The sequence below is a fragment of the Vanacampus margaritifer genome, chromosome 11, assembly GCF_051991255.1.
Source record: "Vanacampus margaritifer isolate UIUO_Vmar chromosome 11, RoL_Vmar_1.0, whole genome shotgun sequence".
Lineage (NCBI taxonomy): Eukaryota > Metazoa > Chordata > Actinopteri > Syngnathiformes > Syngnathidae > Vanacampus > Vanacampus margaritifer.
In genome coordinates, this window is record NC_135442.1 from 22,049,105 (window position 1) to 22,193,283 (window position 144,179).

General features: G+C 39.7%; 5 protein-coding genes, 1 long non-coding RNA gene and 1 other non-coding gene across 16 annotated transcripts in view; 2 read left to right on the forward strand and 5 right to left on the reverse strand.

Annotated features, from left to right (window-relative positions):
- Window positions 1–25,861: 25,861 nt before the first annotated feature.
- inhbb (inhibin subunit beta B) lies at window positions 25,862–42,536 on the reverse strand. The gene is made up of 2 exons (XM_077580088.1): window positions 41,711–42,536; window positions 25,862–27,408 (listed from the first exon to the last, which is right to left on the reverse strand). Exons 1-2 carry the CDS (start codon window positions 42,084–42,086, stop codon window positions 26,585–26,587), a joined length of 1,200 nt encoding a protein of 399 aa, XP_077436214.1. The 5' UTR covers window positions 42,087–42,536; the 3' UTR covers window positions 25,862–26,584.
- Window positions 42,537–44,843: 2,307 nt separating this feature from the next.
- Window positions 44,844–44,916, forward strand: trnan-guu (transfer RNA asparagine (anticodon GUU)). The gene has a single exon. It is a non-coding gene; the product is annotated as a tRNA-Asn (tRNA).
- Window positions 44,917–46,818: 1,902 nt separating this feature from the next.
- On the reverse strand, window positions 46,819–70,484 carry klhdc3l (kelch domain containing 3-like). 4 transcript variants are annotated; one of them, XM_077580457.1, is made up of 8 exons: window positions 70,377–70,484; window positions 67,768–67,960; window positions 67,353–67,435; window positions 64,252–64,330; window positions 60,109–60,155; window positions 54,731–54,851; window positions 53,879–54,068; window positions 46,819–48,027 (listed from the first exon to the last, which is right to left on the reverse strand). In XM_077580457.1, the coding sequence occupies exons 2-8, from the start codon at window positions 67,925–67,927 to the stop codon at window positions 47,403–47,405; spliced, it is 1,305 nt and encodes a 434-aa protein (XP_077436583.1). In that variant the 5' UTR covers window positions 67,928–67,960; window positions 70,377–70,484; the 3' UTR covers window positions 46,819–47,402. The 4 variants fall into 4 exon arrangements, with proteins under 4 accessions (XP_077436583.1, XP_077436585.1, XP_077436584.1 ...); XM_077580459.1 differs by having other exon boundaries at window positions 67,768–67,982; window positions 70,377–70,396; XM_077580458.1 differs by lacking the exon at window positions 70,377–70,484 and adding an exon at window positions 68,740–68,863.
- Window positions 70,485–72,363: 1,879 nt separating this feature from the next.
- slc10a2 (solute carrier family 10 member 2) lies at window positions 72,364–79,860 on the reverse strand. Its single transcript, XM_077580408.1, has 6 exons — window positions 79,475–79,860; window positions 78,183–78,301; window positions 78,017–78,105; window positions 76,868–77,043; window positions 76,506–76,663; window positions 72,364–72,744 (listed from the first exon to the last, which is right to left on the reverse strand). Exons 1-6 carry the CDS (start codon window positions 79,858–79,860, stop codon window positions 72,551–72,553), a joined length of 1,122 nt encoding a protein of 373 aa, XP_077436534.1. The 3' UTR covers window positions 72,364–72,550.
- A 14,053-nt stretch (window positions 79,861–93,913) lies between these two features.
- Window positions 93,914–106,449, reverse strand: gtpbp8 (GTP binding protein 8). 3 transcript variants are annotated; one of them, XM_077580368.1, is made up of 8 exons: window positions 106,302–106,449; window positions 105,850–106,038; window positions 105,594–105,747; window positions 102,546–102,644; window positions 102,049–102,179; window positions 101,552–101,651; window positions 100,199–100,317; window positions 93,914–94,232 (listed from the first exon to the last, which is right to left on the reverse strand). In XM_077580368.1, the coding sequence occupies exons 2-8, from the start codon at window positions 106,020–106,022 to the stop codon at window positions 94,142–94,144; spliced, it is 867 nt and encodes a 288-aa protein (XP_077436494.1). In that variant the 5' UTR covers window positions 106,023–106,038; window positions 106,302–106,449; the 3' UTR covers window positions 93,914–94,141. The 3 variants fall into 3 exon arrangements, with proteins under 3 accessions (XP_077436494.1, XP_077436492.1, XP_077436495.1); XM_077580366.1 differs by having other exon boundaries at window positions 105,850–106,042; window positions 106,302–106,438; XM_077580369.1 differs by having other exon boundaries at window positions 93,914–98,851; window positions 105,850–106,042; window positions 106,302–106,438.
- Window positions 106,450–135,654: 29,205 nt separating this feature from the next.
- On the reverse strand, window positions 135,655–137,235 carry LOC144060466 (general transcription factor II-I repeat domain-containing protein 2A-like). Its single transcript, XM_077580058.1, has one exon. The coding sequence runs from the start codon at window positions 137,233–137,235 to the stop codon at window positions 135,655–135,657; it is 1,581 nt and encodes a 526-aa protein (XP_077436184.1).
- A 6,940-nt stretch (window positions 137,236–144,175) lies between these two features.
- LOC144060974 (uncharacterized) overlaps window positions 144,176–144,179 on the forward strand; it is a 9,165-nt gene continuing 9,161 nt past the window's right edge. For all 5 annotated transcript variants that reach the window (XR_013296053.1, XR_013296054.1, XR_013296056.1 and 2 more), the window contains exon 1: window positions 144,176–144,179. This exon is cut by the window's right edge. This is a non-coding gene — a long non-coding RNA (uncharacterized LOC144060974).

Here is a 144,179-nt window from a genome sequence, read left to right on the forward strand (position 1 = left end):
GCCTGATTGAATGATGGGCAGCAGGTGTGTATAGTGGGCTCCGCCCACCAGCTGTTTCTCCAGTGCCTGAAAAGGAAACAGAGCAGCTGACCCAAATCATGACAGTACCCCCCTAACGACGCCCCCAGGCGGACCACCCGGCGCAGATGGGTGCGCCAAATGGAAATCACGGACGAGGGATTGGTCCAAAATCCAGGAACGGGGGACCCACTGGCGGTCCTCGGGTCCGTACCCTTCCCAGTCAACCAGATACTGCATCCCTCTGCCACGCTTTCGAGAGTCCAGAATGACCCTCACTGTGTAGACAGGCTGACCACCCACGACCCGGGGAGGCGGCCGGCAGGCACAACGGGCTGGCAGAGACAGGCTTGAGCAGGGACGTGTGGAACACTGGGTGCACCTTGAGAGTCGGGGGCAGGTTGAGCCGAACAGCCACCGGGTTGACCACAGCCTTGACCTCAAACGGGCCGATGAACCTAGGCCCCAGCTTCTTTGAACTCCCTGCCAACTGTAGGTCCCTAGTGGAGAGCCACACCTTCTGACCCGGTCGGTAGGACAGTGCCGGAACCCGGTGCCTGTCCGCGAGCCGCTTGTTGCGGTCCGAGGTGCGGCACAGGGCCTTCCTGGTGTCTTGCCAAACCCTGCGAGCCCGACGGAGGTGGGGTGCTGATGGCACACGACATCTGAGTGCCGCCTCCAAGTCCTGGTTGGCCCGCTCCGTCTGCCCATTAGATTGGGGGTGATAGCCTGAAGACAGGCTAGCCGCAGCCCCCAAGGACTTGCAGAAAGCCTTCCACACTCGGGACACGAACTGAGGCCCCCTGTCGGAGACGGTATCCGCCGGTATCCCGTGGAGCCTGAACACGTCCTTTATCAGGATATCCGCGGTCTGTAGTGAGGTGGGCAACTTGGGCAGGGCGACAAAGTGTGCCATCTTCGAAAGCCGGTCCACCATCGTAAGGATGACCGACTGGCCACCGGAAGGAGGCAGCCTTCGAAGTCCAATGCCACATACGACCAAGGACGGTGGGGAATGGGCAGGGGATGGAGCTGGCCGGACGGTTTCAGTCGAGAGGACTTGTGACGGGCACATACAGCACAAGACGCGACATAGTCCACGATGTCCTGGCGCAGCCCGGGCCACCAAAATCTCTGCGTCACCAGGGACAGTGTGCGACCCACCCCAGGGTGGCATGCCCCCACTGTAACACCTCGGGCCGAAGGTGAGTGGGCACGAACAACTTATCTCCCGGGCACTCTACCGGGGCCTGCGTATAGTCAGCTGCCTCAACCACCCACTGGAGGGCTCCCAAGACTCTGGCACGATAGGTTCGGGTGGGGACCCATCGGCGGCCGGACCATGTACGCTGGACAATGCATCCGGCTTGGTGTTCCAGGATCCCGGTCGGTAGGTGATGGTGTAGTTGAATCGGGTGAGGAACAGGGCCCAGCGTGCCTGACGGCGGATCGGAGGTACGCCAAGTTCTTGTGGTCTGTAAAAATTTGGAAGGGTTCAGCCGCGCCCTCCAACCAGTGCCGCCACTCCTGCAAGGCGAAGACAATCGCCAGCAGCTCACAGTTGCCCACGTCATAGTTGCGCTCCGCCTGGTTGAGCCACCGCGAGAAGAAGGCACAGGGATGCAGTCTCTGGTCCACCGGGGACTGCTGGGACAATACCGCCCCCACTCCAGTCTCCGAAGCATCGACCTCGACGACAAAAGGCAGAGTTTCATTAGGGTGTGTCAACACTGGGGAACGTGAAAACAATGATTTTAACTTAACGAAGGCGGACTCCGCCTGCCGAGTCCACACAAACGGGATTTTCGAAGATGTGAGCTTGGTCAGAGGTTCCGCTTTTGCGCTGTAGTCGCGGATGAACCGACGGTAAAAGTTAGCGAACCCCAGGAACCTCTGTAGGTGTTTCCGGGAAGTGGGTGTCGGCCACGGCCTGGATCGGCCCTCAACTGACCCCTCTCCACAATATAGCCTAGGAACGCACATTTCTCGGCTTTTACGTACAGGCGGTTCTCCAGCAGTCACTCCAGGACCAGCCGAACGTGTTGCCGATGTTCGGCTTGAGTCCTGGAGAAAATCAAAATGTCGTCCAGATATACAAAACAGAAATGATTAAGCATGTCCGCAAGACGTCATTGATAAATCCCTGGAATACGGCGGGAGCGTTAGAGGCCAAACGGCATAACTAAATATTTGAAGTGCCCAATAGGTGTCTTAAACGCGGTCTTCCACTCATCGCCCTCCCTTATCCTAACTAGATGGTAGACACTCCGGAGGTCTAATTTAGTGAACACCGTAGCAGAATGTAAGGGCGCGAAAGCAGAGTCCATTAGCGTCAACGGATACTTGTTCTTAACGGTTATGTCATTCAGACCACGGGCGCAGGGTTTTGTCTTTCTTTTCGACGAAGAAAAACCCTGCCCATAGTGGTGATTTGGAAGGTCGAATCAGCCCGGCTGCCAAAGACGTGGTGATATAGTCCTTGAGGGCTTGGAGTTCCGGTTTAGCAACTTGGTACAGGCGTGTACTCGGCAGTGGTGCCCCAGGAACCAGTTCTATTGCGCAGTCATAAGGTCGATGTGGGGGGAGAGACATGGCCCGGTCTTTACTAAAGACCTACCCCAAGTCGTGGTAGTCAGCCGGCACATCATCCAGGTCAATCAACTCCCTTGTTGCTTGAGCTGGGCCACTGTGGTAATTCACCGCCGACTGTAGGCAATGCGAATGGCAAAACAAGCTCCATCCTTCCAGCCTGGGCATGGCCCAGTTAATGTCCGGGTTATGCCGAGCCAGCCAAGTCAGACCCAGGACCACTGGAGCCGATCGTGACGGCATAACGAAGAACTGCCTGGTCTCCACGTGGTTCCCCGATAGACGCATTAACAGCCCCTCGGTCCTGTGCGTCATCACCCCCAAAAGGCACCCGTCAAGATCATACATCTTCTTAGGACTCTCGAGTCTCACCACCGGACACTTCAAGGTGTTGACCATCCTCGGGTCGATTATACAGTCGTCTGCCCCCGAATCCACCAACGCCGTCATCTTTGTATTCACCCCACCCCACATCATTTCTCCCGAAAGTTGTAGCCTCCTTGAGATAACGTCCATGGACAGGGAGTACTCACACTGGCTGTCATGTCGGGATGGGATGGTTGTAGCAGAAACGGTGGTGACGTCAAGACGCCTCTCAGGCTGCCTCCAGCACTTGGCCGATTGGTGTCCGGACCGCCCACAATACCGGCATGCCAGGTCTCGCCACCTTCTCGAGTGCCCCGTCGCCAAGAGGCGCCCTCCTCCCAGCTGCATGGATTCGACGCCATCTATAGCCTGAGGGCGTCGCCACGAAGCATCGGGAGGCGAGGCGTCGAAAGCGTGCCCCGCGGAAGCGGCCGACACCGGCTGTGCAACCGTGGCCGTTTCCTCCGGTCGTCGCTCCCGCAACCTATTGTCCAATCGGATGGCCAAGCCGATAAGCTCCTCCAAAGTGGACGTCTCGTCCCGTGCGGCCAGCTCGTCCTTGATTCGCGGGCTGAGTCCCCGCCGGAAAATCCCGCACAGCGCCGCTTCGCTGTACCGGCTCTCGGCGGCCAAAACGATATAGAGTATTCCGCCACGGAGGAGCCGGCTTGTCGGAGGTCCAGTAGGCGACTGCCCGCCTCCTTCCCTTTTACTGGATGGTCGAAGACGTTACAGAATTCCGCTAGGAAGGCAGGAAACGAGGCTCGGAGCTCCGGGTTGGCCTTGCTGACCGCCATCGCCCATAATGCCGCCTGGCCGGAAAGCAAGCTCATCAAAAAAGCGACTTTGGCGCCGTCGTCCGGGAAAGTGTGCGGCTGTTGGTCGAGAACCAGACTACATTGGTGAACGAACTGGTCGCACCCACCAATTTCGCCAGAGTAGCAGGGAGGATGGGGAATGTTGGGTTCACGGAAAACCACAGTGCCTGCTGGTCGGGACGCAGGTAAGACCGGAGATGCTCCGGCTGGTCGTGATCCTTCCGCGGCCGTGGCTTCCGATCTCCGTTCCACCTTCACGGAGAGCTATCCAATCTGGGCGGTGAGCGCCGACATCGCCTCCTTTAGTTCGTGGAAGTATTGCTCATGCTGGCCGAGCAAATGTCCATGGCTGGCCAGGGCCTGGCGCAGGCTGTTGGGATCTGCAGGGTCCATACTTGGTCGGGTTTTACAACTAAAAAAATGAAAAGTAGGGTGTGCAAAAGACTCCTCCCCCCTCCGCCCGAATTAATACTTTGTCAAACTCGCTTTTGCTGCAATTACAGCTTCAAGTCTTTTGGGGTATGTCTCAGCTCCAGCTCAGCTAGGTAAGAAGGAGAGCATTTGTGAAAACAGGTTCTCTTCCAAGATTGCTCTCTATTTTGCGCCATCCATCTAACATGTTATAGTTCAATGTGTTGAGCGTTTGCTTTTGGTTGTGATGACAACAACAATAACTCACGAACGCTTCAGCTCACGAACTTTTCGCCTCACGAACATTAAATTCGCGAGCATATAGTCTCAGCTGATGAACTAGTTTTCGGCGGACGAACCAAATCACGCTACACGAGAAATCACGAGAAGCTGACGCACGCTCACGGCGTCCCAGTTCGTCACCCCCTTTCTTTGAGTGTGGACGTGGTTTGTGTTTGGTAGACATTTTGGACCATTTTGGAGTGTACTTTTGCTATCATGGGACCGAAAAAGACCCCACCACAGGCTAGTGTTAAGCCTAAGAAGACATTAAAGAAAATTACGGTCGAGCAGAAGAAGGAGATCATCGAAAAACACGAACGAGGTGTGCGTTTGTGTGACTTAGCGTCCCGGGTATTATCGCCGAGAAAGCACGGCAACTTCACTCGGATATCATCAAGAGGCAACCTGGAAGTTCATAATGAGGTCCTCAACACAGAGGATTTGATTCGCCTTCAAGAGGACAAGCAGAAGGAAGCCATTCAGGAGTTGTCATGTGAGGACGAGGAGGAGGAGATGGCTGCAGCATCAAGTGAGAGCATCAAGACCATGTTAACTAAGTGGAGTGATGTGCAGGCTTTTATCGAACAGTACCATTCAGAAAAGACTGTGGCTATGAGAATCATCAACATGATGAATGATACCTCAGTTTCGTAAGACCTTACAACTCAGAAAGCAACAGGTGTCAATTAAGAGGTTTTTAGTCAGCAACAAGGATAAAGAGTCTCCTAAGAAGCAAAGAAGAGAAGCCACACCGGAGGACTCTCCTTCCAAACAGTAACTCCCTCCCTCCCTCCTCCTCCCACTCCATTCCATCAAGCCTTCAACTACTGTACCATCACAAAGGCAAGTTGCAAGTTTTGCAAATAAAAACACTTTATTATACAGTACAGTGTATTTCTTTAATTACAATACAATAGCACATTTATTATACATAAAATAAGGTATATTTTGTGTAGTTTTAAGGCTTTTTTAGTAGAAAATTGTGTTTTATGGGGACCTGGGAACGGATTATTCTCATTTCAATGGTTTCCTATGGGAAATACTTGTTTGGAAGACAAACTTTTCGGCTCACATACTCTCTGTGGGAACCAATTAAGTTTGTGAGCCAAGGTACCACTGTAGATGAATACCTGTATAGATGATTGGGATAATTGTAACGTGTAACATTAAGTGAAAGGTATGCTTATTGTTGATTTGAATCTGTGAAATCAAATAAAAAGAGAATTAAAAAAAAAAGATCAACTTGAACTCATAAGCAAGACAGAAAGGGGAGAATCAAAGGCATTCATTGCAGTGTCACATTAATTATTGCAGTAGGGAACACATAAAATATGGTTCCAATTTTTGATAGTAGAGCAACGTCCGTGGCCTGACCAATACATTTAAGCTAGTCTTCAATGCAAGTGGAGCTCCCCCCTGGACATTCTCTATCTCTCTCTCTCTTTCTCTCTCTCTCTCTGACTTTATTTTAGTTGTCTTTTGATTTGGAAAAAGTACCGAAAAGTATCGAACTACATGCTGGTACCGGAACCGATACCAAAATCTTGGTATCGTGACAACACTACAGTACAGGAATAATTCCAAAGGTTTACACTGGCCCTGTTACACTTGCTATTGCGGTATTGTTGGCTACTCAAGAGTTGAGCACTTGTACTGGTATCTGTCTGGGAAATAAAAGTGTTCCTTACTAGATTCCTTAAAGCAGGGGTTTCAAACTCATATTAACTCAAGAGCCACATGGAGGAAAATATATTACCAGGTGGGCCGGATAGGTAAAATCAACAATTGTCGTCAATTATACGCAGATTTTCTCTATTTGTGGGCCAGCCCTAAATTACGGTGCTCAACTGTAATGATATTGTTCTAAAAAAATAACATGATTGCAAATAGAACACGGCAACACTTTGCCTGTATGAGTTCCGGACATGTTATATCTACCTGTTTTGCATATACTGTATATTGTCCCCAAAATGCATTGTGTGGTACAGTTAATGAAGTTATATGGACGTTAATCCTTGTCATATGTGTTTATGTTATCAGTAATTGAATTTGTGTCGTATTTAACTTGTTTATGTGTGTCTATGATGTTATTTTTAGGTTGTTGTTTTTTTCAACAAACTGTAACTTAAGGTTGTGTGTAAAATAATGACATCCAGGGCAATCCCATTTACAAGTTGCATTGCTCATCTAAGGATAACTTGTGAAATTACAAATTCATATCTTTTTGATTGTGGCTGGCTGATAAATTTGGTCTGACATTACTATTTTTTTTTACTTTACAAAATCATCTTGGGCGCAGGCCGTATTACACCCCTGCCTTAAAGCATTACTCAACAGGAAGTGAGACCCTTGCTCCGCCCCTCACTAAGATTTGAAATCGGCACTCAAAGGGGGTGTCGCCTTAGGACCTTTGGGTTGCGAACGGGGAGAGGGTTTTGCTTGGTCTGGCTGTGATTGACAGCAGCAACTCACTAAGCAGCCGTTTACGAGGGGTGTACGAGAATGAGCCGGTGGGTGGCGGGGGCGACTACATCATGCGGAACAAGTGACGTAGTATGTCAAATTGTGTTTATCTCAGTGTTTAACCTTAAGGTGGCACTAAACACACGGTTTTTGCCCCAAATCCAAGCTTTAAACAAACATTTACTTAAATGTAAAAATAATGACCAGGGCATGTAGACAGCATTTGTAGACACCAGTTTATACAGTTTATCAGCAGTGAGTTTAGTTATTCTTAAAAAAAAAAAAAAAAAAGTTTAACCTATTAAAACGCACACAAACAAATAATTTAAATCAATACAGTATGAGAGTAAAAATAAAATTAAAATATAATTTTGTGTTAAATCAATTCTAAATTTTCTGAAGATGTCGTGACTAAATCTATCAAATAAGTGATTAAACTACTTCTTAAGATAAAATAACATGTTTTATACTGTCGACAAACTCCCTGGACATTAGGTCTTCTAAACAGCCAGCATCATCTTGTTAAAATAGAACTTTGACTTTAGACCTTGCAACACCTGACTCTACACCCACAGAATCTAATCAGGTTTGTATGGACGACTTGGTGCTCAAGGACCAGGTCAATCCATCCTTACCTCAGCTGATATGCATGTAGTCAAGAAAAGGAAGTGGCTGAGATAACTGAGGCGTTTCTTGGTTGGACAGGCGTGAGGTAAGGCATCAGGAATCTCTCCCAGGGCATTACCTCAGTCTGCAGGCCTACAAGTGGTTGTTGTGGTGACAGTCTAAAAAAAGAGAAAAGCAAACTCCCTGAAGGTGCTACCTATTTTAGGCACTGGACTTAGGTTTGTCGTCATTATGATTATCTTCTGCGGTCAGAGAAAACACTGTGAGTCATGATTCAACTTTATGAGGTTGGATAACTTGCCGTATGATTAAAGGCTGTGTCTGCTCTTGTTGAAACAAAGCAGCTTGTCAATTGGCAGTCCTAAAAGGCCCAAAAAAAAAAAAAAAGATTTGTGTTGGGAGTTGTGTTGCCAGCTAAGAGATTCAACATCAGCATGAACTTGTGTATGCTTGGCAAGGCTGCAGGGGATGTTCAAAATGCACCTGAAAAGTTAACAACAGTATTTACCGTGACTGTGACATTACTGCCACATTTGTGGTGCATTCTTTGAGTTCACATCAGAGGTTGAACAGCAGCACAGATCCAGTCCCACTACAACAATCACAGATAGATGGGGAAAAAAGTGTTGGGAGAAGAAAGACTGAAGTGGGTGGGTGGGTGTTTAGCTTCAGATGGTATCTTGTCTTCTGCGTTATCTGAGCTATTTGGGGCAATAAAAGACATGGGTGGCATACTCACTTGTCCTGAACCTAAGCCAAGGGCGGCAAAGATTCTTAGCAATAAAGACAAAACCTAGTCATGTATTCTCACTGAAAAAAGATTTGAAGCCATTGATGTCATTCTCCTACAATGCTTGTTTGTATTTTCTGCCCAACACACTCAAGGCTGCTAAATGATCAGCATCACAGTTATATTACTCCTTAAATGCACTGTACATGCAAATCTACTTGAACTTGGTTTTGTGTCGGAACGTACAATACTATTAAATCGCCCAGATAGGAAGGCGCTAAGCCATGTGATATTTTATATGTAAGTAACAGAACCTTGAAATCGCATCTCAAGTGAACAGGAAGCCAATGCAAGTTGGCTTGTATCGGGGTAACATGATCGAACTTTCTCGTCCGCGTCAAAAGTCTAGCTGCAGCCTTTTGCACTAACTGCAGACTTTTAAGACTGGTCATGGGAAGACCAGAGAGTAATACATTACCTGTAGTTTAGGCGAGACGTAACAAATGCATAAATTATCATTTCTGCATCACCCAATAGGACGAAATTGACGAATTTAATCATATATACAAGTGCACTTTAACATACGCACATTTGCCAGCAACATCCATCCATCCATTTACTTAACCGCTTGTCCTCAGAAGGGTCGCGGGGGATGCTGGAGCCTATCCCAGCTGGCTTCGGGTAGTAGGCGGGATACACCCTGAACTGGTTGCCAGCCAATCGCAGTGCCAGTAACATATGTACATGAAATTTATAGACATATACCATAATAGATTTATACATTTTCATTACACTCATACCAATACATCCAAAGAAATTACAGCATATCTACATTTTTAACAGCTCATGTCTGATGCAAGTTAAAAACAAAACAAAAAAACTTTGCTTTTAAACAAATTTTTAAATTCAACAACTGACATCTTTTCAGGTCAGTTCCAAAATTATTCCACAAATTAACACCTTTTACAGAAACACACCTTTGCTTAATATTTGTTCTTGTGTTAAAAAAATGTTAGACACGTGTACCCCTTATGTTATAAGGAATTTGAATACAATTGTCCAGTCTATATGAAAATAATTTTTCTAGAATTTTTGAGAACTGTGGCAGCAGTGATATTGGTCTATAATTAGTGAATATATGTCTTTCTTAATTTTTATGAATAGAAATAACTTAAGCTAGTTTCATTTTTGATGGAAATATACTGGCTTTAAACGACAAATTACATATATATGTGAAAGGTTGCACAACATATTTTATAATACTTTTTACTAATGTCATATCAATGTTGAAGCAGTCAGTGGACTTTTTATTTTTTAATATTTTAACATTTAATACTTCTGTATCATTAACAGTATTAAGCCACATAGTACATGGATTTATTTTTTTATGTGCTTATCTATTTCATGTTTGTTTCCTGGCTCAGGGATTTCTTTTGCCAAATTACTGCCAACATTAACAAAAACACTCATTAAAATCATTAGCTATGTCTGAATTTTTTTCAATTACAATATTTTCATCTTTTATAAAAGATTCTGGATAATCAATTTTGTTGTTGTTGCTATTGTAATTTATAATAATATAATTGTATTTTCCATATTTCTTGTGTGTTGCTTTTATTCTGCTCTAATAATTCATGGTAATGATCTTTCTTAATTGTTCGTATAATATTCAATAGTTTATTTTTGTAGGTCTTGTACTTTATTTCAGCTTCCATAGTTCTCAATTTAATAAATCTTTTGTATAAAATGTTTTTCTTTTTACATGCATTCTCAATCCCCTTCGTCATCCATGCCTTATTTAGACCTTTATATTTTCTTGTGACTTTTATTAATGAACAATGTTTATTGTATCGAGAAATAAAGGTAGACTGAAATTCACCGTATGCGATATTGGGATCGTCGTTTGAATAGACATCAGACCAATTATGTTTTTCTAAATCCAACTTAAAGGCAGCCATGGAGCGTTATGTTATGCCCCCCCCCCCAAAAAAAAAGATTAGTAAATTACAAGAAAAGATAATGGAAATGGATATGATGATGTTGGAAAACGTTAACGATTTTAAATATAATTCTAATAACTCAATTATATTTCAGCTAATAAATCAGGTAAAACCTGGCTTCAATTGTTAAAAGTTATCTTTTTAAGAGGAATCAGGTGATATTCATACAAATAATAATAATTTAAAGTTTTACAAACATTCATATACATCAGCAATTAAAGGTGAGGATCCAGGATCATTTCTTAAGTCTGTTGAATTAAAATGTTTATCAGAACAACAAAAAGAATACATGAGTAAAGCATTTACTAGTGATGAGATTGAAATTGCAATTAAGTATTTCCACTAAAGAAGTCTCCAGGAATGGATGGTCTTTCTATTGAATTCTATTCAGTATTTTGGCCCAATACTAGATCTAATTTCTTGGAAGTTATAAATGTATTTGTTAAGGGAAAAAAAGTTACCAGAAACTATGTACTTATCAACTATCTCAGTGATTCCTAAACCTGGCGTGAATGCAATAAAACTGTCTGATTTTCGACCTATTAGTTTAATCAACTTTGACAAAATACAAAGTTTTTATTCCAAAATTAGACGAAAGGAATGTTTACAGTTTACATATTCAGTTACAACTAATGAAAATCTTTAATTAATCCAGTATAAATTAATGACAAGAATTTATTATAGCAGGGATAAAATTCAAAAATTTGATTCATCTTTCCCTCCTACTTGTTAAAGTGTCAAAGAAGCGATTTTCTTATTCATTCCTTTTGGTATTGTGGAAAAATACATGAAACCTGGACTGAGATTCAGGTTTGACTTTCTATCATCTGTAAACAGAGATTTGCTTACTTCAAAATGTGAAAATATTGAAATATCCAGTGGGATGGCAACTTTCATTTTCTTCATTAGTTTATAAGAAGAACATTGGAAAAATACAGACCCTGCCGGAATAAGTAGATGGAAATATTTAATGAAATATTATTTAATATTGAGAGAACTATATCAGCGGACAATAATAAACAAAAATAGTTAGACTTTGTTTGGAAGCAAATATTTGAGGCCCTGTAATTAGCCCAATACTATTAGTATTATTGAGTTAATGTATTAGATATTTTATTTACTTACCATTTTTATAAATTATTATCTTCTTTATTTTTTTTAGGTCTTCTGAATGTTTTTAGTTTTTTTCTCTCTTTCTTCCATGACGACTATAGAAAGTAGCACCAGGAATATATTGTGTCTGTGTCTATACTGTATGTGTGAGTGTGGAGTAGGATATGTGTACGTGTATATATCTGTAGGTTATGTGAATATGTATGTTGGTTTGGTTTCTCGGGGTTTGTTGGTTATGTTTGTGACGTTTGTTTTTGTGTTTCAAAATATTTATTTTATTTCAAAATAAAATAAAATAAAAAAGCACTGTACACATCATATGGTTTGCGAGTACAAGCATTTACATTTGTCTGGAAGGATGGTAGGGAATATTTCGGTCCAAAAACTTCTCTGAGTGTCTCTTCCACCAAGTCATAAGTCAGGTTTCCATCCAAATGTTACGAAATTGTTATGCGAGTTTTGTGAAAATGCGCAAAACGGACATGCGACTTATGCCCGTTTCCATCCGCTCTTCTTTTGCAAATACCTGCCGCAAGATAACGTTGCAGTGACGGAACTTTGGACCAATGGGGAGTTCCAGGTGGGAATGTTGGTTTTGACGGACTGAACGGAAGTAGTTTGTCTTGTTGGCTTCCCTCCCGTATGTAAGTGAAGTGTGTCGTTACATTGAGAGCTGATGTTAATAAAGCCATCTAAAATTGCATTAATGTTTTTTTTTTTAATCAAATTATGAAAAGAATCGTGTTTCTTCGTCTCCCCAAACATATCTTACTTTATCATCCGTTATTTGTTGTGACTACAAACGTGCGTGTGACGTAGTAGCGGTCAAAACATGCGACGTATATCCGGTCTTGTAGTCGCTTATTCGCAAAACCTGTTTCCATCGCCAAAATGTGCATTTTCCTTTTTTAATACGCTTCAAAAACCACCCCCTCCAAGCGTAAAAACTTTTTTAGAATTTCTGGCATTTTCATTCAGTTTCTTTTTTGCAATTCTTGAAAATTCGAATAAAAATTGGTTGATGGAAACCCACCTATAGACTCTCTGGGTCAAATGAGGGAAGCTGGCCAATACAGAAATGCAGCATCAGCTCGGCGAGTCGGAAGAATGCAAGCCATAACTGCCGACAAATCAGCATCAGTATTCATAGCCTGCGCTGCTACTTCAAAACGTTGAGACCAACTTGTAAAAGTGGGTGGAAGATCAATTTTCAGGGAGTTGGAAACAGTATGTGGAGCCAACGGGGCAACGATGTTGTTCGTAACATCCACTGACCTCCGCTGTCGCACTGGAAAAACCTGACTGCCATGTTGAGTTTAACTTTCGCCATCAGACAAGATGGAAAAACGAATGATGTAAAAATGTCAACAACATATCAAAATATCAAAAACGCAGCAAAAAGTATTTAAAAAAAACTGGGGGGAAAACAACCTTAAAATCTCCAAAATGTTTGCCCACAGTCCACTTGCTACTCAAAAGAATGAGAAAAATCCACCCCCACACAAAAAGTGACAATATCCACACATCAGATGAACAAAACTTACGAAATTGCACGAAAAAACACAAAAATAACACCACACTGCCACAAAATGTAACTCGAGGGTCCGTTGGTGATTGACGGAACACTCCTTAAAAAAATGATAAAGCAGGATGTAGACAGATTTCCTCTTTACCAATTATTTTGTTCCTTAGACACGGTAGCTAGCAACAACACTTCCTGACACACTCTGTCAGCTGACTAAAACTAACCAATTAGGAGCTAGCAGAATCTAGCCTAATGCAAGCGAATGAGAACAGCAGATCCAACACAGCAACTTGGCTGCTTGCACAAAAATACCAAAATATATGTACATAAATATAAATAAATATTCTAACAAATGAACTTTTTGAAATCACTTTACTCCTTAACCTAATATTTTTCTGCATAGTCTTAATCATTTCTGAACAAAATAATCTTTTTTATTATTATTGAAGCATTCCCACGTGATTTTTATCCTCCACACTTTTTTTTAAACCATGTAGCAACTTCCAGATAATACTTCAAACACGTTCAAATGTCAACTTGCTTAAAAAAATCATGCCTCCCGGGGTATATAGCGTCTGATTCCACATTACTTACAGTATTCGCACAATTGAACGTTAAATACCAACTTTTCCTCAGTGGTACAGTTGGTAAAGTGCATTGTCCAGTAACCAGGAGGTCGCAGGTTCAAATCTCACCTTAGACTGTACATTGCAAAATATATCCATGGCCATTATGCTAAGTGATATACATGTAAAACAACTCACTATCATACCAGGAAATTCATTATAATTTCATTCAAACGATTATACATGTGTCTCCATTCAACATTGATTGCCTTCAGCTTTGACCAAAACTTTTAAATATAAATACGCCCTGAGCCAAGAGCTACAACTATTCCCTTATTTCTCTGAAATTATTAAATCCCACTTTTGACAGATTGCAGTTCAAGTTTTCTTTTATTATTTTTTTTATTTAACTACAATTAAAAATTTGTAATATTTACATAATTTATCTTTCAATTTACTTCATAAGCACATGCATTCAAATCTTAGCATTCAACTAATAGCATTCAGATTTTCAGCATCCCCATGCAATTTCTGCAGAAATTGCACTTTGTTTAGTTGCAGAAGAAAACATTTTTCCTGTGGGATAACAAATGACCTGCACAGTATCCCGCTGTAGAGGGTGTTTGTATCCTGACAACAACATAAGTGAACAAAACCCACTGACGTTAAAAGGGGAATATTATCCAAAGTAACTCAGTAAAAGCAAAAAAGAAGTGAATGCCATTTACGAAACGTACTGAAGTATATCCAATCATGTTTCAATGTACCCCCCCAGCCTCTCAAAAATACACCTCTTAATGGACCTTAATTTTTAGATATTCAAGAAAATGTTTAAACATGGTTTAATCAGGCCAATATAGCTCTCTTGATTTTTTTACATTTTTTATTTTATTTTTTAGAATTACTTTATAGGAAGATCTAGTGTATGTGACCACTCTAACTAAATATTTACATTAACTTCACTCCTGTTCAACTTCAACTTAGCAGTCTATCAAAACAAAGGTTCTTACTTTTCAGAGATATTTTGTGCGCGTGCGTGTGCGTGTGCGTGTGCGTGTGCGTGTGCGTGTGTGTGTGTGTGTGTGCGTGTCGTCTCCACTTTGACTAAGAAGACTACCACCACCCCTCCCATTCTCCTCCCTGCATGTTTCGGTGTTGTGTTTTTGGTATGCTCATGAAAAGACCCGCAAAGAAGGGACAATAGGGCACCTGCCAGAATAATGAACCCTCAGAGAGAAATGCAGCTGGGGCCGAGAGTCATACAGGAACACTGATGATGGCCCTGCTTTAAAGTGGTCAGAGATGATCCTTGGCCACACCTCATAGCCCCCTCTTTCTGGAATTTCCCGTGACACACGCTTCACGCACACAGACACAAAGCATGCTAACATTTATGCAAACACCTCCACAAAGTGCCATCCTTATAGAAGAAGGCCGTTTTTGATGTTCCCATCGCGTTTGCTCATGTGACCGCAGTACTCCTCTTGAATCTACACAGAAACTATGAAACTGTGTAGACAGAAACAAAGGCCACACTGTTTACATACTGCTTCTGCATTTAAGTGCTGTGAGCACATGGAACCTTAGTCACCAGAATTCCTTTCCCTTTTACAGATTGTTTGAAAATCTCTCGTCAGTCCAATATACCATTAGTGAAACAAAATTTAGCTGGTCTTCAGGTTTAGCTGAAGGAAGGGGGGGAGCGTGCATAATTTGGAGAAGGGGTCCCGATAGAGTGATGTGGTGTTGATTGTTAAGCATAATGCTGCTTTTGACCCACATAAGTTTCAGGTTTTTGTGCACTTGGTGAGTGTTGTGTCAGTCACTCCCAGATTGGACCAATGATGATGAATAACTAAATATATAAATGTGTGTGGGTTTTTTTGGTCATGCTTCCCGTGTGGGTGATAATGGCCACTGCTTATACAGGTACAGTACAAAATGCATCACTGTGGTATAAAACTGCCACAAAAACATTGTGTAGTCCCTGCAAAGCAATCACTCACTGCTTACCAGTAAAGAAAATTGGCTGAAAGATGCAACAAGTTGAGAGCTGACAAAAAACATGCACCAATATGACCTTTGACCCAAGCTACTTAAAACCACTTGTCCAAGATATCGTCAGTAAGGTTTTCGCTATCGCAAAAAGAAAGAATCCATGAACATTTGAGGAAGATTTACTTCTTGAAAGTGTTAATTGCATCTAACATAACAGAAAAAAGATGTACAGTGGATTACAAATCGTAATTTTCTCCAAAGCTGCGATATAAATGATTAAAAATTCTAAATATTTTTTTTTTATAGATTTCCATTATGTCGAATAACAGTTGAGATAATTATGCTTACAATTAAATTCTATTCAAGAAATAATCTCCTTTTGAAACTTCTGCTACCATCTTGTGGTCCTCAGTGACAAGCTTGTGTCGCCAATATTTGCAAAATCTACCAGAAAATTTTGCACAAGTGCTTCTTGCTTTTACGACTGAAAAGCTTGAGTGCCTTGTTTGCCAGGTCGTCAACTTCTAAAGTGGATTTGTGGAGTGAATTCTTGTTGAGAAGCATTAGACACACAAATCATCGCCGAGGTCATCTGATGGCACTGTTTCACTGGCTGCTGCTAGATATTGTTGCTTCAGTGCAACACACATTAAAACTCCCAGACGACTGTTCAAACGTCCTTCTTCCAGCTAATAACAAATTTTTTATTTTTTTTTAAATCAACACCAAAGGCTCATGTATTGAATAATTATAGTTAGTTTTTTTTAAAGCACTTTCATTTTTATATTAGTTCAGTAATAAAAGCCACACTGCAAGTGACCACTATAGTTCTATAGCATAGAATGCAGCCAAAATGCATGCATTTAGAAGCACACACACGACGGTGGCTCAGAGAGACCACACTTCGCAAGCCTACCACTAATTTTTATTTTGCGTGAGCAAATGAACAAGACAGAGCTAGCTGGATTTAGCCGGAGCAGCTAACAAGAGCGGCTAGCGAGAGTTAGTCGGAGCCATAGGCTGGAGTGGCTAACAAGGGCGACTAGCGGGAGAAGCTAGTAAAAAAAAAAAAGAAGAGCTATTAAAAGCTTGGAGAGCAAAGCAGAAGGTGACACACGACGAGAGCCCGAATCATGGGAGTCAGCGATGACCACCTGCAGGCCCCAGCTGTGGAAGGTAAGAGATGGTCGACCCATTGGGTCCGAAACGCGATGCAAGCACCACCCGGGATAATTACATTAGCGAGTTGTCCTTTGGACATCCGTAGCAGGAAGATGGCGGCAAAACATGGCAGCCCCTCGTAAAATGAGACTACATCCATGTAATAACATGAGTGATTACTAGACATAGATGGGAAGTAACAAAGTACAAATACTTCATTGCTTTACTTGAGTAGTTTTTTCAGTACTTAGTACTTTCCTGAGTATTAATTTTTAGACTACTTTTTACTTTTATCTGTTACATTTTAACATGAATATCTGTCCTTTTTACTTGATCCATTTTTAAAACAAGGTCATTACTTTTGTTTTTAAATGCATGAAAACGATTAAAATACTTGACCTGGAAGAAAACGCAGTCGTCAATGTCTCCTGGCTCCGCCTATCATATGAAGCATTTCACACGGTCCCGTACATCCCAGCTTGTGATTGGCATCACATGACATGCAATAGAGATCCTGACGTCACGTGACTTTCTCTGAACCCGCCCCCTTGCGGTAGGAAATTATTGGCACTGCGTTAATGGGCTACAATGTCGTGGAGGGCGAAAACTAGTGTTTATCCGTCAACTTTCTGCCCAAGAGCATTGAAGGTCGCTTTGATGAAATGGAAATGATACATGCGCGAGGTGAACATGTTGGATTGCCAATGAAGTGTCAGGAGGGCTTTTTTTTTCATCTTGGCGACGCTGTGGAATTACCTTCTCTCTTGCCAGTGAGTGCTTTCAAATCTGATCATACAAAGGCTTTACAAGTTTGTACAATCCGGATTTAGTTCCCCTATATGTGTGGTCAAAATGCCAACAAAGTTAGCAGTTTCATGTGTTGCAGTGTTATTTAGGTACATTAGCAACTTAGCAGCTGCTAAATTGGTCATTTATACCGTAAAAAGTCTTCTTTATGTTAAGGTGTTGTTCAGTTATTAAATTAAACTGTGTAATATCTATTAAACCGTAGCAGGCTAGCAGCACAAATGAACAAAATTATTTCCCCCACATTTTGCATGGTATCAGTTAGCATCTGCTGATTCAGCCACCATGTACAAAGTGCAACATTAGCTAGCATTGGTTCCTCTTTTGGTAGCCTGGAGCATGCGCAATCCATTTTTTGCCTCTTCTCGTTGTGGCAGCTGGTCCACAAGAGCTGTCAGTCATTGTTCAAGTGTGGCGTTTGCCGTTTACTCAAAGTGGCAGATGCGTTTTTTATCATGCCAAAATGTCTGCGCTAACAGCCATTTTGGGATGCGTGACGGATCTCTATAGGCTATATTAGAACAAGCCGTAAAATATGAGGGCAATGCGCGCCGCCACAAGAGAAGATAATTTGAATTTGATAGCAAGTCAGAGAGTCAATTGGCTGAGATATACCCATTTTTGCTCCATTAGCTAATATCTTTCAAATTTACGTACCTAAACATCCGTTAAAATACTTTTTACTTCTTCTCATAAAGTACATTTCAGAGTCCGTAATTTTTCACTTTTACTTGAGTAATTGAGTACTTTTACCAAAGTTGTTTTTTTATACTAGTAATTGTACATTTGGCAGTACTTTTCCCATCTCTGTTACTAGACCTAAGGCAGTCGCGAGTAAAAAAGTGACAAACTGCACAAAGATCCTTAGAAGGAATTATTAGTTCACCACTAGGTGGCGCTAAAAAAAATACACACTGCAGATGTAACGAAAATATTTTTCCAATTCTAATTTTTGTCATTTTCTTAGTTTTTGTTAACTAAAATAATATTGGTCCAAACTATACTTAGCTGTAATGAAACGGTAAGCCGCAATTGGCCCAAAGACACAACAATAAAGATCAGTTTGGTGATCATTTATTTTGCACCCAGTAATCATTCACAAAAACTAAAGTAATACCATAGGTCACTGGGGTGAGGGGGTTGAATAGTGAATAGTAACAGTGAATTTCCAACCTTCTTGACTACATCGATCCAATGTAACTATTCTGCAGTCTGCAGCGCAATTCCCCACTCCCTGACTGGATGTGAGGCAATTCTCGGGCCAACATTAACCACCATGGACAAATGAGAGCTTTGTGTTCTCTGCAAGGAGTCAGGAGGTCAGTACGGTGGAAGGTGGGGTGAGGAGGTGAGGTTTAGGGGTTGACAGGGAGACATAGTTTTTGGGGGGTGGTGACAAGGTTTCAGTTGTTTTGCTAAATTGGGAAGGAACAACCCTGACATTATGACATACCAACTCACAAAAATACACTTACACATCACGCACTGTGCCACTGTGACCCTGCCACCTCCTTCACTGCAGCATTCATGAGAGTGAAAGTTGAACAGAGCTACAAATCTGATGAAAACATTTAGCGGTAGTGCTAATGGTTCAAAAACACCCGCACCCCACCGTCCTTGTTGGCCACGCGTGACCAGTCAAGTGTTGCTTTTGTTGTCAACCTGAGTGTCTTTCAGCCAGTAGTAATTGTCCAACATGCACATGCTTCCCCAAATGTATATAAAGTGACAATGCACGTGCAAACAAAGCTCCTGCTACAAAGTATCTTGCCAAAAACTCATTAAAGAGGTATACGTGTTGCAGAAGGCGAGGTTTAACTGAAATGTTTTTCTCACTGCTGTTGGCTTTATTAACATGACAAAAAAAAAGAACAGAGAAGAAATGCGGGGATATAAATGCAGCCATTAAGAATAATTGGATTAATGAAGTTTTTTGCTCATTAGGGTTCACAAATATGCTTTCATGTTGCAAAGCCATTTACTCCTCCAGTAATCCGCCTGTGAGAGAGTTTGCAGAGACCACAGTCCACGTTTTTTCAAAGGTCAAGATGTCACTTTGGGTTGTAGGGAGAAGTAAACAGGAGAGGAATAAGCCTCCTTTCTTAGGGGGCCCTGTACCATAAATCCTTAGAATAAGGGTGCCTCGACATGATCTCGAAAAAGCTGAAACATGAGGTCATGCTTAATAGAAATCCTTTTGTGTTTATTGGTTAATCAAAGTGCTAACACTGTATGTTGTGGGGGAAAAAACATCCATGGATTGGTCTTTTATAATTACAGATTCATGTCTACAATCAAGGTTATTTTAGTTAACTAAAACTAACAAAATAATTAAAACTAAAATTCCCAAAACTTTGTCGTTAACAAAATAAAAACGAAAATGCTTTTTAAAAAATATGAAAACTAACTGAAACTGGACTAAGTGCAATTTCTGAGAAATTGTGTGGGAATGCTCAAAGCTAAATGCTAATATCTGAATGCTAAGCTGAATGCTTATGAAGTAAATTGAAAGATCAATTATGTGAAAATTACTTATTGTTAATTGTAGTTGAAAGATAAAAAAAAATTACACCGGAAGGTGTGAATTTTTGAAGCAAGTTGAAATTTGAACGGTGTAAATCGAAAGTATTATCTGGGAGTTGTTATTGAAAACTAATTAAAACTAAAAAACTCAACTAAAAACAAAATGAAAACTAACTATGATGAAAATTCCAGAACTATAATAATAACCCTGTCTAGAATTGCAGTTATTATTATTCTTTTTGTATTATTATTAATATTTATCATTTTGTGAGAGAGCTACCGGGAGAGATGACGATCACACTACACTCAACTAAATACAAGCAGTGTGATGCAGAGGAATGCTGAACCCCAGGCAATGAATAGTCATAAATTCATTAGTGAGCGCGTACCAGGCTGGATTGGAAGAATGAAAGCTATTGCAGTGATAAACCAGTTGACCCCATCAACTTGGCAGCTGTCATGACCTCAACCTGTGGCAGTATTAGATCAGGGAGGGCAGAGGGACAATATTTGTTCAAGCTTATACCTACCTTGGGGTTGTAGAGGTTGTGTGTGAGCACACGATACTTGTGTTGTGTCATGTTTATAATGTGTGTGTGAATGCTTTTGGGACAATGGATGTATGATGATTTAAATCATTTGGCATTAAAAAAACATGTGGAAATGATAAACCCAGAAAGTTCATTTATGTAGTACATGTATTGCATTTGGAGAACCACACACCTGTAACAGGATTTTGGATGAGCAAGTATGTGCCTTATTTTCATGGACTGCATCTTTTTTTCTGGCAGTTCAGTTGTGGAGATCTGGCTGTGGGACATGACGGCTGCACACTAATTGCTTAGCATTGATTTGTCCCCCCAAAAAAGAGAGTACACATGCTTTCATTTCTAACTATGGAAGAGGATTAGGGCCAGTGAAGAGAGAGAAAAAAAAAGTTTGGCAGCATTCCCACAAGTGAGAATTCTGCCTTTTTCTGACTTTATTCTCAGAATTCCCACTTAAAAGTCAGAATTCCAACTTTAATCTAATTATTTTAACTTTAAAGTGAGAATAATAGTAGCACTAATAAAGTCATAATTCTGACTTTAATTTCAGAATTCTGACTTGATTCTCAGAGTTCTGACTTTAAAGTTTTTTAAGTCAAAATTCTGAGAACAGTGAGCAAGTGAGAACAAGTGAGAATGCTGAGAATAAAGTCAGAATTCTGACTTTCAAGTCTGACTTTAGTCCTACTATTCTCACTTTAAAGTCTGAAATTAAAGTCAGAATTCTGACTTTAAAGTGAGAATTCTTAGAATAAAGTCAGGATTCTCACTTTAAAATGAGAATTGTGACAATTCTCACTTTAAATCAGAATTCTGTGATTAAAGTGAGAATTCTGAGAATGAAGTCAGAATTCTCACATTAAAGTCAGAATTCTCACATTAACTCTTTGACTGCCAGACGTTTTCAGAAACGGGATGTCGCCAGTGCCAGCCGATTTAAGCATTTTGACTGATCTTTCAAGGTCCACAGAAAATGTTGTGTTTGGACTATGGAAACACACATACTACCAAATGAAAGATTGAACTCTCATCTTTCATCAGAAAAAAGTTTGTTTCTACCTTATTCCGTTTTTCAGTAATCAACAATAGAAAATGGTTAGTTTCACCGAAATGCTCTTTTTGAATCAAAAAGCGGAGAAAAAGAGCTTTTTGTGAAACGATGTTATTTCATGCACTCTAGTGAATTCTACACTTCTTTTTGTCCATGAATGATGCCACAAACACCTAAATAGTGCTTTACTTCTGTAATACACCACCACCAACAATGAAAAAGTGTTTTTAGATTGCAAAATACGTTTATTTCCATTCAACAGTGTAACAATTTGACAAAACAATTTTGCAAACTATTTACAAATGTGTGCAACTGTGGTACTATTTACAATTATGTGGATGTTTCAAATACAGTTTTTCTTTTTGTAACACTGCCCTGCGTGCAAGGAGACGGAGCAGGATTTGCCCAACAGATACGTTTCACTTCGATTGTCCGTTTCGCGTGCAGACGTTACACTTTCTTGACGGCCTTTTTTTCCGGGGAATAGCAAGTAGCAGACTGTACCCACTACTCCGATGAATATGCATTGGACTCGGGGCACTCTTCGTCGTCCGATTGAACGTCCGCCTGAGCGTCCGCCTGAGCGTGCTCGGTTGTGCTCCGCGTTTTCCGGTGTTAGCATCGCTAGCCCGTGAACCTTTATGACGTCGTTATAGCCGCCGCGTCAGCGCTTCCAACTTCGGCGTCAACCTCGGAGTCACCATCATCATCATCGATGATGATCATCGTCGTCATCAATGTGCTCTTTAGCGTTGGTCGATGCATTTCGTCTTTTAAAAAAATTCCCAAGTGTGAGCTGCTTGCAACCGGTCGCTATTGTTCGCTTCTTCAGCCATCTAGCTCCGCCTCACGTCTTCTACTGCCACGTCAATGCTTCCAACCTCGGAGTCACCATCATCATCATCGATGATGATCATCGTCGTCATCAATGTGCTGTTTAGCGTGGGTCGATGCTTTTCGTCTTTGAAAAAACTGCTCGAGTGTGAGCTGCTTGCAACCGGTCGCCATGTTCTCTTCCCTTCCCCAGCCATTGTCCCCTCTAGCTCCGCCTCACGTCTTCTACTGACGCCTACCCAATCTTGTCAAAAGAGAGTCATTGCTGCCATCTCGGGGCCAAAAATAGTCATTAGGCTAACTAGATCTGCTTGAAACTTTCACCACAGCTGGCCAAGGCTTTCCTCCACCCGTTTCAAAAAAAATAAAATAAAAAAATTGGATGATGTCTTTTAATGTCATTGGCGGCCCTCCGTAGGTTTTTACTAAACGTCATTTAACGTTTTTGGCAGTAAAAGAGTTAAAGTCAGAATTCTCACTTTATTCTCAGAATTCTCACTTTAATCACAGAATTCTGATTTAAAGTGAGAATTGTCAATTCTCATTTTAAAGTGAGAATCCTGACTTTATTCTAAGAATTCTCACTTTAAAGTCAGAATTCTGAGATTAAAGTCAGAATTCTGAGAATAAAGTGAGAATAGTAGCACTAAAGTCAGACTTGAAAGTCAGAATTCTGACTTTATTCTCAATTTAAAATGAGAATTCTGAGATTAAAGTGAGAATTCTGAGATTAAAGTGAGGATTCTGATTTTAAAGTCAGATTAAAGTCAGAATTCTCACTTTAACCCATGGGCAGTATTTTATTTAGAAATGGCTTGGTCAGAACCAACAAAAAGCCCAAAAATGGTCACAATAACACCTAGGGGTTAAAGTCAGAATTCTGCCAACCTTCTTCCACATCTAACCGATATCATTAGGTTTGTTTTCTTCCTTTTGATTTTGTGTCACTTATTCTGGTGAGTCATGTATCTATCCAGGTACAGGTATTTAGTTACACTGATCCCTCCCTTATGTGCTATTTGCCCTACAGCAAAACAAATCTCGTTGCTCTCATCAGCAGATCCTGATATATTTTAAGCGTTTATCGTATGATTGGGACACACGCTATGTTTAGATGGAACCAAAACATTACACACAATCTAGCTGTTGTTAGGTGTTGGCGCAGACGGATCCTAAGTCATTTTTGCAATATTAAACCTATGCTGTGAAACAGAAACATTGCATGCAAATCCATGACTGCACTTGGCACACTGAAATACTGTACATACTATTGAGATGTCACGACTGTGTGCACACTGCAGACAAATTGGAATCAGGCAGGTATGTGAATCTGCGCGCTGACTGGTATTATACTTGACACTGAAACCCTTAATCATAGTTGTATTACTGCTCGAGCTAATGGGAGGTAATCAGTCCTGACAGATGGCAGCAAGTCATGTGTTGCAACCAGTATAGACTCAGGCTGAAGTGTGAAGCATGTTTTTCTTGTAGTTCCCAACTATTCAGCCACACCTTTCAAGTCGTGGAGATAGGATAAACCCATAACACATATTCCCTCAGAAAGGTATTTTGGGCTCCTTAACCACCACACCAGACAAAAAACAAGACACGGAAATACAGTTTTACAGTTACAAAATATTTTAAGAAAACATTTTATTTTACATATACTGTACAGACATTTATTCATTTATTTGGCTAGATAATTCTTAAACAGCAACTAAAATAGTGTTTTATTAAATAGAAAACTGAAACAAAAAATAGAATTAAAGATGAAAAGTGTTGCGTATTTTGCAAAATGATCAAAACAGTATTGTACACTCAATGACCATGCCCTCTTGGTACAATAGCTAATATTGTGGCCTCTTTGGTTCCTTTTTTTTTTTTTTATGTAAAATACCTCTGACACAAAATTCAGTTTCTTTACTTGCTATAAAAATAACTTTTCAATGGCAGTTTTTGTTTCACTAATCCTGCAACTTTTCAGTGCAAACATCACAACAATCATTCGCCTTAGAAAGGATGCGAAAGATTACATTTCAAGTATTGATTAAGAGTCAACACAGTCAATTCTGTAGAGTAAATTGGACTCTATTTAGAGTGGGACCAAATACATTAAGTTTTAGAGTAATATTTACACTTGGAAGAGAGTAAAATAAAGAATTGAAAAAAACAAAAAGTTATTCAATGGTTAGGGAACAAACTCATGACCTTCAGTTCGGAAGACTGCCACACTACCACCTGGGCTATGCCCCTGTTAGTGTTAGCTTATATCTAAAAGGAAACCAAACACCAAGCAGGAGCTGCGTGGCTCAGGTGGCAGAGTGGCAGTCTCCCAAGCTGAAGGTCATGATTTCGTTCCTCAACCCTTGAGTGACTTTTATTTTTTTTCAATTCTTTGTTACGCTCATCCAAGTGTAAACAATACTCTAAAATTGAATCTATTTGGTCCCACTCTAATTCGAGTCAAATTTACTCTTCAGAATTTACTGTAAAGGACTGAAGAGGGGGAAAAAGTGAGAAAGCAAACACAAAGATACAGAGAAGTTTTCAGAGAAAGAGCATTCAGTCTAACAGGGCATGTTTGTAGTATGGGTATAGATTACTGTACATTGCATAGCTCATGTGGCACTTATTTATTGATATGACAGGACACTCAGTACCCCTCGGAAGGCAATTCTTTATACAAGTGCTAATCAGGGTGTGCATTTCAGTTTCTCCATGTGCTGCAATGCACTGTGGCGACCCAGCAAAACGAGCTTCCCGCTTGGAAAAAGCATTCACGGGCAGAAGGAACGAGTTCTGTCCCGGTGCACGAGTCAAGTGCACTTCTGAGATCTGTCTCGTCCGGGTCATCTCATGGTTACAGGGCCTGCAGCGCTCTTGATAGGCAGGAAGCTGAAGTTCAAGGCCTGCAATTAACAATGAAAATAATGACAGCAGATCTCTGGAGGACTTTCTTTTGCCGCTGCAGTGCAGAGGGAATAATCCTGTGAGGCATTAAGCGCTGCTGGTCTAATTCCACCAGAGGACAGTCAGACTGTGTCTGTCGGCGTTCGAGTGAAGTGCTTGTGTTCTGAATTGTGTAAGCTGATGAATTGTCAGTGCTTTAAAAAAATAAAAAGTCTGCCATGTGCTTAAAGTACTTAGGTATGGAGGACCAAAACTGCCCCCCCCCCAAAAAAAAAAGAATGAATAAAAATGCAAATAAAAACAGATCTAAAAAAATATAATTCAAAAATTAAATACAAAAACGAGATTCAAAAAATAAATATATATATAAAATTAAATGTCAAAATAAATACAAAAATAAACATATAAATATTATTAAACATCAATCAATAAATAAAAAAACTCACATTTCTGCTCTCACATTTATTTATTTCATGCTGCAGACGCTCTGTCAGGTCAAAATGTTATTTAAATGAGGGGACAGTCCTAAGCGTGTCTTGGGTTGGGCTGGTTGAATAACATTTCGACCTGACAGAGCGTCTGCAGCATGAAATAAATAAATGTGAGAGCAGAGGATTTTTATTTATTGATTGATATTTAATTCTATTCATATCATTATTTTGTATTTATTTTTATTTTTTAAATCTATTTTTATTTTATTTTCGTATTTATTTATTTATTGAGGGATGTGTACAATTTATATTTATTTTTTGTATTTAATTTTTGGATTATATTTTTCTATATCTGTTTTTATTCATTTATTTAGTCATTTCTTTATTTTTAGTTTTGGCACTTTTGGTCCTCCGCACTAAGGGGCCTGAAGAGCAGGTCGGGGAGTCTGCAGACAAAGCCAATGATGTCATTGGCTGATCTTGTCACTTTCCTTAAACGCTTCTTGTCTTCTTTCATTTTATTCAAAATGGCAAAGTAGACCAAAAGTACCATTTGGTGATCTTCATTCCCTTCTCCTCCCAATGCTGTCTAGTTCAAACTCAGACAGCAAGGATATCACTCAGTCTGATAAATACATGCACTCATATGAACGTGTGCAAGCAAACTTCTGCACATTTTAATACTAAATTATACTACAGTGTGTTTGGCCGGCACATACAGTAGCAATACTGTATATGTATCCTGTACAAAATGTTCTGTTTGTACAAAAGGCCTTGCTGAGAGTTCAAAGAGAATTAAGGACCAAAGCGGACTCAAGCGCAGCCACACTCCTCCACGATCATGTTGGGCACATCTCTCTTGACGATGGTGTACTCATCGTCAAAGTAGAGCATAGACATAGTACTCAGTTTGGTGGGGATACAGCAGGAGTTGACCGAGCCCGGGCTAATTCCTCTCATGCGGTACTGGTTTACCACTGCTGTGTGGAAGGATGAAGCCGATCCTGGCACGCCAGCCATGTATGCCGGGCAGCTGCCCTCGCAGTAGTTGCCATAATAGCCCGCAGGTGCGATGATCCAGTCGTTCCAGCCAATCAGACGGAAGTCAATGTAAAACTGCTGCCGGCAGCATAGGCCCCCGCTCGTGCCGTCACACTCCAGCCCCCGCTTACGAATGCGGTGCTTTCCGTCCACTTGTCTTGCGCGCAGCACCAGGAACGGACGGTGGGACGGGTCACCCGGGTCCACCAGCACTGGAGCCACTCCAGCTGTCTCACATCCCTCACAGTGGACCTCCAGGTCCTGCCGACGGCTGCCCTTGCCAAATACTGCCCGCACTGCCTCTAAGAGGGGGAAAGTATGCCAACCGCTGCGTTTCAGCTCAACACGCTTCTCCACCAGGGCCCAGCGCCCTGTGACCCCACCACCTCCTCCTCCTGGCAGTCCTTCCACACTGCTCACGGCTCCAACTTCCTGGTAGTGGATCTTGACTGTCACCTTCCTTCTGAGGCCTTTCTCAGGACCAGCCGGCAGTACCCGAAAGAAGAGCCACAAGTTGGCTTGTGACACGTACAGGTTCTGGTTGCCTTCATTGGAGATGAGGAAGTGAAGACTGGACTTTGAGGAGGTGTACTCATCTGCGGGGACACAGTAAAAAGAAAATCATCATCACTTTTTTGTCAAGTCATCATTTTTACTTGACTTTATTTTAGAGAGAGAGAAAGAGAGAGAGAGAGCAAAACAAAACATACAGTATACGTATAAACAGGATATAAATACTTTTATGTATCATTATTTTTTTTACTACTGTTTTACTGGATTTTGACTGATTTTGCAAGGTCCACAGAATATTCAGTTTTATTGCTATAAAAACTTTAACCTACTAAACGAAAGAATAGTCTCTTCTTTCATCAGAAAAAAATTATATTTACTTATATATATATATATATATATATATATATACTGTATATATAAGCATCTGTTTCCGTTTTGCAGCAATTAGCATTAGAATATAGCTAAGTTTCATCATTATTCACAAATCTGTTCAAAACACTGGCAAAAAGAGCTTGTTGCAACATTGCCCTGGCTGATCTCTTATACTCTGCTGTCACCTGCTGGCTGTTTTTTCTAATAACTGCCATTGTTTTAAGTGATCTCTTCACAAAAAAAAAAGCATTTAAACAAACGTATAAATATGTTTTTGGGACTGCAGGACAAATTATTTCAAAATTTATTCATACGTTTTTGGATTTTAGTATGGGATGGCAAACTCAAACTATAGGGTCCAAAATGCATTTTTATCATTTGCAGATTTTCACTCTCCGGGCGGTGTTTTGGACCTCATGAAAGTTGACATATTGCTGTATGTAACATATTGTTCTGAATTGGAGATTTGAAACCTATCCGAAGCACAACTTCTTGATTCTGATTTTGTTGTTTTTGTCAAAGAGCTTTCTTTTGTGTTTGGTTTGTTAGTCAAGGTTACAACCTATATGTTGTTATCTCATACTGATTTATATTATCAAATTGTATTATCTTTTGCACTGTGTAGTAGGGATGATGATGATAATGATATCCAAACATCCCGATATGATATTAACACGATATGAAAGTCACGATACGATAATTATCACAATATTGTGAGGTTGGCGAAATTAAAAAAAGGTCACAATATTGTAAAAAAAAAAGAGCTCATACTACTAAAAAAATAAAATAAAAAAAACACCCACACAGCCACAATATTGTGCTTTTGTACATAACAGCAATGCATATAAACAACCTACAATATCTAATAACACTTAATATTGAGGCACTTACTGAGGCACACATTGAGTTCCTCCACATATTGACTCACTTTACAAGCACATTACATATGGAGGACCAAAAGTGCCAAAATTAAATAAATTAATACACCAAAAGGAAGGTGGTGTTCCGTCCCTCCATGCGGTGGGGGGTGGGGTGGGCACGGATGCCTTCTTCGCTCCGCTGCCCGGCCCCTCTTCGGCGCCGGCGCCTGGGTGGGGGGATCCCCGGGATGCTGGGGGGCCTGTCGGTTGGTGGGGGTGGGGCCGGCGGATGTGGGGGGGTGCTGGGGGCTGGAAGGGTGTCTGGGGGTTTGGGGGCCTGGGGGCGGCTGGGGCTGGGTTGGGGTGGATGGCGGGGGTGGGTGGGGGGTCGTGGGCTGTGGACCGGTGGGGTGCCTGGCGGGCCTGCAGTGCCCCGTCCTGCTGCGTTGGGTTGGAGGCGCGGGCCACGTTGGGGTGGGGGGCGCTCCTGCTCCTGGGTTTGCTCTCCGGCCGGTGGCCCGGGGGTCGTCCTTTGGTGCTGCGCTTGCTCTGTCCTGGCGGGGGTCGACGGCTCCCCTCTTTGTTGGAGACTTTCATGCATGCCAGATCCACCACACCAGCATCTATCGAAACTCAGACACAATCTGTTTCTTCCTCAGGTCATTGAATCGGTGGAGGCTGGTTTCTGTGGATCTCACTCTGCTTCGTCTGTCCTTCCTTTTCTCAGTTTCTCCTTTGGTCTCTTGAGGTCTCCCTGATTTGTTGAAGTTTAGATGTCTCTGGGGTTGGTGAAGGACTCTGGTTAGTGGCCTGGTGGGTGGTGTCTGGTCGGTGCTGGATTTCACTTTCCTCTCTTTTCTTTGGTCCTTCCTCGGGTCTCCTGACGACCTCACGACTCTGGCCGGAAGTGTTTGGTTTAGGTGAACGGTATGGGATTTTTTTTTAATAGGTTTTAGGTGAACTAATGAATACACACACACTCGCACGTACGCACACACGCACGCACACACGCACATACACATACTCACCCATATACAAAAAATATATATATATAAATATATATATATATATATAAAAATTTAAAAAAGGAGAGCAATGATGACATGTCAAATCGAATGAACAATACTGAGCTCTCCAGAAAGAAAAAAAGAAAAGGAAGGTGGAATTACAGGGCCACTCGCTTTTGTGTCAGAATTGCTTCCTGAGGGGACAACAAGTTTTATTGAGCCAAGGCTGTCGCGGCTCCATACACGCATTCTATTTTTTTCTCGTTCATGAGGAGCCGTTAGTGTGACGTGACCGCCTACAAGAACTGCGAGATCTCGCGAGAGTTGAAGCGGGACATTACAAGAACTACGCCTCCGAAGCAAATCACTCTTCAATGGAAACACCTACAAGTCTAAACTGTACTTTAGCGAAATAGTAGAAATATCGCTTTTATTTTTATGTTGGTTTTGCACAATAACAAGTTTTGATCACTTTATTTCAGCAAAAAAATCCATCACTTTAGCCGCCATGTTTCTAACCTCTTCAGGCCGAAGCAGTCGATTAGACAAGATTTGAGTGAATCAGCCCCGCCCACTACCTTTGACAGACTTTTGACAGATAAAATAAATTAATGAAACGGTGCAACATAGGAACATGAACAAAATAAATAAAGAAATAATTATATATATATATATATATATATATATATATATATATATATATATATATATATATATATATATATGTATGTAGGTAATTTAATTAATGACACATTTATTTAATTATTGTTTTATTTAATTCCGTATTTAATTAATAAATGACACATTTAATTATTTAATGACACATTTTTTTATTTATTTAATGATGTAATCATTTATTTAATTTTGGCACTTTTGCTCCTCCTTAATTACATTCACCTTCATCTGACCATTAGCGTGGATTTTAAACATAGAAGGGGCAAAACATACCATGTGAAAATTTAACTGCACTAAAAAAACTAGCCACCAGAGGGTGCTAGAACTGCACAAATGGAAATCAACCTGACTTTTTTTAACGGATGTGCTGCTTTTAGTGTGACATGACTACAATGATATTGTGGCAGTTTGAATATTGCGATATCACAATTTTGCCATTATCGTTACATCCCTACTGTGTAGACATTTGGATTAATGTTAATTTGAAAAAAGGCACTCAAACTTCCTTTATTAAAATGGGTATTTCAAATATTATAGTATATTAACACCCACAGGAGCGTCTTTTATTATGTACAACACAAAAAAAATACAATTAAATAATATTTTGGGTAAAGACTCTAAATCTTAATTCAAAGATATGAAATGATTACATGAAATGAGTAAAGTTTACATCACATTTTATTACATTGCACAACTAAATTGCTCGTAAAATTAAGTAAAATATACTCATCATTTTTATACTACTAATTAATAATTATTAATCAAAATGTAAAGATCTATGTAAAATGGTAAAAAGGCTTATGCTCAAAGTGTTTTTCAACCTTACCCAAAACTCTTCTTCTCATTTACCAACTGATGGCACAGTATCAGGAGAGACTAGGGGTCCAGTATTTTGCTTTTAAGAACACTGCATCATGGTCACAAGTGAAAATAATCAAATCCACTCTACCACCTGAGCCATGTGGTGCTGATGGGTTAGTACGTTGTGTGATCATCCATGCACATATTGCAGTAAATCTAACCAGGAATGGGAAGCAAACTTGGTAGCAACCAATGAGAACGAGACGTCAGTTCCCACAGGTCATTTATTAATGCAGACATACAGGCTTAATAACAGCTAGCCCACTTGAAGAAATGGTCACAAATAAGACCAGTTCAGTCACAGTCTTGAGCCCTGATCACAATTTTTGAATCAAGCCTAAGGACCAGGAACCTCACTTATTAATGTTGGCTACACACAAAACTGAAAGATGTGTAAGGACCATCTTGCACAAACTGTGTGTGAGTGTGTGTGTGTGTGTGTGTGTGTGTGTGTGTGTGTGTGTGTGTGTGTGTGTGTGCGTGCGTGCGTGCATGCGTGCGTGCGTGCGTGCGTGCGTGCGTGCGTGCGTGTGTGTGTGTGTCTTTAATTCACCTGGAACCTGAAACAAAAGTCCCAGATACATCTGAATTCAAACAGGATTAGGGAGACATCAAGAGACCAAAGAGAGGACTAAAGGAAGGATATATGAAGCAGAGTGAGATCCACAAATGGCAACCTCCACTGATTCAGCAACCAGTGGGAGAAGCCAATTCTTTTTGAGTTTCAGTAGATGCTGGTGTGGTGGATCGGGCATGCATGAGTCTAATTGCTGTATATGAAGTATATCAATTTGGTGACATGCTCCAAGATGTTGTAGATGCAAGAGTTTAAGCTATAGGAGGGGGGCATTCAGGGACAGCGAAGATTTCCTGGCCCATGCTGATGACTGGCTATCAAGCCAATTTAGATTCCCTGGAGCAGTGATCTATGTGCTGAACTGAGTCCAGCAACAGAGAGGTCCAACCGACGCTCTGGCGGTATCCCCGTGTCAAGCCCGGGGGTGCTCCTGCCCCGAACAAGTGACAGCAACACTCAGTCGATTCTTCTTCTTTTTTTTGGGGCCTCTACTTTTAAGACAGAACACTTTTATTTCCCCGAAGCCATAGCAGTTACCACAGCAGTGACCTTCTGCCACCTGCTGCATTTTCTATAGTTTGTTGTGCTGCTGCCAAAGCCACAAAACAGGACCATACCATTCCTTGGTTCCACCTCGCCGATAAGCACCTCCTTTTCGTCCTCTGGGAAATTTTATTTCTTCCTTTTCATTTTGCGGGCCACCATGATTTACCCTTCCTCATACTGTAGTCCAAGTGCATACTTTTCTAGGTGGACTGTGACTTATCAAGGTAAGATTTCCTACAGGTGTGTATACATAGTTTGATAGGACTAATTAATTGTACTGTAGTCGGGGGAAAAATCCAATTTGATCATGATGGTAAATTAAATGTACACTTACATAGCACTTTTTTGCACCATATGTTGTATGTACATGTATGTCCAAAGCATTTTACAAAGCCTCATTCACTTTTTTAAAAAACATTTGGAGCCACGTCAACCTACAGAAAAGTTTTCATTTTTAGTTTAACCCTTTCATGGATAGTGGGTACTACAGTAGACAACTAATAAAACGTTGTTTTCGCCTATACAGTATATATAGCGTTGCCGCTCAAACATTTCTGTGACACAAGTAGCTGCCTACAGATGACAAAATGCTGTTTCATTTTCACTCAAATACAAAAATTAAGATTCAGCATTAATTTTTAACAGCCAATTCACATCTCAATTGGAGTCACCACTGATTCGTGCACAGCCCTAGTGTGTATGTTCACTTTTCGTCAGAATCCTGCTCAGATGGGTAATGTAGGGAGACCAGGGCTAGTTGTATCACAGTTGTCACATAGCAATTTTCTTCTCCACCAGAGGGCTCAACGAAAAAGAAGAATACTAGTTTTATAAGTATAAATGGTCAGGGGTCGTGTACTGTCTGAGAAGAGAATCGCACATTGTGAGCGGATATGAGTGCCAGTTATCTATTTTGCACAACCCAAAGTAAAATTTTCAACTTCATATATTTTGAAACAGGCGCAGTACATAAACAAATTCTAGCATCTTGTCATGCCTCAGTCATTGCTCTGTTTTAAAATAACTTTAAACTAGAGCCAGTACTAGCCAACATGGTAGTTTGGGGCAACTTGTCTCAGTCATTTTTGGGTTTGTTGTCACATATGCAAAGAATGGGCTAATGAAAAATGCACCTCTGGAAACTTGGTTTACATATGCCAGAACTTTTCTTCAGGTGATGAGTCTAAAAAGTGAGGTTTTGTTTCATTGTTTAAAAATAGATGTTCTTGTTGTTGGAACTACAATTTGCCCACATGTCAAGGTTTAAGTTTCATGATGAACCATCCATCCAATAACCGAAATGCTTTATTTTTTGAAATTCAGATTAATCTCAAATTTCCGGTTTGAGGGAAGCCAAACGGGCATTTGATGCTGAGAGCTATGACCTACATTTCAACAGTTCCTAAGGACTTTAATCTATTTCATAACATTGTATGTTAAAGTTTGCTCAATGACTACTGTATAGTAAATTTTCAATATCAATGATAAACAATTTCTCTAGCTGTAAAAAATTAAATAACAGGAGAAAATGAATAATTTTGTCATTTTATTAGTTGCAAAATCCAATATGACATCTTACCACATATAGTGTGACAACTTGCCCATTAGTGGTGCAACATGTCACATGTTCCCTCCCTCTATTTATTGGCTTATAATTCTGCACTGACACGTAGTATGAAAATGACATGTTTACAAAAAATATACCTAAGACTTTGGTCTTTGATCTGGTATACATTTTGTTTATATATAATGTATTGATTCCAAGAAATAGATAAAAGTATAAAAAGTGATACAACTAGTCCCGGTCTCCCCTAAGTGACAGGGTCAAAGAGCAAGAGATGGAAAGGATCCAAACTGAGGAAGGCAACATAAAAGAACGAGGATGTAAGTGAAAAGGTGTTAGGATGGTGGACACAGCCAAGACCCCTGGGGGGTTCATTGAGTTCACTGTTAGCACCCCACTGTACCCCACCCATTCCCTCCTCCTTCCAGTGCACCTTAGGAGTGACAGCACAAAGCCCACTGTAAGGCATTGGGAGACAGCCGCGCAGCAGCCCAGCATTAAAACACGTGGCTTTCTAGCAAAATGCATGATGGGGGGGGGGGGGGGGGATAAAACCTATTTACATGACACAAGCCACTTTCCAAAAGGGTACAAAGAAGAGATTCCAGGAGTCTAAAGGTGACGGTGGGCTTAGCGGAGAGGAAAAAAAATACTGCCAATGAGAGCTCAATTATGTCTTCCAATTTACCCAAAGGCATCTTGAAAGGTTTCTATTTCAGGAAACTTGGCACAAGATCTCAAGCAGAGCAGTGCCCTAAAAGTGGCTAAATTACTTTGTTTGCAAACTGATTAGTGTTTGTCAGTGTTAACATGTGGCCACCAAAGATGGCCCTCTGTGAACGGCGCTTCACGCCTTGGCCTCCTGTAAACCGCAGCTTTACATTCACACACGGACTTGTTCAGACCAGCTCAAGCTCAAGCACTGTACATGCACACATTTCTATCCATCCATGCATACAAACACAGACATGCTAAGCAATAAATCAAATAGCAGGCCTCCCAATACTGCTGGCTATCAAGAGCACAGTGAGCATAAAACACTCTGTTTAACTACAGCTTTCATTTGAGACGGCTATAAAAAAAAAAACTAAAAAGCCCCTCTGAGCTACCATGTAACTAACCTCCCCTCAGCATCATGCATGGTACTTGGCACGACAATGCCAAGTTTTAGAACGCCTTCAAACTGGGGGAGCTTTTAAAGAAACAAGAATACACTGACTGACAGTATGATTAACAGTCAGAGATACAGTTGATGTTTCGAAGAAATGGTCAGGAATAGATAGTGCTCCATTTCAGGTTGACAATTTATTTTTGGCAGCTGTGATCTGTCCTGAACAAAATGTGCTTCATTATTTTCTGTCTAGATTGTGGAATCACATACACAACTTCTCTACTGGATAATGAAACTCAGAAATGAGCACGCAGTTTAACACAGGACTATGAATGACACTATGCTAAAAAACAAAAAAACAAAAAAACAAAACACTTAGCCCTATAGCGTCAAACGTATCATATTAAATACAAGACATTTTGAGCCCTCTATTTCATGAGTATATTTTTTCCCCATTAAAACCCTGACGTATATGATCTGACACATGCATTGCACGGATGATCAATTAGAGGGCAGTATCACCCAGCTGATGGCTTTTCCAGCGATCTTGCAAGACAGCCCCAATTCAGAAATGAGAGACACATTTACTTATTAATACTGGGATATGTTCTTTCAGATTTTTAGAAATACTAATATGTTTTATGTCTGTTTTTATTGTATTTTTGACAGTTATAAATATACCAATTTAAAGCATTGTGAAATATGGCACAAAATCAAAAGTAATATGTGGAATATTTGTTTGTTCAAAAGAACCAATAAATACTCCAATAATAAATACTCCAATAATCCAAATTTTCTCTCATATATATCATGGTTCAGGCTTTTTAGGGTTGAAAGGACCGCAACTCTCAGGCTATTCTGTGTCCTTCAGCTAATACCAAAACAAATACATTTAAAAACACAATTAAAATCAACACCAAAGGATCATGTAGTAAATTAATTGCTATTATTATAGTTAGATTTTGGAAACGTAAAATGTAGTTTCAGTTTTGTTTAGTTTTAAGTTTTTGTTTGTTTATTTGTTTGTTTGTTTGTTTTTTAATAGCGTAAGCGGTTCAGATAATGGATGAATCCTTTATGGCTTATTCTAGTTTATTTGGTCCAACCAGTTTGGTGATAATTTATTTTGGACCTAGTAATTGTTCACAAAAAAAACTAAAGTAATGCGATAGGTCAGTGCAAAAAAAAAAAAGTGACAGTGAATATCTAACCTCCTTGACTGGGAAATGTTCTTTCTGATTTTTGGAAACACTAATATGTTTAATGTTTGTTTATTATTATATTTTTGACAGTTATAAATGTACAAATTTAAAGAATCGTGACCGGATGTATCAAATATGGCACATATTAAAAGTCATATGTAGAAGTTGATTTAAAAAAATATATATTTATTCAAAAGGACCAATAAAATTTACAAAGAATCAGAATTTTCTCTCTTATATTTCATGGTTCAGGCTTTCTAGGGTTTAAAAAAATGCAGATTTTAACTCCGAGATCATCATAAAAGTAAACAAATGTAATTTTTACTGACATGAAAAACCTTTTTTTTATGCAAAGGCCTTACTTTGGTCCAGATAATCTCTCTCTCTGCGGACTGACTACCCATATATTCTATTGTATAGGTTTTTCAATGTAAAAGCACACGGCAAACCTACAAAGCAAATTACCTTTTTGTCACTAATGGTCCCTTTGAGGATTTTTCTTTTCATCCATTATTTCAAAAGCGTTTTGAACTGGCCCTGACACGTCTGGCCTGACCCAGCAGAGTGAGGTTGCTGGTGAATCTCAGCAGTTAGGACACCTGGGTGGGCTTGTGTGGATAATGGGCCACTTCAGCTTGTCCTTACCTGCGCCACAAGCCTCGGTGGTGCAGGTGAGGCAAGCGGCCATGGAAGCAGGCAGAGAAGCAACAACTCATTACTCAAAGCCGCGAGACAAGACGGCACGAGGGTGTGGCCACTGGCGCGGTAGTTCTAAACATGAGCCGGGGCGTGTGTGCATATTGCTGCCATTGTTCAGGCATGATTCCTCAGCATTCAGTGTAGGGTGAGGCAGTGAGAGAGATGGTGAGGATGGTGGGCCAGGCTTGAAATGCAAAACTTTTGGCCTGACATAGAATCTCCTAGTGTAGCGGTTCTCAACCTTTTTTCAGTGCCATACCCACTGTGAAATATTTTTTCAACCAAGTACCCCCTAACCAGCTCAATGCATTTCTAATTGAAGAAAACATATATTAAATAATGCCATCATTAATTGTGCCATCTGATTTGTTAAACTTTGGAAGTCTATTTGTATTCATGTGGTCTTTTGAACTATTTGGAAATAAAATTTTAAAAAAGAGATAAATGAATAAACAATTGTATTACGTATAATATTTGTGCACATACAGATTAATATCAACATAAAGTGTTATCTTTTGGAATAATAGTAAAGCTCTGTTCTCAAAAAGAAATAATAAACTAAATTTTAAATAAGATTGACAAGTTGGGTCAATCTATTCTGGGATGTGGAGGATGCTGTTTTGTTTTTATGTTTTTTAGGATACTGAAATTGAATAGCCTACTGAATATAAAATGTATTTTATGAACTTATATCATTCTGAAATATATACATATAATTTTGAAAAATATTTTAAAATCTTACGTACCCCCTGGAGTGCTTTCATGTACCCCCATTTGAGAACCACTGTCCTAGTGCACTGGTTTTAGTCTGCTAGTAAACTGGAGATGCATTTTATTGAAGTTCATGAATTATGTATATGATCATAAGGTATACAGTGAAAGGCCAAGGCTGAAACATATACTTGTGGAAGATAGTGAAAAATATCTAGAGCAGGACCAAAAGCAACATGAGTGACACCACCCACATGAAAGAGTGTTGTTCTGAAGTCTACCTGTACACCTGAAACCTCGGTGTTGTGGTATACACCTCCCATAATGAAGCATCCTCTCACCATGTTCACTTATATGGACAACGATTAACAGAAGCCAGATAGCTTCTAAATAAACCTGTCTATTAATTACCCTATCTACAACCACAAACTTGGCCTTGTCTGCCACAGAAAATTGACATTATTGACAATATTGACATTTTACCTCAGAGGTGTCCAAACTACGGCTTGGGGGGCCATTTTTCGGCGGCACGTGGCAAATGTAGAAATTGCCAATGACACAGACCACAAACCAAGTTTTTTTTTTAAAGGTTAATAGTGGGTAGAGTGAGAAGGAAGAAGAATAAAAAAATAGGTACCACTTATACTAATACATTGTTTTGTATACTGTAGGGCTTTTCTAGATATGCAAACATACAAATGAACTAATAACATAATTTCTCATCAAATTAATAACGATAATTAAAAAATTGCTTCTTCCACTTTCTTCTCTTTGATTCCGTTTTTTTTTTTAACATTAAAGCAACACTAAGGAACTTTCCGTTTACGTTGATTATGGCGGCGCCATATTTACAAAAGTGGTAATGTTATGCCTAAAAGGGGAAGTAACCATATGTATGCCATAAAGAAATCAGCACATTTATTTTTTTTTGTGTGTGGCAGTGTTCCTCCATCCACTTCAAAGTTGCTTAGTGCCAGTAAAAATGATACAGACACCGTCAGGCCATGGCAACGGTACCATTCAACTAGTTTTAAGTCGATATTTCTTCAGAAGAGTTATGAAAATATTTTATTAAGGTTGAAAAGTTACTTAGTGCTACTTTAAGGGTCATTCCAGAATTGGAGGGCGTTTTACGTCCCACCTATCAAATTTTAAATAATCCACACAAAAAATATATAAAAACATTTAGTTTCCTGAGATCAAATCTAAAAAAAAAAACTAAGAGAAAAGAAGTTTTGAAAATATACCATAATATCTGGAGTACCTATTAATATGCCATTTTCCTCTTGCCCCATCCCCTACAATGACCGGATTGCATCTAAAATAAAACAGTTAAAATATAATTTAAATTTCTTTCTTTTTTCTTTCTTTTTTGGTATTACAGTATTAATTTCATTATTTTCTCTTGTAACTGTGGGGAAATTTTTTTTTACCAACCCAATATTTCAAATAATAATTAGTTTTTATGGAACATGTCCCACAACCCCGTTAACCATAACCTTTTTAGCATGATAGAAGAAAAAGAAATCAGAGAATTATTGACTTGACGTCATGAATTTTCCAAAATAATTTATTATAATATAATAAATAAAATGTTATAATTTTTAATAAATATAAAAATATTTTTAATATTCTTATAACATAGTTAGCCTTGATTAAATGTCTTACTCGACCTCATGCAACCCTGTTATGCAAATGATTAGAGTAAGCCTTTAGTTATTTACATAATGAAGTTTGTCCTTTTGGTGAATAGTGACAGCTAACTAAACACCTAGCTTCTACTACAGAAAGCTAACATTAGTCCGGATTTGCAACCCTGTTACCTGCAACTCTAGAGTGACTGGGCTGCATTACATTAACTCATTCACTCCCAGCTATTTTTACTGAAGCAACCCGCTTCGCTCCCGGCTGTTTTACTGGATTTTGACTGATTTTGGAATTCCCACAAAATATTGTGTTCTATTGCTATATAAACATGGAACCTACCAAAAGAAAGATTTGAGTCTCTTCTTTCAACAGGAAAAAAAAGTATATTTCTATCTGTTTCTGTTTTGCAGCAATTAGCATTAGAATATAGCTAAGTTTCATCATTATTCACAAACTGGTTGAAAACACTGGCCAAAAGAGCTTGTTACAACCTGGCTTATACTCTCCTGTCACCTGCTGGCCGTTTCTGTAATAACTACCATTGCTTTAAGCAACCTCTTCAGGTCAGAGGCTACATTAAAGCAGTAGTAGTATTAGTAGTAGTATTAAAAAAAAAAAAAGAAACATTAAAACCGTATAAACATGTTTTTGGGACCATGGCAATATTTAAAATAGAAAATGTTTAATCCGTTTTTGGGAGCAAATGAGTTAACAGTGTCGCAATAAAAATTGTACCATTGATCTTTAAGATGAGCTCATCAAGCCTTTGATCGTTTATTACCTATTATTGATGAATGTGTAGCAGAAAATCTGAAAAGTGAAGGTTTATTTTTCAAGAATTTTGAATCCCAAATGTTTTCCAATTCTGGAACAACTATAATAATCCTCAAGCAGGGCTGGACTGGCCGTTTGACATTTTGGACAGATGCCTGGTGGGCCGTGTTACTCAAGTAACTGTTTTTAAAATGGTTAGCTTACTACAGTTTACTCTTGTTGGTTCTGAATATGGAGATGGGATAGTGGATCTAGTCTAGGGCTGAAGCCGCCCCAAAACCTTTAAAATGCTCAACTATTTGCTTTATCACCTATAACAGAAAGCCGTAATGTAGGAGTTTTTCAAAAACAACTGCAAAAATATGATTGAATTCAACTGTAAACTCACAGAAGTTCAAACCGGGCCTAGCATCCTTACATTTTTCTGTAGCAGCCCTCAAATGAAAAAGTTTGCACACCCCTGCCTTACCTTGACCAGACCTCATTTGAACCAGAGGAGAAGTAGAAGAGAAAGTAACCACCAGTACCCAATGAAACAACACAAAATCATAAGCATCACTTTTGTGGATCGCCATACTTCATTTCTCAACCTGCCACGTCTCAAACTTGAAAGAACAACAACAGTTGAGTCTCCCTCATGCAAGTTAGCCTGGCTTTCTCGAGACCTTGCCTCTGAGCCCTGCCCCAGCTGGCAGTATGTGATCTGTGGGTCTTGAGCCAGCTGGCCAGGAGGCAAACGGGGACTGGGGAGCAAGGACCCAAGCCAGCTTGGTCGTACAATACCGCACAAAGGCTCAAAGGTGTGAGGAAGAATAGAGCTAAACAGAAAAAAAAACTGAAGAAGAAGCAAAGGAGCCCGGTGGACATTTAGAATGACAAAAACATGCTTTACAACACTGCATTATGGGCACACACACAATATCGCCCCCGCCCTCACCCTCCAGCATCACCAGAGCTACACACCTCCACCCACACTCACCCCAGCCGTTTACAGCGACTCAAATGTCACATGCATTATTCTGCGCAATTTGTTTTATTTTCGAATTTTTCTTCCCTTATCGTTGACACATAGAGTTCAGCGGGAACACATGCTCTAATAATAATTGCCTGGCTTTTATTCCCTTGTCTTGAGGGTGCTCAGATCATTCCCATTCCATGACAGCAGCCCATTCAGGCAAATTGTAACGGCTGGGTCAATAAGAGGAGGCAGGCACAGTGAGCGTGCCTGCCTTTATGCCATTGTAGATTTAGTATACCTAAATATAAGTTTCGGACTTGTTAAAATAACATTTTGCATTCATTATAGACAATGTGACAATAATAAGATTTTGGCAAGTGCAGTGCAGAAAATTGTGGAGCACCTGTGTGCATCGTGCCTGTATGTGGAAAGCTAGAGGTATAAAAGTACGTCTCTTTGGATGATTTTAAAAACAACATATAGACAATTATTTAAGTACTGTATAACAATATCATGGATTTAAATCTGATAGATAGATAGATAGATAGATAGATAGATAGATAGATAGATAGATAGATAGATAGATAGATAGACAGATAGATAGATAGATAGATAGATAGATAGATAGATAGATAATTATATCGTAATATTAATTTGTGTATATTCTCAATACGTTTTTCATTGAAAAACAAAATGCTATTTACTTAATCACTCCATGCTGATTGTGTATTTACAAATGGATTTCATGTGCTGTCAATTACTGCCAGAAGGTGGATAAAGTTCATCCAGGTCTCGTGGTGAGTAATTAATGAGAAGCCTACCAGTTTCTGCGAAGCTGATAATCTCCGAGGTCTCCGTTTGAACATCGTTGTTGAAGGACGTCTGTCCGTCGAAAGTGGGGATCTCCACTCGACCGTCTTCTCGCACTTTGCCGGCGTGCAGCCTCCTCAGCGCTGTCACCATCGCAGCCTTTGGGATGGGATGCGTGATGTTGGGTCGCTCCCTCATCTGCAACCTGTTCAGTATGTGTCTCTTGACCGCCTCCAAGAAGTCTACGTTAATGCGTTCCGACTGATCCGGTGCCTTGAAGCCGCACGACGCGCACGACTCCACGGGCGAGCTCGGAGTCTCTGGCACAGAGCTGCAGCGCGCTGAGAAAGCGCACGCAATTACCAACACTACAGTGGCTGAAGTCATTTTCAAAAGTGGAAACAATAAAGTCCAGTCCACGGAAAAGAAAAACAATTCGACAAAACAGTCGCAAAACAGTAATTAAAAAATGAAATAATAGTAATAATTACTATAACAACAACAAAAACTTCCGAGAGATCACAAAAAGTTCCAAACCTCTGCTGCCCAACTTGCGAGGTTATGAACTCCCCTCATCAAGCATTCAGCGTGTTGTCTTGAGTTAATTTGCTCGATGACAAAACAAACGTTAGACAGAAAGCAGAATGAAAGAAAAAGCTCTCTACATAGCCAGTTGTGTATAGTCGGCTTTCTCATTCATCATCAATTCATCTTCTTGAGTAGCAGTCCTAAAAGAGAATATGTTCCGGCTCGTGCGCTCGTACCGCGTCCCAGTGCGTTGCTGTAGATAACCAGTTCGGTTTTGTCCTGCGAGATGCTCCTTGACTGAGCCCTTTTCCCCCTGTGCAGTCACGACAACAACGTCTCCGCAATTCCAAACTTTTTTTTGTATTTTTTTTTTTTTTTGGACGAGTCTGAACCACGTGGGGATTTCCACCAACTAGACGCAAGGGATTAGCAGAGCAACGACTTCTCCGCTGTGCAGGCTTTTATTATGGTCGTACATAGGTTGCCTATTCATCAACCACCCCCCCCGCCCCCCACCCCCACACCACCAAAGGGATGCCTTAATAAACCCACTCCGTGGCAAGCAGTATTAAGGTTCAAAATGCACCTCGTCATGTGATTATTAATTTGTAGCGCTTTTAAAATGAAACCATACATCTCCATGAAAGCACTTCCTAATCGTACTAAATAAGTTTCATATTGCATAACATGTATCAAAGGTGTTCCTAGATGGTGCTTTACATTTTCCACAGTGTACGCGTGTAAATGCAAAATAAATGTATAACACACGAGACGCGCAGTCTGTTGCCTATACATTACTAAACATACACTACCATCTACTGCTCATACGCTGACATTACATCATTCAGTATAGCATTTCTGACAACTCAGACACGTTTTCTTTCTTTTTTTTCTTAAGGTTATGCAGCGCTCCTTTGGTTCTGTATTTATAGTTCATAATATACTGTGTTGCCTACTGTCTATATGTAGGGCCGGAGTGGTAGGGGAGAGTGGAGTAAGGAGTGACAATTTTTTACTTAAATTGTCTTATATGCAAGGGGATTACAGGAAACCCTCTAACTAAAGTATGTTCATATAGTTTAGGATGTTGTGCGTCCCTGGGAGCAATCACTTGGATCTTCAATAAACTATTTGAGAAATAAAGCTTTAGAAAAAAAAAAGTGATTTTGTGGCCCAACTTGCCCCAAGTGCAGGGCAAGTTGTGCCGTCAGAATTCAGTGGGGTAAAATGTGTAATTGACAACTGAAGTAAAAAAAGATCGTTTCAATCTAAAAAAAAATGAAAATACTATCGAAAGGGAAGACGAATTAAATACAAAACTTTGATTTGCATGTTTCAGAGGTCAACTCCATCTTTGCAGGTGTGTCAGTCACAATTCTTGTTTTTTTATTTTTATTTTTTTTACATATCTGTACTTTATTTTTGTGGATTTTGCCAAGGGAAAAAAACAAAAATAACTTCTGAAGACACATAACCCAAGTGAGCAGAACAACCAGATGTGTTACTCACACTGGTGTATGGAAGGTGCGAATGTTTGGTGGTGGTCGGAGGGGCTGTAGGCGCACACTGGCAGCCACGCTTCCGTCAGCCTGCCCCAGGGCAGCTGTGGCTACTTAAGTAGTTTACCGCCACCACAGTGTGAATGTGTGTGTTATTTAGACCTTTATATTTTCTTGCATTTTAAACACGTACTTCAATGGTTAAACATTCCATTTTGTTGTCAAAGGTGGTAGTCAAATGTTCAATTTTACTGCTTCTTAGAGTTTTGCCTTCATATTTAAAAACAGTACTGGGACAGAAGAATTTTGGTTAGCTCAGTCGGTAGAGCATTTGACTCTTAATTTCAGGGTCATGGGTTCGGACCCCACATTGGGAGGTTGTTTGTTGTGTGGGATGTTTTGTCTAGTCTTTGTCATAATTCTCAATTTAATAAATCTTTTTTGTATGAAATGTTTTTCTTTTTACATGCATTCTCCATCCCCTTCATCATCCATGCTTTATTTAGACCCTTATATTTTCTAGTATTTTTAATATGTACTTCAGTGGTTAAACATTCCTTTATGTTGTCAATGGTGGTAGTCAAATGTTAAATTTTATTTTTTCTTAAAGCTTTGTCTACATATTTTAAAACAGTACTGAACCTGTAGAAGCACGGTTAGCTCAGTCAATAGAGCATTAGACTCTTAATCTCATGGTTGTGGGTACGAGCCCCACATTGGAAGGATTTTTGTTTTGTAGGATATTTTGTCTAGTCTTTGTCATAGTTCTTAATTTATTAAATCTTTTGATTAAAATATTTTTTTAGACTCTTAATCTGGGTCCTGGGTTCGAGCCTCACATTAGGCGGTAGTTTGTTTTGTGGGATATTTTGTCTAGTCTTCGATATAGTTCTCAATTTAATAAATCTTTTGTTTCTTTTTTTTTCTTTTTACATGCATTCTTTATCTTCTTCGTAATCCATGCCTTATTTAGAACGTTATATTTTCTTGCATTTTTAATATGTACTTCAATGGTTTAACATTCTATTATGTTGTCAATGGTGGCAGTCAAATGTTCAATTTTACTTTTTCTTAGAACTTTGTCTACATATTTAAAAACAGTACTGAACCAGTAGGAGCCCGGTTAGCTCAGTTAATAGAGCATTAGACTGTTAATCTCACGGTTGTGGGTTTGAGCCCCACATTGGGCAGTAGTTTGTTTTTACATGCATTCTCTATCCCCTACGTAATCCATCCCTTATTTAGAACTTTATATTTTCTTGCATTTTTAATATGTTCTTCAATGGTTAAATATTTTATTATGATGTCAATGGTGGTAGTCACATTGGGCGTTAGTTTGTTTTGTGTCTCGTTTTAGTCATTGCTTTGTCTACATATTTAAAGACAATACTGAACCAGCAGAAGCCCATTTAGCTCAGTCAGTACAGCATTAGACTCTTAATCTGGGTCGTGGGTTCGAGCCTCAAATTAGGCGGTAGTTTGTTTTGTGGGATATTTTGTCGTTAATATGTACTTCAATGGTTAAACATTTTATTATGTTGTCAATGGTGGTAGTCACGTTCAATTTTACTGCTAATCTCAGGGTCGTGGGTTCGAGCCCCACATCGGGCAGTAGTTTGTTTTGTCGGATATTTTGTCTAGTCTTTGTCATAGTTCTCTTTGCCCAAATTGTGTCATCCATCAGGACATTGTCAAGCCACAGCCAATCTAACAATAGACTGAAAAATAAAAAAAATCAAGGTGTAGCTGTAGCAATGGGCCAGCCAAAGTCCAGAATTCAACCAAATTGAAAAGTTGTGGCGGGACTTCACGAGTGATTTCACATGGTTCACAGGTTTGGTTCACATAAAATTAACTTCTGGGGTCCATTTCACAAAGCATGTTCAATAAACACCGAGACTGACCCTGAACAGCAAGTTGACATGCCCTGAGATAGGAAACATTGTGTTTTCGGTTCCAGGACAGCTGATTTGAATAGTTATATCAACGCAGTGTTGTTTCACCTGGCGTTGCCACTACACTAAAAAGTCCACATCAATGGAGCCACGATTTGTCAAGTCACCATGGCAACGGAGAAGCGCAGTGCGCGGTCTGCCCTCTGGTTCCGCGTTCTGTTTTGTTTTTTATCACTCTCAAAAGAAAATCTTAATGCGATCATATGGCGAATTTGAACATGTCTTTAGAAAAAACAAGCTACATCGCAGCTGCTACCCATAGAGGAAGGCGGCATTGGAGAACGTTGCTGCTCGGGTCAATGCGTACATTTAAATAGTCCTTTTTAATCAGGGGAAACCTGTTGAATGGTAGCTCATTTATTCATTTAATTTAGGAGCAATCCTGTGAGGGAAAAGCGCACTTGACTTAAGATAAAGTATAAAAACATTTTTCAAATGGAAGAAGAAAAAAACGAAGCGCAAAACAAATATACTATGATGTGAGCGCATGACTACGGCTGGTAATGTTGCAAATGTAAGAACGGATTAAGTTGTGAATGTAGGTGATGGACTGTGATGTGAACCGGTACCGCTCAAAAAGATAACTCTCCGGAAATGCCAGCATATCGGCGCGGTCTGTTAATCTCATGACGAATATTTAATTCCCTGCACAATAATGCGGCACCTTCATCAATAGGGTCATTGTCAAAAGGACAAGCCAAGTTTGTGACAAAAGTGGACTTTATTTACGCAAAAACTCGCCGCAGCGGACTTTATGATGAGGAAATGTGGCTGAAAGGAGGACAGAGAAAACATTGCGGTTCATTGTGAAAACCTGCAAACGACCAGGTTTGGTTCATGGAACATATTGATACGGTAACTGACCGAGAGCTTAAATTTTTTTTTAATGAAACGGGCTAGAGTTACCTCTTTTTCTCTGGTTTCAATTACTGTACCTCCCTTTCTCAAACAAAAGACGGAGAGTTTCCCACATTTCAGGGTTTCTTGACCCAGCGTTGTCACTAAACCGGCTTTGTGGAATAGGCCCCTGGTGTGCTTCTGCCGATGACGCAGGTTATTTAAAAGAAATTGACTCAATAATCATCTATCGGTTCAGTACGCAAAACAAGAGCGTCAAAGTACACAAATGATAGCCAATGAGGTTGAAATGTCAGCCCTATGGGGTTTATTGGGTTAGTTTTGGTCTGATGTTAAAGAAACAGATGTAAAGGTTAAGTGAATCAGGACAAAATGTGCAATGTAAAAAACAAAACAAACATTTATCCATTATTGGCTTTGTCTCAGACCAGAGACACGTTACAACTGTGTTCACATGCTACAACACAACAAAACCAAAGGCAAGGACCTGACAAGGAGCAGGAAACTTTTAGAACTGTGCTCTCTTTGTGCCATATCTCATCTCAGTCAAAAGAGGAACTTTAGCTCAAGATGAATGAGTCCTTGTTCAATGAAATTATTTTGTTCTCACGTATAACCTTACGACTGAAGAGTACGTCATTTGCTTTTCACAGGACTGTACAGTATGTGTACAGAGTAAAAAATTGGGTACACACAGTCAACAAAAAAAGTATAATTAAAATTACTTTAAAATGTTCCCCTGGATATGCAACAGCGTCCAAACTCAAAAAGGTAAATATAATATAAAATATTTCTTATCAATTCAATCTGTCAACAAAATAAAATAACACTGTTTTCAATTTGTGTGCGCTCTTTCGAATCTGTCAAGAGTCAGACAGAGTCATTTGCCAAACGGAAAGCGGATTAAGTCCGGAACACGGTCTGCCGCCTAACACCAGCAGCAGGTCAGGCAAATGCTGTGATATATCTTCATCCTCGTCTTCGAGCAATTCCTCTTCTGTGCAGCTCCAGTGTTTACTGAATGCTTTATTTACAAATGTTAGACAGCTTTCACCCTGATGCACATTTTTTTCCTGTAAGACACTTTTGTCCAGTTCTGTTGCATTACTAAGAGTTTTGAGGTGACATTTCTCCAAGGTGAACGTTTGCAGCTCTATAGCGCCCTCTGATCCCAGAAAAGTGAGCGGGGCAGGAAAACATTTGTTTTTTAAAGGCCTACATTTGTCATATTGCAGCTTTGGGTGGGTTCCTGAGCAGATGCTGGTGGTGCCGGTTGTGTACTTGGGACCCAGACCAATACAACAGTGGTGAATCTTATCTGGAGAGCTGGATCCTGGCATTGTGTTGATTTGCCACCACATATGAGTGGAGAAGTTGTACCTCCATAAACAGTTCTTTGGATAGTTCAGGCTTTCTCCTCCTCCGAAAAGAAGCATGCTGTCCTTGTAGGCTACAGCTGAGTGACCAATCAATTTTGAGGGTCCAGACCTGGGGACAATAACAAATAGCGGTATTATGACATTTGATGTTTTTCTTGTTGTGCAGTTATGTGTATGCTATCTAGGGCCTGACTGATATGCATTTTTTGAGGCAGAAAAAAATAAAGATTAATGGTTAACTGCAGATTATTTAAAAATATATATAAAGCATAACATTATCCCCCTTCTCCAATTACTTTTCAATAAGTGTCACTTACACACAAACTTAACTATTAAGATTTTCTGCTTTGAATGACAAGTTCATATTATGACCATATCAACAAATTTCATGAAGGTTATTGTAAAGATTTATGTGTCAATAATTAAACTATTCTTACTTGTTTACAACTGCTGTTTACAAAAGAATGAACCTTTTCTTTTACATATTTTTATCTTGTGTTATTTTCACAAGTTTTGGGACTTACTGGGCTAACCTGGGACCTCAGGGATTGTATTTTGTGCCATGTCATGTGGAAATGTGTGTTAAGACAAAAAGAAAAAGAAAAAGAAAACTCCTTGGATGTTTGCATCCTTGAATTTTAAAAAACAAAACTAAAGTGAAATAAGGATAGAATAAACTAAAATAATAGCAACTGGAAAAACAGGTAAGAACAAATACTGACTGTTCCTGTGCGTTTTAGCCTCTTGGGGGCAGTGTGGCGCCGTGCATTCATGGTGTACACACTTAAAAAGTGAGTACAGAAGAAAGTTGCAATTTAATTCTATTAATATAACTCATTTTTACACACATTGTGAAGAATTTGTGCCTTGTGTTATCTCACGACTGGGTATGTGTTCCCACAGCATTTGTGTGTGAATATTCGTTATTTGAAGGAAAAACACTCCCGTAGTCAATGCTAACTTCCTGTTAGCATTTGAATGGGATCCTCCCTTCGCTTTTAGCATAAGCGCTAGGCTAGCGATGTTTTAAAAGCGAAGCATGTTGTGTATTTTAATAAGTAATGTGTAATGTAATTCTTAACGTCATGTGTTTTACAGTTAACTCCAACTACGGTGTTCTTATAGGATGCTTGGGGAGTCGCGACAACAGAATAACCAGAATAATATGCGCTACACACTTGCTATAGTTGCTAATGCGACGCAAGCAAAATGGTGCATTCAGGGTACTTTCACAGCGTCGGAAACTTCAGTAACTTCTTCGATAACGTTTAAAGGGGAAAATAATGGGGTAGATACCACGAACTTCCGTGTTTCACACATCAGCACCGTTTACGGCCACTGATGACCGCTTTCCAACATTTGCACCTCACCCCTACGCCCCCGAACAGCGTGTTCTGCCCAGGGCTTCTCAGCTTTGTGAAATGCTTCGGAAAACTGAGACAGACACACTTCACACTCCCGACGACGTTAACGCGCCACCGAGGGGCACAAAGGCGGAAGCTCAAGCACTGGGACGCGGCCTACAAGTCGCAAACCGGAAACAAAGCTGATGTGTGAAACCCGGTAGTCCCGCCTCATCCGTGGCATATACACTATTGGCTTTTTGGCCCAATTGGCCGATTGTTTTGTCCGATGTTTGAAGGCCAATCATCGTCCGATTATATTCGGTAGTGTTACACATTTGTTTTATTGCGCTCTTACTCCCTGAGCAAAAAGGAGGCTTTTATTTTGTAGATGCCCACAGGAAGTGGTGCGCTGTCTGCCAGTTTCACTTTACTTCTTTTGTTGTGAGTTACGTGTTGTACTCTTGGCCACGGCTGCTGTTTCACCGTGCCGCCTCGAGTTGTTGAGCAAAAATAAATATGCCCTGAGAAGAGGCTAAAGAAGCACCTATGAAGTCATCGTTTATGTGCTCTACAAGAACAGGTTATGGGTCCTGGCACTGAGTCTGCGTAGAGACCACGAGGCAGAGGCGACTCATCAGGCAAGTGATCAACAAAGCCACGAAAGTGTGCAAGGGCGGATTTGTGCAGAAGAAAGTTGCAAGTCACGGAGGTAAAGCAAAGCTTACCATAGACTTGAGCAAATAAACGACGGTGCATGTTTGAAGAAGTATCCACGACGTATTATGCTGGCAAACGAGCTCATTGTTGCACAGCGCATATTATTGTATTATTATTATTATTAATATTCATGAATATGAAAAACAGTATTACCTACCTACTGTTGATGATAATGACCAATGTAAAGTTTGCCATGATGTACAAACCTGGCATGAGATTCTTGGACATTGTAATTTTGAAGACGTACTCAAACTCCAAAGTGAGGTAAAAGGTATGCACATGAAGGCAAATGCAGTGAAGCCAGATCAGATGTGTGAAGTCTGTACACATGGTAAGTGGGTTCAAACGAGGAGTAAGAAGCCAGATGGTAAAGCTGAGAGACCACTACCACTTATACCGATCTGGCAGGGCCAATAAAAACGACAAGTGTAGAAGGATACAAGTATGCGTAATGTTTTACTTATTATTTACTAATTATTCAGGAGCGATACTGGTGTATTTCCTTAAGTCAAAAAGTGATGCACTTTTGGCTACTGAGAGATTTTTGGCTGAGGTAAATGTCAAGTGCATACGTTCAGACAATAGCACTGAATTACAAAGACTTTCAGATGTTGTTAACTAAGAACGAAATCCGACACGAAACATCTGCACCTTACTCGCCACACCAAAATGGCACCACAGAGCGATGCTGGCGAACACTCTATGACATGGCTAGATGTTTATTGATAAAGAGTAAGTTACCTGATTCAATGTGGAACTATGCTATACAAAAGGCTGCCCATGTAAGAAACAGATGCCACAACAGGCGAACAAAGAAGACCGCATACGAGTTACTGACAGGGAAGATGCCAAATATATCTCAAATGCAAAAGTTTGGATCGAAGTGTTTCAGTTTCAAACATGAAAAAGGGAAACTTGACTCCAGATGTGAACAGACATTTTTGTAGGCTACGGCAAAAACAGCCCAGCCTACTTAGTTATCTACCCTGAAACAGAAAAATCCAGAAGCACAGGTTGGTGAAATTTACAAACAAAGCAAATACAGAAAAGGAGACCAGATGTGCGATATGACAGTATAAACGATGATGGACTTTATGATGCAACAGAGGAGAAAATCAACCTGAGAATATTGCAGAAAACATACCAGATGTGTCAAATGAAAAGATTGAGACTGAGCAAGTAGATGGCAATGTTGAAAGTGTGATTAGAAGGAATCTACCAAGAGCAAATCAGAAACCAGCTTACTTACAAGACTTTTGAGACAGAGGAGGACACGATGGACAAATTGCAAACTTGTGTTGATTTCTGTTACTGAGCAGTGTGCGATGTACCGAAAACCTATCAAGAGGCAGTAACATCATCCAAGTCAAAACACTGGAAAAGTACCATGGAGGGAGAGATGCATTCACTGGAGGAAGATGAGACATTTCAACTGACTCATCTACCACAAGGTCAACAAGCATTAGGAGGGAGATGGGTCTATACAGTTAATATGGACACAGATGGATCAAACAGGTACAAGGCAAAATTTGTTGCTAAGGGATACAACCAGCGGGCTGAAACGAACTACAAAGAGACATTCTCACCCGCAGCTGACATGACAAGCGTCAGATTTCTCATGCAGAAGGCAGCGCGCGAGGACCTGATCTTACATCAGATGGACGTTAAAACGGCATATCTACACGCACCCATTGATTGTGAGATTTTCCTTGAGCAACCAGAATGTTACGAGAAAAAATCCAAAAACGTGAGAAACTTGTATGTAGATTGAACAAACCCTGTATATACTCTTCAATCAACAATCAGACAGAAACTCGAATGCTGTGTTACACTCATACAGTGGTACCTGGAAGTTTGAACAGAATTTGTTCCTGCGAAGTGTTTAAAGTCCGAATTGTTCAACCTCCAAAACATTTTTCCCATAGGAATAAATTAATCCGTTCCCAAGCTCCATAAACAGAAAATTCCTATTTTAATTTATATTTATGTTTTTTACATTTACATCATGTACAGTATTTAAAAAAATAAAATAAAATACCTTACCTTATAAGTTGTGGTGTGATGGCATCAGTGGATGATAAATGCTCTATGTTAATGCTTGCTTTAGTTCAGTGCTGAGTTTGTGTATTTACATTGAGCACATTGTTAGGCTACTAAGCGGTCCTTGCGTGCATTGTTTAACGTCAGGCACATTGTTGAACAGTTAAACGGGCTTAGCTTGCTTTGCTTGGGTGTTCGAGCTCCGAAAATGATTTCAAACTCCGAGGCATTTTTTACTCAGATTTTTTGGGTTGAAGTCCGATTTGTACGAGTTCCGAGACGTTCAAACTTCCACTGTACTTGTATGAAAATTATTTTGTGCAAAATGCTGCAGATCATTGTGTGTACACTAGGGAGAAAGATAGGGAGAAAGATGGTCAAAAATTAATCCTCATTGTATAGGTAGATGACCTAATTCTAGCTGCTAACAATGACAAAGCAATGCTTAATGTGAAAAGAATGCTAACACAGGTTAAAAATGAAAGGAATAGATTTTGATCAAACAAATGTCACAAGAGAGCTATTGGAAAAGATATTGGAAAGGTTTGAAATGCAAAAATGTAAACCGAGAGAAACATCTTGTGAACCAAAATTGGATCATACAGAAGATGCAGAAAAGTTAAAACAACCCAAACTGTACAGAGAGGCAGTGGGGAGTTTGAGCTACCTATCCACATGCACTAGACCTGACATTAACTTTGTTGTCAGTAAACCTTCTCAACATTTTAGTGAACCAAACATAGAACATTGGAAGACAGTGAAGCATGTGTTTCGATATCTTAAAGGTACAACTAAACTTGGACTATGCTTTAACAAGGACACAACAGAAAAACTTGTTCTAAAGATTCACTGTGATGCAAGTTGGGCATCAACCGACACAGACAGATGTAGCATGTCAGGATAATGTGTCAGCCTAAGTGAAGCAAGTTCACTTATTTCTTGGAAAACTAGAAAACAACAGACAGTAGCACTCCACCTGTGAAGCAGAGTACATAGCTTTAGCTTCGGCTATACAGGAGTGTCTGTACATAGAACAGCTACTAAAAGGTTTAGACATCCGTGAATACACAAAATCAAAAGTGTATGAAAACAACCAAGGTGCAATATCACTTACAAAGAATCCTGTTCACAGACAACGATGCAAGCATATTGATGTGAAATATCATTTCATCAGAAGCATTATTTGTAACCACTGGAAAGGTCATTTTGGAATATTGTCCTACCGATAGGATGATTGCTGATGTTTTGACAAAACCAGCTACAAAACAAAAGTTGAAATGTTTTGCCCAGAAAATGTTTGCCATGCAAAAGTGGCTTAATGGAAATGGGATTTATTGAAAATGTGTAATTTTACCCAGTAAGCTAACAGCGAGTGGGGGTGTTATGCATTTGTTTTATTGCGCTCTTACTCCCTGTGCAAAAGCAGGCTTTTATTTTGTAGATGCCCACAGGAAGTGGTGCGCTGTCTGCCAGTTTCAGCTTGTTCTGTTGTGAGTTGCGTATTGTACTCTTGGCCACGACTGCTGTTTCACCGTGCCGCCTCGTGTTGTTGAGCAGAAATAAATATGCCCTGAGAAAAGGCTAAAGAAGCACCTTTGAATACATTGTTTATTCGCACTACAAGAGCCATTTCCGCGACCTGCTCGCCTTAACAGGTGGCCGATTAATCGGTCGGGCCCTAATGCCATCCCAGTGCCTTGCTGAAGGACACACTTGAGGTGTTTGGAAAGCAAGCTGACGTCTCGCCAATAACTGTCACAATTCCATACATGTGTCGGCATTGGCCCTTGAGTTTTAGTGATACAACACTGTTTTAATGAAGTCTTTCAAAATCTCAAAGAAAAAAGGTGAAGTTACTTGGTTTTGAGTGAACTCCATGTATAGTTCGCAGGATTCCATTTCCAGAAATCTTTCTGCTCTCTCAAGCCTTTCAAGCCACCATACAGGAACATGCAGCTCTGGAAGACCATTGCAGAGTGACTGTGTCTCGGACCTGGGCTAAGAGATTCGTGCTGTAAACCACTGAGCAGCGACCAAACCTTGGTTTCTGTCAGACAAATAGACACATGGAACAGAAACTCAAACAGTGTGTGTCCTACAGTATTAGTTACTACAGTATTAGTTATTGTACTGAATCCTGTTGGCTTAACCCTATTCAGGAGTTGCCACAGTGAATCATCATCTTCAGTCTCTCCGTGTCCTATAAACTCATTCAAACCCAAAAAACTTATAAAATACCTTTTTTTTAATACTTTATCCTTCACTCCCAAAAAATTATTTATACATTTTTGTTTTTATGCTAGAGCATACAGAAGGCTTGGCGACAGCTTCTGGCATGAAGAGGTTGCTTAAAGCAATGGTAGTTATATGGTAGTAAAAACGGCCAGCAGGTGTCAGCAGAGTATAAGAGGCCATGTTGCAACAAGCTGTTTTCCCCACTGTTTTAAACAGGTTTGTGAATAATGATGAAACTTAGCTATATTCTAATGCTAATTGCCGCAAAACAGAAACAGATATGAATATACTTTTGTTTCCTGATGAAAGAAGAGACTCTAATCTTTCTTTTGGTAGGTTCCATGTTTTTATAGCAATAAAACACAATATTCTGTGGGCCTTGCAAAATCAGTCAAAAGCTAGTAAAACAGCCGGGAGTGAAGGGGGTTGCTTCAATGAAAATGGCTGGAAGTGAATAAGTTAATGTATACTTACCACAATCTAAACTCCAAAATTCTTGAGATGATCCCTTTATATCTACGAAGCCACCGTATATCAGCATGGATGAACCTATCACCACCGCACTGTGCCCTTTTCTGTTGGTTGGCATTGGGGTCTACGTCCATGAAAACATAACACATACAACACAAGTCAAGTTAGTTTTATTTGTCATGTCGTTTTGTGTCGTTTTGTGTCAAACATACGGCCCCCTGGCCGGATCAGGCCCACATAGGGTTTTAATCCAGTCTGCGAGACGATTTTGAAAAGTAAAACAAATAAATTGTAATGTTGGACCATTAAATAAGACTGCCACAATCAAAACATATACATTTGTGATTTCTCAGGGAGTCCTCAGATGAGCAATGCAACTTGTACACGGAATCGTCCTGATTGTCATTATTTTACACACAACTTGAAGTTACGGTTTGTTTAAAAAATATATTTTAAATCAGAGACATAAACGTGTGAAATAAGACACAAATTCAATTACTGGTAACATAAACACATATGACAAGGATTAACGTCCTTATAACTTCATTAACTGCGCCACACAATGCATTTTGGGAACAATATATATGCAAAACAGGTAGATTTAACACGTCCGGAACTCATACAGGCAAAGTGTTGCCGCGTTCCATTTGCATTCGTGTTATTTTTTTGGAACAATATGATTACAGTTGAGCTCCGTAATATAGAGCTGGCCCACAATTAGCAAAAATCTGCATATAATTGATGGCAATTGTTTTTAAGTTATATATAATATTATTTTACTGGTCCGGTCCACTTGATAATATATTTTCCTCCATGCGGCTCCTGAGCTAATATGAGTTTGACACCCCTGGTCTAGAACAATGCGCGTTCACTGACAAACAAAACATTCATCAATCTCAGATTTTATACAGTCAAAGTTGTCTGCCAAAGGGACAGTGTGTATTAGTGCTATCTAGTGGAGAACTAATAGAATGCAACAATTTTATAGCACGGGCACCACGATGCCTCAGAGACAAGACTTCACAATTACTATGTTGATAAAGTCACCACATGCTGTTTAAGGTAAACAATTCTGGATCATTTGATGCATTTTTGGGGAGGAAAATTGGCTGTACTTTAAATTCAAATTGACAAATGCAGTAAAGGTAGCTACCTAAAATATGATCTGTTGTCCACATCAAAGACCATAAGAGAACTGCACGTTAATTGTAGGGCAATGTTTGAGCATCATGGCATATAATAATGTTCAGGTGTGTAGTTCAAGTTTTAAACTGTTTTAATTTTCACATAAAAAAAGAGGCAAGAGTTATTTTTATTCCTGTTTGTTATTTGGTGAGTAAATAAGTAGCCTAAGTGAGTTAGCAATGTTTGATAAAAAGCCTTCTGCGTTGTCTTAACTGTGTTCACCAACTGCCGTCTTTCCTAGATTTTGTGGGGTTGTACATGTACAAAAACTTTTAGGAACTTGTTTAAATTTTGAGCGAAAGTGAACTGAATGTAGTGCATTTCTGCCTGTTGAACGTTTTTGTGAATGCGCTCATTCTGGCGTCTGTGAACGTTTTTTAGAAGACATTTGATTTTTGTTCAAGAGTGCCAGGTTTCGTTCTGAGATAACCTGGCTGAACACACGATAAACGGGCCTTCATATGTAGGTTAGGGTGTATGCATATGTATATGTATGTATATGTAGGTTAGGGTGTATGCGATCTCATTTCCTTAGATCGTATTTATGCTTGCACATAAAAGACTACAGTCCTGTTTTTGTTTGAAGTCTTCATTCAAACAGGTTTTTCCTCATCAGACGGTCGGGTGAAAGTTGCAGCTGTCTACTCGTGTGGACTAAATGGGAGCCAACAATGGAGAAATGCCGCTATTTTGACAGTAATGGCTTGCAGCAACATATTGTTAAAAAAAAGAACCTAACTATGGACTAGTTCATTTTTGTAACAGTGAACTTCAAAAATTTGAATTATGAACTGAACTAGTTTTGTAATTTAAAAACTTGTGAACTGAACTTTGAACTGTAGTTGTACAAGACACACCTCAAGGATGCACTGGGACGCATCATCAGTGATATATTCTGGGGTCACTGGGTGTTTCCGGTCTCGCAACATCATACACCCTCGCCCAGGCGACCCAGCCGGGGTTGATCAAGCACCGACTTGCGTCCCAGCAGCAGGGTCAGCCCACTTTATCCAAAGCCACCGGGTGGCCTTTTCTGCGGCCTCACTTGCGGATCTAATGGCCCGCTTCTTTGCGACTCCTACCAATTCCCAAAACGACTCAGCACTTTGCACAGTGACCGTCCTGCAAAGCCTCTGCAGCCGACTTCTATGGGCTCATAGAAGGTCCTCTAACCTCTCTCCCTACACTCCTCTACCAGGTGATAACCATATCTGGACGAAATTATGTTGTTGTTGTGATGTGTTGGGGGAATCTCAGCTGCTTTCCCAGGTGGACCTGCAGCTGCCGGTCAGATGCCGTGTGGCGAAGGTCTGTTGTTACAGACTGACATGCACAGGGTTTCTTTCCAGTTTTAATGAAGGGGACTGCCTTCATTGGCACATGTTGGTGCTTGCTGGAGCTGATGGCTGACGCTAAACTTTCTGCAATAGCCCTCAGGACCTGGTTGTGGCGCCACCGATAGCGACCGTCATCCAGGGCCTTTGGACAGCAGCTGAGGAGATGTTCCAATGAGCCTCTTCCAGAGCAAAGCAGGCAGGAGGGTTTTTCACTCTTTTCCCAGACACGGAGGTTCGCTGGGCTTGGCAGGGCGTCGTAGACTGCTAGCACCAGGAAACGCACTCGACGGATGTGTGCCCTCTCACCTTGTCCATGCTCCCTGCTGACGCAATCCCACCGCCATGCTCACTCGTACTTCTTCTACGCCTGCTCGGACCTCTTCCTAAATCATGTGGTGTCTTTCCCTGTACTGAACTTTCCCAAAACTGCAATTACCAATTTCTAATGTGCAAAAAGTGCATAAGTTTGGCGAGTTTATATTTTCTTGTATTAAAGACAAAGCTACTGAAATACTGTATCTTCAGCACCTTTCTGTGATTTTATTTATTTTACTAATAATAATAATAATAATGATTAGGGATGTTGGATACTACATTTTTTAGACTGATACCAGTACAAGTACCATGTTTTCTGGACTATAAGTCGCACTGGAGTATAAGGCGCATTAAGTACGGTATATAAACGGCTCGTCACCACTGCATAATAATACTACAAATACAAATAATACAAATACAAATACTACAAATACAAATAATAATAATAATAGCAGCAGCATAATAATAGTATATGTCTAGAGTGCCCTCTTGTGGCTGTTTGTGAAATTATATACACCCTATATATTTTTTCCATGTATAAGTCGCTCCGGAGTATAAGTCGCAGGAACAGCCAAACTATAAAAAAAAAAAAAATGTGTGACTTATAGGCTGGAAAATACGGTACCCAACTCTCAAATAGTAAACCGATACCACTAGTATTTTTGATACAAAAAAATTCCCTCCAAAAAACAATCACAAATAATTTTAAAGAAATACCTATATAATCACAAAATTGCATTTTGTTTAATATTGCATGAAATTATTGTCAATTTTTTATTCTTCTCATTTTTAGTTCCTGATTGTAAAAGGGCCACAAGAGGGCAGTGGATACTGGTATCGGCCACTGTTGCAAGTAATGGCTTCTTTTATACAGACGCTCCCCTACTTACGAACATTCGAGTTACGAACAACGGTACATACGAACATTTCTGCGCGTACAGTATGTCGAAAAATGTTCGGAAAGAGATGCTGTAAGTTAGATTTTGTATTGTGCGTAGTGCTTTTTTCCGCCGCTAATACCAACGCTTGGCGCTGTGAGAGCTCATTGGAGGCTCAGCAACGTGTCGAGGAGGAGGAGGAAAAAACGCCGGTCCCCATGAAGGCGGAAATAACTTTTGAAGCCGATTCCAGCGACGACGAAGAATCTCTCATGATATAAAATCCTCCTCTTCCTCCTCCTCCATCATCTCCTTAAGCATCGAGTACTGTACATCTTCCAAAAGTAAGTTAAACTTCATTTTATTGATCTTATTACGTACATGTACATACTGTGTGTGTCTCTCGCTCTCTCTCTCTAACATACGTAGTACAGTACAGTACTGTACGTATTCTCTCCATTTTGTTAAAAGTTTTTTTCAGTACAAACCAATGCAGGTTACTTGTACAAGCCTTAAACATACTTATATAAACCTTCAATCTACTTATATAGGCTTTAAACATAAATTATAATACAAAATATAGCACTGAAGCAACTTCACAAATTCACCTTACGAACGATCGTCCGGAACGTAACTCGTTCTTAAGGTGGGGAGCGTCTGTATAGCACTTCCACCTTACAAGGCCCTCAAAGCGCTCCGCATTTGACTACTCACCTACTTCACCTACAGATGACACAGCAATGGTCACAATGACAGGGGATCAAACCCACAACCTATGGGTTGTGAGACGACCCCTCTACCACTGAGCCATGCTGACCCCGTACCATTAGCTTGGAATAAGGCCCTGGTATCTGCCCAATACCGATACCTGGTATCAGCATTCACCCATCCCTAATAATGCTGACTGAATTGAGATATAACATTTTCATTGCATTTCATCTCTACTTCTGTTCCAACATTACTGACCACTAACCCTGACCTCAACCTGAAAAAAGGGGATTAAGGATGAACTCAAGTTATCGTGAGCTAGAACATTCGCTATTATCAACATCTGACCTTGCAAATCTCATTTAATACAGAAAAAAAATCACACAGAAATATAATAGCCTTAATATCCATCTTGAAAACACCTAAACCAACTAGATCGTACCAATTATAAAGAAAAGCAAAGTCTCAATATTCTAAAATAAGATCAATACCAGTGATCATATCCCAAGGCAATGTGCAATACCTTATTATCTGATAATTTGTGACTTTAACATATAACTGAAATGTTATTTCTCTTGTCAAAAAGGGTGCCTTTGCAGTGCTGACAAATTAGTGATGTGTCAGTCACAAGCATGGTAATTTGAGACAGATGTTTGAAATGCTCGATTGGGAGCTGATTTGTTGGTTTTTCCCTGTACTTTTTCTATTGATTGGTCAAATGTGTTGGTGTCTGAGTGTCAGCACAAAGCAGAAGGGAAAAGAGGAGGTTACAGACATGCAGCAGAGTGAGCACACAAACTGGAGTGAGGGAGAAACAAGAGCGTGCATAAAAAAAAACCCATTGCTTTTTACAGTGACTTTAGAGAAACATTACATCAACTGGAAGCACAACCTTTATGTGAAAGGGCCAAATTAATTTTCAAAATAAAAAGTACAAATAACAAAAACGTATCTCTACCTGAGGGACACTTGCTTTCCTCGGATTGTGCACCCATTTCAGCATTGCTGAAACAGACAAAAAGTTGAATGTTGTATATTTCCAATCAAAAACACAAACCAGTTTTGTCACACAATCATATTATCATTATTGTCATTAACTCTTTGACTGCCAAAAACGTTAAATAACGTTTAGTAAAATCCTACGGAGGAGCGCCAAAGACGTTAAAAGACGTTCACCAAGTTTTTTTTTTTTGGAAACGGGTGGAGGAAAGCCTTGGCCAGCTGTGCTGCAAGTATCAAGCAGATCTAGTTAGTATAATGACTATTTTTGGCCCCTAGATGGCAGCGATGACTCTCTTTGGACAAGATCGGGTAGGCGTCAGTAGTAGAAGACGTGAGGCGGAGCTAGTGTGTTGAGGGGACAATGGCTGAGAAAGCGAAATGGCGACCGGTGGCAAGCAGCTCACGCTTGATAGTTTTTTTCAAAGAAGAGAAGCATCAACCAGTGCTTAAGAGCACATTGATAACGACAATGATGATGATGGTGACTCCGAGGTTGACGCCGAAGTTGGAAGCGTTGACGCGGCGGCTATGATCACGTCATAAAGCCTCACTGGCTAATGATGCTAACGCCGGAAAACGCGGAGCACAACCGAGCACTTCTGCTCAGGCGGACGTTCAATCGGACGACGAAGAGTGCCCTGAGTCCAATGCATAGTCATCGGAGGAGTGGGTACAGTCTGATCACGGAGAAGACACTGGTTATGGACTACGATGCCACCATGAATGGAGCGGATAAGATGGATCAGAACATCTCTTACCACCCCGTATAGGAACTGAAGGACATGAGGAAGCCAGACGTAACACCACCGTAACGTCACCGTATCATGATCCTGAGAGTAGACTTGATGGCAACATGGCCAAACACTCACTGCAGTATATACTTGCTATTCCCGGGAAAAAAAGCCAGCAAAAAAGTGTAGCGTCTGCAATCGCAGTGAAACTAATCTGTTGTGCAAATCCTGCTGCGTCCCCTTGCACGCAGGGGAGTGTTACAAAAGGAAAAACTGTAGTTGAAACATCCACACAATTGTAAATAGTACCACGGTTGCACACATTTGTAAATAGTTTGCCAAATTGTTACACTGTTGAATGTAAATAAACGTATTTTGCTATCAAAAAACAATTTTTCCATTGTTGGTGGTAGTGTTTTACAGATGTAAAGCATTGTTTAGGTGTTTGTGGCATCATTCATGAAAAAAAAAAGGTGTCAAATTCACTAGAGTGCATGAAATAATATCGTTTCACAAAAAGCTTGATTTCTCCGTATTTTGTTTCAAAACAGAGCATTTGGGTGAAACTAACCATTTTCTATTGTTGATTACTGAAAAACGGAATAAGGTAGAAACAAACTTTTTTTTCTGATGAAAGATGAGAGTCCAATCTTTCATTTGGTAGTATGTGTGTTTCCATAGTCCAAACACAAAATTTTCTGTGGACCTTGAAATATCAGTCAAAATGCTTAAATCGGCTGGCACCCACGGCATCCCTTTTCTGAAAACGTCTGGCAGTCAAAGAGTTAAATATACTGAACAAAACCATAAAAGCAACACTTTTGATTTTGCTCCAATTTTCCGTGAGCTGGACTCAAATGTCTAAAATGTTTTCTACGGACACAAAAGGTCATCCATGTTGAGCATTTCTCCTTTGTCGAGATAATCCATCCCACCTCACTGGTGTGGCTATCAAGATGCTAATTAGACACCACACAGCACAATGCCACAAATGTCGCAAGTTGTTAGGGAGTGTGCATTTGACATGCTGACAGCAAGAATGTCCACCAGAGCTGTTGCCCGTGAATTCAATATTCATTGCTCTGCCATACGTCTCCAAGGGCGTTTCAATTTGGCAGTACAGTACTTCCAGCCGGCCTCACAACCGCGGACCACTTATAACCACCCCATTCAGCATGTTCACCTCCAAGTAGTGTTAAATTTATTACAGACCATTTTAAAATTTAGTCTCAGTTCTAGTCCAGTTTCAATCACGCTTGTTAGTTTTTATCATAGTTAGTCAACCTCAACTATAAATCTAGTATTTTAGTCTCATTTTAGTCCAAGAAAACATAATTTTGTAATTATAATAATTTTATTTAACATTTTAGTCTAGTTTTAAGTCAGGGCAGTCATTCATTTGATTGTATCCCTGTATGTTTTGCCAGCAGATAACGAACATTTCAGATCTAAAACTATTTTCAAAAATTATTTTACTATATTTCGTGGCGGCCGTGGCTCTGGGTGTAGAAACAGTCGCTCAGTAAACAGAGGGTTGGCTGTTCGATCCCCGCTCTCCCCGAGTCATGTGTTGTTGTGTCCTTGGGCAAGGCACTTCACACACATTGCCTCCAGTGCTACTCACACTGGTGTATGGATGGTGCGAATGTTTAGTGGTGGTCGGAGGTGCACACTGGCAGCCACGCTTCTGTCAGTTTGCCCCAGGGCAGCTGTGGCTACTTAAGTAGCTTACCACCACCACAGTTTGAGTGCAAGAATAATTGTATCAATTCCATTGTAAAGTGTCTTTAAGTGTCTAAAAAAGCACTATATAAATCTGATGAATTATTATTATTATTTCACATAAAAATTTCCCCTCATCTTTTTGATGAAAAACAACTTGACACACAACTATAGTATATCAACAAGTGGCTACTATGGCTCCATGAGCTAACATTAGTTAGCGGTTGGATAAACATTATTGTTGGAACGTTATAGCGGTTGGATTAATGTTAAATTATAACTATAATCCCCCCAACCTTTCACCGTAAATCCACCTCCTGTCTGCAGAGGTGGCAAATCCAGGTCCACAAAGTAAAAACCCTGCCACAGTTTTGCTTTAGCCCCAGGTGCTAGCTAGCTATCTCCCTAGCAGGTAAACGAGCACCATGGGAGTTAGCTAGGGAGCTAGCTAGCTAGCTAGCACCTGGGGCTAAAGCAAAACTGTGGCACGGTCACTGTGTGTCACATGACATTATCTCAGGGACAGGCTAGTAGAGACAAGATTTTACAAAATAATATAATTTTCGTCTCGTTTTTGTTCATGAACTAAAATGTCCATAGATTTTAGTCCAGTTTTTATTAGGTAAAGTACATCTTCGTCTCGTCTTCATTAGTTGACGAAAATCCATACTGATTTAGTAGTCCCAGTTATTGTTTATTAATGAGGGTTTTAGTTTAGTCTAGTCTAGTGTTAGTCCCGTGAAAAATGCGTGTTGACGAAATTATTTTTGTTTAGTTCTCGTTAACGAAATTAACACTTGAACTACAAGATCATCTGAGACCAGCCACCCGGACAGATGATGCAACAATTGGTTTGCAGAAACCGTCACAGGGAAGCTCATCTGCATGCTCGTCATCCTCGTCTGGGTCTCAACCTGACTGCAGTTCGTTGTCGTAACCGACCTGAGTGGGCGAATGCTCACATTGGATGGCGTCCGGGATGTTGGAAAGGTGTTCTTTCTCTTCATGGAGGACAACAACTGATCAACTATATGCAAATGAGATTTGTTGCACTGCGTGAGGCAAATAGAAGCAAAAATAAATGTGTTGTTTATATTTTTGTTCAGTGTAGTAATAGGAATAGTAGCACAGTGGACCTCCGCATATTAAAAAAAAAAAGCTTTTAAAACCTTTTTTGGAGCCAACACCCATTTTTTTTTTCATTCATGGAAAAAAGCTTATTGGTGGCTTGCACGCACCTAATCAAGATTTTGGAGGATTAAAAAAAAAAACACATTAATTTACAATGAGAGTCAATACGCAGCTTCCACCGTAGTGGTAGTAGTAGTAGTATTTATTGTTTTACATTTGAATTTATGTACAGCACTTTGTTACAGCTGTAGTTGCTTGTAAAAGTGCTCTATAAATAAAGGTGAGTTGCGGCAAAGTTTCAAAATATTTACTTTAAATAGAACAATGGAAACTTTGCATGTGAATACATTTGCCGCATGAAGTCCTTAAGTGACGTTCAGTTGGATAGGTCAAATTGAACTTTTAGTGTACTCTGAAAGGACTGTGCACAAGTTGTGAACTTTAGTAGCAAGAGTAAGAAGCACATTGGAATGCATGCATGTTACAACATGTTTTGTCTTCATAGAAACCCTTACCAATGTCAAACACCCAGAGAGGACATCTCAGCAAAGTGTATGCTGAATCCAGTGTGCCTCCAAACACGTATATAAAGCCCTGAAAGTTCAGATTACTTAACATAGTCCAGTCATTATGAGCAAGTGACAGTAAATGCCCCTCCATCGCGGCGGGGGGTTACGAATACCCCCGTAATTAGAGAATTATGTGACATAGAATTACACCCTAAGTATGTGTTTATAGCATTTACAACACATAATAAAAAATAAAAGTCTTTAACACACTTTTTAAATGATACAAACACATGTAAACATGTATTCTATAGATAGTATTCACAGGACGTAATTTGCCCCACATTGTGTGGCATTCACGAGTCTGTGAAATGTCGAACGGGAACGGACAAAAAAGATAGATAAAGACAAAGATATATGGAAAGGATTTCCAACCGACAAAGTCTACCAAAGTGTGTTCTAACCATTTTGATGAAAGTAAGTGTCATTGTTTGATGGTAAAAATGCTTTTACCATAATGCGATCGTGATAAATGTGAGCCGCTAAGCGTAGATAGCTCTGGCTAAAAATAGATCCGGTTGTCAAGATGTTCGATTTTGAGATCTCTCCAAATACCCTCCTTAAGGTCTCTTATTTTCCTTTCCAAGGATACCAAAAATTTAAATTGTTGTTAAAGTGTATGAAAAAAAAAGTGATGAATCAACAATGTTGTTGTTTTTGTTGTAACGTGCTAGCGCTAGTAGCTAGCACAGTCGCGGAACTAGCTAACTTGGTAGAAAAATAACCCGAGATTCTTCTCCTTGAATTCACAAATGATAAATGCACATAGCAACCAATAAAAGCCGAAAGTACAGAAGACGCAAGAATGTCCGTGTTTTGGGAGCCTATCCTACCTCAGAGCATACGTCGCCGTGTAATCTGGTCCGGGCAGTAACATCGACGAATGTTTGTAATCCAATTGATTCCACTAATCAAACGTTTCAACGTGTACCGCTGCAAGGAGTGTCGAGTTAAATCTTCCGCATACATCTTGCTTACACAAGTACCATTAGAGGAAGCTGGGGGTGACATTCATCAAAAGAACATTCGGCGTGAACACAATACAAACACAGCTGAGTCCACTAGAAAGTTGACCAAGCATGAGGGGCGGACTCGTGATCCCGTGACATCAGTGAATACTATCTATAATTCAGTATAAAAGAAGATACTTAACGGTTATTTAAAAAAAAAGACAGAGAGAAAACATGTAGTACAATACTTACTCTGTTTAGAAAAAAACTGAAAATTTTCAAATCCCCACCTCTGCTAATTTCACCGATGTGATACTACTGTGTATCTACTTTAGCACCCCTTATTTACTGTATTGAGAGAACAAGATCAATGAATAAGAAAAATAATGTACAAAGGGTTATATAATGTACAAACATTGTAACAAGCTGTACTCACGACAACGATGATGAAAGTGCCGTAATAAAGTAAATTCCTGTTTCAACGCCGAAATAAAGGTCTTATTTGTACAAAAATTGTTGTGTTGAAATTGACTTTGTAAAATACTCCGCCTGCATCAGCATATAGTAAAACTCCGCATTAACATGACATTATCTTTTTTTATGAACAAGACCATGGGCAGTTGATGTCTGGCTGTATTTCTTCTTTTGTATATTTGGGTGGCTCCATCAATGCTGTTTTGAAACTGCCGTGGACAATATACTGTATGTCAGGATGCCACTCTGCTAACATTACATTACAGCATGGGAAATGCGAAGTGACTAGCCAAGAGAGAAACGCGTTGTGCGTTTTGTGATAAAACGCAACTACCAATCAGCGCTGGGAAGAGAACAGCAAAAAAGGTTAAGTGGCTGAATCAGTAGATACTACTGGTGCAACGGATCATCATTGATCCGTGGTAGGTTCGGGGGGTACAAAGTGCGCATTCACAGTCAACAATACTATTCTGACATGTCAAGGAAGCTGAAAGAAACCAAAACTAAGTGAACACATCTGAATCACACATTTCTTCTTAGCGCTGCTGTACTGATACCATCGGCAAGCGCGAAGGCGCTTGAATCTATTTTATTATTTCTTCAATCTTCAAGTATCCTGCTTTTATATTCTTAGGTTTATTTACGTTTTTACATTTTTAGTCCATAAATTTTGTTATTTAAATGACATCCTTAATTTTCTTTCCAATGTTTTGACATTAACTACATTTTTTTTCATAGAACTTTATTGAACAATTGTAAACGGTTAATTTCCAGTTAATCCAGCGGAACGTCATCGGTAGGCGACCCCGATACAATCTGGCAGCCCGATCACATCTGGTACTGACACCGTCATTGTATGATATGGCAAAAGTCTCCGACGTAAGTGGCTAGCGGCTAGCTGTAAGCATGACCGATGTACATGAGTGTCTGGCTGCCAGTTGGTAAGTAAGTTTGACAGCTGGTACCTGACTTACTTGAATTATTTTTCAATATTCTGGACCAAGGCTACTTTGTAATTCACTCCATGTTTAAAGGAAGGAAATGTGCCTTAAATTGCACGTTGAGGTCTTTTCATTATTAATAATTAAAACAAAAACAAAAGATAAATATAACTTTGTCTCCATTTATTTTATAAAAAACACTTTTTATACACTTATTATACACATGGACCATGTAAAAATAAGAACGTTTCTGCCCCATTTAGTTCCTAAATCCTAAACGGCAATATAGACATTTTGAATTGATTTTTTTTTAAATGGAAAAAGGGCTTTACAATTTAAATGAAAACAAAGTACTATATATCTCTTTTTTTTATGCTGATCTGAAAAAACGATCCGAGCCATGACTCAAATCAGTGATCCGATCCGTAACTTTTATAATCCGTTGCACCACTACTACGTACATACAGGTATTTTTTTCGTGACACGAAGGATTTAAATTCAAAACTAAGCGAAAATACAAAATTAATTAAAACATTTTTTAAAGTAAAATACTGGGAGCACAAACCCGGAACCTGCGATGAAGAGGTTTTTACTGCATGAATGTATGTACGACTGTACGTATATAATGCACAGTACATTTTAACAAATACAATATTCTCAAGAACTAGTAGAAAATAATTTTCACCTTATGAACAACCATAGAATGTTCCTCCACTTCCTCTGGTGCGGTCTCACCTGTGCAGCTCAACTCTGTCCATTCATTACGCACTAAAAAAAAAAAAGTTTTCAGAAGAATAACAAAACACCTCTGTGGAAGCATCAGACTTGTGACAAATATAATTGTTTTACAAGGATTACAATAATATGAGTCAAATGGAAGCTAAATTATTATGACTGCGCGCAGGGTGGGTGTTTTCTTCGATGCACCCTCAAATTGAAAAACTTGAGAGTGCCGTAGCAATGATGTCAGAAGGTGTATCCAGGAAGAGTGATTTCAGAGTGCTAGCAGCAATAAATGCATAGGTTTTGAAATTGAAAAGCAGCATAAAATGTCGCCTTCAAATCAACTGCTGAACAGTCATACTCTGTCTATGGCTTACCTACACTGTACCTCCAAAAGTCCCTCAGAGTGCTGTTGTCTCTTCCGCCCAGAATATAGACGTTCCCCTCATAGCTGCAGCAGGCATGCTTGTAGCGGTCACAAGGAGCTGCGATGCTCTGGGGAAGCTGGCTCCACAGGCAGGGATTATTTTGACTCATTGTTGATCCATACCAACCTTACTGGACCATTTTCTAAATGAGGAAAACCAAAGCTCTTTCAAAAAAGAGAAACACACAAGCAACACATACAAAACCCTCATGAAACCACTGCCACAACCAGCTTCAAAGGTTAATTCCAGTGTCATGTGACAGACATCTATACAGCAGTCTCTTGATACACAGCGATTCCTTTACTTTTGAGTTGAATATGTTCAGTGACTCAGCGTGTAATGTGATTCACTCAAACCACAAATTGTAAGAAATCATTTCAAAATATTTTCTATTAATGTATTGCGGCCTATAACATCTATAAGTAGGGATGCACCAATATTTTAGCCATCGGAATTTTTTTGTCGAAAATTACACATTTGCCACCATTTTAAGTGTCTCTGATTAACCTCAAATACATTTCAGATATTCTACTTCTATTTCATTTTTGTTTGTCTTGCATTCTTGCAGTAACACTGACTGCTATTTCAAACTATTCCAGCTGAAGACAAACAGCATGGTGCCACTACCATGCTTGACCGTTGGTATAGAGTTCTTTTGGTGATTAGTAATGGTGTTTGTGTCTGTAACAAGGTCTCATCAGACCATACATTTACAACTTATGTTTGGAGGATTTTGTTATGGTTCGAAGGAATCCAAGGCTTTTGTTTTTTTGCCATAATTCCAGAATTACAATCGTTCATCACATTCGTCCACTAACTAAATTACAAAGGTTTACATGCCATGCTGAGTCAGAATGTATCACGTTAAACTTTAAGACAAAGTCCAAAATCGTGAATGCATTGCGTGCCCACAGTTTTAACCTGGACGCTGGGACGGGACAGGCGTAAAAACGTGACAAACAATGGGGCTGGCGATATCCACCGGGACTCGGGACACAAGGCTCCAATCTGGGACTGTCCCAGTAAAACCTGGACGTCTGGTCACCCTAAGGACGCAACAAGATGCCATATACCAATGTTGATATTGACAAATGATCTTTTACTTTAAAAAAAAACAATGATCAAAACACCATTAGTTGATTTAATATAGTGATGAAGGAGTCTTAATCAACAAACTACAATGGACAATTCTGAACATCCGGGCATTTCTAATATTTCCGCAAACACTTCATTTACATGTTGAACACAAACAGCGTGTTGTATTGCCTTTGCCTATGACTATCATACAAACCAGGCAGATTGTTATAGTAAGAATTACATCACATTTTGAAATGAAAACAATCCTCACAAATCAAATTACAACGATCTACTGTCCAATACTTTTCAACGAGGGGAGAGCTTCCTTTCACAGACCGCCATTTGACTTGGGATGTAAGCTCGGAATTGTTCATACACACATTGTATTATTTACCAGTTAACTCCACAAAGAGTAGTGTGTTGAGCCAGTGTCTGTGACTGCTATTATAGGCTCTATCATCCGGAGGGAAGCACACCACCCAACACTTTAAATGCACAAGATCAGTTGGCTTTCCATTTAATAGTTGGCTATCAGCCTAAAAAATAGCCATGACAAGTTGACAACAACCATTTTTGAGGTCATATTGATGTCATAAGAATACAAAAACAAAAATAATACGCATGGTGGTCTTAAAGAGTAAGAGATGATTGCTTCCTCGGCCACACTGACTTTTACAATTTTAATAAAGTTGGTAAATATGATAAGTGTGCATTTAGTTTTTAATTATGCTAATTTTCCAATATGACCAAGAAAGTACGCTGGAATTTTTGAAAAGCGACTCATTACCACCATTTTTAATTTTTCAGTGCCCTGTAGTCAGGGCACACTGTTCAAACACATATATATTGTTTGTTTCATCCTGTCTTTGTTATTTTGGGTTAATAAATAATTGAAGTGTAGAGTTAAAATATTGAGAAGGTGGACGACACCATCCATGCGTCCATCCACCCGTCTCATACCGTTAAATTAAAATTGAAAAACGACAGAATGCATTAAAATACAAAACAGATAAAGACTTTGGGGATCATTTCATTCTATATTTCTTCTGTACTTTAACTTTGATGAAATAAAACTCCATATTCAGTATAATACGATGGTAAAACTTTTAATTATGTGTGATCGCGGCTGCGTATCCTTTGAAGGAAGGCATCGTTCTCTGGCGTTTAGGCACCTTCATTTAAGCACAACCCGGAATGTTGGAACACAGTAGGCATACGCGAACAGTGGATGAAAGAAATGTTTTCATAACAACTCGTGACTTTTTTCATCTCCCAATTTTCACAAACGCATTTTGTGTCAATTGAGAAACAACTAAATTCGCCCGCATAACAACTAACGGTAAAGTTGAAGACAAGATGAGGAACGAGTTGACGCTTCCTTTTATTCAGTTGTGTTTTCTGATGTAACTATAATTTAAGTTGTTCTTGAACGATTACATATTTGGAAAAACACTCAGTAGTAGAGATGATGTGTTACTTACGAAACCGTCGCGGCTGCTTTTCCATTAAAATGTTGTCTCGCAAGAGACCGATGATGCATTCAAGGCTACCTCGTAGATTATAAATTTAGTAAGAAAGGTTGGATTAACGTCCGTTTTGTCAAAAATAAATTTGTTTACTTTGGGGCTGTGCTAGGTAAAAAAATATATATATATATATATATATATATATATATATATATATATATATATATGTAGTCAATGTATTACATAAATCCACGCTGTATTTGTTTTCTGAAGAAGAAACATGTCAAGGCACAAATACTAATTGTACAATAAACGCAGTATCTTTGAATGCATCTGTATTCTGGAGGCGGGGCAAAGCGATGGGAAGGAAAGGGTGTTGTTTCAGCGCTTTTAGTTTACATCCAGTTCGATGTTCGGTCTGAGACAGAATGTGTAAAGTTAAACTTTTAGGACGAAGTCCAAATTGTGAAAGCAATGCAACGTCTAGAATGTTAATTGCATAATAAATATTGATAAAGTGACCGTGACCGCTTGCCTGGCACAGCGAGCAACGACAACAGAAGAATGTGCCTAAAAATAGTTTCGTCCAAGACAGCTCGAGATGATACGGTGATTAATATGGACTATCCACTGCATAGGGTTCGTGTCTCTTTTGGGTTTGTTTTACGTTTGGAAATTATTAAGATTAGATACATTTTAGTTTTAAAATGGATACACTAAAATTGGAATATCGATTAATTTTATTGAAACAGTTTGTTTTTCAATTCAAATTATTTTTATTTTTCTTGTTCTAAAACGAGACACAAGTAAAATAATAATAATAATAATAATAATAAAGTATGCGTACTGACCAGAAGATGGCGACAGCGTAACGCCTACACATGCATCAGAATTGTTATTAAAACAAACTTATGCAACAGACCTGGACAAATGGGTTTTGCTGAACAACCTTCTGAGGCAATTACTGCAATGTGTCTTCCTCCTTAGATGTTAAATAGCAACCTTCCCCAATCCTAGTCTGCAAAGGCCGCAATCTTGCAGATTTTAGATTCCGTCCTCTACCAGCAAAGGTGTGTGCCATTTACTTACCCAGATTTCAAAGTTGTTCATGTGAATTTAACACACAACAAATTTTTGCACCCATTATATCTACTTCATGTCCACACATTAGCATTTTGTGCTGATGTTATATCTACATTGTGGTCAGAGGTGGCAAATCCAGGTCCAGAAAGTAACAAACCTGCCACAGTTTGGCTTTAGCCCGAGGCGCTAGCTAGCTACCTCCCATTGTGCTCGTTTACATGCTAGGGAGCTAGCTAGCATCAATGACTAAAGTCAAACTATGGCAGGGTTTTACTTTCTGGACCTGGATTTGTCACCTCTGATTGCGGTAAAAATGAAAATCAAGTAACCAGTCATTATGCTTAAAAAAAATAAAGTTTCCATGCGTCATATAAAAGAACCAGAGATTCCAATTGGGACGGCATAACTGTGGTGGCCTTGAGAAAGACAGCAAGGACACCCTATTTGGTCTGTCCACTATGTTAATGGGTTAAAGCAGTGGCGGGCATTTAACTTTGTCTATATTACTTTTAATATATTTAGAAATGTCATGTGGTATTTTCAATAAATTGCTACATGTGTAGATAATATGGTACGTGTTATAATAAGAAACGTTACGGCAATATTGCTAAAAAAGAAAAAAAAGCTAATTTTTGGTCAAATAAATGCAAGGAAACCTGAGGTCAGCCATCAATTTATTAACAAACATGAGGTATAAATTGAGTTAAACACACGAAAATGCAAAGTGTACTCGAATAACTTTCTAAAATGCTATAAATAAATGATGATTATTTAGTGAGGGGGGGGGGGGAAATGGTTGGTAGGTTTATTTATTTACCTAGATGTGCAAATAGATTTTATCCTGTTACCGAATTGAAATAGAAAATATCTGCAGAGAAGTCTTTTACAACCACACAATTACTATACGCCTAACACTTCTTCTGAGCAGGAAAAATGTCCCTCTAAAAAAACACAAATATTCATCATTTTTGGGGAATTTAAAATAGACTAAAAGTGTTGCACACAATTCTAGCTTGCAGAATGTGGTGTGTGTTCACAGTTTGGTGCATTAAGCAGTATTGCTCTCCTTGGAGGTCATTTTGTACAAAGTCAGCAGAGGCCTAATCTCATAGTTGGGTGTTCTTGTCAAAGTGCTCAGTCTTGCCTCTATTAATATGATCTTCATTCAGCTCAAAGGCGGTATTTTCCACATGAAAGTGCTTCTCTTTTGCTCGTTCTGCATAGCCATCTTCCAATGACGGAGATTCACTGTCTGTTTCAGATGATCCCAGGCCATAACACTTTTTATAGGTTTGGTATCCTGCGGAGCAAAATGCAAGAATTCCGAATGATTCATCACCTCAGCATAATCTCTTCATTCACCAGACATTAAACACATTAAAACTTGAAGACTAAAGTTGTAAATGGTGCAATGAATAGTTCTAGCACTGTAACCAAAAATAATTATCTTGTAGGGCCCGACCGATTAATCGGCCACCTATTATAATCTGCCAATTATTGGCCTTCAAACATCGGCAAAAACAATTGGCCGATTATTTCTCCCTTAAAACGTTATTAAAGAAAACTAAAGTTTCCAACGCTGTCAAAGTATCACGAATGCACCATTTTGCTTGCATAGCATTAGCAACTAGCAAGTGTGTAGCATATGTTATTCTGGTTTTCCCTAAGCGTTCTTTAAGCTGTTTAATGACATCGCAGTTTAAGTTAACTGTAAAACTAAACACACAACATTAAGAATTACATCCACTCTCCTGGCGGCCCCATGACTCTGGCTGGATTTTGAAGTGTTCGGTTTAGGTGAACGGTATGGGAATTCTTCTTCTTTTTTTTTTACACGCACGCACGCACGCACGCACACACACACACATACAAAAAAAAAATAAAAAGGGAGAACAATGATGATGACATGTCAAATGATCAATACTGCCCCCCCCCCCCCGAAAAAAAAAGAAAAAAAAAAAGAATTACATCCACTGTATGTTTAAATACAAAACATGGTTCATTTAACATCGCTAGCTAAAAGCGAAGGGAGGATTCCATTCAAATGCTAACAGGAAGTTAGCATCGACTTCGGGAGTGTTTTTCCTTCAAATAACAAATATCCACACACAAATCTTGTGGGAACACATACCCACAGTTGATATTTTACTACCCAAAGGCACACATTCTTCCCAATGTGTGAAAAACGAGTTATTTTATTAGAATTCAATCACAACTTTCTTCCAGCGTCACACTGCTCCCAAGAGGCCAAAACGCACAGGGACAGTCAGTATTTGTTCTTACTGTTTCTTCAGTTGCTATTATTTTAGTTTATTCTATTCTTATTTCACTTTCTTATTGTTTTATTTTGTCATTGCCCGTTCAAGTTATATTTAAGGTTGATATTTCAAGGGTTCAAAGACATTTTTTTTTCAAAATTCAACGATGCAAAATCTAAGGATTTTTATTTTTGTCTTAACACACATTTCCACATGACATGGCACGAAATACAATCCCCGAGGTCCCAGGTTAGCCCAGTAAGTCCCAAGACTTGTGAAAATAACACAAGATAAAAATATATAAAAGAAAAGGTTAATGCTTTAGAGCAGTTTGTAAACAATATTTTTTTTTATTATTGACACATAAATCTATACAATAACCTTGTATACTTCATTAAAAATTGTTGATAAGGTCATATTATGGACTTGTCATTCAAAGCAGAGAATCTAGCAAAAGTTTGTGTGTAAGTGACACCCACTGAAAAGGAATATGGGAGGGGGTAATTTTATGCCATTATATATTTTTAAAATAATCAGAAGATTAATTGGTAATCTGTATTTTTTTCTGCCAAATATCAGTATCGGCTTTAAAATATGCATAACGGTCAGGCCCTATTCTCTTTTGAACCTTTAAAGACCACTGCCCTTGAACACAATAAAATTATGTGTTTAATCTCTCACTCCCTTCCGGTCACAAGTTGAAATTGCTTTGGCAGTGTTACATATGTAAAAATACTGCTCAAGTCAGGAGCAGACAATCTTTTTAAGGTACCGGTATGTTTTATACAACTTTTGATGGCACATTTTATTGTATGAACCTTGATCATTGTCCTTGGGCTCACTGCAGCTAAATGGCCTCCCATATGCTCTGCATTTTTTTTTCTGTCTGTACAATTTCATGTTAGAGCTACAGAGTTGAACAATGGTGACTCTGTAGTTGGACCACACATTTATTTATTTATTCTTTTTTTTGTTTGTTTTATCATTCTCCAATTATGTATTTTACATTTCAAATTTCCCCAAAAGCTTCACTGGCATGTCAGTCAGTAATTATCACGTCCATGGCAGCAAATAAGCTACACATCTGACAAGTATCGTTTTCACAAAGGGATAATGGGGAAAGACGTAGAAGTCGTGATAATTGCTAAATTTAACCTAAGATTGGCTTGGCTAGCGCGTTTAACACCAAAATGAAGTACTTGGGACGATCGACTCAACTTTTCACAGACATGGCTGGAACCGCGTTAAAGCGGAGATCATCCAACTTTCAAAAACAAAATAGCAGGCAAATGAAGAAGTGTTTGGGCTCAGGAGAGAACTCATGCACTTGCTCAATAGAACCAGAAACAAATGAATTATCCTACGTGAGGCCATATGTCAGCCTGGAGGAGTGGCTTATATAAACTTAAAAATATATTATTAACAAGTGGTTCGAATGAATGAATAATATACAAGTAGTGTAAAATATTTATAATATGAGGAATGTTATTTGTTTATTTTTTTCACAATAGAGTCATGAGTTTTGATTTGGTCTTTTAAAGTCTGCACAATAAATGTTCTCATTTGACATTAGAGTAGATCTTACTTTTTTCAACAACAAAAAATCAATTTATCATTGCTTTTAGAATATACAATTTGCTGTTAAACAAAATAGGAATTTAAGAAAAAAAATTATTATATAAAAAAAGATAAAAAACAATTGTCCATTCGTTATATTGTCATAATCTTATTGAAAAACCTTGCTCCTGGTCTCTTGGATTAATGTGCAAAATAATAAAAAATAATAATAATAATGATTTGCTGTACAAAATTAGAAAGTTGCTCCTCAAATGAGATTATTGATTTGCAAAACTCCTCCGCAAAGGAAAAACAGAAAAATAGACCTTTTCAGATATTTAATGCTGTCTCTGCATTTAATACAGTTATTTGAAGATGTATTTTCAATAATAAAATAAATAAATAAATAAATAATTAACTCCTAGGCATTTTCACTTAAGCAACTCCCTTCGCTCCCGGCTGTTTTAATGGATTTTGACTGATTGTTCAAGACCCACAGAATATTGTGTTCTATTGCTATAAAAATATGGAACCTACCAAAAGAATGATGAGTCTCTTCTTTCATCAGGAAAAAGAAGCATATTTCCATCTGTTTCTGTTTTGCAGCAATAAGCATTAGAATATAGCTAAGTTTCATCATTATTCACAAATCTGTTTAATACAGTGGGGGAAAGAGCTTTTTGCAAGATGACCCTGGTTAATTTCCTATGCTCTACTGCCATCTGCTGGCCGTTTGTGTAATAACTGCCTTTCCTTCAAACGTTCTTTGCAGTTGAGAGGCTACATCAAAGCCTTCTGTATGCTCTAGCATTTAAAAAACAACAACATAAAAATACCTCTTTGGGAGCATGGTAATATTTAAAATAGAACATATTTATACGTTTTTTGGGAGCAAATGAGCTAATATAATTAAGTAATTAAATTCTAGTATTCTTTCCTGGTATGAAATCTAAAATGGTACATGGTCTAAAAGGGAATGGTTAAAATGGCACCAACTGACCACATCTTCTATTAAGTTTTTCCTGAATTAAAATCTGTGACATAATATGTGGTTCAGATAAGGAATGTTTGCACAGGCAGATAACAGGCAGACTCATTTAAAGGCAAGGCTTGCCTCACACACTGCAATAAAACCAGTAGTAAACGGAAGGTGACGCTGGTTATCATGTTAACCCACATGTCGCGACAAAAACAGCAGTATTCCAAACTTGCTAGTGTTCACATTTGTACAATTCTTGTAGCTCACCTCCCACAAACAGGACGGCCACCACAAGCTGAAAGATGCTATAGATAAGGGGGAATGCAAACATGACCTCCAGTTCAGCTGGGCTGAAAGACAGCTGCACAATGGTGCTACACAACTGGGAGTTCTGAAAACCAGTCTCCAAAGCAATTGTCCGACACCTGGAAAGAGAGAGAAAGAAAAAAAACATAACAGAACTACAGCACATACCAGCAAAGGAAAATTGAATTAAAGTGAAGATTTTGTCATGACAACAAATGAATAATTCGATTAAGAAAATACAGTACAACATGACATATCCATTTAACAGGTTTCCACCACTATGGCGACATTTTGAAACTTCACATCATCAACTGTCACCGTACCTGTACCATGGTTGACCTACAAAGCGGGCCATAAGGAAACCCAGCCCAAAACCAATAAAGGGGTAGATTGTTCCAATGATCCAAAGAGAGGGTGCGATGGTCCAGGAAGACTGGTAAAGAATTCCACCAACCACAGCAATGACGATAATGAGAGCAAAGCCTGTAATGGACCCAATCTGGACAGAACACAATATACAGCAAATAACATATTGTAGATTTATATGTTCATGTTTATATTATATTATATTATATTATATTATATTATATTATATTATATTATATTATATTATATTATATAGTGGAGCAAGAAAGTATTTGGCCAGTTTACCAAAGACTTCCTATTGGATTTTGGCTAAATACTTTTTTTACCCTACGATATGATATATGGTATATGATGTGATGATCTATGATATGATATATGATATGATACGATACGATACGACACAATACTATATTATATTATATTTAGGGGTGTCAGCCGATTTAAATTTTTAATCGGAACTAATCGCATGACTTCAATAGTTAACTCAAGTTTAATCAAACATTTTACATCTGTTCTAAATTTACAATAAAATGTACAATAAAATATTTTTCACACTCTTGTTAACATAAAAGCGGGGATTTTTTTTTAACTAATATAAATATGGCTACATCTTTTAGTCATTGATAAAGTAATTTCATAATAATTCATAAAATTGAGTTTAAATTAAAAAAGATGTGCTGTACTGTACATGATTTGTGTTGAGGTAATTTTTCTGCCACTAGATGGCATAACTGCATTTGTAAGATGCTGAGTGTATGTTTCTTTTCATGTAAAGAGCTATCTAATCTTTAATATGAAGCAACTTGTGAAATTCTGCACATTTTTTAAATTGTAAAATGCAACTTGAACCCAGTCTCCACAAATATACGCATTATTATTAAATTTATTACTGCTAAATTTTGACATGGACCTGTCTGCTGCGATGTGACTGGAATTACCCCAGTACAGGCTTTCCAAGTAAAGGGGTATCATTAATCGTACGTTAAACAAATTAGTGGCGTTGAAGGAACTTTAATTTAGCTCAAATTTAACACACTCATTTTGACACCCCTAATTATATTATATATTTATATACGACAAGACAGTAGATCAATGCAAATTGCTACCTTGAGGATCTTCTTAGCCAATTGGGGCCATCTGCGTTTAAAGTACATTCCCACAGTGATTGGGACAAGGAGGGCCACAAGAGTGATACCTGAGGAAACCCGAATTGTATTAATTAAAAAAAATCCCAATGAAAGTATATTGAATCAACACGAGTGGTATATTTACCAATACTGTCATATGGGATTTGGATGGTATCTGAAGAAGTCCAGACGGAGGTGTATATGAGCAGACAGAGTGGCATCATTCCTAAAGCCAGGATGGAGGAGCAGGCTGTCATACTGATACTGAAGAGAAGGAAAGTCACATGACATTAAGTTGGGTTTCCATCCACCCATTTTTATTTGAATTTTCAAGAAATGCGACAATAAAACTGAATAGAAACACGAGAAATTCAAAAATGGGCCCAAAATTTTTTTTTTTAGGCTTGGGGGGGGGGGGGTGGATTTTGAATAACCTCTAGCAAGACCGGATACACGTCACACGTTTTGACCGGACACGTACGTTTGTAGTCCCAACGCAATGTCGGAAGATAAAGTAAGGTATGTTTGCTGTGCTTTTTGTGGCTGTGATAGAGAAACTTTGGAACATTTGTCTTTTGAATGTGTGTACACCAAAATATTTTGGGAAGCATTTCAGCACTGGATTTCGTAGGACAATGATTCACTAACACTGGATTTCAAGAATATTAAGTTGGGGACAAAAAAAGGGAAATGATGCTCAATACTTTGATAATAATGGCAAAAACTTTATTTACAGATGTAGATTTATTAAATGTCAACCTTTGTTTTTGATTTATTGTAAGGAAATTGAAGGGTTTGGAATGACATTGAAGAGGGTTAAGACGACACAAGCCTTTTCGGTATTTAATTACTTTTAAAAAATTACTGTCTGATTAGACTTTTTTTGTTTTTGTTTTGTTTTGTTTGTTTTGTGTGTTTTCTCTTTGTGTGTGTCTTGTTTGACAGCACCGTTCTGGTTTGTATGCCCAGTTTGAATTGGATGTTGGAGTTTGAATTAATAAAGAAAGCAAAAAAAAAAAAAGGGAGAATATGTTTGTGGGGACAGCGAAACTGATATTTTTTTCAAAATCAATTAAAAAAAAATGAATATTAATGCTATTTTAGATTGAAAACTACAAACGCAAACTCATACGACGTCATCGCACGGCGCAGTCGCTTCCTGATTTTTCTTCTTCTTTTAAATTACTGGTGGATCACATCTCTATGGTGTATACTGCCACCTACAGCGGCGGAGTCCCCTCTCAATATATCGCAAAAAAACTGATGGAAATGGGCATAAGTCGCCTGTCCGTTCTGCGCATTTTCAGTAAATTTGCTTAAAAATTTGAAACAATTGGATGGAAACCTGACTTTTGTTATAGAAGCACAAAATTGTGAATAAAATGTGAATGAATCAGCCAACATTTTATATTATCAAATGAACCAGCAGCTTCTCACCTTAGGTCCATGTCTCCATCTAACCAGTAGCAGATAATATTGGACCCGGAGCCTCCAGGACAGCAACCCATGATAATGATGACAATAGCCTGAACAGGTAACACATTGAAGGCAAGTGACAGAGCAAAGGCGGTAAAAGGCATAATGCCAAATTGACAAAGGAAACCAATAATGATGCCCCAGGGTCTCTTCAGGTGCCCCCAAAGTTTTTGGGCATCCACTGTGCAGCCCATGGAAAACATAACCATCGCCAGCATGATGGTGAGCACCGTGCTTAACACCAGACTCAGCGTTGCATTAAAGTCCGTGGTTGGAACAAGGCAGTTAGTACCAGAGCAGACTGTTGCATTGGCGAGGCAGGCAGTTGTTTCCTTGAATAGAGACATATTGGAAATGTGATGGCGGAGGAGAGTTATCCGTGGCCAGCCAATTTTGAAAGACAAGTGGATGTGTGTCCTTTCATAGATTTGACTGGACGGCATCCTCTCCTGTTCTTTTGGTTATCCAATGAGATGCTGGTGACCAAACTGTCCGGCCCACTGCTCTTTATGGCGGCTGCCAAATAGTAATGGGAAGGAAAATTGCGTGGAAAAAAATTAACCATTGTTACGTTTTATGGGGTCAGTGTTCAAAGCACGTGCACATAAAAGACAGATTTTTGAAAGGTGATTGCGCCACCGTTTTATTTAAATGCCCTTTGGTCTCTTAAAACTTTATAGACAGTTAAGCTATGAATGCCTGTGTCCTCTGAATTTAAAAGAGATGATGCTGTGCTTGTAATCTATAGAGTAAGGACCACCCATGTTATAGTGTTGTTAAATTTAAAGTATATACAAAATGCTCTGACATATACTGTACATATCTGATTACAAAACTGGCAATGATTGGATTAAGTATACTGTATACAATAGGGCTGTGCAATTAATCATTAATTAATCAAATTCAATTACAATTTCAATTTTATTATTAAAGATTATTAATACATATTTTTGAGTGGTGTAAAATTTATACATTTTTAAAATTTTAAAATGACTTAATCTTAAAATAAATTTTGTTTCATCCAAAAGGAACTTGCATAATTATAGTCTTTTAAAGAACTTACTATTTTTTTTTTTACGTTTAAACATTTTCTTGTTTTATACAAAAAAAAAAAATGATCGTCCTACTGCACAGTGCACACGCTGCACTCCAACTTCAAGTTTTGGGGTCAAAAGGAACTTAGATAATTATAATGTTTCTATTTTTTAGAAATAAATAGAAACATTTTAAAATATTATTATTATTAATTTTGTTGCAACACTCAATGAAAAGTTAATTGCATATTTAGCATTATAGGTAAATAATAAACATTGGGGAAGTCCAGGAGCAGTAAAAGCTAAATAAACACAGAGACCCCAGGGAGCAATGCCAAACTATAATGGCATTGTTTTTTGTTGTCTTTCTTACCAACAACCATCCATGTTTTGTTTTTTTCCGGATCAGCAAAAAATAAAAATAAATAATACAGATACATTCTTATTTTATAAATGGTCCATGTGTAAAACAACAAGGTATTAATGGCTTAAAGTTGTGTTCCTAAAATCTAAACGGCTATATTTAAAATCTTGAGTTATATATATAATTTGTTGGGAAAAGGTGTTTAATAAAATCAATGAAGACAAAGTTATATTCATCTTTTTTTTCTTTTCTTTTTTTAATAATGACAAGACACACATTTCCTTCCTTTCAACATGGAGAGTGAACTACAAAGTAGCCATGGTCCAGAATATTGAAAAAGGAGGTACCAGCTGTCAAACTAATTTACAGCTGCCAGCCAGGCACTCGTAGGTAATGCTAACAGCTAGCTGCTAGCCATTTATGTCAGACATTTGTGCCGTACTATACAAGAAAAGTAAATAAAGTAAAGAAAAGCATCCTTGGCCCAGAATATTGAAAAATAAGTAAAGAAAGCAAGCCAGGTACCAGTCTGTCAAACTCATTTACTTTTAGACCTACCAGCTAGGCACATGTTGCGAATGCTAACAACTAGCTGCTAGTCACTAACATCGGGCATTTGTGCCGTATTATATAATGACGGTGTAATTAACATAACTCAAAGAAACAAACAAACTGTTTCCTTTTTTAAAATAAGATACCCCTTGTACCCATGGTGTATGTTGTGATAATTGGGAAACAAAAATTTAAATAATCTGCCACATGTAATGACATCTTACGCAGTTTATTTAACCTTTATTGAACCAGATTGCTCCCATTAAGATTAAGAACCTCTTTTGCAAGACAGGCAGCAGCGAAAAACACAAAAGTTACAGACATGCAAAAAGAGACTAAGTACAATTAACAAATGGTACAAACTTTTGGATGAAACCACATTTTGAGAAGAATTACAATAATAAAACACAAGATATAGAAAGTGCAGATATGAATTAAGAGCACATGGACAAACAGACAAAGGACAGTGCTAGCAGCCATCTTCACATCATCGTCAAAGATCACAATTCGAGCTGTCTAAATTAATCAAATAATTGACAAGTAATTGAGTATCAAATTAATCAACAACTATTTTAATAATTTTTTAATTTAAAATTGTCCAAATCTTGTGATTTCAGCATATCAACAGTAATTGTTTACTTATTTCTGTAGTGCTTCATGAAAGAAGACTGATTATCTTCTATGTTTAATCATAATAAGACATTTGCAAAAATCTTTTTAATTTGGAAAACAATGACCGAAATGGCAACATAGTACAAAATATACAGATTAATCGTTTCTAAAAAAATATTTGATAGTGACAGCACTAATCATTTAATCAACATTCACACAAAAAAAAATTGCCTACACTGTCCATATTTTTCTGTGCTGTACACACCACAATTAACCCTTCTAAGAATTCCTAATTAATAACCAGGGCAAATTGATAATAATAAATTGTATTTGTAAATGCGCTTTACATTTCAAGAGAAATCTCAAAAGTCTTTAAAAAATTATCCTTTTCCTTCACCTTGCAGGAAATAAGATTGTGACCAACATGAGGGCCAGTGGCGTGGTGGCCATCGTGAATCTTGGGAACGGACGGGGAGCTGGGCTAGACAAACACGCCCCAACCAACAACACCACCACCCCACCTCCATTAACGAGTAGGAATCGGCATGTCGGCCGCAGCCCGTTGACAAATAGGAATCGCCATGAGGGCTGAGTGCCGCTGATAGCTGATAAAGTGCATCAGGCACACAATAATGGTGTGTACAACCATTAAATGAAAAAAGCAACTGACTGTTTTCCTCAAGAATGTTTTGACAGGTCAGTATATATATATATATATATATATATATATATGACTTGTTGTATAAAATATCTTGGCCGTTCCCTGGGTCTCTTGGGGGGTGCTGCGTTGCGGGGCTTCCCCTGGTGTCCGGGGCGGCGCCGCCCCGGCGTGGTCCGTCGCTCTAGGGCCTGCCGACGCGGTTCGGGGCCTGTGGGCTGCCGGGGTGCCCCGTGGTCCCCTCTCCCCTCCCCCTTCCTCCCCCTTCCTCCCCCTTGCTGCCTCTCCCTCCTTGCTTCTCCCCGCCCGTCCTTCGCCTCCCTGTCCCTTCTCCCTCATCACCCTTCCTCCCCCCCCCTCTCTCTGCGGCCCTGCCGCTGCCTCCTGCCCTTCTTGTCGTCTCCTTCCCCCGTCCCTTCCCCCTCCCCTGTCCACTTTCCTCCCCCTCCCCTGGGCCGGGGGCTCCATCCGTGGCCCGGGTCTCGGCGCTCCGGGGGCCGGGAGGGCGGTTGGTTTGGTGCTGTGCCCGCCCTGCTCCGGTGGACCTCCTGGCACCTCGGGCGGGCCCAGTATGCGGGGGGCGAGCCCTATCGCCCCGCCGGGCGGGTCCCACATGCCCGCCGGGGTCCCGGTGGGGTGGATGGGGGTTTGTTGGGCGGGCGCGCCTCCCGCCCGTTTGGGGGGGGATGCTGGGGGTGGGAGGGTGTCTGGGGTTTTGGGGGCGGCTGGGGTGGATGGGGGGCATGGGGGGGTTCGTGGGGGGAGCGGGGGCTGTGGGCCGGTGGGGTTCCTGGCGGGCCTGCAGTGCCCCGTCCTGCTGCGTTGGGTTGGGGGCGCTGGCCGCGTTGGGGTGGGGGGCGCTCCTGCTCCTGGGTTTGCTCTCAGGCCGGTTGCCCCTGCGGGGCCCGGGGGTCGTCCTTTGGCGCTGCCGCGGCCTGGGGGGCCCTGAGGTGTTGCGCTTGCTCTGTCCTGGCGGGGGTCGACGGCTCCCCTCTTTGGTGGAGATTTTCATGCACGCCAGATCCATCACACCAGCATCTATCGAAACTCAGACACAATCTTCCTCAGGTCATTTAATCGGTGGAGGCTGGTGTCTGAGGATCTCACTCCGCTTCGTCTGTGCTTCCTTCCTTTCCTCAGTCTCTCCTTTGGTCTCTTGAGGTCTCCCTGATTTGTTGAAATTTAGATGTCTCTGGGGTTGGCGAAGGACTCTGGTTGGTGGCCTGGTGGGTGGTGTCTGGTCGGTGCTGGATTTCACTTTCCTTTCTTTTCTTTGGTACTTTCTCGGGTTTCCTGACGGCCTCACGACTCTGGCTGAAAGTGTTCGGTTTAGGGAAACTGTATGGGAATTTTTTTTTTATATAGGTTTTAGGTGAACTAAAGAATGCATGCACGCACATACACATATTCACCCACATACAAAAAAAATAATAAAAATACAAAAAATATATATATATTAAAAAGAAAAAAGGAGAGCAATAATGATGACATGTCAAATCGGTAAAATTACCGAATGATCAATACTGAGCTCTCCAGAAAAAAAAAGAATGTTTTGACAGGTCAGGAGTCAGGACTTCCACAGTTTTTTAATAGGTCACAAGCATACTAAAATATGTGTATATATATATGTATATATATATGACTTGTTGTATAAAATATTAAAATAACCTTATTAAATGTTTAGTCAAATCTACACACACATATACTGTATATATATACAGTGCTGTGCACTGTTATTTGCACAGTGGTTGCATTATTCGTGGGCTCACACGTTCACACTGTGGTGGCAGTAAGCTACTTAAGTAGCCCATCTGAGCACCACCAAACATTCTTACCTTACATACACTGGTGTGAGTAGCACTGGAGGAAATGTGTGTGAAATGCCTTGCCCAAGGACACAACGACACATGACCTTCAACTCCTACCAAATTGTCTAACACTTGGTAGGACATGTCTCCCTAGATTGTCTTGATAATTCTCTGATTTCATGATTCCTGTGATATGATCAAGGCCTCCAGTACCAGATGCAGCAAAACAGCCCCCAAGAAAGATGGATCCTCCACCATGCTTAACTGTAGGGAGGGTGTTCTTTTCCTTAAAAGTTTCATTGCGCTGTCTGTAATAAAACTGTTGGTGTGCATTGCCGAAAAGCTCTATTTTTGTTTCATCAGTCCACAGAAGCCAACTGTCTCGTGCGCTGGAAGGAGCACTTTAGCCTCCTCCTGCAGCACAGCACCATCCTCCTAGAGGCTGCCAACGCTGAACCCCCTAGCAACGCCTGCTGCACAGTGGGAGCTGCTCTAAAGAAGCTGAACACCAGAAAAGCCCTCGGTATCTGCGCCATCACCGGGGAGATGCTTTAAAGCCGGCAACGATGGCATGGTGGAATGGCTAACCCGCCTATTAAATCAGGCGTGGGAGACCGAGCAGCTGCCGTCCAACTGGACCAGAGGGGTCATCTTGCCCTTTTGGAAACGCAAGGGTGACAGTCTTGTCTGCGGAAACTACAGAGGCATAACCTTGCTCTCCATCCCTGGCAAGGTCTGTACCAGGATCTTGCTCAACTATGCCCTTCCAGCGATCAGAAACCGCCATTGTCCCCAACAGGCTGGCTTTATGCCCTATCGCTCCACAATCAACCACATCTCTTTCGTTCATCTGCTGATAGAGAAGACCCGTGAATTCCGTAAAGATCGTCATCTGTGTATCGGATTCATTGATCTGAAGGCCGCCTTTGACACCGTATGCCACTCTACACTGTGGAACATCCTCCAAGCCCTCGGAGCGCCACCCAAGATCATCGCCCTGTTCAAGCTGCTCTAAAGCAACGCAGAGAGCTGTGTCCGTATCAACAACATTGACTCTGACTGGTTTACCATCTCTAGTGGCTGCATCATTGACCATCTGATGTCCAGGGTCTGTCAGCGCTCCCCCAGAGTGTCCCTTGTCAACCACCGTCTGACTGACTTAGAGTACACTGATGACACCACCATTCTGCTCAGCACAAAATACAGTCAGCTGAGAGACGCTCTGGGCATTTACAGTGAGGAGGCAGCACAGCTTGGCCTCCAAGTGAGCTGGACTAAAACAAACTTCATGTACGTCGGCGATGGGCCAGATCCACCTCCCATTCTTATTGGTAGCAACATTGTAGAGCCTGTCGAGAACTTTGTGTATCACCATGGTGACAGATAACGGTGACCTAAAACCAGAGATTATTACCAGACGAGCCCTAGCAGCATCTGCACTGCAGTCTCTCTGGAAACCCCTCTGGCGGCACCAGACCATCTCACGCAAGACGAAGCTCCGGATTTTCAACTCCGCCATACTCTCTATCCTGCTTTATGGCTCAGAAACATGGCCCCTGAACAACACTCTCGCCGCAAGTATCGATGGTTTTGACAGCAGGGCTCTCAGAACTGTCGAGAACATCAGGTTGCCCCAGCAAGTCTCCAATGAAGTGCTTAGAGCACGCACGCCCCAAGCATCTTCCTTGGTTGCACAATGCCGCACCCGCTGGTTTGGACATATCCTTCGTCTGCCCCCAGACCATCCTACATGATCCATCCTCCAGTTTGACCCAAAGGCAGGCTGGAGACGACCACGAGGGAAGCTCCGCACCCGATGGTTTGATGTAATTTGAGGGCAACCTCCAACAACATGACGTTGCCGTGGAGGATGCAGAGCAGCTGGCAAAAGATCTCCAGCATTGAAAAAAAATGGTTGATATGGAACGGGATTCCCCGGCCCTCGCTAGAGCACTAATAAATGAATGAATTAGTCCACAGAAAATTTGCCCAAAAGAGTTTGTCCAGGTACTCTTTGGCAAAGGTTAACCATTCTTTTTTATGTCTGTCTCAGGAATGATCTTCACCCATGAAGCCCTGTTTTTGGTTCAGTGTGTAGCATATGGTGATTCTTGAAACCATGATCCCAGGTTGGCTTTCAGGTCTTTGGATGTTTAATGTGGTGTTTTTTCCATCATTTGCACCAACCATTGAAGATTTCTGTCATCCATTTCTCTCTTCCCCCCAGATCCATGGAGGTTCTTGGCAGTGCCATGCTCGTAAAACTTCTTACATTACGCACTACTGAAACAGGGCTACAAAAGTCTTTGGAAATGGCTCTATACCCTTTGTAGATCTTGTGTTTGTGAATAATTGCGGTTACGACCCTGGGCCAAGTCCCAGTAAAATTGTTTGCTTTGCCTCAGCTCTTCACAGCTAATTACACCTGATTCGCTGCACCTGGTAGACTTGGGGTGGTGGTTGCTTTTGGGTGGTGCTCCGTTTTTGTTTTGGTGTGTGTGTGTTTGCAGTGAGTCCGCACGTTTAACATTATTCACTATTATTCATTAACACTATTCCCAGATTAGTGTAGAGGTGTCCTGCCCGGCTGTTGCAGCCGCTCCATCGGGCACCTATTTATTATTTTAGTTTATTATTTTTGAATGTGGTGTGGATTCTCCTGAGGGGCCTGCACGTATGCCTCGAGCCTGGCAAGCTTCAGAAGAGATTGTAGGTTTAGTTTTTGGGTTAGGTAGGTATCTGGGATTGCTTTATTTGTGCCCTTTGTAGATCTTGTGTTTGTGAATAATTGCGGTTACGACCCTGGGCCAAGTCCCAGTAAAATTGTTTGCTTTGCCTCAGCTCTTCACAGCTAATTACACCTGATTCGCTGCACCTGGTAGACTTGGGGTGGTGGTTGCTTTTGGGTGGTGCTGCGTTTTTGTTTTGGTGTGTGTGTGTTTGCAGTGAGTCCGCACGTTTAACATTATTCACTATTATTCATTAACACTATTCCCAGATTAGTGTAGAGGTGTCCTGCCCGGCTATTGCAGCCGCTCCATCGGGCACCTATTTATTATTTTAGTTTATTATTTTTGAATGTGGAGTGGATTCTCCTGAGGGGCCTGCACGTATGCCTCGAGCCTGGCAAGCTTCAGAAGAGATTGTAGGTTTAGTTTTTGGGTTAGGTAGGTATCTGGGATTGCTTTATTTGTGCCTTGGAACTTTCTCACACATTGAATAGGTACTGCACGCGAGTTAACGGGATTGGCAAGGTGTCCGGCTGATTGCCAAGTGGGGTCAGCTGTGCTTAAATTGTGCCGTAGTGTGATGTGCGTGAATCATGGTTCTTAACTCTTTGACTGCCATGGACGTTAAAAGATGTCAAGTAAAAATCTACGGAGGGCCGCCAATGACGTTAAAAGACGTCATCCAATTTTTTTTTTTTTTTTTTTTGAAATGGGTGGAGGAAAGCCTTGGCCAGCTGTGGTGCAAGTTTCAAGCAGATCTAGTTAGCCTAATGACTATTTTTGGCCCCTAGATGGCAGCAATGACTCTCTTTTGACAAGATTGGGTAGGCGTCAGTAGAAGACGTGAGGCGGAGCTAGAGGGGACAATGGCTGGGGAAGGGAAGAGAACATGGCGACCGGTTGCAAGCAGCTCACGCTCGAGCAGTTTTTTTCAAAGACGAAAAGCATCGACCGACGCTAAAGAGCACATTGATGACGACGATGATCATCATCGACGAGGATGATGGTGACTCCGAGGTTGGAAACATTGACGCGGCAGTAGAAGACGTGAGGCGGAGCTAGATGGCTGAAGAAGCGAACAATGGGGACCGGTTGCAAGCAGCTCACACTTGGGAATTTTTTTCAAAGACGAAAGGCATCGACCAACGCTAAAGAGCACATTGATGACGACGATGATCCTCATCGATGATGATGATGGTGACTCCGAGGTTGACGCCGAAGTTGGAAGCGCTGACGCGGCGGCTATGACGACATCATAAAGGTTCACGGGCTAGCGATGCTAACACCGGAAAACGCGGAGCACAACCGAGCACGCTCAGGCGGACGTTCAATCGGTCGACGAAGAGTGCCCCGAGTCCAATGCGTATTCATCGGAGGAGTGGGTAGTCTGCTACTTGCTATTCCCCGGAAAAAAAGACCGTCAAGAAAGTGTAACGTCTGCACGCGAAACGGACAATCAAAGTGAAACGTATCTGTTGTGCAAATCCTGCTCCGTCTCCTTGCACACAGGGCAGTGTTACAAAAAGAAATTTCTGTATTTGAAACATCCACATAATTGTAAATAGTACCACAGTTGCACACATTTGTAAATAGTTTGCGAAATTGTTTTGTCAAATTGTTACACTGTTGAATGGAAATAAACGTATTTTGCAATCTAAAAACACTTTTTCATTGTTGGTTGTGGTGTATTACAGAAGTAAAGCACTATTTAGGTGTTTGTGGCATCATTCATGGACAAAAAGAAGTGTAGAATTCACTCAGAAAACCACTTTTAAGCGCGAACCGGCTCCATTAAAGGCTGGCCAAAATGAGAAAACAACCCAACTCCAAACCTCAACTGGCCCCAGACCTGAAAAGGTTAGGCAATGTTTTTACTGCCACAAGACGGGTCACATGGTAGCAAACTGTGATGTGCTTAAACGTAAGCAGGCCGCCCCAAAAGCAAAAAGGGTTGGATTAGTTAACACCATCCCGGCTAGCAGTTCCCCCACCATTGCTAGTACCCCTGACGCATCTCCTGATGAATATTTCAAGCCTTTTATTTTTGAAGCATTTGTTTCTGTTCCAGGGGAAAGTCTACATCAAATTTCAGTTTTACGTGATACAGGGGGCTCACAGTCATTTATCCTGTCTGGCGTGTTGCCTTTGGGCCCTAAAACAGACCACCATCTGGGCACAGTTCTGAAAGGAATTGGTATGAGTTTTGTACCCGCAACTTTGCATACTATTCAACTCAAATCAAAGGTGGTTAGTGGTTTGTTTTCAGTAGCCGTGCCTGACCCAATTGATGAAGTGGATTTCATTATGGGTAATGACATTGTTGGTGGAAAAGTGTTTCCATGTCCCGAGGTAGTCGAGAAGCCCCTTCCCAGCTCTTGTATTGATGAGTTGTTCCAACAGCATCCCGATGTTTTTCCCATGAGTGTTCTAACTCGAGCTCAGGCTAGGAAGTTAGCCCAGGAACCGGATGTTGATTTGTGTGACTGTCCTTGGTCCTGTTTTTTCTGACAGCTGTGAGTCCCCTGTTAAAGGTAGCGCCAGTGATTATGTCGGTATGTCGGCCTGAGTTGGTCTCCCCTGCTCCGCTGCCGTTGACTTGTGCGGCCCTTATTGAAGCACAAAAATTGGACTCTTCATTAGAAAAATGTTTCTCTGCCCTGAGCAGTTCAGCGGAAGAACCAAATTCATTCTTTTTCGATCAGGGAGTGTTGATGCGCAAATGGAGCCCGAAATGTGGTGATGTGGCTGACCCTGCTGGCTGGCATGCGGTCTTTCAGATTGTGGTTCCCACCAGCTACCTGCAGCACCTGTAGTCAGTTGGTTGGGAAACCCAACCAAATCGTCCCCCCAGCCCCAGCCTGTAGTTGATTGTCCATTTGAACATGTGCTTGTGGATTGCCTTGGTCCGTTACCCAAGACTAAGTCTCGGAACCAGTTTTTGGTAACCATAATGTGTATCACCACTTGTTTTCCTGAGGCCATTCCTGTGCGAAAGATAACGGCTTCTTCTGTGACCAAAGCGCTCACCAAATTTTTCACTACTGTCGGTCTCCCCCGAATCGAGCAGACAGATCAGGGCTCAAATTTTCTGTCAAAAGCATTCAAAGAAACCTTACAGTTGTGGGGGGGTGAAACATTCTGTGGATAGTGCTTAACATCTTGAGTCACAGGGTGCGCTAGAAACATGGCATCAGACTTTTAAGTCCATGATTAGAAAGTTTTGGTTCGATACCGGTAAAGATTGGGATGAGGGTGTGCCCTTTATGCCGCCAGGGATGCCGCTCAAGAATCTCTCGGGTTTAGCCCGGCAGAGCAGGTGTTTGGTCACAATGTCCGTGGTCCCTTAAAGGTTCTGAAAGAACAGTTCCTGTCAGTATCGCCACCTCAAGGTAGCGTGTCAGATTTTGTCCTCACATACAGAAACCGGTTGCGGTGGGCCATTTCTTTGGCCAAATTAGAGCTGTCTTCTATCTAGGTGGACATGAAGAAGCGTTTTGACAAAGTCCATACGTTGTGGACAAGAAATGGTCTTATTCTTACTCCAGAACGTAGACGGAAAACTCGGCTGTGCCATGTTAACATGCTTAAACCTTTCACTGTCCGAGGAAAGGATCGAACTACCCACTCCTTGTTATCCGTGCTAACGATGTTGTCAGATGAGTTGCCTGAGGAAGATTTTGTGGGGCCTTGTACTGCCCGTGGCCTGTGGCAGGTTATGTAACTCTGACTTCCTGTCTAACCAAGGTACCCACTTGTCGGGTCTTGGTGAAGACCAGCGTGCAGACATAACAGCCCTACTTCAGTCCTACCCCTCTCTTTTCAGTGATACACCCTCCCGCACAACTGTACTTGCGCATGACATCGATGTAGGATCCACGGCTCCTATCAAACAGCATGCTTATCGATGTCCCCAGGTGAAGCGTGAGGCCATGAAGGAGGAGGTTAGGTACTTGCTATAGAATGGCTTGGCCGTGCCCAGTTACAGTCCTTGGAGTTCACCCTGTCTCCTGGCTCCCAAGTCCGACGGCACTCTCCCATTTTTGTACGGTTTTTGTGTCAGATTCCTTCTCACTGCCTCATATGGAAGACTGCATTGACAACATTGGTCCAGCTAAGCATATTACAAAGTTGGACCTTCTGAAAGGTTACTGGCAGGTTCCATTTAACACCTAGAGCATCTGAAATTTCTGCTTTTGTGACACCTGATCGTTTTTGCAGTACACTGTGATGGCTTTCGGCATGAAAAATGCCCCTGCGACCTTCCAGCGCCTAATGCACATGGTGCTTGGTGGTGTTGCTAATTGCAATGTGTACTTGGATGATATTGTTGTGTTTTCGGACACATGGGCTGACCATGTCTGTACCTTGCAGGAGGTGTTTGATCGGCTGGCTGCGGCCAAACTCACTGTGAACCTGGCAAAGTGTGAGTTTGGCAAAGCTACGGTGACCTACCTGGGTAAGGTTGTGGGACATGGGCAGGTGCTGCCTGTAGATGCTAAAGCTGAGGCTGTGCTTGCTTACGCAACTCCTAGCACTCGCAAGGGGTTGCGCCGGTTCTTGGGCCTAGTTGGCTACTACCGGTGTTTTTGTAAAAAGTTTTCTGTGTACTGGTTGCTCCACTCACTGCTCTTTGCAGTCCATCTGTTTGTATGGACAGATGAGTGTGCAATCGCATTCCAAGCAGAAAAGTCCCTCCTTTGCAGTGCACCAGTTCTTTCTGCACCAGACTACTCCAAACCTTTTAGTATGGAGATAGATGCCAGTGCCACCGGTGCTATTGCAGGATGACGAGTCCGGTGTCCCGCATCCTGTTTCTTACTTCTCAGCTAAGTCCAAAAAGCACCAGTTGAACTATTCTAACATTGAGAAGGAGACTCTGGCTATGCTTTTAGCCTTGCAGCACTTCAACGTCTACGTGGGTTCTACCAGTGTCTCGGTCTGTGACGACTGACCACAATCCACTTGTGTTCCTGGCTCAGATGTACAACCACAACCAGCGGTTGATGCGCTGGGCTCTTCTGGCCCAGGGTTACAACATTACCATCAAGCACAAGAGGGGCTGGGACAACATCGTTGCTGATGCATTGTCCAGGAACTGAGGACCATCGGAACGACCAGAGCAGCAAACATATCCTTGTTGTTTACCGACATTTGGAAGGGGGGCGGGGGTTAACGGCCCTGAGCCAAGTCCCAGTGCAATTGTTTGCCTTGCCTCTGCTCTTTACAGCTAATTACACATGATTCGCCGCACCTGGGCGGCTGATTAGTTCAGCGCCTATAAGAAGAGGACGGAGCGGCACCTGAGGAAGACTGGGCTCTCTCCACCTTGCTGCAGCAGTTTTCTTTAGTTTTGTTTTGTTTATTTGTGTTGGACTTCCATTAGTGTCTTTGTTTATTTTTGAGAGCTTTATTTTTCTTGACATAATAAATTTGCCTTGTTTTTCGCCATCAGCCTGCTCCACGTTTTTTCTACTTGGCTTTTTAACATCTTTAACATCTTGCCATCCTCTAGCACGTAACAATTGCAAATAATAATTAAATCCTTTGTTTTCACGATTTTGAAAAAGAAAAGGGGATAACAGGTGTATTTTTAAAACACCAAAGTCATCATTCATTGGTTAATTCATGTCAATTGGGCACAGAAAATTTAGAACAGGGAATTCTCATTTGGGATTTACCAAAGGTGAGTCACAATGTGTTTCCATATTGATTTACAGGAAAGGGTGCCAATACCAGTGACAGAGCACATTTTAATTTGTCTATTTTTTTCCGGCCATTGTTTAAAAAAATATGTATTTAATTTTTTTATCATTTGGTCTTTCAGATAAAACACAAGTTATCTATAAAAAATAAAATGTTTTAGTTTTTCAGAAGATATTACACATGTACTTTACCTTGATCGGTGCCAATAATGGTGAGCAGGACTGTGTGTGTGTGGATAGATAGATAGATAGATCAGCTGTCTCCCAAGCTAAAGGTCGTGAGTTCGTTCCTCCCCCTTAAGTGATTTTTTCCCCCTAATTCTTTATTTTACTCTCTGCCAAGTGTAAATATTACTCTAAAATTTCAGATTTTTTTCTAACATTTAAATTCATCAGCCCGGATTTGCTCATTGTGTAATGGGCATTTATGGATTCCTTTGTGTAGTATGACAAAGTGGGTAATGATATACTAGATGTAGGTAGCTTAACATGTCTTATCTAATCTTTATCTACCCCATCTGTTATCTTTCTCTACTTGTTCCTCATTAAGGATGCTTTCAATTTTAAGTATCCGTGTTCTGCAGCTCTTAAATGCTTGTGAAGATTTGTGTCATGTCATGGCCATTTTCTTAGATGATCAGATTCTAGATAACACTTTAATCATGCTCTTCCTCTTGTGAAGATAAACTTTGAGGGAACAAGCTCACTGTCTAGATTGCCTTTTATGAAGTGATAGCAATAGCAGTGCAAAAGATTTTCATCAATTGACCTTGAACCCTTTAACACTACTTTCTATAAAAAGTTACGATCACAGTTGACTGCTGACTTTTTTTCCCTTTTTTTTTTTTTATTCCCCCAACTTGGAATACTCTGCAGGTGGGATCCTTTTCTTTAGTTTTACTTCATCATAAACTAAGACAAATAACTCAGCTTTAAACACATTTGACATTTATGAAATGAAACCTTTTATTGTCATATATACACACTATATGACCTGCATTTGACCAGAAAACAGACACTTAGTGGCACCTACTGAAGCAGGGGCTGCTTAAACACAGAATGCTGAGCATGTCTTCAACCTTATGTATTCATTCAAAAACACTGCTCAAACTTTTAAAGCATCTCATCTGAGACCAGGTCCTCGTCTTTACACAAAAGCTTGTGTTTAATCACTTTTGAGAGGTGTCTGTCAACTGGATATTTCCTGTTACATGAGCAATGAAGCATCTCAGGAGGTAGATCCCTGAAAACTCGAGGGAACTGTAGGGGGGAGAAAAAAAGAAGAGATAAAAGAGGTTAGCCAATCAAAATTAACTCTTTTACTGCCAAAGACGTTAAATGACGTTCTGCAAAAACCTACGGAGGAGCGCCAAAGACGTTAAAAGACGTCCACCCATTTTTTTTTTTTTTTGAAAGATAAGATAAGATAAGATCCACTGATTGTCACACCCATCTAAGTGGGGCGAAATTTGTTCTCCGCATTTGACCCATCCCCTGAGGGAGCGGTGAGCAGCAGCAGCGCCGCGCTCGGGAATCATGTGGTGATCTAACCTCCCAATTCCAACCCTTAATGCTGGTGGAGTAAAGCCTTGCCCAGCTGTGGTGAAAGTTTCAAGCAGGTCTAGTGAGCCTAATGACTATTTTTGGCCCCTAGAGGGCAGCGATGACTCTCTTTTGACAAGATTGGGTAGGCGTCAGTAGAAGACGTGAGGCGGAGCTAGAGGGGACTGGCTGGGGAAGGGAAGAGAACATGGCGACCGGTTTGCAAGCAGCTCACGCTCGAGCATTTTTTTTTCAAAGACGAAAAGCATCGACCAACGCTAAAGAGCACATTGATGACGACGACGATGATCATCATCGATGATGATGATGGTGACTTCAAGGTTGGAAGCGTTGACGCGGCAGTAGAACACGTGAGGCGGAGCTAAAGCGAACAATGGCGGTTGCAAGCAGCTCACCTTTGGGAATTTTTTTCAAAGACGAAAGGCATCGACCAACGCTAAAGAGCACATTGATGACGACGATGATGATGGTGACTCCGAGGTTGACGCCGAAGTTGGAAGCGCTGACGCGGCGGCTATGACGACATCATAAAGGTTCACGGGCTAGCGATGCTAACACCGGAAAACGCGGAGCACGCTCAGGTGGACGTTCAATCGGACGACGAAGAGTGCCCCGAGTCCAATGCATATTCATCGGAGGAGTGGGTACAGTCTGCTACTTGCTACTCCCTGGAAAAAAAGGCCGTCAAGAAAGTGTAACGTCTGCACGCGAAAGGGACAACCGAAAGTGAAAGTAATCTGTTGTGAAAATCCTGGTCCCTCTCCTTGCATGCAGGAGAACGTTACAAAGAGAAAAACTGTATTTGAAACATCCACATAATTGTAAATAGTACCACAGTTGCACACATTTGTAAATAGTTTGCGAAATTGTTTTGTCAAATTGTTACACTGTTGAATGGAAATAAACGTATTTTGCAATCCAAAAACACTTTTTCATTGTTGGTGGTGGTGTATTACAGAAGTAAAAAACTATTTAGGTGTTTGTGCCATCATTCATGGACAAAAAGAAGTGTAGAATTTACTAGAGTGCATGAAATAACATCGTTTCACAAAAAGCTCTTTTTCTCCACTTTTTGTTTCAAAACAGAGCATTTCGGTGAAACTAACCATTTTCAATTGTTGATTACTGAAGAACGGAATAAGGTAGAAACAAACTTTTTTTTCTGATGAAAGATGAGAGTTCAATCTCTCATTTGGTAGTATGTGTGTTTCCATAGTACAAACACAACATTTTCTGTGGACCTTGAAAGATCAGTCAAAATGCTTAAATCGGCTGGCACTGGCGACATCCCGTTTCTGAAAACGTCTGGCAGTCAAAGAGTTAAAAAAATCCCGAATACCCACATCAATATTTGTATAAGCAGCGGTGATATATGGTCATGTATTTGTAAAGAAAACAAAAAACTAAATAAAACACATATTTTACCCAATACACACAATGTACTTGGATCTATAGTCATAAACACTAATAATGATTTTAATAGTAATAACTAGGGATGTAACAATAACGGCAATATTGTGATATTGTGATATTAAAACTGCCATAATATTGTCGTAGTGATGTCACGATATAAACATTTTCATTTGTACAGTTCTAGCACCCTCTGGTGGCTAGTTTTTAGTGCTGTATAGTTTTCATAAGGCATGTTTTGGCCCGTCTATATTTAAAATACATGCTAATGGTCAGATGAAAGGAAATGTAATATGCTTGTTAAGTGAGTCAATATGTGGAGGAACTCAATGTGTGCATGCATTAGCATTTAAGTGCCTCAATATTAAGTGTTATTAGAGATTGTAGGTTGTTTATATGCATTGCTGTTATGTGCAAAAGCACAATATTGTGCTTTATTTAGTATAAACTTTTTTTTTTTTTACAATATTGTTACCTTTTTTATATCACCAACCTTCCCACAATATTGTGAGAATTATTGTATTGTGAGCTTTATATCGTGTTATGGTATCGTGATGTTTGGACATCGTTACATCCCTAGTAAACCTAAATCGATAATTTGCTAATGAGTTGACTAATGGCCTAAATAAACATAAAAAGGACACTTGTTATGTTTAGCCTCGTTCCGTTTGAGTACCTATATGTGCTTATGTACTGTATCTGTCTGTACCCGGGGTGGGGAATTAATAAAAAATGCTTGACATCATTATCATATGTTGCAAATTGTCACGGGTTAAGCAAATTAGGGCGGCGCAGGCACACGCGCTCTTATTTAGAATTAATTTTGATCAACATACGTAGTCGTGAGAACAAAATGGGCTGGTATGCACGTGTTGTGAATCAGACGGTGATTTTGTGTATATGCCCAATTTGTGTGCAGAGTAGGGGTGCAGCAATTAACCGGTTTTACGGTTTTACAGGATTAAATAACCGCAGCTGTTCAACAACAGTTATTTACGCTCACGTGCGGCACAAAACGAGTCATGCGGCATAGTTCATAGCTCTTCTGTTTCCACACAGCCCATTTAGCAAGCGCACAACAATCCCAGGGTTCAGCTTTGAATGCCGCCCGGGGAGAGTTGCGTACCCGACGGCTGTGGGTAGGGTTCCGAGGCGGTGGGCATCCCCGCGCCCGCCGCGGCCCGGCCTGGACCAGATTGAGTGAACATGGGGAAAGGGGAGCCCGAAACGATGGGGCGGCGAGTTTGGCGGAGGCCCCGCGGGGCACGTAGGCCAGGCCTCTCGGCCACCGGTAATGACCGGTATTTTCAGTTATTTATTGTTGTTAAAAATAAACATTTTCAAAGAATGCTGATGTATTTTTTTTTATGTCTACAATAATAACTACAAACCGTAAAACCGCGTTTTTTTTCTCAGATAATAATTGTACACCAAAATATGAAACTGTTGCACCCCTAGCGCAGAGAACAAACATTTCTATGCATTTGTTATTGAATGATTGCCCAATGAGAGGAGGATGCAAGACCTTTGTACAGTGTTCTACTTTATGTTTTTGTTTAGATTTAGAGTCACGAGTAAAAAAAGTGACAAACTCCACAAGGCTACCTTAACCTTTTTAACTTTAGATGCAGATGCAGCTATACATAACATTCAACCATGTAAAGTAATGAGTGTAAATCAATAATAAATTGAACACCAGTACAATGTGCTTAAGTATATATTTTTTGTTTTAGCGAGAAATAATTTAATAATTTATTGGACTTTATTTATGTAAATATTCTTTCTAGATTAAGACACTTGGTTGTTGTTGTTTTTTATCAATAAAGCTGTTAAGTTGTCCTAGCAAGGACAGGTCACTTTATAACTGAGGATGATCAAGGAGCATGATCACCCAAATACAAGGTCCTTGTACAGCAGCTCATCAGCAAGCTCTGCAGAAGCCTGATAACAACCCTGATCATTTGATTCAGGTGTGTTAAAGAAGGGAAACACCAAAAACATGCAAGACTCCAACCCTTGAGGACCAGGATTACCCACCCATGCTCGACAGGGTGCATTTTAACTAATAACTATGGTCTAATCGTTGACTCCAGGCTAATATTTGTAAAAAAAATTCTGAGTAAAGGGCACACTGTGTAATACTGAAGGCCAGCTCTGTTGTGGAGAACAGTAACAGCTTTATTCCAATTATCTTGGATTGTCTGTCTTCACGTTTGTTTCCGAAGCACAGATGAGCAAGACAGCAACATTTGTTGTTAGTGCACTGCTCTGTTAAGTCCACAGCAACAAAGCAAGGTTTGCTTATCAGACAACCTGCAGCACAGTGCAGCTTGCACTTGCTTTCATACTACCTACTGACTAGCCTTGTGACTGGTGGAGAGAGATACTGTAGTGTATACTAAGTAGACAAAAGTATCCAGACACACAACTTGTCAGCAAGCCAGTCTTTTCTTGACAACGTCGCCATTTTTCAATAATCCCGCCTCCGGTCCTCTTCAGAAACACTCAGGTAACATTGCCGCATAACCAGGAGTTTCTCTTCTTCGATCCTGAGAGATCATGGCCATGGATCAAGGTCTCTGCTGCTCCCTGTGAGAGCGCTATGTGTGGTGTTCTCTGTTGACAGCTTTGCATGGCTCTTCTCACTCTAATTGAACACAGCAAGTCTCAGAAGAGATTATTGATTGGCTAACAATGGGGCAAGATGTCACAAAGTAAGCCAATCAGAGACAGTATGACAGAGTAGGGCGGGTCTTACCAGTATGGCTGTACAGACACACAAACACAGTTTACGCACACACACAAAACTCCGGTAGAACGAACACCCACACGCTGCAATGGCATGTGCGCATGAAACTCAGCGTGGAGGATTTTCAGGGTGGAAATACAAACACTACTTTTAATTCCTGTGGGTAAAGGACAATAAAAACATCTTGGTAAAATGCAAGCTATGTGTTGGACAGAAAGAATTGTGTACTGTGACGAAGAGCAATGCAAATCTGTTAAAGCATCTTCAGTTAGTGCATAGGCTGAAAGCATTTTCTTATGTTCATCATTATTTTATTTGAAATGGCCAGATGTGAGGTAAATGTACATTTTGTGAAGCTGGAAATAGTCTGTTTGCTTGTCAATGTTGACAATGTCTTCAGTTGATTATTATGATTATTATTTATTTCATATTGCACAGCAACTTTTGTTTTGAAGGAAAGTTGTTAAAAATAAAGATGCCTGTCAAAATTTCTGCATGTTTAATTGTTCCATTACATTTAATTGTGTTCGGAGGGAGTTGTCTTTCCTCTTACTGTATGACAGAACAACAAAAACACTTTTAAAATCATTGTTTATATTATTTTTTTAAGTAAAGTAACTTAAAGTAGTTACTTTCATAATTGAAAAACTAGTAAAGTAATGTTACTTTTTCAGAGAAGTAACTATAACTCTTTACTTTTCAAAAGTAACTTGAACAACACTAATTATACGTAACATTTTCCTATTTCAAAACCAGCAGCATGCATTACAAGCGGCGGCGGTGGCGGCACCTCATCGGTTAAATAATTGAAATAAGATAATTTCGTCCATATTCATTTTTATTCATGAAATTGGACGTACAGATCTATTTATCCTCAAAATATATGACAACTTAACAGGGCATTTCCATTTTCTAACAATTTGACCTGAGGATGTGTTTTGACTTGTCAGTGGTCAACGCTCACTAGCACTGTGTTTTGTGATTAGGAAATTGCTTTTTATCAAATTGTGATTGTATTTCAATTGCAATTATTTGTTCAGCCATAGTGTACTGTATATACACACACATGCATGCATATGCCACACATACACATGCCACACAGCAATAAACAAAACACTAGTACTACTTACTAAATTATTGGTCAAATTTGTCAAATGTTAAGTCCAGGTCAAGAAAGTAAAAACCCTGCCACAGTTTGGCTTTATCCCCAGGTGCTAGCTAGCTAGCTAGATTCCTAGCTAGCTCCCATGATGCTCGTTTACCTGCTAAGGAGCTAGCTAGCTAGCTAGCACAAGGGGCTAAAGCCAAACTGTGGCAGAGTTTTTACTTTCTGGACCTGGATTTGCCACCTCTGTTTGGATGTAACCAACCGATGTACTACAGATGACAAAAAATATATATAATAATTAAGGTAGTATTGGTTAGCTGCAACTCCTTCAATAGGATTTGTTTGCCTCAATGGAAAAAAATGAAGAAAAGAAAAAAACAAAAGGCTGACACTCACCTGACCAAAAATGGCTGGGGGAAGCAACTGGTGGTCTGTGTTTTAATCACATCTTGAAAATTCAGTAGGTTTGTCAGCAGGGAGCCACGACTGCATTTATCGGTCTTGGTCAACACCATCTGCAAAAACAATGTAATATTATAATGAAAACAGTTTGAATGGTGTCCCATTGTGGTCTGCTGGCTAGTATTGAGTTTGGTAAATTGAACAATTTAAAAAAAAAAACTAACAAAAAAGAAAAAAAACTTGCATGGTGTATGACATTTTCACTTCCCAAGTTTTCCTAAAAGCTTTTCTGTCAGAGCCTTAAAACGTCTTAAAATATTTAATAACATGAGAGCATGAATAATTGACTTTAATGTAGAACGAGAGTAAGTGCTTTTTTTATATAATCACACATTTCTGGAGCTCTGGAGTATTTAAATAGCTCAGTGAGCACATTTACTATTAATTCTGTGATGACATAGGGCTCAGAAGAAAATGACAAAAATGTTGAAAGAACTGAGCATTTGAGGGGCATAAAACCTTAGTTATAACCACCAAGTAAAGGGAGAAAATTAATGTGCATTTGCTGATGAATGTAAGACAAAGAAGCAACCAGCTAATATACAGTTTGATGTAAAGAAAATTCAGGAAACTCTATTCAAGACTCAATACGTGCCAACTAAAATGCTTAGTTTTTTGTTTTGTTTTGTTTGACAATGATGGCAATTCAGTGCCTGAAACAATCTAAATAGCTCATCAAATCAATTTACAAGTATTTGTTTTACAGAAAAGTTATATTTGTCTAATTAAAAAAATTAAATAAAAAAAATCCTCAACCCGAAGGCATTCCTTTATTTAAACTACTGCAATAATGTGGCATTAGCCTCAGATGTTCATCAGGTGTTGTTGTTAAGTTGACTCGAACTGTACGAACATGTAACTGCAATTGATGAGAATGAAAGCTTTGGGGTGTACCCCCACCTTGTAGAAGCCCATAACATAATAACTGCCCATAAATTAATAATGACCCAGCCATAGCGTAATAAATTTGACTTTTTCTTTTTTGAATCTAATAAGCTCATGTTTTCATACACATACTATACAGTATATAAATATAAACCTATCATCATTATTATTATTTCATGCAGCAATATATATTTCCATGAGGAATAACAGTTCAAGTTTTTGTATTTCTTGCTCGTCTATCGTCCCCCCAAGCAAATTTGGGGACTGTATTATATACAAGTAAAGAGAAAAGACTGCTTTTTAAGATCAATTTGAACTGGTCATTCAATATTAGGGGACGTCTTATACTCGCCAAACTATGGCACTTTCGTTTCTCACCTAAACAGAGAATATGCATCTTACCACATATGGACATCTTGTCTCCTCACACATCTCAAGGGCGATGTGATCAATCTTTTGCAGTCCAATACTGGCATCCATCAACAAGAATGTCCTGACTAGACTGCAAGAAACCAAGGATACCAAGGTCACATGATTTGGAGGACCCAAGTTACAGCAGCTAATCTGAAAAACTTGATGCGAATTTCGTTTCCCGAGTAATGCTACATAAACACAAAATAGAAGATCAGATAAAGGCTTGTTTTTCAATTCTCATTTTTTTAATGAGAAACAGGAGATGGCTGTTGCCGTTCTATGGAGACAGCAACACTACCCTCTAGTGGACGGAGGAGGGATAGCCTTTCAACATGTTGAGGTCTGCCTTGTGTCTGAATATCTTGAAACAGTATGTTTGTCTCAAAAAACACGTGAAAATCCCAAATATAATTTGTGTGAATACTTTTGAAACAAATATTTCCCAATAAGCTTCTCTACTGTAAGTAGCTAAATCCATATCTCACTTTTTCCTTAAGAACAGATATGGTTCGACCATATCAACAAAATCTCTTGGTGCTTTATGTCCATAACCTGGCATGTCCACGATGGTGAAAGCCTTGCCCACTTTAAAGAAGTTCATCTTTTTTGTGTGACCCTACAAGGGAATATAGAACAAACATGAACTCTGGTTAACATTGATTAGCACTGCACTGACATTAAAACAGACAGTTTCATGTCATGTATCTCCCTTAGTAATTACAATGATTTATCTTTGTGATATAACCCATAGTTAGGAACAGCTACTCATTTTCATTCAAAAATACACTTTAACACACCTGTGTTGAAATGCCAGTTTTTTTAGATTTAAAAAAAAGACCAATATTTCAAAACGTGTTCCATCTGTACAGAGCAACAGCTGCAGACATGCAAACTGAGATGAACCAAATATAATTCAATTAGGAAAACATCAATTTAAGGCAATTAAAAAAAACACACATCCATGTCCTTTATGACTACTCACAGGGGTTTTGGAGATTCTGACTTCTACATTTGGACTCAGGGAAAACAGAGATTTGATCAGCGATGACTTCCCCACATTGCTTCGGCCAATGAAACATACCTAGGGACATACACCAACACCATGGACACACGCACGTGAAACAATGGGTATGTTATGTTCTGCGCCTTAGCTGTATCTGGAACAGCACGGGCTGAAGTAGGATGATGGCATTGGCATATTCCCCGTTGGCCTTTGATTTACAAAGTGCCCCCCCTTAATTCTTTTTTTTAAAGTGTTTTTTTTTTTTGCCATGTGTTTGTGTATGAAAGCCTCTATGTGGCTTTTCAAAGGTAAAATGTTATGTAACTAAGTCTAAAATGTGTTCAGAAAGAATACATGAAGATTCAATAAAATGATCTGTATTACTATATACGCTGTTTCCCACACCATGTTAATACTTGGGCGGGCCACCCAAGTAAATTGGTCACCACCCAAGAAGTTTTCAAGAAAATAATTTAAAAAAATAAATAAAATGTGGGTGCCTGGCGGGTCTGCCGTGCCCCGTTCTGCTGAATCTAGATGTTTCTGGGGTTGGTGAAAGATTCTGGTTGGTAACCCGGTGGGTAGTGATGTCTGGTCGGTGCTGGATTTCATTTTCTTTGATCCTTCCTCGGGTCTCTTGACAACCTCACAACTCTAGCTGGATTCTGAAGTATTCGGTTCAGGTGAACGGTATAGGATTTTTAATAGGTTTTAGGTGAATTAATGGGCACACACTCACATGCACGCAAATATGCGCACACACACATTGTCACGCACATACAAAAAAAGAAAAAGAGAAAAAAAGAGAGAGAGAGCAATGATAATGACATGTTGAATCGGTAAGATTACTGAATGAACAATACTGAGCTCTCTCAAAAATAAAAAAATAAAAATAAATAAAAATAATAACAATCAGTCGATTATTGGCCTTCAAACATCGGGCAAAACAATTGGCCAATTGGGCCAAATGACGATTATTTTTCCCTTAAAACGTTACCAAAGAAAACCGAAGTTTGCAACGCTGTGAAAGTACCCAGAATGCACTATTTTACTTGCGTAGCATTAGCAACTAGCAAGTGTGTAACGTATATTATTCTGGTTATTCTGTTGTCCCTAAGCGTCCTAAAACTGAACACACAATGTTATGAATTACATCCACTGTATATTTAAATACAAAACATATTTCATTTTTAAAACATCGCTAGCCTAGCGCAATTGCTAAAAGCGAAGGGAGGATCCCATCCTAATGCTAACAGGAAGTTAGCATCGACTTCGGGAGTGTTTTTCCTTCAAATAACGAATATCCACACACAAAACTTGTGGGAACACATAACCACAGGTAAGATAACACTACGCAAAGGCACAACTTAATTCCAATGTGTGAAAAACGAGTTATCTTAATAGAATTCAATCGCAACTTTCTTCTGTACTCACTTAAAGTGTGTACACCATGGATACACGGCACCACACTGCCCCCAAGAGGCCAAAACACACAGGAAGAGTCAGTATTTGTTCTGTTTTTTTCAGTTGTTATTATTTTAGTTTATTCTATTCTTATTTCACTTTCATATTGTTTATTTTGTCATTGTTCTTTCAAGTTGTATTAAAAGTTGGTATTTCTAGGATTCAAAGACTTTCTTTTCTCAAAATTTAAGGATGCAAGCATCCAAGGATTTTTTTGTCTTAACACACATTTCCACATGACATGGCACAAAATACAATCCCCCAGGTTAGCCCAGTAAATCCCAAGACTTGTGAAAATAACACAAGAAAAAAATAAAAGAAAAGGTTAAATAACAAGTAAGAACTGTTTTATTATTGACACATTAATCTATACATTAACCTTGTATACTTCATGACATGATGTTTTGATAAGGTCATGCTTGTCATTCAAAGCATTTTAATAGCGAAAGTTTGTGCGTAAATGACACAAATTGAAAAGGAATTAGGGAGGGGGTAATTTGTAATAATAATTTTATGCATTATATATTTTTTTAAATAATCAGCAGATTAATCTGTATTTTTTTTTTTCTGCCAAAAATCGGTATCGGCCTCAAAAATTGCATATCGGTCGGGCCCTACTCAAGAGCACTGTAATAAAGTGTTAATAAAGTGTACTGTATTAAGCAGGGGTGGCCAAGTTCAGTCCTCGAGAGCCTCTATCCAGACGGTTTTCCATGTTTCTCACCACTAACACACCTGATTTATGATCAGGATCGTTATCAGGCTTCTGCAAAGCTTGCTGATGAGCTGATCATTAGATTCAGTTGCACTGAAGGAGGGAGACATGGAAAACAGGCTGAATAGGGGCTCTCAAGGACCAAACTTGGCCATCTCTGGTATACAGGTAGCCAAGTGGTGTCCATGGGCTCATAGCCACCCACAAGAAACTAACACATACAGTAAACACGCACAACCTGCGTATGTTGTATAATTCATTTAATTGTTGCTTATGTTAGCCTGACAATTGATTGATAAACACCATGTTGTAGAGTTGTGCGATGCAGTGATTTTAAACATAACACGGGCATTGATTGTCAGATAATCTGAAAAATGACAGAGGGTATAGAGGTGCTGTTGCTGGGTTGAATGCAGGGCACACTAACATTAAACTACACTAAATCTGCTGATTGAAACGGCCAGGGTAGACACAAAATCCAGACATTTAACAGGGAATTTGGAAATCCTCCCGGACCAATTTTTTGACTCCAAAAGGTGGACATGTCCGGACAAAAATTGACGTTTTTGGTAACACCAAAATGAAACTAGCTCTACAGTTGATGTGATGCCATTAGTTGTGAAGAACCTTTAGCCAGTAAAGAATTTTAGGAGTGGCATGGTCAAAGTCAATCCTAAAATAATTTACTAATGTACTGAAAATATAAAGAAGTATAAAAAAGCAGCATCTTATTTGCAGTCCAACAATTTAGTGACACAAAGGCAATATTAAAAAAAGCAGCAGTGGACAGGACCCAAATTACTTGATTTATATTGGATGGCAAATTGTAATCGAAGCATGCTACTGACCTCTGGTTGTTTCAGATCAGGTGAGTGGTCCATCCTCTCTGCTGAAATATAATAATCAATCTTATGAGATGGTGATGAGCAGAAGAGCCTCTCAGTTTTTAGAATATCTTCAACACTGGGATGAAAAAACTGGAACGGTGTTCTGTCCACAGAGCTGAAAGTCCATTTAAAATAGATATGAAGATCTGTATAATATTTGAAAGTTTGGGAGTGAGAGGAAGGCAAACAGTGGAGTTTGACATACAAAAAACGGTACCTGTCTAGGTCCGCCTCTATTTCTGTAAAAGGGTAAAGCAAGCGTTTGACTTTATTTGGAGATAGAGCTCTGGCTTTTTGCAGGGAGGCCAAATTGTGAACGTTCTTTCGAAGGAACGTACACAACTGAGTCCCGCGTTGAATCCACGGTAGATGTTGCCAACAAACCATCATCCCTAAACGGTCAGGTCTATCTATAGAAAAAGGAAAAGAGACAAACGGAAATCGTTTGAACATCACCGAATCTTCAAATTAAGTACTGAAATTGATACACCAAATAAAAAAAAAAACTCTGACTGTTTTTATACCGTTATGTATTCACAAATATTACATTGTTTATTGATGTTAATGTTTCGTTTAATCTAGTGGGGGAATTAATTTGTGATCTAACTACTGCAAAATGCTGCAAAACGATAAGGATAACAATAAATGCAAAATAATCTCATTGCTCACCCGTATAATGTCTGATTGGTTTAAAATATATTCCGTAAATAATAAATGGTAAAACTAAAACAAGCCTGATCTGTTTTGGCAACTGGTCACTCGTCTATATTATGTGCAGCTCAAAATAAATCCGACCAAAACGCCAAGCAGCTTGGAAATGGTTCCGGCACTTTTGCGCAAGAAACGAAACCTGCTTGTTAAATCTGTGGTTTATTAGTACCCAATCTATTGAATGCATAATCTGAAATTTAAGATAACAGCTAGATGAACGATAACGCTAGATAGATTTATCATTTTACACTCAAACGTTTCCTGATGATGATGATGATGATGATGATGATGATGATGATGATGATGATGATGATGATTATTATTATTATTATTATTATTATTATTATTATTATTATGTGGCTTGCTTTTCGCCTAAATTTGATGGAAGGAACATTAGGACGTAAATCATAAGGTGGAGCAGTAGCTTCATGTATTTGTGTGTCCGTGTGCTTATTCTGCTGTTTATGTTTCTTTCATTCTTTTACTTTGATTGTTTCGAAGAAAGAAAATTCGGGTAAACTCGTGATTCAGCTTCTGTTCTACTTCAAAGATCAAAATATTTGACACAGCAGTTTGAGACAGATTGCGCGCCCACAAGCGTTATCATTTTGACCACATGGTGGGAGTGCAGTACACCAAAAGGGACTCCATGCTTGCCTTCGTGCCTCTGCTCCTAACCCAACCCGTCTTTGACCTAGGTCAAAGGCAGTGATCTCACTGGTCGGAAACCTCCAACACAAGAGCCATTTTGACCATTTACGACATAAAAATAATAATAAATAAATACGCTGGGTGCCACAAAACCTTTTACACTCCATACATTTTATGTATGGAAAAAGCTTGGAGTGTGTTACATTAATTAAATGAATGAACTGCGACAGAGAACATAAAATATTACGTCCGCATGTAAGAAAAACATTTTGAACTCTGAAAGAAAAGACGCTTGGATGAAACTTACTTTCAATTAAAATAGTCACTGCCTATTTGAGTTTTCCTCAAATTCATGAACTTAAATGATCCACCTGCAGCAAACCAAAAATGCCATTGTCTTTTGTGTTCCATCATCATTTAATTACATGTTGTCAACTTTAATTAACAAAGATTAGTTTACCTTAAAATGCAAAGTATAATACAATATATTTATTTTACCTGGTAATGTGATTTTTACTTGAGTACCTCAGTGTTTAGTATTAGCAAATCACCTTCATTTTCACACCCACTTGCAAGTTGCCATCTGTGAGGATTGTTTGTTTTTCGAATATAGTTTATGTAGGTATAATATTAAACATTCTGTTGTATTCGGACACTTTTCTTTTGTTGGACTGTTGACTGTTTTCCAACTGGGCGCCAAATAGCTCCATAAACTGTGGCGCCCGGTGTCGCACATTGGGGTGTAATGCATGATTTGATTTGTGTTATTTTAATGTTACAAGAGCACCATAATCTTTTAATATAGGGTTACATTCAAAAAATGAATGAAGTACTTTAAAATTAAATACTTGTTTCAATTTTCAAAGTTACAGAGAGGCCACAACGAATGAATGAAAATGCCACATGTGGCTCTAGAGGTGTTGGTTTTAGACCCCTGACCTAGGGTGCCTCTTCGGAAAGTCAAATCACCTAATCTTTATGCCACCTGTCCTTAAACTTTGTTGGATTACGTCATCGTGTGAAAAGGTGCTTCCTTTCGAACATAGGAAAGGACAGCACGCTTTCACATGAGTGTGAGTCCATTTTTCCTAAATGGCGTTATCATGCAACATGTGTAGGAAAGGAAATTTCTTTGGTAAAAATGAGAATCCGAAGAAGCCCCTAGTAAGTACTGTATGGATGCCATGTATTTTCAGTTATCGATGTAATTTTACCACATATACTGAAACCTCTTGTTTAGTTTTTCTTTACGCATGTACCAGGTAGATAATACTTTTTAAAATTAGATTGACCTCATTTGTTCTTTCTTAGACTCAGAGGTGGCAAATCCACACATTAGCATTTTGTGCCGATGTTATAACTACATTGTGGTCAGAGGTGGCAAATCCAGGTCCAGAAAGTAAAAACCCTGCCAGTTTGGCTTTAGCCATTGATGCTAGCTAGCTAGTTCCCTAGCTAGCTCCTATCGTGCTTGTTTACCTGCTAGGGAGCTAGCTAGCTAGCTAGCTAACATCAGGGGCTAAAGCCAAACTGTGGCAGGGTTTTTACTTTCTGGACCTGGATTAGCCACCTCTGCTTAGAGTAGACATCATTTATCAGTGTTCTTATTTCACAGATTAACTATTTTTAAAAGGGTTGGAGCTCTTATGTAGTACAGTATATTGCACAATATTAAATCATTAGACCACATAAAACAAAATATCACTGAGTTTTTAAGAAACAATTTTATGGACAAAGACACATTGAAAAATATATAGCAGGGTGGAAGAATAAGAGGGAGCAGCCATGGGTGCTCTCATGACTCCATCATCTCATCATTGAGCTGGAGGATCAAATGCCAGAACAATCAATCGTCCGGCAAACAGACATCTAGGGCACAAACCATGATGACATTTATCTCCCTAGAGTATATATCAATAGAATAAAAAATAATAATAATCAATTGACACCCACACTGTCAATCCAGTTTCTTGCCACCCTCACATCATTTGTTATTTATAGGTACAGTACCAATGATTGAGGGCCCTGTGAAAAGCTCAACTCGGGCCCAAACATGTCAAATTGGGCACTTGTATTAAAAATCATCATCACTCAGCCCTCTTCACAGAACAACTCAAACCCCATCCATACGGCACCCTCTTTATAGCACTTCCCTCTGCGATCCTGCTTACTCGCTGCCTCCATCCATGCTGGTGTATTTGCCTTTTCATCTGTTGTTATACCATCAATGTGTGTGATTGATGCGCAAGGGCAGTAATGAAGTTCAAGGAAAAATTCCAGCTGCAATGCTTACCACCAGCCTTTCATCAACACCCACACATGGAAACAGCGATTCTCTAATCTGACCACAGAGTTTGACCTCTCTGACATTTTCATATGCATTTGCATGTTAACTAGCAAGAAACAGCCTGTCCCCTTCCCCTAATTCAGCATTCAAACCTCCCACTGTGACATTTTAAGGCGCACAGCAGGGACGTATATCTCCAGACAGCCTGCTCCTCCCTACCCTGGTCTGTGGTATTGTTTGTCCAGGAGGATCAAATACTGAGGAGTTCATCAAGTCAAGAAGTTCAAGCATCAATACATCTCATTCAAACACTTTCTGGCTATTAGATGCACAAAGTGTATTTGCACCTGACAAAGCTTATAGAAGCCCGGGCCCAAAACTGGAAAACATCTAGAGATGAACAGATATTGTATTTTCAGGGCCGATACCAATGCTGATTATTAGGAGTCATCAGAGGCCGATAACTGATATTTGAAGCCGATACTCATTTTCAGTAAAAAGGGGGGCAAAAAATGTTGACGTCAAAATTTTGTCTTAAAGCGTGTTTAATGAACAATTTTTCTGACTTTTCAAAATTAAGTTGTTGTTTTTTTTTCTTAGAGAATACCAGAATTTAAAAATACCTAAAATCTTAAACTTTCTGATTTCCTTATTTTAATAATGTGTAACAAAAACAAAAGGTTCCCAGGTTCAGCAGCATCTCTTATAAAGTCAACTGAAAATTTAAATAAATAGTTCTTGGAGTTTAAAATGGTTTTAGATTTAACTTTTATCTGTCGTCAGACTTTTAACTCATTTGCTTAAATTTTTTAAGTGTCCCAAAGACGTATGTATACGTTTTTTTAAAAAAAGTGTTTTTTTTTATGCTAGAGCTTACAGAAGGCTTTGATGTAGCCTCCGAACTGCAGAGAACGGGTGAAGTTATGGTAGTAATTACAAAAATGGCCAGCAGGTGGCAGCAATGGTGGAGGCATTTGAGTCGCATCTGCGGGTGTGTTGTTTATGAAAAAAATTATAACAAAAAACTGCACGGAGCTTCCAGGGTCATCAGCATGTGATGACTAAATTAAAATCTAAGCAAGTAAATGGTTCCCTAAAGTTTTCTACTGTAAACAAAGTTGTCTAAAATTTCAACATACATTTTTCATTTTATTTTGTTTTTTTAATTTTTAAAAATATAAAGTGTAGGGAGTTTCCAGTGTCAGCATCATTTTTATAAAGTACAAATGTAAACAAATCCATAAATGAAAAGTTCACTGTATCTCACTGAGCGACAAATGCATGCCAATGTAGCTAATTTGGGGTTTTCGTCAGGGTTTGTAAAGGTTTCAAAAGATCTTCGCAGACAGTGAAAAAATTGTCTTAATATCTTTTGAAATGTCTTTGCGAGTAAAAGTAAGCAAAAACTGTCTGTGAACATCTTACAAATCCTGATGAAAATGTTCACAAGCATTCACCGCTCAGTGAGATACCAGCTTTATCGGCCTTCCACATAATCATCGTAAAAAGGCAGAAGCCAATATTTGTCAAAATGCCAAATATCAGCACTGATAATCGGCCCGGCCAATAATCGGTCCATCCCTAAAAGCATCCCTACACCAAGAACTGAGAACTTCTCTTTTCAGAGCAAACCCTATTTTATCACATATTGTCAAAGCTTGCATACTCCAGTGTTTCATGTCTCATCACTCTTGTTGCCGCTAAAGACAGAACAATCAGAAAGATGTCTGCACTCTTGTAGAAGACAGGCCCTGCTCCAAATGAGGCTATACACCCGGTTCTAAATGGCTCATCAATAATTTACTGTCACCAGCAAACATGAGCTGAAACTGGGAAAAAAAGATTAGCTGAAAACATGTACCTAGAAACTACCATCAAGTATCAACCTTGAACTTGTGGTCGTCATTACCCAAAGGTTTATTTCTGATCCTTCTAAGCCAGACCCCATGTCATTCCTTGTTATTCTGGGTGTCTCCATAAGCATCTCCCATGAATACAGCATAAACATTTTGGCAGTTGGTGTTTGGAGGATATTAGAACACAAGCGCTCAGGGATATTGATTTTGCTTTAGCGGCCAAGAGCCATGGCTCTACTGGCATCAATACATCCAGGATAGGGAGCTGAATGAGCAGGAGTGACCTTGAGCCACTAAGCAATCTTGGCAGATAAAGCTGTGTCCTGAAATACAGCAGACAGAGGATACACATGGGATGTCAGGGAACACTGACAGGAGTGACTTTGCAATTGTTGAGGGGTTGATGGAGTCATGCATTGATTCATGGACAATTTGTTCTTCTTTGTGTTGTTTCTCAAGCAGATCAGCTTATTGTGCGACTTGTGTGAGAGCACCCTACGATCAACCAACTTTTAAGACTGACCGCTTGCATGAGCTTCATGTGAGTTCATGTAAGAGTGGTGCTGCATTTAAGTTGTTCTTGATATACGTACAGTTGGATATTGTTAGCAGGAACAACTGATTGCTTGTAGTTCTGACAAGTGAAGTCAGATTTGAGCTCCTTAGTGGAAAAATAAAATACAGAATTTGCATTTAGACTATAGGTCATTATTTCTACAAGACTATTATTTGTTCTGTATGACTTCACCCTGTTTTGTCTTCAACAGAGAATGGAGGCACATAAAATCCTTAACACCTGCTTCTGTTAGTGTGCCGCTCATTCCAAAGTGAACATACATTTAGCTTTTTGTTTTAATTGCCTCCTTCCACTCCTCAGTTGGTATAAGGGTCAGCAACCAGAGGTGGCAAATCCAGGTTACCTGCCACAGTTTGGCTTTAGCCCCGCTGGTGCTAGCTAGCTCCCTAGCATGTAAACGAGCACCATAAGAGCTAGCTAGCTAGCACCTGAGGCTAAAGCCAAATTGGCAGGGTTTTTACTTTATAGACCTGGATTTGCAACCTCTGTCAGCAACACATTCCTTGACTCCGTCTCGACTCTTAATACTCAGTTGAGATGCCAATAGAACTTTTCCAAGTAATTGCTTGAGTATCTCATGTATTTTTATTCCCTCCACTTTTTAAACTAAAACTAAACTCCTCTGACGTTACACAAAAGAAGTGGCAAAATAACACTAAAGCTTGAAGAGTTGAGCGGCCAGCCATGGATGAAAAATACATTTTCAAGTGGCCTATTAATTAAGGTGATGCAGAGCCTCCCTGAATCTTACTGGTGGACCTTTGGTAGAATGTAGAGTATGATTCAAGGCCAGAAGTTTTCATTTCACTATCGTTGGCAAAGGAGGATGTTTGATTTACCCAATTTCTTCATCCTGAACAAACCATAGCAGCTTTAAAATGAATTCCATTTTTCTCTTTGCAGAGGTTATTATTGTGGGAATGCTGAAGCATTCCCACATATGTTATTGGGATTCTTTATTCCTACTTATTATAGCATTTTATTCTCTCCACTTTTTTGCCGTGCAATAATACCTCCGATTTACACCATTCAAATTTCAACTTGCTTCAAATTCACCCGATGACATTTTTCAAAATAAATACTCCATTCGTCATGATCTCTACCAAATCAAGTTAACTGAATTGCTTGCCATGGAGTACCTGGGTTCAAACCCCGCTTGGATCACATTTTAGTACATTTGATGGTTCAATACCAACAGACTATCATATCAGAAAATGGATTATAATTTCTCTGAAATTATTAAAAGCACGTGCATTATTTATTTAATTCAACTTTTCAGCATTCCCACGCAATTTCTGCAGAAATTGCACTTTGTCTAGTTTTTTTTTTTTTTACTGTACTATACATGTGATGTGAAAAGTGAAAAAAAAATTAAAAGCAAAGATTAGTCTATCTACTTTTCAGAAAAGTAAATCCAAAGGTGGTCGAGAGGCACCAAATTTTATGTACTACTATATAGCTAACCAGCTACAATATATCGTTCTATGGGCACAACCCAACAGAGACACTAACTGTTGGTTGGAACTAGAACAGAAGGATTGTAATAACCTCAGACTTCGAGATTTACTCTTTATTACAACGTCGATTAAGCGTCATAATTGTTTTAAAAACCCAATGATTTCCGCCACCGTGACTGCCTGGTGGAAGGCACTAGAATTGACAAAAGCCCAAGTGGAGCCCTGTGGACTCTCTCCCCTATGGCATAACCCCGACTTTCAACTTAACAACCAACCGTTTCATTTAGCTGTGTGGGAGCAGAAAGGAATTACACATCTCCACCATCTCTTCTCAGATAATATGTTTATATCATATACATCCTTGCTCCAAAAATACAATATAAAAAATGGAAATTTTTTACATTATCTACAAGTTAAAAATATGATAAAGAAAAAAATTCCAACACTTCGGGGTACGCTCCAACCGCCTGTTTTAGCTTTCTCCGACAACAAAAAAACTTTCAAAAATATATAAGTTACTTTCATATACTGATAAAATGTCTTCACCCATCTCGAAATGGGAGACAGACTTGTCTATAGCACCGGAACCTGACTTTTGGATTCAAGTTTGTGAAAACGCATTTAAAATGACAAAACACACAAATTTACAACTTATCCAATATAAAATTATTCACAGAACATACATTACTCAATATATGATGAAGAAAATGGGACTCTCAGACTCCGACATTTGTCTCCAATACTTACAAAACACTACAGACACTTATGTTCATGCTTTATGGTTATGTACTCCGGTTATGTATTTCTGGACTAAAGTCTTAGAAAAACTTTCCGCTATTTTGGACTGTAGGATACCTTTATCTCCAAACTTGTGTTTGCTAGGTGACCTAACAACAACTGACTTACCACATAAACAATTTCAATCTACACTTGTAGCCCTTACTATCGCTCAAAAAACAATTCTTGTTAACTGGAAAAATAAACAAACTCTGAATATCGACCAATGGTCTAACCTCCTCATAAATCACATTTTAATGGAAATAATATCTGCCTCAAATAAAAACCAAATATCAAAATTTATAGAAACATGGTCTACGTATATAGAATTTTTTAACCTAATTCTGGTTACTTAATTCTGTCTGTTAGCGAGAGCCACTACATCGTGATAACTTACATTGATGTTTCTGCATTTGGCAATTTATTATTATATTATATTATTAGTATGGGATTTTTTTTAATGGGCTTTAGGTGAACTGATGAATACACACACACTCGCACGCATGCACGCACACACACACGCACATACACATACTCACCCACATACAAAAAAAAAAATATATATATATATATATATATGTGTGTATATGTATATATATTTAAAAAAATAATAATAATAAAAAAAAATAAAAAATAACATTTATTAAAAAAAATTAATTTATTTGTTTTTTTTTAAAAAAGGAGAGCAATGATGATGTCAAATCGAATGAACAATACTGAGCTCTCCTGGAAAAAAAAAAAATGAAAAGAGGAAAACTAGCACATTACCACGAAAATGTGCTAATACTTACAACAACAAACAAAAAGTATTCTTTCGAAGTTGGTGCTGTTCTCTGTGGTTCAGCCAACCAAATCTAAAATTTGCAACAATCTGATCCTGAAGGGGAAAGCAGAAAGAAAATGGGCCAAAGGGAGGCACAGATGGGGCAGATAAGGTGATAATGGCTGTGTACTTTCACTCCTTATGTCTTCAAAGGAGAACAAGGAGAAAACTAAAAAGTTGACAATTTAGGTGGACGACATGCTTTTTCAACAAAAACAATTGACTTTGCCCATGTTTATGTTTTTTTTTTCATGTCGGTAACTGTTAAGGTTATTAATGTTGCATGTTGTTGAAAACTAGAAAACAAAACAAAAAGTAGTAAGTTAAAAAAAAATTCTGCTTGTGTGTTCCTTCATATTGTGATGTTAGTGAGTGGATGGCAAAGTTCTCCAAATCACTGTCCTTCCTTTTATTGTTTTAAAATTTACTCCCGTTCATGCCAGATTTTATGATCAGAAGGAAAATAGCGACTGAGAGGAGAGGAGTCAGTTAATTGTATGAACTCACATCCTGCTCTTGGGAAGTGTTTGCTGGGCTCGGACTTCCTCGAGGCCCCACTATATGGTCCCAACTGTTGGCCCTAATGCACTGCAAATGGACAATGTAAAAAGGGTACACATAAGCAGTAGTGAGAGTTCCTTTACTTGTCAGTTTTTGAGAGAAAAATATTAACAACATATTTGGGACAGGTGCATTTTAAAATATTAGATGCACCAAATAAATGTACATATTAAAAAAATATTGTTAGGGGAAATGGTTGTGTGTAATAGTATATATATATATATATATATATATATATATATATATATATATATATATATAAGATAAAAAATGAAATTAAACTTTAAGAAAGTGGGGTCAAAAATCTCACATGTTGCACATCATCTTTGTAAACTCATTTGATATGGCTTTTCTTTGATGTGTTGAGTTCACTGTTTTACTCTCTCTCGCTCTCTGTCCCTCTCTCTCCCACTCATTCAATTTTTTCTCATTCAAAAAGCTGACCACAGTCTTGTTGGAACTATGATTGATTGAGCAGGTCTGGTAGTCCTAGACTCCTAGCTCAGGTCATTTGTTAAACATTTATAGTTCATAATCCATCTGCTCTCACCTATTCACATCTCAAGTAATTTTTCATCTCCCTTTTGTATGACAGTCAACCCCCCCCCCCCCCCCATCCTTAATTGTGGGAACACACACACATGTTTATGCAACTATAGTACATTTGTTTATCTGTGTACCAGCAGGTGGGAGTAGAGGACCATGCATGACGCTGTTGCTAAATCATTGAGCGTTTGCCATCTGTTGCTCTGCAAGAGTTCCCTGGAGATGCCAACAAATGGGAGGAAGACCTAATGCTTGTTCATCACCCTCACCCCATTGTACTCTTTGCTTTCAATAAATTATCTACGCACACCTCAGCATCTTTTTTGTTGGTAGCTTTCTAAATTAAATTTTTAATCTAAGACCCAGAACTCATCCCAATTTGAGAGTAGGAGAAAATAATATAGTAGTGTTGACACTGAGCTCATTCACTCACACTGATTTCAATTAAAATGTTCTTGTAAAAAATACAACACATCTTTTAATAGGGACAACAAAGGTTCTGCAAAATCAGTGATGCCTTCATTGTTGGTCATGGTCATATCTCGTCATAGCTGTTGCTCGCTGTTGTGTCAATATCTGGGAATATTTATATTTATAATGTAAAAACAGGAAGGACATAGATAAAAATTGTTGGTAATGATGAATAGCAAGTGCTTTTTTTTGCACATAGTTTACTTGCCATGCATTGTTACATTGAACACAAACAAACAGTAGAACAGAAGTCATATAATATACTCTCTTTTTTTTGTTTTTTTTTTACTGTAATGATACACAAATATGATACATCTATGCTATCACTCAATTGTGTAAAAACAAATAGCTAGAGGTGATTGATCGGTAAAGGATACATATCCCCCCCCCCCCCCCAAAAAAAAAATGTTACGGGCAATATACAGATGCTCTGATGATGATGATGACGTCTCCAGATAGACAATAGTTGCAGCTCTTTTCTGTGTCATGAAAGAATCCACTCTCCATTTGGATTTATTGCCCTCTCTGTGTTTCTATTTTCTAAGACAGAAATCAACAGGGGAAAAAAGCTTGAGAGGGAAACAAGAGATGTATATAACGAGAAAGAAAAAGCTGCTGCTGTTGGAAAAGTGCTGCTTTCTTGCCATGCCAGTGAGCATATTCTTTGGTGAGCTGAAACCACAGTGACTTGTTCCCCATGTTTTTGTCCTTTCTTGCTCCAGAGGACAACAGTCAAAAGGAGATAAGGGTAAAATATTTTTTTGACAATCTACACAGAGTCATAATGGAATAAATCTTGTTTTTACTTGTGATACTACCATTATATCTTGAAAGCTGCATATTTGACCATTGCATAGTCAAAAAATATTCTGAGGCTAATTAAACACAGGAATGGATGCTATTCAAGCAAGAACTACTACTACTGCACCAAATGGACTTTATCAAGACGAATGGTTCATAATATGGGTGGAGACTAATATTTATGGACTTAGTTATTGATAGTTGCTAATCGTCACTTCCACCCATCTATTTTCTATAGTACTTGTCCTCATGGCAGCAGGATCCTAGCCAGCTGACTGATCGAGTGGTGGTGTACACGATGAACGGGTCTACAGCCACTCAAAGTTAATCCTAATTGTGTTACAGAAACAACTGTAATGTATCTGAATGTCATTGTATTGGAAAAGATCATTAAAAGTATACAAAGTGCAATTTCTGGAGAAAATGCGTGGGAATGCTGAAATTGCTGAACTGCGCCACTGAGCAGCATCACAAGGCTGTCAATGATGATCAGATGTATGTACGAAAGTGGGCCTTTTTTTTTCAAATTTCAATTGAATGGGGTGAATGGGGAAAAGTTGATATTTAACGTTAAATTGTGCAAATACTGTAAGTAATACCCCGGTAGGCGTGGATTTTTGAAGCAAGTTGAAATTTGAACAGCGTAAATCAGAAGTATTATGTGGGAGTTGTTAAATGGCAAAAAAGTGTGGAGAATAAAAAGGTTAGAAAAATATATATGTGAGAATGCTGTCCAGCATTCCCACAGTAATCATTTTGAGTTGCTTTCTCAGTGGAAAAAGTCCAGAGGTGTCACTCAATTTAAGTGGCTCTGGCGCACAGTAAATGAAGCAATCCTGATGCAAAGTGCTGTATTACCCATATATTTTGATCATCACCAATTTGTTCAGTTTTTTGATAATCTTCTTAGGCAGTACAGATGTTCTTTACAACTTATCAGGATAAATACCATTTAACAGGGCACCTGTGCTTTGCAAAGGGACTGGTAGAGTCCTTACCAGATGGCCTGTGCTGCTCATGTCACCCAGTCCTCTCTTATCTTATCAAGAGCAGTGAGTTTGACAAAATAGATTGTAAACATGTTAATAAGGTCACAAGAATTCCCCAACTCATATTCAACTGACATTGTTCAAACAAAGTATTTGCATGTGTATTGCTGCAGTTGGTGAGATTATGACAATATTTCATTAACCCACCAACTTATTATGATATATGGGTGTGCTCAAAAACGGCTTATTCCTCAAAAGGGTATCTGGGGTGCTGGACCCAGTCCCAACTGGTTTCCGAAAGTAGGCGGGGTACACCCTGAACTGATTGCTAGCCAATCACAGGGCACACAGAGGCAAACAACCATCCAAACTCACAATCACACCTAGGGACAATTTAGAGTATTCAATTAACCTGCCATGCATGTCTTTGGAATGTGGGAGGAGACCCACGCAGGCACGGGAGAACAGGCAAACTCCACCCCGGAAAGCCGAATCTCTAACTCAATCTCACGTCCTCAGCACCTCAACCCTCGTTCTGCAGTGCATAAATGAATGTTAGCTGTAATGTAGTGTTGTGTCGTTCACGTATGTTTCGTTCAAAAAGAACAAATCTTTTCAGTGAACGTGATTGAACGGATCACTTCCTGAAGTGATTTGTTCTTTTCTCAGTTAATTTGAGCTCAGCCACGCTCATGCGGTCAATCTTTGCGAACGACCAATCAGCAGCCAGCGTCAGACACGGCGAACGTACTCCCATGCTATTGGCGTAAGCCAATGCGGATCAGCGAGTGAACAAGTCAGTGAGTGAACGTGTTGACATTTCCGGTTCACAAACTTATCAACGAGTGAACGAGTCAGTGAGTTGAATGTGTTGCCATTTCCGGTTAACGAACGTATGAGTGAATGAGTCAGTGAGTGAACGTGTTGTTGATTCCGGTGCAGGAATGATTCAGTGAGTGAACGTACTTTTTTTGGGGGGGGGGGGGGGTAGAAACACACTCAAAAGAACAAATATACCAACATAACATTAACTGTGTGTTTCATTTTTATTTTTTACGTCCGTTTGGGGGGGTGCTTATGCATAGACAAACGATTCGATGAACAAATCTTTTGAACGGTTCTTTTTAATGAACTGATTCTAAAGATTCAGTTCACTTAAAAGAACTGTCATGCCCATCACTACTGTAATGCATGTTTATCGGAGAAATGCGATGTGAAGACAATGGAGACTTCCCTCGCACTAAAATATTACTCACCAATTTGCTGAATTCTTGTCTTTGCTCCCGTGACGATGCAGGGTCCGCTATTTTCTTCTTCTCCTATAGAAATACCTGCCAAAATCCGACAATCTTTTCAGTATTTATATGTAATCCACATATCAGAGGTGGCAAATCCAGTTCCAGAAAGTAAAAACCCTGCCACAGTTTGGCTTTAGCTCCAGGTGCTTGCTAGCTAACTCCCTAGCAGGTAAACGAGCACCATGGGAGCTAGCTAGGGAGTTAGCTAGCTAGCTAGCACCTGGGGCTAAAGCCAAGCTGTGGCAAGGGTTTTTATTTTCTGGACCTGGATTTGCCACCTCTGCCGCATATATACATGCCAAAACATAACTGCTGTAAAAAATGTACAGTATTTGATCACTAATTATACAGCAAATTACTGTAGTTTGTTTTAACCCATAATGCACTTTGTTTTACCTATAATACATTGTGGTATACAGTTAAATACTGTAAAATTAAAAAAACAAGATAATGCTATAATTTTTACTGGAGATTTTACAGAAATGTGTTACCGTGTGTGATAGGGGAGACTGAGCTAAGTTGAGCATCATCAATGGCAAGTTGAACCAACCCTTTTTGCCAGAAAATCATTTAAAAAAAATTGATTAATTGACTAAATGTTTAAGAAAAAGACTCAATTTTGTGGAAGAACCACATTGCAGAAGTCATTAGACGTGTATGTAAAACACATGTGCGCATGCGCACGCACACACACACACACACACACACACACACACACACACACACAAGTTTGTTTTGCTATCTTTGTGGGGCTATCTCATTGACAAAATGCATTTCCTAGCCCCTTCCCCTAACTCCAACCATAAAAAATGATTGCCTACCCCTATTCCTTACCCAATCCCAACCATAACCCAATTCAAACCTAAACTCTAAAACCAAGTCTTGACCCTCAAAAAGAGGTCTAAACTTGTGGGGCCCAACAAAATGGTCCCACATGGGCGGGTGGGCCCGGGTGGGCCCCAACTCTTGTGGAATCCCGAAATGTTGGCCCCACTATGTAACAAAGACCACACATGAAAGTAAATTTACTCTATCATACAGTTCATGATGACGGTACAAGTACCACAATACATCATTTAAAATATTTAATTTCTTTGTTAGGATATCTATGAGCTGCAAACAGCCGTTTCTCAATGCAACGATAACAATAAATTGTGGACGGCGGGTTGCAGAGTGGTGGCTGTCGGATGTTTCAGTGACATGCCAAGTTTGTTGGAGTGTTCACGCATGACATGCACACTCAATGATGTTGCATTGTGTCCCAATGCGTAAAATGGCACACCACACAGACGATGGTGGGGTTAATTCAACATTCTAAATCGTTCGTAAGAGCAGGGCTGGGCAAAATTCTGAATTTAATTGAGGATGACCGCTAAGTTACAATTCAGTCAACACCATCGACAAATAGGATTTAATACATGTTGTTTGTCTTCCGCACTCCAGCCCTCCCATCCTTCTCCGTTGACGAATCTTTTTCATGGCCAACATTTGTTTCCAGTACGTCTGGCACTGGCCGTTCTATAAATGCCTGAAATTCCCGATGGCCACCCTCCCCCTAACTACAAAAAATATTCAATTCTATAAATTCAAAATTCTATTTTACGTCCTGCAATTCATATTCAATTCAACATCCTGTGGGGTGGAGTCAATACAAATTCATGTATTGAATTAAAATGAATTCTAAATTTTGCCCAGCCCTGCAACAGATTTTGTATTATTGTGCATTGACACATCAGGATTGTGTATTTTTTTTAACAATTAACCTATAGAGCAGTGGTTCTCAAATGGGGGTACGTGAAGGCACTCCAGGGGGTATGAGAGATTTTAAAATATATTTTAAATGTATATGTAAATATTTCAGTAAAATATAAGTTCATAAAATGATTTTTTACATTACAGGCTATTCTATTTCAGTGTCAAGAGTTGCAATTTTTTTTAAATGAATTAGACAGTGAGGGCACAGCAATTTTTAAATTTATCTTTTTCCAACCAGAAATGTTTTGCGCTGGTTAGAGGGTACTTGCCTGAAAAATAATTTCACTGCTATAGAGTGTGCAGTATGCGAAAAAAAGAAGATCCTTGTATTATATTACTGTTGAATTGTGTTTATTAAATAAATATGTACATATTTGAGGAACCTACTGACTTCATTCAGTAGTACACTATTCCTGTGGAATAGCATAATTCAAGAAAGAGGGAGGGTGGGAGAGGTGGAAGGAGTGGAATAGGTGTGAGATGAGGATGGATGGGGGTCTTCCATGGGTTGAATGAGAGGAGGCAAGGCTGGAGGGTGTAGGAAGTAGGGAAATGAGAGATGGCTCATTTTACCCCAGTCATATGCTCAAGTTACACCTTGCATGGGGTAAACTGTGCCACAAGACTTTTTTATTTTATTTTATGGACAGGCTATATCAATCACCCAAAATGTTATGGTAACACTTAATCTGCTTGTTTGTTAGGGGGTGCAACATCCTGAAATATCTAGTCCTATATTAGTTTGCCCAAAAACCTAAACTACCTTCCTGTAAGTGATCTTGAAAGAGAAAAGTGGCTCAACCTACCCAAGTCTCCCCCTACAACAAATGGATGGATTGATGTTATGGCTTTAAACCAATTTCTCTTTTCGCCATAGAAGTGAAAGAATTCTGGAAGAAAAAAATGTTTCCTTTTAAGCTTTATTAAACTCAAGGGCTGTTTTCTAAGACTCTGTAGTCTGTAAGTCTAAAGCAGACATAGTCCAGTTTCACCCACAAAGCTAGCTTTTTTTTTTTCTACAATCATAAATAGACTTGCTTTATCTTCACTAATGCCAGGGTTTAATTCCCCATGTTATTTCATTACCCGACATTTTTGCTCTCTTAGCAATACTTAATAGGTTTAGCAGACTGATGTGATGGGTGAGGAAAAAAGAACACAAAGAAAGACAACTAGAGGAGGTGCCAAAGGTCAAACAAGAAACTTACAAAGACTGAGAGCGTTGAGTGAAAAGGAGTTTCTGGTTCTGGAAGAGGGGGTGGGGGGAGGAAAAAAAAGACGTTGGTTGAATGAAAGGGCTGTGCAGTAATTTCCTCCAAGCTCTGTGGTTGAGCGTGTCTGTCCATGCCTGGATGAGAATGAGCTCCAGCCGTTGAGATGTGCTGCTTGCTTTGGCCCGCTCATTCTGCTCATTTTAGTGCTGCTGTCATTCTTCTCTATAAAAGAAAGTGGCCAGGCATGCGTCAATGTAACCACACTCACTACAGCCCTGAACAACTTCTGGCTCTTAGGACCGCATACTCATCCCCATTTGGCAGCACACATTTAACAAAAAAAAAAGGTTTTAATCCCCCCAATCAGCCCTCCACATTTCCAACAAGCTCTGACGGAAAAGAAAGACACTTTCTCTTACTGAAAGGGAACGTTCAAAAGCTTTGCAATTCATTAGTCTTTTCTGATAAGACATGCTAAAAGCTTTCTTCTGAGATTATGTGAGCATTATGATCATAGACAAAAGACCAAAAAAATATCTTGAAATATTTCCAAGAATGTGCACTTATTATACGTTCTAATTAAATTTGAATAGTATCTGAGGTACTTTTTTTTATAACTTGTCCTCGCTCTTAGTTTGGGAGGTCTTTTGGGGTATGTTGGTGATTAAAATTGGGATCCAACTAAAAAGCAAAACTGCACAAAGACAAATTTGTGATAATGGTGATAAAAGACGATTTACAATGGTGTGACTTCTTTTTTGACAAAATTATTCCTGTCTTGGTTTTTTTGTGTGTGTATATTTTTTGGGGGGAGAGAGAGCTCAGTTTTGTTAATTCGGTAATCTTACTGATATATGTCATCATCATTGCGCTCTCTCTCTCTGTCTCTTTTTTTTGTTAATTATTATAATAATAATAATTATTATTTTTCAATTAAAAAGTGTTTCATAAGCAGTGCAATAATTTTCACAACAAATTTTCATTATGCTATAATTTATTTGGAAAAGTATTCTTAACTCTGATCTTATCTGACTCTTGAGGAACTAAAGTAGTATTTACCACTTAAAGTACAGGTCTCAAACTCGGAATGTTTTAGGTGTTTGCCCATCAGAATTGATTGATTCTTTAACTATTTTCCTTTACAAGGACGTTTGTCCTTAAACTTCTTTTAATCTTCTAAAATGTATTGAAATACATGTGTATGTCTTTATGGATTCCGATTTTAAATTATTTTTTGGGAGTGGGGGGGCTAACTTAAGTAAGTTTTGCTTCTTTCTGCCCCATCTCAAACTTGCATCTTATCATATTGTGCTTTTTTCCCTTTCTTTTGTTGTGCTTGTTTGAGATTAATCAAATCAAAATCAAATGACATAGGCTACGTTCACATTGCAGGTCTTAATGCTCAATTCCGATTTTTTGGGGTGAAATCTGATTTTTTTGAGTAAGCGTTCGCATTACCTAGTAATTGCGATCTCAGTCTGACTGTTGTGTGGATGTAATGCATCCCCAAAGTGACCCGCATGCGCAGAAGAAGATACAACGTCAGTCACAACGCTGTGTTTGCAGAAGTAAATACGTATGGTCCAGCATGTCAGGTCCACGGACTTTTATAAGTCCGCCATTGGGGCTCATATTTTAACATCTCATACCTACAGAGGAGTGATGTAGGAGGTGGTAGAAATAATAATTTTGTGGAAATAAGGCGAGCCTGTTCGAGCGCCTTATCTCACGCCTCTCCTTTTTTTTTCTCCCTAACGATGACATCACTGTCACACCGCGGTGAGGTTGTCTCGTCATTTCCTGTTTTATTTGGAAAATTCTGACTCATTTCGTTTCAGGTCACTTGCCCTTCCTCATGTGGTGTCAGTGTCAACCCTGATTCCTGATTGTGTCCACCTGTTTCCCATTACCATCATATGTTAAATGGTCTGCGTCTCCCCTGTCTTGTGCTAAAGTGTTTTCATCAGAGCCAGTCACAGTCCTCAGCCTTGTTGTCCTGTCTCTTGTGTGAACTTTGGTTTGTAACTTTGTATAGCCACAGTATAGTTTTAGTTAAGGAGTGATATTGTTTTGTTTGTAGTTTAGACATCCTCCCTTTTGGAGCGCCTTTAGTTTAACATTTAATAGCCTTAGTCCTAAATCTGCCACGTCGTGTCAATCACGTCAATGCCGTGTGTAATAAATCAGCTGTCTGCATGTCTAAATGACTAATATCACCACCACAAATGTCATCTTTATACTTCATGTTTCAAGTACGATTAAATTAAAGTCAAATATAAAGTCACAACTGTTACTCAAAACACTTTTGCCGATTCACATACGTCTACCGACCTGAGCCGTGTGGACCTTGCGGATGCGTCAAGCTTAATGCCGCATTTTAGACTTGTGATGACGTCGAGGTCGGATAAATGCGACCTGGCCGTTCAGACTGCGGGCGCATTGCAAAAATTTGGATACGTATCCGATCTAGGACCACATATGTAATAACCCAGGTCGGATATGAAAAAATCTGAATTGAGCCTTTCAGACTCACATAAAGTCAGATACAGGTCGCATTTGGGCAAAAAAAAATCTGATTTGGGTCGCATTTGCCTGCAGTGTGAACGTAGCCATAGACTAAACAGATATCTGTTCAACAAGTGTAACAATGAGGTCCTCTACTGGACTAATAACACACTACATCAGCGACACGTATTTCCCTTTGAGTGTAATGCTATGTCCAGACTGAACCGAAAATATCACGACTCTACGCTGGTCTTGCACGTGTTTGTTCACGGGGTTCTCAATAGGATTTATTTTGCACCGCGCCGCAACAAAGGAAGAGGAGGGATTTCTGCTTCAGTTGGTGTTAACTTTATTGTAGCCTTGCTAGCTTGCTTCAAACTTTGACAATTAAATAAACAAACTCACCAGATAAGCCAACTCCACGCTTATCTTCCTCCAAGCAATCTCCTTTTAGGCCCGGTCCCGGTATACGTAGCTCACCGTGTAGTACAGCTTCGGGTGCCTGCAAACCGCAACCATCAGGCCATCCTCCATTGCTATCCTACACGTTCTGCACACTGCAACCGCTTCAATTCTCTTACTGATCGATCCTTTCACTTTTGTGATGTTAAATCATATTTGTATTGATGGAGCCATACACAATGTTCCTTCTGGCAATCTCCCTATGTTTTTTATGATACATGCAAAGAATAACTTTACTGTTGCCATGTTTGTTCTGAAATTGCAATAAAGTTAAACTAAAAAAACACTGCAACCACTTTCTCTGTTTTGTCTGCTGTGTGACGTATTTGGTGGACTATCTCGACAACGATTGGCTGTTGCGATGGCAGCAAGAGTTCAAATTCAGCCAACGACGACAAAATGGGTGAAGTAACAAAATGCTCGCCGGAAACGCGCCAAATGCGCTGCCGCAATCACGCCCGCCCATGCGAAGTCCATTGACTACAATGCAATCGCGCCGCCGGAAACGCCTCCCCCGCTGTTGGTGTGAATGTAGCATAATTCATCGAGGCCACAGGCAATAAATTGCCTCATTAAGTAAATGAGAAGCCACTTACAAAACTTAAAACATTTAATTGATTACTTACAAAGATTTAACCAAGTTTTTACTGGCGTCTACAAAGACCCACCAAACAATACCGGATATCCGCAAAACGTGTCCGTCCACAAAAAGGGTCCGGCTAGAAACGATGAAGAAGTGCAAAGTCATAACAGTTAACATGGCGTTGTGAATCAATGCTTTTATTTTTTTACATTGATGCATATTTTAAGCAGTTTATATTGATGTTAAATCGATTTTCGAAGCATCATTACATCCCTAATGAGTTAGCATGCTTGTGCTTTGTTTAACTTTGTGATTTGCCAAACGCTGTAGCTTTGGAAATAGTCTTCAAAATAGAATTTACTCATTTGACTCAAGACCCAGTCACATACATTTCATAAAATTATCAAATATTGTCACGATATTGACACACTGTACATCAGCTAGTGATAATGGACACAGCTGCAATTGACTTATTAAAACAATCATGAATAAAACACATTTTACAAAGAAATCCAATTACATTTCAAAATTAACCCGTGACCCATTTTGGCTTCTGGCCCTAAGTTTGGGAAACCCTGCTTTACTCTGTAAAACAAGTCAATAGCACTTAGCAATTATAAAGGGTGCGGAAACACAAAATATCAGAACAGCTCATTGTTATTTTGTAGTCATGTGTAGCACATGAATTCCATTCTGTTAGACATTCACATGTTAGTCACAGCAGTTTGTCGTTTCCATGGCTCCTTGCCCAGCTAAAGTACGTCTTGCCTTTTATCCTTCTTGACGACCATGTAATTCTGCTCTAAGGCATAGCATGCTATGATTTGTCATAATTCACATTGCTAGTATAATGTAGATACGTATGGAGTTTCTTTGTCAGCATATATGCAAATGTCCACATTTGGTGTGCAAGCTTGTATCATCACAGGTTAAAACACTAATCACACATCTGAAGCATTGAAAATCATTTATGCACACATTCTCAAATTTTATGACGCAGTTGAATGCGTTGCTAATTCTCCGTTGGCTAACTGTCATGCTGTGAGGAACAACTCGTCATCAGAAAATGACAGCTTCATTAAAACCACAGATGGCAGAGGAAGTGGAGAGGAACTTGAACAAATGTAATGCTGTTGAAATATGATCAAGGCCAGAGCACGACTCGTGCTTGTGGGCTACATCCAGGCCGCTTTCTTATACCTCAACTTGCACTATTTGAAATCCGTCTTTAGAAGAGGCCAATAACCATGCAAGGTGAGATCTGATTTGATATTAGTTGTGCCTCTGCTGGTCAAGGGTAAATTACTGCTACAATTTGAGCATCAAGATGCTCTATGATGAACTGAAGTGTGGAAGATTACACCGAAAGAAATATCCTGACTTTATCATCATCCCACAGCAAGAAAAAGATAATCTACCTAATTACTACGGAAGCATTCACTTAAAAGAAAAAGAATTGGGGGGAAAAAATTTTTGTTTTTCAGTTTTTTAGTCATAAAAAAAATCCGAAAAACAGCGAAAAAAATATTCAGAAAAAGAGGAGGAAAAATTACTCAGGAAAACAGAAAAAATATTCAGAAAAACTGGGGGGATATAAAAAAAAAAACTAATTACGGAAGCATATTGCATTCACTTGAGAAAAATCCTTCTTGTTTTACTGATTTTTTGGGGGAGCGTTGTTTTTTGTGTATTTTTTTTATTTTCATTTTTTCTGAATATGTATTTCTTTTTAACTGACAATTTTTTCTGCCATAAAAAAATATTCAGAAAAACAGGAGGAAAAATTACTCTGAAAAACTGAAAAAAATAACTGATAAAACGGGGAAAAAAATATTTTTCAAAAAACTGAAAAAAATTACTCCGGAAAACAGAAGCTAGTGCTCTGCTTGAGTAATTTTTCCTCCTGTTTTTCGGAATTTTTTTTTTGGACAGAAAAAAAAATCAGAAAAACTGAAAAACAAAACTCCCCCCCAAAAATTAGTCAGAAAAACAGGAGGTTTTTTTTTTGCAATGCAATACACTTTCGTAAAATACAGTATGTGACAGTGGCCCAAAAGTATATATCACAATGTATCTTAGCTTTGTAGCCGCTGATTAACAACATACCACTGTCTAAACTTGTAAAATTTTTGTTTAATCTTTTAAAGTTGAGTAATTTTTTGAATTATGGAGAATATGTTCGAGCTGAGGAGACTTTTTGCTTGCTCTTTATCTGAGTAAAATCTTCAAGTTAAGACTCCATTTTGTCTGCAGTGGTACTTGAACAATGAACCTCCAGTTCCAAAGCCTAAATCCTTATACAGATGACTACTGCCATCCACTTTCTTTTATAAAATGATGCGTTCACTCGTGTCGAATGCATGCACAGAATTGCGTGGCATCCTGGATGTCCTTGTGAATATGAATTTCCTCATTTCACAGTCGACCCATCACACCGTCCTTCATACTCCTTGGACTCCAACTATCATCTATCCTCCTGTTCCCTTTTTCCTGCTTCCCACCTGCAAGACCAGAGGACATTCTGTTTTTCCCTGCTGATTAACCTCCTTTCGCCCAGAGGAAGGTCTTATACCGGGCTCTAGCTGTGCCAACTCCAGAAATGTTGCAATGATTGAGGCCGCTAAGGGCCTTATTGTGATTGACAACAGTTTATGGCTTGGGTGTAATAAGTCCGACCCTGGATACTACAAATATACAGTATACTAAAAATAACACAGTCTTCATTATTTATATAAATACTTCTTAAGTACGACGTGGAGGGGGAATTTGAACTTTAAATTAGCATTAACATTGTGCTATATGACCTTTATGTTACCTTTAGATTAGGTCGTTGGTGGTTAATGGCACACTGTTTATAAAATGAAAAGGCATAATGGAGACGGAGTCATAATTTAATTTAATTTAATTTAAACTTTACTCATCATACACGGCAGCTAGAGCGACAACAATTCCTGATCCCCTATCAGCTGACTAAACATTAACTAATCAGAAGCTAGCTTACTTTAGCTAAATGCAAGTGAATGACGCAGAGCAGCAGATTCTACACATCAACTTAGCTACTTGTACAAAAAAATGTATGAATGTGTAAATAATAATTCTGGAAACATACATGTACAAGTAAACATTTATTTGAACAAATTAACTTAAATGCTTCATCCTCAGGATGTGGACCTTCGCAAAGCGAGGCGTCTTTGTCGCTGGCAGTACCCAACGCTTCAAAGTGTGAATGCTTAACTTGATATGGATAAAGCCATTACTATCTCCTTATTTGAAAACCCGACCAAAAGGTATTTGCACAAACATCCGTATAGTACGCTACGTATATTTCTCGTAAGTTTCTTCATTTTTTTCTCGCAAATCTGCCGAGTTTTTTTTGCGGAATATTGCCCCTGCCCTCTGAAAAAAATAAAAATAAATGAGCATATGAAGCAAGTGAGCAAGCACCTTAGGAGAGGATAACAGCAATATTACAAGGGGTCTTCAAGGTTTTTGCTAATTGATGAAGTAAGAGGTTATTGACTACTTGGTTATTGCAAGCTGTGACATTTTATACTTTTTTCGGGTCAAATGAATTGACATTACTTCAAGTAGGCTTAAGTATTCTTGGAACATGTTGGCAGAGAGTTCTGGGGTTTGCAATTGTCACTTAATTCTTGTGTTTTTTTAACATCTGGCTCACAAATGCAAGCATCTTAGCAGGAAGCTAATAGCAGCTATACTGTATCAAGGGAGCTTTAAGGACTTTGTGTTACGTCTGTGTGGGAAATTATTATACCTTTTTTCAGGTCAAATGAATCAGTATGAGAACAAAAAAAAGAGATATTATGTTGTTTTTGTTTTTTTAAGAAAAAAATTAAATGATTTGAGACACAAATGATCTGAGTTGCTAGCGTGGTCAAGAAGTCAAGGTACCACTATGAATATGACAATACAATAATGTATAACAAATGAGTAAATGAGTATGACAGTTTTATTTAAAAGAGTATTATTGCAGTCAAGATGAATGTTTCTCAGACAATATGAGAAAAATCATATGCCTTGAGGGGACAGCAAATAAGGCAGATGGCTGCTAGCATGCGAGCTCAACTACATTTTTGCTGTGCTAACAAAAACACACCACAACCACCAGTACCAGATGTGTCCCATCTTAATCACCGGGTACAAAAAAAAACTTTTACTGAGAGTGACTTCATGCGACAGTCTCTCACGTGATTCTCTTGCCTCAAGTCGCAGGGATATGTACAGAGAAACTAAAATAATTTAACAATGCTGCCTTGTCCAAATACGCATCTGCACTATGAACGTCAGGCAAACGTTATACTTTTCATTCATCACAGCTCATTTAACATGGGAAACGATGCCATGATCAAACAGCTGCTTCTTGCAGGGTGTAGCATGATCTGAGGAGTCTGACAAACAACACAAACTCATCTTGCGTCAAGCTTTTCTTGGTACTTAAAGGCTCTTTTCAGATTGGGTTTGGGAAGACAAAAATAGATAAATTAAAATGTGAAGGAAATAATACATTTAATAAAACATGGCATTTAGCAAAGGGTGATACAACTAAAATAGTAGTGAATTTGAAATATATAACGGTCCAAAAATAACAAAGATAATTGAATTAGCATGAATCATGATCGATTGCTAAAATTTCTGCTTGCTCTTTGATAGGGTGTAATGATCAATAAACACTCATTTTAATATTGTCAACTTGGTACAGTTTGCTGTTGTTTTGGTCCTGAAAGGGGAGCTGTGATTCTGCTACTACTCAGTGCTGTCCTACTCACATGGAATCCAAATCCTCAAAATTTTGTAAGCTTTTTGTCCTATCACTTAAAACAGGAAACTGTGATGGAGCAGTACAAAAAGACAGAGAGCGAGAGCAAGAGAGAGAGAGAGAGAAAGAGACAGAGAGAGAGAGAGAGAGACAGAGAGAGAGAGAGAGATGGTCATAACTGAATGAAAGTGAATTTTGATGTTTTAGTTGTGTCAGGATTTATAGGTAAAAGTAATGTGTGTACTAATATTAGTGATAAAACTTGTCATGTGTATACACTTAAGTGTCATCAATATATGCGTATTTGTTTATGTGAATGAACTAAAAATCTCCATATCGTTGCTGTTATGTGAAAAACACTTTTGTCCATTTTTTTGGTCATTTTTTCATATTTGTATGTTTTTTGGATGAAACTGAATGTAGACTTCCCCCCAATTAAAAAAAAAAAAGTATTTAAAAATTGTGGAAAAACGCTTATGTCCATATTTTTGGGTCATTTTTTACATTTGTATGTTTTGGGAATGAAAATGAATGCAAACATCCCAAAAACGTAAAAAAATGTATTTAAAAAATATGACAAAAATGGACATGTGTTTTTCACATAGCAACGACAATATGTTCAGTCAAGTTTACACTACAGTATGAGGCAAAGGTAGATAATGAAAACTAATGAAATATCTCAAACTAAAATTGTAATTAAATATGTTGACCTAACTGAAGTATATTAAGACAGACCAATTGAATTGTTTAATGCTTAAAGAAATATCTCAAATTAAAATTGAAAAAAATATTTTCATTAACAAAATCAAATTATAATGATAGTGCTTGAAAAAAATAACTATTTGAAACTACAGTTTACCTATCATTAAAAACGTTCTATTATAACACTGGTATGCTGTCTAAACTACTAATACAAATACAATACGAAGTATTTTAGGCAGTATTTTATTCCTTACAGTAACATAAAATATGTATTTTTTTTAAATAAACGAGCATGGCAGTTAAAGACTACATTGTCGTGTAGGTCAGACTGAAATGTTTGTAACTCATCTGTGGTAAAGGGTATTAATGCGGCAGGCCTGGTTTGTTGTGGGAAATGAAACAAGATCAGGTCAATAGTGCAGTGCAGCAGCATAAACCTGTAGTCCCAGATGCTCATGTTAGACATGTTTTCTGGCGTTCCTGGTCACCATACGAGGACCTCCCCAGCAGGAGCAACACGTAGCATAATGGGAAATCAATTCTATTTTCGTAGCCTGGGTAGGTGGGCTTAAAGAATAATTACTCAGTGTAGGAGCAGGAGACATTGGAGAAAAAAAGGCTGTCTTCAAATTGTATCCACTGTGGTCTACACTGATGTGAAACCAATACCATTATCCATTTAAATCCGCCACCAAGTGCTATGAGAACTGCTGTGTAAGGCTCCTCCTTTGACGTGAGATTCCTCCGGTTTCATTTGGAACAATAATTTCTCTAGACCACATTTTCAAACTCTCGCCACACCAATTCCACAATTACGGTAACTATGCACAAGATGTTTGACTTGTTTCAACATAAAATTGTGTTTTTATAAAAACTGCATTTAGCCATTCGATTTGGTATTTAATGTCATGTCTGCAGGTGTTTAGTTGGTTGAAGCATACAGTCCTGCTCACCATTATTGGCACCCATAAAGGCAAAGCACATAATGTGGAATATTTTATATATATATGAAGGCAAAGTACATAATGGGGAATATTTTCTCTCTCTCTCTCTCTTTATATATATATATATATATATATATATATATAATATTCATTATATATTATTTCCATTTTTTTATTTAAGATGTTACTAAAAAAGAACGAAAAAATTAAATAAATTTGTGCACACAGAAATTACTGTATCACCATTAACTGTTCTCCTTTGGGGTCATAGTAAAGATCTGTTCTAAAAAATAATAAATAACTATCTTAACTTTAAATAATTAGACAGATTATGCTAGGTGGCATATGACAGGCTGGGTCAAACCATTCTGCTATGGGGAGACTCAAGTTTTTTTAGGACAATTAATTTGAATAACATGAATTTCATGAACTTACATTTTACTTAATTTATTTTAAAGCAATTTTTCATGGATGTTACGTTTTAATTTTCTTTTTTTAAATCTCACAGACCCCCAAGCGTACACGTACCCCCATTTGAGAAACACTGCCTTAGGGTTGCAAACTTGTGAGCACAGCTGTAAATGTACAAAAGCCAAACATCTCTTAATGACACAAAAATGCTTTGAATTGTCATTAAAATTCACATGCACATCTCTACTCATCTCCACTTCAACCTCAAAATATCAAAACAATTGCTACGGTATTTCGGATTTTATGGGCATTAATACTTTTTTTCACCATACTGTGAAGTTTATATACCTCTACGGTACTGTATGTATATGTACTGTACTTCGTAAGGCAACAAACTAGGTTGCTGCTGAATTAACTAGAAATGTCACTCTAAGAGCTTCACTTGGCTATTTTTCACAAACAAAGAAATAATTTGAAGCAGCATTTTCCAAAACAATGGAAAGACCAAAGTAGTTGTTTTTCCTTGTGTACCTTTTATTACAAGGGTTCACACAGTCCGGTGATGCTAATTGCACGCTTTAATTCAAGGTTTTAAAGGTTCCATATCCTTTACTTCTCGCTTAAAAAAAAAAAATACAGTTGAACCCTTCCACCTTTTCTTCATACGTTTTCCCTACAGTGTTTTCCCACTCCTCCCCTTGTCACACATGCTTGCATCACAGCAGGCAGTGCATCTTTTGTAGCTGTGTGAAAAACCTGATTAAGGTTCAAGATGACTGAACTTGAAGGTTGAAATCTGGATGCATCTCTCTACAACCCAATTAACACAGAGTCAATAGAGAGCAAATTAAAAAGCCCCCAGGTGGTGAACCTTGCCAGAAAACGCCAATGAAATCAAGACAGTCAAGGCCAGCACAATGACATGAACTTTCTGGTTCTGTGCAATCCCCCTGAGCTCCCCTGATTAGAGCATGGGGGGAGATTGTTTAGAACCTTTTCTGCTATGGTGAGGACAAATGAGGGGAAAGGGTATCCATTCAACTGGGGCAAAGGGCTGGGAAAACGCTCAACGTTGGCTCAGGAAACATTGAGGCCGCTCACTGAGGTGTGAAAAGACCCCCTCCCCCCAACATCCACATTGGGAGAAAAAAATCTAAATGAAAACCTCCAGTAGACCGGCTTAATGCAAACATTGGAAAATACCAACCTAACAAGTGAAATGGTGGCTGTTTTAAATTTGCTCTATTATCCACGAGTAAATCGCTGTCATCCACTCATGTGGACTTCAGTCTGTATTGTATCTTGTGACAGTAATTATACTTGTACATGTTGGTCTGTGATTGTCTGGCAACCAGCCTAGGGTTTACCCCAACCCTTATCCAAAGTCCACTGAGATAGGGACTGTTCACCAAAAAGCCTAATGAGGACAAACGGTATAAAAAATGGATGGATTTATAGTTTGGCTGATATTTAGTGCCTGTAGTGTCACACATCACATCTATACACTAAAAAAAAGGCTCCCTGTTTCATTTACTTTACACTAATATATAATCAAAAAATCAATAGAGATCCGGATATCACGTGACTATTTCTCTGAATACGCCTCCCTGCGGCAGGAAAGTTGCGACGCAGCATTAATAGACTACTAAGGCGAAGAGGGCAAAAACTAGCGTTTATCTGTCAACTTTCTGCCCAAGAGCATTGACAGTCACTATGATGAAAAGGACATGATATACATGCGCGAGGTAAAAATGCTGGATTGCCGATGAAGAGTCAGAAGGGCTTTTTTTAATAAATTTTTTTACTCGGCGACGCTGCTACGTAGAATTACCTCCTCTCTTGCCGGTGAGTGCTTTCTGATCATACAAGGGCTTTACAAGTTTGTACATTCCGTATTTATTTCCCCTTTGTGGTCAAAATGCCAACGAAGTTAGCAGTTTCATGCAAGTCTTGCAGTGTTATTTATGTCCGTTAGCAACTTAGCAACTGCTAATTCAGCCGCGGTCGCCGTCAATTCTAGCGACTTTTGTCTTTTATATGGTGTTGGTCAGTTATTAAATACAATTGTGTAATATCTATTAAACCGTAGCACCACAAATGAACATTATTTGCCCCACATTTTGTGTGTGGTAACAGTCTGCTGATTCAGCCTCCATGTACAAAGTGCAACACTGGCTACACATTGGTTCCTCTTTTGGTAGCCTGAAACATGCTTGATATTTTATTTTATTTTTTTAATACTTCTCATTGTGGCAGCTGGTCCACAACAGCTGTCAATCATCAAGTGTGGCGTTTGCCGTTTACTCAAAGTGGCAGTTTTCTATGCTGCCAAAATGGTTCCGCTAATGGCCATTTTGAGACGCGTGACGTCAACGTCAGAATCTCTATGGGTTATATGCCAGAGACTTTTCGGGCGAAAATGGCCTGCCCAGTTTCCGGTCCATCATTATCCAAGCAAAATGGTTGTTTTTCTTTTGATCTCTGCTCAATTTACCTCCTTTTCTTTGAAGTACATAAGTCATATCATTCAAGCAACTTCCTCCATGTCATTTTCCAAGAAGGACAAAAGCATCTAGGCCAGGGGTGGGCAATTAATTTTTATCGGGGGCCGCATGAGAAACCTGAATTGTGTCAGAGGGCCACCAACTTTCTTTCATTGTAAAATGCTCAAATTAAATATTTTGAATAGCTGGTACTGATAATCAGAAGAATAAAACACTCTGTAAATATTTATATTAGGTTATGTGAAATTGTGGTGTATTGGTTAAATAAGAAAAACAATTATTGAACCAGTGCAATTTATTTTTAATTTGTTAATCTCCACAAACAATAACTTGTAATGTTTTCCACCTCATGTTACCTCTTCAGCGAGAATAATCCAGTCTGTTCTGGGCTTGAACAAGGGCAGTGAAATCTGGCGAAATGTCTGAAGTGGCTATGCGAAGGACAGCTGAGAGGTGGTCATCAGTCATAGAGGATCTGTGTTTGGATTTGTTGAACTTCATAACTGAGAATGTCTGTTCACAATGATAGGTAGATCCAAAGAGGACTAGGATCCTCTGAGCATGCCTCCTCAGGTGTGGAAAGTTCTCCTCTTTGAGGGCGGAGTAAAAGTCCAGCAGTGAGACTGACTTGAAGTGATCTGTCAGAAGTGTGTCAGACTGCAGATCAATGAGTTCCATCTGAACTTCACTTGGTGCATCATCCACACTGCAGTTGAAGGGAGAAGAAACCATGTGCATTTCACTCTCAAGAGTTTTGAAATCTTGAAATCGCCTTGAAAACTCTGCATGCAATGCTTCTAACATGGTTGAGTACTTTTGGAGATGATCACCTGATCTTTTGGCTTCCTTAAGTGTTGGCAAGTGGGTCAGAATGTTTTCCTTCACTTGGCTTGAGAGAAGCTGCAGTTTTCTCATGAAAGCCTTCACTGCACTGTACATCTCATGCACAAAAAGGCCCTTGCTCTGCATTTTGACATTTAGTTCGTTCATTAGTGCAGTCACATCCACAGCGAATCCGAGGTCTGCCAACCAGTCGTTATCTGAAAGTTCTGGGACGTCATGACCTTTCTGAATACAGAACTCTTGAATCTGGTCTCTCAGGTCCCAGACACTTTTCAGAACCTTGCCAAGGCTGAGCCACCTAACAGTGCAGTGATAGCTTATGTCACCATGTTCAGCCTCATTTTCCTCCAACAAAGCAACAAACTGTCTGTGATTTAAAGCTCTTGCTCTGATGAAGTTAACTATTTTAGTGACAGCATCAACGACATTTTTCATTTTTAACACTGTCTTACACAACACTTCCTGATGTATGATACAATGCAAAAATGTCAATTTCTGATCAGGGTTAATTTCTGTCACTTTATCCTGCATTCTCTTTAAAAGTCCAACATTTTTCCCGGTCAGATTTGGACAACCATCTGTTGTCACACCTGTAAGCTTGTCCCATTTCAGTCCTAACATGGCCATACATGCATTTACCTCTCTGAACAAGTCATTACCTGTGGTTGTCCCTTTTATTGACTGCATGGCTGCCAACTCCTCCGTGATTTGAAAGTCTGCGGTTATCCCACGTAAGATGATGAGCAGCTGGGCGGTGTCACGTACATCGCAGCTCTCATCCAAAGCCAGAGAAAAAAAGTCAAAGTCGGCCGCTCTGTTCTTCAGCTGAAGCTCTAAGTTTCCCGCGATGTCCTCAATCCACTTGGTTATAGTGCGTCGGGAGAGTGACACGTTCTCAAACGCGCCCTTTTTCTCTGGCGCAGCAGAGTCCAATAAACACTCCTTAATAAACTCTCCGTCGGAAAATGCCTTACTTTTTCTGGCGATTTTGTGAGAAATGACATAACTTGTCCTGACGGCTGATTCTCTGGGAGTGTGAAGTTTAGTGAAAAATCCTTGTTGGGTTTGTAGTTTTGCAAGCAATGCATCAGACTCCATTGCACACTCTTCACCAGACAGATTTCTGTATTTATCTTCATGCTTGGTCGTGTAGTGGCGATTCAAATTATATTCTTTAAACACAGCAACCTGTTTACCACAGACTAAGCACACTGCTTTACCTTTAATTTCTGTGAAGAAATATTTGGCAGTCCATGTCTTGTTGAAAATACGGAATTCATTATCAACTTTTCTTTTCTTGGGGTGTTCTGACATCTTGAGGGTAACCTGGCGCGAGTAAAAGTGCTACGTCTACGACGTGCATACGTAGTGACGTAACACTTTTCAAAATAAAAATTCAAAATAAAAGTTAAAAAAATTTTTGTTTAATTTATGGTGTTTATGATTGGCCTCACGCGGGCCGGACAGGGACGTACAAAGGGCCGGATGTGGCCCGCGGGCCGTAATTTGCCCAGGTCTGATCTAGGCTGTACGTGTGTATTCATATTCACAATTATGAAGGTAAGTTAGTACGCTTTTACGTCATGTTTACTGTGTTACTACCTCAGTGGCTTGGCCTTAATGCCACTTTATTTATAATCGAATTTGAATGTTTCTTTCTTTCTTTCTTTATCCCCCCCCACCCCACCCCCCCGTAACGTATTGTCTTGAACGTAAGAGAAAGTCAAACATTTTGAGTTCAAGTTCCTGTTTGTTTCTGAGGAAGAATTGACTCAAATAAAGTTTTTATGAGACATGCCAAGTGTATACTGTATTTGCATACTGACCTACATAATCACCATTAATTTGGTGGTCAAAAAAAAAATGTTGGGTCTCAGATTAACTTGATTTTGTTCAGTGTTCTGAGTTCTCACCGTTTATGGTTCCTTTTCAACTCTTTTAACTGGTCTTGAATGACTAAAGTGATCTGAATCAAGCAAAGTAAACAAAAGTAAAATTTTAGAAAATGTGCAATAAAGAAGACGAGATTATCATCATTATCTTTCTTTTCCTGTCAATTTTATTTTAAAAACTTTTACGTTATGAATGTGTACCTGTGTTCTGTGTTTATTGTGACCTGACAAGATTGTTTTAATTTTGTTGTCACAAAAATTCAATTTACATAATTTTTTGGTACTTTGCGTAAAAGTGCTGTGAGTCATACTATAGTAGATGTGTACATACTGAAAATTTTTGGTATGGCTCTTGTAGTGTAGTGCGCAACTTTTTAGGGATCAGTATGAGTATTAGAAGTAGTGCTGTTAAAGTTAAAGCATTAACTGATTAATTAATCACAAAAAATGCGTTGCATTAATCATGAATTAGCACAGATTAATCACACTATTAATTTTGACCATAGGTTATCCTTTAGCGTGACAGCGGATGGCTACGTTTAAGGTAGCACAGGTTGTTTGAGCAATAAACATAATTACATGCATTAAAGTTGTCATAATAAGGGGTGCGTTGGAGAGGGTGGACCCAAATGCGGCGACACATAGACTGGAGGAGTCAAGAATTTTTAACACAGTGAGAAGCTTTATTGGAACAAGTGGGGACAGGTGTGGAAACAAAGACTGGAGAAGACGTGACTGGACTGGGCGTGAGGAGACTGGCTGCCACGCCGGGCCTGGGCGTGAGGAGACTGGCTGCCAAGACTGGTAGCGATGACCGGGGCTGACTTGGAAGAACTTGGGAAGCTTGGCTGGACGTGGAGAACTTAGCAAGAACGTGGAGAACTTGACGAGGATGACTAGACGTAGACAAATAGACTGATACGTAGACAATTAGACTGAAACAAAGACAACTTAAATGTGACAATGCTTAGCTTGATGCGACGAGAAACACATACTCCCACACAATGACAACGACACCTGACGTAGACAATGATCCCACACCAACTAGACAAAGACAACAGACTAAATACACCAACACTAATAGGAAACAAAGAAGGGTGAGGGCACTAATTGGTCAAAACACACTGGGAAGGGGAAAGACACACAGGTGGACGTAATCAGACATAACAAGACAGGGGAAACATTCAGGAACACAAGACACAACAAGAACAAACCCACCAAAATAAAAGTAAGAGTAACCCCTCACCAAGGGACAGCTCCCAGACGGTCCAAAAACAAAGACTTGCCAAAACGCGGAGGGGCACGAGGGCGTAAAGACTGCCCTTAGACCGAACCATTGTTGGAAAACATTAAGGGGCTCGAGACAGCCCGACAAAGGGCCATCAGAGCAGGATCAGGGGGCGGCCATAAGGAATGCCACGGCAAGGGCTGGATCTTACGGGAGGCGCGGCGATTGCGCCGCCTGGCGCTGGATCCGGGGGCGGCTGTAGCGCTCGCGCCGCTGGACGGTCTATATGCCTCCAGCTGGGTCCTTGGTTGGTGGGATCATTCTGTCATGATAAGCGGTGCGTTGGAGAGGCTGGACCCAAGTGCGGGGAGACATTGACTGGAGTAAACAAGAATTTTGAAAAAAGTGAGAAGCTTTATTGGAACAAGTGGGGATGGGTGAGAGGATGGATATTGACTGCCACGCCTGGACTGAGCGAGTGTAGACTGGCTGCCACGCTTGGGCTGAGCGAGTGAAGACTGGCTGCCACGCATGGGCTGAGCGAGTGTGGAGACTTGCTGCCACGTCTGGGCTGAGCGAGTGTGGAGACTGGCTGCCACGACTGGACAGAGAATGTGGAGACTGGCTGCCACGACGGGACAGAGAGAGTGGAGACTGGCTGCCACGACGGGACAGAGTGAGTCGAGACTGGCTGCCACGACTGGACAGAGTGAGTGGAGACTGGCTGCCACGACTGGACAGAGCGACGACTGGACAGAGCGACGACTGGACAGAGCGGCTGGAGACTGGCTGCCACGACTGGACAGAGCGAGTGGAGACTGGCTGCCACGACTGGACAGAGAGAGTGTAGACTGGCTGCCACGGCAGGACAGAGAAATTGGAGACGGGCTGCCACGACGGGACAGAGAGAGTGGAGACTGGCTGCCACATAGGGACTGAGCGAGTGGAGACTGGCTGCCACGACGGGAATGAGCGAGTGAAGACTGGCTGCCACGACGGGAATGAGCGAGAGGAAACTGGCTGCCATGACGGGACTTAGCGAGAGGAGACTGGCTGCCACAACGGGACTGAGCAAGAAGAGACTGGTAGCCATGACCGAGGCTGAACGAAGGGGAGACTGGTAGCCATCACCGAGGCTGAGCGAGAGGAGACTGGTAGCCATGACCGGGGCTGACTTGGCAGAACTTGGGAAGCTTGGCTGGACGTGCAGAACTTAGCAGGAACGTGGAGAACTTGACGAGGACGACTAGACGTAGACAACTAGACTAAGACTGAGACGTAGACAACTAGACTCAAACAAAGATGACTTAAATGTGGCTTAGCTTGATGCGACCAGAAACACAGACTCCCACACAATGACTTTGACACATGACTTTGACACATGGCTTTGACACATGGCTTTGACACATGGCTTTGACACATGGCTTTGACACATGGCTTTGACACATGGCTTTGACACTGATCCCACACCGACTAGACAAAGACAACAGACTAAATACACCAACACTAATGAGAAACACAATAGGGTGAGGGCACTGATTGGTCAAAACACACTGGGAAGGGGAAAGACACACAGGTGGACGTAATCAGACATAACGAGACAGGGGAAACATACAGGAACACAAGACAAACCCACCAAAATAAAACAAAACCCCAACCCCCTACAAACCCCGAAACGTGACAAAAGTAAAGCATTTAATAAATGTTTGCGTATGACATTAAAAATATTTGTTCATGTCAAAATGTTGGGGTCATTTTTTTCCCATTTTAAATTATGCAAGTAATTTATTTATTAGAAAAAGAGGAGGATGAGCGTGTGCAATGGATCAAAAAATGTTGAAGACGTCCTCATAACATTAAATGTCAAAATAATTAACATAACCAGTGCTCTTCAAATTTGGCGGGAAAAAAGTATTGATTAAAAAAGCCTTTTTTATTAAGTGATTAATCGTGATTAATCAAAATTCTAAGATGTGATTAATCTGATTTAAAAATGTAATCGTTTGACAGCTCTAATTAGAAGTAAATTAAAAATATCACACACGTGTATTGTAACAAATCGTACTGAGGGATTCTCACCTTGTTTTTCTTAAGAGCTGTTAGTCCGTGTGTAGCTGTCACAACTCTGTACTTCTGTATCAAATGATGGACCTCACCACCGTTTCTCCAGTTCACAGATGCACCGTGATGGAGCAGCAACGGCATAAGCCAAGTATGGTAATTGTCCTGTCAGAGTTGACCGACAGATTTGTGTTTACTTTTTAATTAAAGCTGCCATAATGGAGGAATTCGCCCCAAAATTTATTGACAATAGCCTTTTTATTTGACCATTTATGATTGGAACATCTTCTAAATAGTAGATTAACACTTAACTGTTCACACCATGCGAGCAGCACACGCCACTTTTTCCTTTAAAAAGAAAACTGAAAAAACACGCTATGATGTCTTTGACCTAATTTTTCTGACTTGTTTGTACAATTCAATTCAGAAAGAACTCTTGTTAGGTGGTAACCAGTGTTCCTGCACATTGAGGAGATTACAGAGGAGTAATCTCACTACTGCCTGAACATTCCACTCTCAATGTCCAGGCTTCTCAGTGAAACACACCAGGCAGCATATATGCAGAGCCCCATTTGCCCAGAGCCTGCTGCAGCTGAAGACTCCTGCCGTGTGATGGATGTCAATCACTATCCATGCGAGTTCCTCATCCATCCTGATGCCCCATGGATGGGTGCGTTACCCGATGGTGTATAATCCAAAGGGTCAACCAGTGTCTGGCCTTGTTGAATTTAAGTGGCCAAATGTTCAATGTTATGTAGACTGTCCAAGTGTCCATATATCGTAAGCACTGAAGATACACTCTGCGCGAGAGCCATCCTTACTTTTATTAGATTAAGAGCCAGATATAAATTTTTGGATGCCAGTCGTGTGACGTAGTATTATAGACTAGTGATGGACCAACGAAGCTTTATGGAGCAAGTAATATTTTTTTTTACTCCTGTAGATGGCACTCTTGGTTTATAGAAGCAGTGGAAATTTTAAATATTTCCATTGCACTATGTACTGTATCTTTAAACCAAGAGCACCATCGAAAAGAAGCGGGGAAATTTTTTTAAATTGCATCACTCGTTTACACACAAGTGGGATGGTCATTCAGGGATGCGATCCAGCATTTCTTATAATGACAAAATAAAGCCATTCAGGAGAAAGTGGATTTTTTTTCCCTTCCACACACAGAGGTGGCAAATCCAGGTCCTGAAAGTAAAAACCATGCCACAGTTTGGCTTTAGCCATTGATGCTAGCTAGCTAGCTAGGTAGTTAGCTCCCTAGCAGGTAAATGAGCATCATGGGAGCTAGCTAGCGAGCGAGCTAACTAGCACCTGAGGCTAAATCCAAACTGTGACAGGGTTTTTACTTTCTGGGCCTGGATTTGCCACCTCTGGATAAACATAATCAAATCAAGCAAAATGTGCCTGAAACCTGCTTGACTTCAAATTTAATAGATTTTTTCATGTTGAAATAATATGAGACAATCACTTTTCTATGGTACTAACAGTGGTGGAAAACTTGACAAATGTGCCGTTGTCAGTGACAGTGTTACATGTGGTGCAGTGCATGACTGGTGAGCACATTAGCCTTTCAGTTCTGAGATAATGGGGTCAAGGTTGGGTTCTGGTCTTCCTGCATGGAGGTAACATGTTCTCCCTGTGACTTTCTGGCTTCCTTCCACAAAAATATATATTGCAAGTAGTTTAACTCTTTGACTGCCAAAAACGTCTAATAACGATTAGTAAAATCCTACGGAGGACTGCCAAAGACGTTAAAAGACGTTCACTATGTTTTTTTTTGTTTTTTTTTAAACGGGTGGAGGAAAGCCTTGGCCAGCTATGCTGAAAGTATCAAGCAGATCTAGTTAGTATAATGACCATTTTTGGGCACTAGATGGCAGCGATGACTCTCTTTGGACAAGATTGGGTAGGCGTCAGTAGAAGACGTGAGGCGGAGCTAGACTGTTGAGGGGAGAATGGCTGAGGAAGCGAAAATGGCGACCGGTTGCAAGCAGCTCACGCTTGAGCATTTTTTTCAAAGACGAAAAGCATCGACCAATGCTAAAGAGCACATTGATGACAACGATGATGATGATGATGGTGACTCCGAGGTTGACGCCGAAGTTGGAAGCGTTGACGCGGCGGCTATGATCACGTCATAAGGCCTCACCGGCTAGCGATTCTAACGCCGGAAAACGCGGAGCACAACCGAGCACTTCTGCACAGGCGGACGTTCACGTTTGTCATCCATTAAGTTAAATTAGCCAGACCAAATTACATTGACCTTACCGTAGTACATTGAGATGCATCCCCCCCCCCCCAGTGTACAAGTGACACAATGATTACAACCAATACTACAGCTAATGAAATTGTCATTAATAATGCTATTCATAATATTTTTTTCAAGATTGTTCAAAAGAAAAGAAAAAAAGGCGAGTCAACTCTATTTATATAGCATATTTCAGACCCAAGGCAACTCAAGCACAATACCTAAAAGCCTTTAGAACAGTTGAGTACATTTGTAAAGCAAAGAGAACAAAATTAGCTTATTAAATTTACTAAAAGAATGTACATTGGTAACACTTCAACATATCTACTATGGAAATATTCACAAGCACGAAAAGTGTGATTATTTTCCAAATTGATTTTTATGGTATTATTATGTCTCGCAAAAACTCCAGGAATTACAGTGAGCCTCAGACTTGAATGAGTCACACCTGCACATGTCATTTCTTGTTTCGTTCTGCCCTCTGCTGGTCATTTGTTTCCTGTCATATTTTTGTTTTTCCTGGAGTGTCGGTGGGCGGAGTTCCTGTGTCTCAGCTGCAGGCAATTCTAATCAGTAGGCTATTTAGACACAGGACTCACGAGAG

Coding starts and splice junctions, on each gene's coding strand:
- inhbb (XM_077580088.1), bottom strand. CDS start 42,086: ATGACTTCAGCCACTGTAGTGTTGGTAATTGCGTGCGCTTTCTCAGCG. Junction 27,409..41,710: donor TATCAGCTTCGCAGAAACTG/GTAGGCTTCTCA, acceptor GTGTCCCCGCAG/ATGAGTACACCTCCTCAAAG.
- klhdc3l (XM_077580457.1), bottom strand. CDS start 67,927: ATGAGTCAAAATAATCCCTGCCTGTGGAGCCAGCTTCCCCAGAGCATC. Junction 67,436..67,767: donor CTTTTGGAGGTACAGTGTAG/GTAAGCCATAGA, acceptor TTTTTTTTTTAG/TGCGTAATGAATGGACAGAG. Junction 64,331..67,352: donor ATTCTATGGTTGTTCATAAG/GTGAAAATTATT, acceptor CTGAACTTTCAG/GGCTTTATATACGTGTTTGG.
- slc10a2 (XM_077580408.1), bottom strand. CDS start 79,860: ATGTCTCTATTCAAGGAAACAACTGCCTGCCTCGCCAATGCAACAGTC. Junction 78,302..79,474: donor GATGGAGACATGGACCTAAG/GTGAGAAGCTGC, acceptor CCTTCTCTTCAG/TATCAGTATGACAGCCTGCT. Junction 72,745..76,505: donor GGCCGTCCTGTTTGTGGGAG/GTGAGCTACAAG, acceptor TTTGCTCCGCAG/GATACCAAACCTATAAAAAG.
- gtpbp8 (XM_077580368.1), bottom strand. CDS start 106,022: ATGATGGTTTGTTGGCAACATCTACCGTGGATTCAACGCGGGACTCAG. Junction 105,748..105,849: donor ATAGAGGCGGACCTAGACAG/GTACCGTTTTTT, acceptor ATGGACTTTCAG/CTCTGTGGACAGAACACCGT. Junction 102,645..105,593: donor CTGATCTGAAACAACCAGAG/GTCAGTAGCATG, acceptor GTATGTCCCTAG/GTATGTTTCATTGGCCGAAG.
- LOC144060466 (XM_077580058.1), bottom strand. CDS start 137,235: ATGGAGTCTGATGCATTGCTTGCAAAACTACAAACCCAACAAGGATTT.